A 134750-nucleotide genomic window follows, 5' to 3' on the forward strand; every position below is an offset into this window, starting at 1 on the left:
TGGATAGTTCACTAGTCATTTAAAAGATAACCATAAAATAAAGTGAGGAGCAACAGAAGAGCAGAATCGAAAGAAACCCTGGCAGAACGTGACGACTTCCTGTGTTTTTTATTCATGCTCAAAGGTCACGAGGTCGTAACGAACCGCTCCTGTGTGCGTGAGTAAAACTGTCAAGCAGATATAAGAAGGAACGGATAGAAAACACAGTCCAGAAGCTGGATTATCTTTCTCTCTAACAGGAACAAGAAAGTCTCTAAAAAAAAAAGGAAACTGCTCTACAGAGTGACTGTTAATTTGTTGGATGATTTTGCTTCTATCTACATCAGGCATTTTTGTCTGTCAGCTCATGAGTACAAAAATGTTTTCTTTTATTATCTAGATTAAGAACAGCTATTTAATAGTTCAACTTCACAAAAAAAAAAAAGCTGTGATATTTGCAGGTGTTCAATTAGTATTTTAGTTGATAAGTAAACCAATACTATAGGACAAATAGTTTGTTGTATTGGCACAATGCTTTTTCTTCAATGCGTGCAGAATAAGGACATAAATTCACAGTTGTTTGGAGACAAGGAGATGTTACGACGCTGCATGAAACCCATGCTTTCACCAGTGGAGATGTGTTAACTCTGCTGTGCATTACAGAAACTACCAGATAACATGTTCAGACCCAATTTAACACACTCTGCAGATACTCACCTCATCGTGAACCGTGAGTGTGATCAGTGTGTGCCCAAAAGTCTACAGTCAAGGATACAGCTATAAATGAGAGGCAAGGATTAAACCCAGGTCAGTTATGTAGAAATTTCTACAATAATTACAACATATATAGACACTGAAAGAAGCCACACAAGGCCTAACGTGCAGCCTTCCCCCGGCAGAGACGGCGGGAAGGCTGATGATTCCTAAAAACACTCTTACTTAGACTTCCTGTCCCACAAAGTATACGCCACTGCAATCACACACACACACACGTTACATCTACTAACGTCTTCACCGCCGCCGCGCAGTCTCTGTGAAATCAGTCCGGGATCGGTGAAACAGCCAGGCCCGCTGAGAGTCGTCCTTTTTCCCCGGCGTTAAATCTGCACTTCCACAGTCATCCTTGCCGTTTGTGCAGGAGGATCTGCTGGGCTTATGTGAAATCTCGGCCGCCCTCTCCTCTGTAAAGGTAGTTATTGGTTCCGGCTGGTTGGACGTACTCCTCGGTTTTGTCCCAGTCCGACACCCAGCCGCCGCCGCCTCCTCCTCCTCCTCCTCCTTCTCCGTTGGGATCCGAGCCCTGATTCATGGCGCCGTAGCCCGCTCCGCCACTGGTGCGGTACAGTTCCTCCGTCTCGTTTGCGAGCTCGTCCTCGTCCAAGATGCCGCACTTCTCGTCGCTGAGCTGCTCCGGCTCGGCCCAGTACTGCTTCTCTCCCGACGCGAAGAGGCCTGCGGAGCCCAGACACTCAGATCAGCCCGTCGCTCTGCAGCCATCGTACTGCACAGGACTGGAACATACGCACCGTAGAAGATGACGCCTCCATAATGGACCAGCGAGGCGATCAGGAACACCCCCTGCCACTCCTCACGCGTCTGGAAAGACCACGGGTCAGAGCCAGTTCCGAGCATGAACATCAGTTTCAGGAATGTTTGCTCCAGAGTTTAGCTGGAGAGTTTTGGAGACTCTCACCTTGTGCTTCGTCATGGCTCCGACTATCAGAGGGCAAACCATCCCGGACAGCGTCCCCACGCCGTTGGAAATACCCATGAGGATGCTGGCATACCGCGGCGCGATGTCCAGGTGGTTGACATTGAATCCTGTCAAAAAAATATATATATTACTCACATCTTTCGAATAATGTGTGTTCGGAGAATATTTCTAATAGCACAGCATGCGTCACCTGAAATGGCAAAACCAGAGAAGCCCACTGCGAGGACCAGGAAGGTGATGGCAATGCCTTTAGTGTGGGAGAACCCGACCACCAGGAGCAGCGTGGCCTCCATCCCAAACCCTGACGGGGACAGAACCAGAAGGACCTTTTTAATGCACAAGGTTCAGAAACTCGGTGCTAATTAAACTGAAAGCCACTTTCGGCCACGCTTTTCTTGTCCTTATTTTCATAAAATACAGCTGACGGTGCCGTTGGCTCCAGTACACTGCATGCTTCTCCGTTTCACTTCAGTATCGATTTCTCTGCATAGTTCAAAAATAGCAAACACAAGCAGGGCTTCAGCGTTACAATGACTCATCGTTTGCTTGATTCTGCAAATGTTTTCTCACCAAAGCTCTCACGGAGTTACGGCTATATTTAGCCAGGGCCTCTCTCAGGTCCATGCGATCGAGAGATAGGACTCAAAAAAGTCATTTTATGTGCAAAGATGCTCACACATACTTGCAGATTTGACCTTGAAGCATCAAGGATCAGACTCTGAGGTTCTTACCTCCACAGTTCATGAGCTTCCTGACGTTGGTGGTGGTCATGATGTGGTTTGAGCGAAGGTAGTCGGCGATCTGGCCGCCAATGGGCACGATGATGGTCATGACCAGATGGGGCAGAGCGGACACTATTCCTACCTGCATGAGGACGGAGAGGGAGGGGGGAAAGCAAAGCTTTGTCCTGCACTTGATGAAGGAGGATCCACTCATGGGAGACTTTCCGCCGCCGGCGTTACCTTGCTGATCTCGAACCCAAACACCTCCTCGAAGTACGCAGGCTGGCTGATGAGCAGCAGGTAGAAAGTCCAGCTCCTGCAGAAATTAGCTACGATGATGGCGTACACTGGCATCGAGGTGAAGAAGGCCCGCCATGGTGTGTTAAACTTCTGTAGGACCAAAAGCAAAAATCATCATTAAGTCATGAACGGATGAATGAACGGCTGTGCTTCAGGTGGAAGAGGATGAACTGAGACTGGAGCCGACCGTTACTGTGTGCTGGGCCGACTCCCCAATGCTCTCCTCGATGTATTTCCTCTCCTCGTCCGTGATGGTCGGGTGGGCTGCCGGACTCTCGTACGACACCAGGATCCAGAAGCAGTACCACATGACCCCAAAGGTTCCTGTGAGGAGCGGGTAGGGTTTGGAAAGGGAGGCAGAGGAAGAGCAATACAAGTGTCAAAACAACGAGAAAGGTCAAGAAGAACAAACAGTAAAGAACACACTGGCTGTAGCCTCCGCTTTCAAGGAAGAGTTATTTTTTTCCCCTCATTAGAGAGCAGGCTCGGTGAGGTTTTCCTGTCGGTTTAAGTAGCTGTCAGACTCTCCTGTGCTTGTTGTGGCAGACAGAGGTATCGTCGTGTTGATGCCTGGACAGCCTACAAGTGTACGGTTCTACCAGAGACAAGGAATGATTTCCCACAGCGGAGTCAGCTGGGAAAATCCTGCTTCAAAGCACAATACGAGTCCTTAGAGCCTGGGGTGTCAACCCACAGGCAGATCTAAGGGGGGAAGTGGGAGCCAAACCCTAACCTTATCAGTCAAACAGACCACATGACTAGACTATCTTTTTTGACAACTGAAACCAAAAAAGTACAGATAAGCAGCCGTCACGGTCGTCTATCTGACCTCTTTAGAGAGCTTCCTTTTTGCTATTCGCCCTTGTGTGTAATGTTTTCTTACCGTACACGTAGAACACAGAGGACCAGCCAGAGTACTGGACCAGGATTCCAGCCAGCGGCATGGCAATCACAGCCCCGGCATAGGAGCCTGCACGAGACAAGAGGTGATTTAGATACTCTCTCACCGAAAAGCCCTGCAAGTCTTCTAACAATCGAACAAATGTCAATCAATTTTCAAAAACATCCATAAAACTTTTCAAAAGTCTCAAGTTGTGCTTTAAAACATGAACAGTTCCCAAAACCTCAAGTAAAATAAGATTTACTGCGATCTATCAGCTTCGTCCATTATCCTGCATCCACTGTATCTCTCAGACATTCGTTCATCTGAATCCATTAAGTGGTTGCCGATATGGTTGATAGACTTTGTCAAAGTAATATTTTAGAAGTGTGACCTTTGAAAGGCTGAGCTGATCAGGTACTGACCACAAAAGGCCGTCGTGGCCAGGCGACTTCGTTCTAGAGGCGGTGCCCATTTTGCCCAGATGCCATGGCAGGCGGGATATGAGACCCCCTGTGTGGGATAGGAAGGGTAGAATCAGGTGAGTGCTCATCAGAAAGCCAGCTCTTTGACAGCTATTTGTATTTTTTCTTCAAAGGAGACTAAACCACCTCCACGAGTCCTTGAAACACCCTGACAATGATAACACAGCCGAAGTGCCAACGTGCCGCGGTGGGAATCAGCATATTCAGGCAAGACGTCGCCACAATAGCAAAGCCAAACACTCTGACGGGAAAAAGAAAAGCACACAGGAGACATATTAAGGCTCAGTATTGAGTGAAATAACCTGCTCTTTGCAGACTACACTAAACTCACAGACCTGTTTGCTGCAAACTTTTGGCAGATGAAGCCTCCGGGGATCTGAGTCACTATGTATCCCCAGAAGAAAGAACCGTGGATCATCCCCACTGTTTCTGGATCCCAGTCGAACTGTGCTTTCTGTGAGGACAGACAACGAGGACCTTCGCTTTATGAACCGGGAGACAATCCCTGGATTCTCTCTGGTAACGTTAGTATCTAACAGCCTCTGATGCTGAACATTTCCTGCTGAGATGAGGAGAGAACTGACAGGAGGAGGAAGGCGGTCCTCCACTGACACCTACTGAACAAGCAGCAGCATTTCTCACTACTGTATAACATGAAACTGGTGAGACGCAGAGCACTGGCTGAGTTCTGCCCTGCAGTCTTCTTCATGCTGAAAAGAGGAAGAGCTTTTCTAAAAACGCTTGCAGCTCTGAATCCCCTGATCGGAAGCCGTTTCTGTCTCTCACCACTATGATCTCCTTGTTGTCCCTGTAGACGGTGTGGCTGTTGACCATGCTGACGATGGCCACGCCCAGGTTGCACCGGATGCCGAAGGAGATGCAGAAGCCGATGCCGGAGAGGATGGCGATGATGTACCGCCGGGGCAGGCCGAAGCACGTGCAGTCCACCACCGGCATCTCCTTCTCCTCCACCAGCTCCGGCCGGCCCTCCGCCGACAGCTCGATGGTCTCGCCATTTTCCTGCTTCTTCTCAAGAGCTCTGGGAGGGAGGGAGTGGAAAAACCCAGAGAGAGTGAACTCCAGCGCAACAAGGCCTCAGGTTTCTCCGCCTCAGGCTGCAGTGTTGTGATCAACACTTTGAATCCAGGTTTGTTGGTCTTTTTCTACGTATCATCCAGTTATCTCAAAACATGCTCCAACTCTAAATGAATCTCAAACAGTGTGGTTCAACCTGTGGCTCCGGACCGACATGTGTTTCTTTGGCTCTTTTGAAGTGGCTCCCTGAAGCTTTGAGAAAATTATACCTAAATAAATGTGAATAATACTTCAAAATGGGGGGGAAAAAAAACCTTAAAAATGGAAGAAGAAAAAATCCCAAGCAAAACTGCTTATAAAAGAGATAAAATGGTTAAAATGTCCTTCCTTCCAGTAGCAATTAGACTCTAATTCGTCCTTGTAAAGAGTGATATCTGTGTTTTGGTTCAATCAGTCCTTTCTGGGTTAATTTAATCACCATGGAGTGTTGTACACATTTATATTTAAAATTGTTTCAATTCTATTCTATTCTATTCTGCAAAAGAAGGATGAAACCATTAAAATCGGGTAATAAAATATTAATAAATGTTTAGCATCTTAAATTAAAACTTCAGGAATGCAAACTAAGAAACATTTGTCTGTACATGTTTCAGAGTTACTGTAAACTTTCTAAGTCGTGTTCTCCTCATTTTGAAGGTCAAACCTGTTTTTTGTGGCTTCAGGTCAATTTGATTTGGAAAATTACAGAAGTGTCTCGTTCGGTCATGAAGCTTACAGACCAGTGGTCTGACCTCTACAAACCAGGGGGCTAGGTAACATCTATTCATCCTTCAGTAAGTTCAGAGTTCTTGTTCATCTCGCTCTTCAACGTCTTCAGAGTTGATTTATTTTCCTCCCGTGGAAGCAGTGAGTGAATCTGAGAGTTTTTTTTTTTTTTTAACTGCTTCAGTGAAAACAGATTCTGATCTGAAGGACGAGCTGACTGACAGCTCAGCTTGACAAAAGGTGGAAAGATCTCTTTATGTTTGGACAATCCGTCCTGATGTCGGTTTGACTGGAAACTCCAGCACCGTCATCTGTTCGCCTCTGGCTTCTCACATCTGCTCCATGTGTCGATAAACAACAGATTCTCCCAATGCAGATGTGAAAAGAAGAGAGAACGAGGGTGAAAACGACAGCATGTACTAGTTCTTGCTCCTTCTCTCTCCATGAGGCGAAGCGTTCTTCTCCATCTCGCCCAGAGAAACCGCGACCTTTGAGAGCAGCCAGTCTAAAAAGCATCAAATATGCATCGAAACGCAGCAGTCATCTATTAAACATGACATGTGCTACACTGAGTTCTCAGATCAGGCTGCAGATCCAGCTTGATGCAGCTTTATTTATCACACACACACACACAAACATGCAGGGACACGTAAACCTTGCAGAGTCCAGTCAGAACACAAACATTTCTGTGCATTTTATTTTAACGGACAGAAGTCCTTCAGCAGCAGTGTGTTTTCTGGTTAGAAAGCGAGAAGAGGAGTAAAAGCCTCCATACTGTATAAGGTTGAGTGTAAAGATTCTCATCAGAGTCACATTGAAACCACAACACCGAACTCATTCCTGTCCAGACTGAGAGAAACTGTCTGACGAGTCTAAAGGTCAATGTCCTTAAATAATTCAGTTTATTCTCTTGTTTGTGTCTTCACTCTGCTCAGAAACAGTCCTTCCTTCACGCTGAGACGTCCACATCTGTGCAGCTTCGTCAGATCGACAGTCTGTGGAGTCGCCGACAGATTGAAGCGCAAAAAAAAACAACTGCTCAGCTGATGGATTATATTTCAGCAAATCTGCACTGAGCCTTCAAATAAACCCCCCAACAGCGAGCAGGCGATGAAATAATAGCTACACCATTATAAAACATACATGCTCTGTTAGTTACTGTAAGCAGGGATTCCAACAATCTTCAACTCTGATCAAGTATTAATGATCCTCACTGTTAAATTATGTATATCTCTGGCTCTCTTGGACTATTTTTGTCTGGCCCTCTCTCCTCATTCTTCCTGTCTCCTCTTCATCTTTAACCCTGCCTTTGTATCGTCCGCTCCCCTGACTCCCGTACAGTCTCACACACACAATTCGCAGCATCTCCTCCTCCTTCCACACCAATTTATTTGGGCGGTGTCCAGGAGTGAGACGTATCCCTCACGTCTCCCGCCGTAGCGTTTCAGGAAAATCTGTTGCAGTCCTCACGACAGCGACTTGACCTTCTCTGCGTCGGTCTTGTCACACGCTGACCAGAATATAAGAGAAATTAAAATAAATACAACAGGGGAAACCATTCCTGTGACTTAAAATCTCAATTATAACCGGAGAATTGAGACTTTGCATGACCAGTTTAGCTCAAAGAGAACCTGGCGGTGTCCCTCCGGGGTAATCTCTTAATTCATACGGCAAGGACAAATGTCAGGAGGGTTCAGCAGATTGGTGGAGAGTGGAGTCAGGAGCTCGAAAACATTGATTGGATCAGGGAGAGTCGAATAACTGGCGTGGATAGTGTGAAAGGTTGAAAAGCTTTGTGACACCGGTTACGAGGATCTACTGAACTCAGTCTAGTAACACAAATATAAAGGGACTGCAAACTGATAGAGGAGCTGCAGAAAGACACTGGAGGTGTACGAAATGAGTTGCACAAGAAAATCTTTTAAAACTTTTAGAAAACCTAAGTTTCCTCACATCTCCAAACTGATTATTAGAGAAAAATAAAAATTCAGAAGTAAGAATCGAAATCGTCCAAGACCTGATCTGTATTCACGCCTCCTGCGCGTTGCGTGCGGCTCAGCGGCTCCGCGCGCCTTTTTACGCACCGCCGCCGCAGCGCACCTGGGGAGCACCTGAGAGCACGTGCGTGCGCGCAGCGGAAGCGAAAGCTTCCCCAAGCTGCCGCAGGGCGCGAGCTCTGTGTCGGAGGTGGAGTGACCTAATCCTGGACGGTAGGTGCCCTGACAGGGGGAGGGGGCCAGATGACGAGCTACCGGGCGACTTAGAGGGAGCGAGGGAGGGAGGCGGCCAAGGTGTACGGCCTGCAGGGATTTACGTGGGCCGACAGCTTGGACGAGGAGAGGCTATTTCTGGAGAGGATTTAAGTGTTTAGACGCTGCATCAAATCCTGAGAGAAAGAAAGGGGCGTCTATCAATACCTCTTTTTCCTTTCAGATCACCGAGCGGCTGCTGACAGCCTCTCACTCTGTTCTCTGATCTATTCTGGATTTTTTTGCAACTCGCTTCCAGCAGAAGTGATCACAGAGCGATAAGAGTGTTTGAAAGTCATAAGTTATATATAAACGGCTGGTTTCTGCTTTGATCATCACGCTTTTGTTGTTCTGTTGTTACTATTAATTCCACAAAGGGCCATTCTGTCGTTGTGGAGAAGCTGCAGTGTGAGGAGGGTGAGAGGATGAGGCCTCTGAGGCCCGCCGCGCACCGCAGCTCTGCTCCTCCACTCAATAAACTGCAGGTTATCCATCATCCAGTCTGGAAAATCACGTAATATTTAATTCCCCGGTCATTAAAATCTCTTAAAGCATCGACAAAAAGTCTGTAATTTAACAATGTGACAGCTCTGCAGAAAGAAGAAGAAGAAAAAAAAAAACCTGGACACGAGGATGGATCCAGATATCGACCCTGAGCGTCACCTTACACCGAGAGAGCAGTTTTAGCATCAAATGAAACTTGATTCCTTTCTCTCTTTTTGGTTCCTCCCAAGCACTAAAGGCGGATAATTCAGTTAGCAATGCGTGTGTGAGAGATTTCAGGGCTTAATTTCAGGTTTCAGGGTATTTGTGGATGCTCAGTGGTCACCCGTGATCCCTGCGGCGCAATGTGAAGCCATACAACGTTCAAACCCGAGGAGACAGATGTGTGAGGTTATCTTTGCTCCTGGCCATCATTATTTTAACCATTTTTTCTCATATTTTCAACATAAATGTCTATTTTTGATCATGTTTCAGCAGTAACACTGACTTTTTTTTAAATTATTATTTGAAAATAAAACAAAAAAGTTCTTCCTCTGTTTTCTCGCAGTACTTTCTCTGCTTGCATTGAACTTACCCGTATATTTTCCCGAGCGTCTTGGCTGCCACGGCCTTAAACCTGTCCGGCCGGATCTCCATCCTCACGGCTCCAGGACCGGACCACCGTGCGGTCTTTACGCGCTCCTGCCCGCTGCGCGCACAGCCTCTGCGCCCTCCGCTCCTCACTCACATAAAACTATATTTCACCCGGTCCCCGAAAGTCCTCAGCCCCGCAGTTTCCTGTGCAGACGGGTCTGCGTTCAGCCACTCTAATGATCCAAAGCTTCAGTTGCGCTTCAGCTGGACGAGATCAGCCGCGCAAACATCTTCCGGGCCCGGCGCTCCAGGGGGTCCCGTACGGTCCAGACGAACTTCCTCACACTCTCGGGTGTCCAGAAGGGTTCGCGGCGCGCTGGAGGCAACTTTCGGCCGGATTCATGGCCAAACGGTGTCTCTGGCCGTGGTCCTGAAAACAGATTACTGCCGCCTGCGCGCTAATCTCTCCAAGTGTGTGTAGTGAGTGGAAGGGAGCATGTCACTTCCTTCCCCGCAGCCCGGCGTTCTAAGCACCCACTGTTCAAGGAGCGGCTATTCTTGGAGGGCGCAAGCCTTGAATGGAGCGAGTAAACACTGTCCGACAGGAGAAAATTACCTGAGCTCCCCGGTATCTGCGGGACGCGGTGGGCAGGTTCCTCCCGGGGCGCGGGAGTTAATTGTGGGCTGGACTGTCGATTATCTGCACTCATATGACCGGAGATCTCTTTAAGAGGGGCTGCGTGCACAGTAAACACTCATGCAAAATTAATGGCTTTATAAAAAATAAAGAAAAAAAGAAGACAGCCTGAATAAAAGAGGGCTGGTTGTAGTTTGTTGCGTTGATCAAACGCATCTGTGCGTAATGTGCGTCACATGGAGAAAGTGCTTCATTAATCAAAGATACACTGAACATGAAAAGTTCAATAAAAGATGATAGATGAATTGCTAATTTTGGAAAAAGTTTGTTTTTCGTATTCATAATCTGCTATAAAACTAATCTGTGAAGAAATAAAAAATATTCCTCAAATATAAAGTTTATCTACCAAAGTGCACAGATTTTATTCACTCAGATTTAAAAAGTTATTAAACAAGCTTTCTGCCAATCCCATTCCACAATCAAATGCATTTATCAAAAAGAAAGATGAGTGCTGAATATCACAGTCCCACCTTACAAGGACATCTAGAGGAGAACATGGCCACGTTAATAATTTATTTGTACCACAAGTCAAAATGTGTGCAGAGAAACAGGAGCGATGGCTCCATCCTTAACTATTAGAGCTCCGTACGTTATTAAACCTGTTTCCATCAATGATCTTTTCAGGAATCCAGTTTTATTCGAGGCTCAGATAAATGACCTTAAAGCAGAAATAAGCAAGATAGCAAGTGTTTTATTACTAAATGTGTTATTTTAGAGGACATGTCAGGGAGTTCTAGTAAAACACACATTAAATCTACTAGTTCTTACATGTGGTTGAGTATTGTGGAGGTTCAAAAGGGGCTCGGCCTGAAAACCTTCTTCTGAGCATTTCTAAAAAAGACACACTTTTCAAGATACTGAAGAAACAGCTGACACCTTCACTTCACTCCTGCTCCTCCCAGACTGCAGCTGGGATCAGATGTAGCTCTTCTCCAGGTCCCTGGCCGATATGGTTCTGAGGGAGTGAGCGGAGAGGAAGAGGGGAGGGAAGGGCATGGCGGCGGGGGGAGGAGACAGGCTGGGTGGGACCGAGATGATGGACGGAGTGTCCGACAGGGAGCCGTAGCTGGCTCTCAGCACGTCCAGAGCGCCGGGCCCGGCAGAGGCGTGGAAAAACACCGGGGGAGGGTCTGCGCTCTCTGCGGCCGCGTCTGCAGGGAGAGGGACGGAAAGTCAGGTCATGGATTTAAAACTAAAAGAAAAGAAAAGACAGCAGTGAGTGTAGAGATGAGGGCTGCTCCTCATCATGTGACAGTGTCTCCACAGGTCGACTTCCACCACATCAGCCAGACTCACAACAAACAAAGAGAAACATCAGACACAGATGACTCAGAGACTCCTTCTGCTGCTGATGGTGACAACGATTGTGTCTCAGTCTCCAGATTATTTCTGTCCCTGTCTGGGAGGAGCGCTTCTCGACTGGGTCTTTTGTTGGTGTATTTTTATTTTGTCATTTTCGCCATCGTAGTCTGACAACAAAACATATTTTATGTTGCTTTATTATTCAACTCTCTAATCTTATCTCATGGTATATTATAATTTCTTATCTTATTTTGAAAAGTCAGTTTGAGTGGCTAACCAGACTTTAAAATGAGAATATTGAGATTGCAAAGTGCATTTCTTAATGAATTCCAGTTGGAACAAACATCCCTAGTTAAAGATAAAGCCCCCAATGAGCGTAGCTATACAAGTTTCTTATAGAAATAACAGAATATAGAATAAAGTAAAGAAAATGATGAGAAGTTTGAACTTCCTAATTATTTCCTTGAGAGTTTAAACCAGACATGAAGCTGAAATAACAAGAAAAGAAGCCATAAAGCTTAAATTTCCTGGATTTGACAGTGAAATAACATGTTTGTGTTAAAACGCTTTGCATGGGAAAGTTGTTTTCATGTAAATAAAGTTTTAAACTGTTTTTAAACAAAAAAAAGATCCAGGAACTGTAACATCTTTACAGTGTTGTTTCAGTTTTTTAGAGTCATCCAGTGGAAAACATGTTGTGGAGAGGGTTAAAGGTCACCTGGGTCGTCGGTCAGCTGGGTGTGCAGGTACTGCTGCTTGATGTAGAACTTGTTGTAGATGCAGTAGACCGCGGCCATCAGAGCGAAGGTCCCCATGGCGGCTGCGATGAACACGCCCACCTTGGTGTTGTCTTTGTCCACGTGAGCGTCTGAAGAGGCACAAACACAGAACCTTCAGAACCGTGAGCCCGGCCCGGGTCCCGGCGGTCTCTGCTGCCGGGCGGCTCACAGGTCTGCTTGGCGTTCAGCCGGCTGGTCTCCTCCTTCCTCAGCAGGTCTCCGATGCGTGGCCGGAGGACAGGAGGGGCGTCCGGGGCCTCCTGCTCGGACCGCAGGGCCTTCTGGGAGCCGCTCAGTGGAAACATCAGCAGCAGGCAGAGAGCTGCACGGCCCGCCATCCGGCTCACACACACTCAGCTTTCAGGAAGTCAGCGCAGAGCAGGGTTCTGACCTGATCAGGCTGGGTGTGTCACCTGTCTGCGTACCAGGCTCTCCGCCTCACCGAGGCGACGCTGCATCCAAGACGACTCGACTCCCCAGACGCTCTGGATCTCCCAGGAGCTCCGCGCACAAGAGCAAACACGCAGGAAGCAGCAAGTAGCGGACGCCGTCAGCAAGATTAGAGCAGTAAAAACCGACGGCTGTGAAGCCTTCCTCAGAAAAACACATCAGTACAGAGCTGGACAAGATTCAGATTTATACACATGGATTCAAAACTCCAGATGAATGCTAAAAGTTTTTTATTATTCAAAGAGTAGAAAGATAAACAGGGCAAAAAACAAAAAAAAAAACCCTACACATTTAAAACAGATAAAAAATATTGACTTAAAATTGCAGCAGGCACATGCAGTGAAGCCTCAGACATTATTCTGCCAAACAAAGACATGGAAGCAGAAGGCACAGGAAACATCTCTAAATACAGAGAAAATATGAAACACTATCAAATACTACAATACGCTTTAACTGTGAATGATGCAAAGTAAAACGTTCATGTCATGTAAAAGGCTTCATGGAGTTTGGTTTAGTTTTTCCTCTTTATTTCTAAGCGGTTTGGTGAGCTGCAGCTGCGCTCCACTCACTGGATTCCAGCGTTTCTCTTTACAGCTTAACTTCCATTTCCTTCCAGAGTAAAAGAAAAAAAAAAATGTATTTGAGGTGGTGTGTCTGATAGGACCCATGAGAGTGTGAGTGTGTGTGTGTGTGTGTGTGACTGGCCTGACCAGAGTGTATCCTGCAATTCACAATAAACACACAAGAATAATTACATTTTCAGATTTACAACTAGAAACGCCAAAAAGAAAAGACAATAATTCAACACACTGGATCTTTACATGTGATATTTACACATTTACAATACTGCTGTCTGAGCAGGACCCAAACCCGGTGAAGCCGTTTCTAGAAATCAACACTTTTACACCATGTGGATTTGGAACACAGTTTAAAGCTCCGACTGGTTTAATGCTGAGCAGTAGTGTGTGTGTGTGTGTGTAACAGTCTCGACTCAAACCTCTTCAGCATTCAGAATGTTTAAAGGGGATATATGATGCTATTTTTCAGTCCCGTCATATCGGTCTCAGAAGCCCAAAAACATTGTATTTAAGTTTGTTCCCCCCAAAATTCATCATTTGTTCGTAGTTTCAGCGGTCTAAAAAGTGGCTCTCACGAGCCCTCCTCAGAACAGGCTGTTTCCGAGCCTGCTTCCCAGGATGCACTTGAACGCATCTGGCCACGCCCACTCTTACACACACACAGGGGGGAGGAGTTAAATCCGCCTATTTCAGGATAAGCGCGCCAAACTCAAACTCGACTGTTTCAGCTTCAGTTTCGAGTTCACAAAATGCGGTGTAGCAAGACAGGGAAGAAACAAAGTTTTCAAATTTGAACGTGATAATGAGGCTACGACAACACACACTACTGTAAGAAACTCTTCACAAAGTGGGAAAAAAAAAGCATAATATGTCCCCTTTAAAAGTTTCACCTGTTAAAGTGCAAAGTGTTTCTGTGAGACGTGCCGCTTCAACAACTCCACCCCGGTAGTAGTGAAGAAATGTAGTTTTTACCTATTTTACTCAAAAGTAATGAGATTACTTTACATGGCTTTGTGATACTTTAGGTATTTTTCTTCTTCACAACCTGCTCAGTCATTCAGGTGAAACGTAAAACAAAAGGGAACAACTGTCAACGTCACACGGCTCAGTTTCCCCGTGAGCCTCGACTTCACACAGCTCATCCCGGATACACAAGACAGAACGCACACACACACCGAGTCACACCGGCGAGGAGCAGGAAGCAGCTGTGTTTACAACCAACAGCCCCGTCGACCTGTGGCGTTCAGACGGTTCAATGTTCTCCCTCCGGTAAACAGGGTTTTTTATGAAAATGCCCCGAGTGAGGTCAGTCAGGTAAGGTCAGCCTAACAGAGGTCTGATCGACTCCGGCAGGGAAAGAGACCCACTCCTGATCTGTGGCACCGATGGAATGGAAGCAGGAAAAGACGCACGCATTCAGAAGGAATACTGGCCTCAGTCGAACGCCGATGCCGTCTTTGATAAAATGTGTGTAACCGCACAGTTCAGTCAGGTTTAGGCGGGAAATCTGATGCAGATGTCAAGCCCTGCAGTGTGAATAAGATCAGAGTTACCAGCTCCGACAGCACTAGAACCTGGACGTAGTGTGAACACATTCAAAATGAAGACCTTGGAAACACATAAAAGGACGACCTGACTGAAGAAACCTTGGCTTTAGGTCTATGGCTCGCTCCGTAAACACAGAAATGTTTGGGTATTTTCTTGTGCTTTTGGCTCAATCACTTGATTAATTCTCAGCTCGACACAAATCAGAGAAATAAATTATTTGTTCCATTATTTACCCTTTTTATACACTAATTCATAAAGCTGTGAATCATCAGCCTTAAAGGATCAGAGAGGAGGATCTGAGAGACGGATTCAAACAGCGTCTCCGTCCATGTTGAACCTTCACTGATCCCCAGACGGTCGCTTTAGTTCTCTGTGCTGTAAAAACCTCAAACTGTCCTTTAAAGACCGACCCGGTCAGAGTTCCTGAGCAGACGCCTGCGGTCTCTAGGACGGGCGGCGTGCGCTCCCGTTGGCGAGCTCCGGCTTGGACAGGTCGCTCATGGGAGACTCGTCGGCGCTCACGATGCTGTACTGGCCCATCTCCGCCTCGCGCCGCGTCCCCGTGCTCCTCTCCCTCAGGACGGCGTGGACCAGTCCCACCGGCACCGGGACCACGGCGAACAGGATCAGGCACGCCATGACGGCCAGGGCCCAGGCGGGGTACTCCAGACTCTCCTCAGAGGCCTGAGGAGACAGGAGGGGGGTGAGCGAGTCTGGAAAACAGGCGTTTTCGTTACAAAGCGTTGCCCCGCCCTCTTCTACCTTCTCCTGGCTCCACGCCATGTAGGTGGGGCGTTTGATGAACATGCGGATGGTGGTGGCTCCCAGCAGCCCCAGCATGGCGAGCAGGCAGATATACTTCCACAGGTACTTGTAGAGGACGGAGGGCCGCCAGCCCAGCATGGCCTCGATGTCGTCAAGGAACCTGAAGGGAGAGGAGGAGCGGCGGGTCTTCAGAGCGAGGCTCCCGTCCGGCGCCGGCCGGGAGGAGGGCGGGAGAAAACGCACCTGTCGGCGCCATACAGCCACGACACGCTGAAGGTCTCGAACACCACCACGATGATGAGGGGCAGCGTGGCCGAGTAGTCGTCGAACATCGTCACAAAGTAGTTCCCGCAGCGCTGCGTGAAGAGCAGGCCGATGACGAAGCCCACGGTGCAGGCAAAGACTGCAAGACGGAACAAACGTCACCGGAGCGGTTCAGGCAACGCCACGCCGCCGCACGGATCTGAGCAATTCGAACGTACCGGTGAGCTTGGTCTTGTTGTTGGCCAGCGTCTTGAAGCGGTCGGCGAGCGGCGCCAGGATTCCCTCCATGGTGCCGAACATGGTGCTGAGGCCCAGGTTGAGCAGCATGAGGAAGAAGAGCGCCGACCAGAAGGGGCTGCCGGGCAGCAGCGACATGGCCTCGGTGAAGGCGATGAAGGCCAGGCCGGTTCCCTCCACGCCCTGAGCCGGAGCAGCCGCACATCAGCACCCAGGACACAGAACACTCAGGAACAGAAGAGGTAAGGACACCGTACCTTCTGCATCTCCTTCTCCAGGTCGCAGTCGGTCAGATTACCAGGAACCAGATATCCAGACTGCTTGAACCAGTCCCTGTAGTCCTGAAGGGCCACTGACCCGGGATCGGAGTAGTTGAACCCCGGCATCAGCTCTCTGCTCACAAACCCGCCGTCAAACTGCTCCGCCAGCTTCACCGTGTTCCTAGAAACAGAAACTCAGTCAGAATCCAGAGAGACTACAGCCGGAGAGTCGGCCGGAGCACGACGCACCGCGCCACGCAGGCCAGCACCATGTTCTTGGCCCGGAAGCCGAGCACGGAGAAGACCACCAGGGTGGCCAGCACCGACGTGACGAAGTTGATGGTGGAGACGGTGAAGGCGTCGCGGTGGCAGTTGTTGCTCTTGGGGTTGTAGGAGGAGTAGGCGATGATGGAGCCGAAGCCCAGGCCCAGCGCGAAGAAGACCTGCGTGGCCGCCTGGCGCCACACCTGCACGTCGGCCCAGATCTCCAGCTGTGGAGCAAACGGCCGCTGAGTGAGGGGAGGGAGGAAGGGGGGGGACGGCGGGGGGCGAGGGGCAGCTCCTGTGTGTCGGTCAGTACCTTGGGGTAGAACATGTGAGTGATGCCTTCCCACGCCCCGTCCAGCATGAGGCCGCGGACCAGGAAGCAAATCAGCACCACGTACGGGAAGACGGAGGAGAAGTACATCACCTGAGAGCAGAGGACACACACACACTATCATCACCGGGGAGCAGCAGGAGTGTGTTTTCAGGACACAGGTGGAGGGTTCTTTTAGTTTCTGTGTTCTTTTTCTTTAATCTTTAAGTTTGGAAACTGGAAAACGAGCCACAACAAACAGAAATTTGACGCAATTTTCACCGTTTTAAACCTTTAATACTTCTAAAAATGCAGAAACACTCCAAACTCTTAATATAAATACTTCAAATTATCAGTTTTGTGACATAAATAATTGGAGATTCACTTGTTTTTGGTACATTAAAAAAATATGAAACTCCTGAAAGTCAGGAGTTCATGACCCCCCTTTGAACATCCGGCGCCCCCTGGTTGATAATCACTCGGGACATGAAGCCATGTAAAGTGGAAAATATATTTCTGAAATTCAGCTTTTAAAGATCTTTAGACACACACATCCAAGAATAATGCCGCGTTCACACCGGCAGCGAGTAGCGCGGCGAGATTCGTGCGATTCGTCCCTGGTCGGCTCTGTGATTGGTTCGCTGCTCGCGAATTCGCTCAAAAGTTCAACGTTCCCAACTTTTCAGCGACGAGAGTAGAGCGGCGGAGCGGCCGCCGCTGAGTTCGCTGAATTCTTGCCGCATGACCGCTCGCCGCTTCCTGGCCATGCGAAAGCCATATATTTTCTATGTAAATCCGCCGCCCTCGCCGCGCTACTCGCTGCCGGTGTGAGCGCCCATAAGACTCATCGTCATTGATCTGTCCTATCCTTTTACCGTTGTGTTCACAAGAGGAGAAAACAACAAAAAAACAAATGTTAAAATAGCCAAACATGGCAAAAGCAGTTTCCTTTAAAGCTTCCTGCTGCTTTGATACAGTAGAATAAAAACCAGCAACTACAGGAACTATACAGTGAGCTGCAGTCAACTGTAAAGACGTAACGTGGTTTTTAACCACCTTAAGCTACAAATTCCACAGATTCCTCCCAGACCGAACACTGAAGCCTCCGCCAACACATGACAGGGATTTAGACCAGCTGTCATTATGTAATTAGCGTCAGATACTTTCTTTTTTAGTATTGTTATGAGTGAACACACATTTATCATTTAAAGGGAACAAATGTATTGTCTGTAAAGAAACAGCATTTTCAAAGCGGAGCGATGCTCCAGGCCAGGGCTGCTACCTTGACGGAGCTCTTGATCCCCTTGAACATCCCCAGACACACGATGGTCCAGGCCCCCAGCAGGCTGCACACCATGTACGGGTTGAAGGAGCCGGTCTGGTCGATGGAGTCCGTGATGTCCAGAGCCTTCCGGTACCAGAAGTAAGACGTGGGCGAGCTCTGCTCGCACTCTTTCACTGGAGCGGACAATAAAAGCGTCAGTTCCTCACCTGGCACGTGACACAGAGGTTCCTAAGCTGCACGCCTACCCGTCACATTCCCCTGCAGCGGACACTGCTCCCAAGGTAAAGGGTACTGGAACGAGTTCCCCAGATAAAAGAGGCTCCAGGCGAGGATCACGTTGTAGTAGAGAGCAACGAAGAAGCACACCTGAGGATGGGGTGAAAAGCATGTGAAAGTTAAAACAGGCGGTGTGACAGCATCGCTTCCATCTGATTCATAAAACCAACTACACACACACACACACACACACGTGCAGGAGTGCAATATCATCCGGTGGTAAAACACTCGGTATCAGAGTGAGGGTTGATCATTAAGCCGCTGATATCGTACCACGCAGCTGGAGTAGCCGATGCCCGCCAGCCTGGGGGAAATGGACTTCCACACGCCGATGCTGCCCTGGCGGATGGCCTGCCCGGCCGCCAGCTCCAGGAAGAAGAGGGGGATTCCCACCAGCAGCATCAGCAGCACGTAGAGCAGCAGAAAGGATCCTGGGAAGTGGCGCGCACACACAGTTAGTGAGAGACCTCCAGCACGGCGGTGTCGATGCGATCCGACACCCTGCAGCCAGACCAGCGTCTGGATCGCCCCCTCCGCCGCAGACTCACCTCCTCCGTTCTGGTGGCACAGATAGGGGAACCTCCAGACATTCCCGAGCCCAACGCTGAAGCCCACCTGGGCCAGGAAGTACTCGATTTTGCTGTTCCAGCCCGCACGGGCGGCGGGCTCGGAGGCGCCCTCCTCGCCGGCGGGGCCGTTGACCTCTGACCCCGGGGTTCCTGTCTGGAAGTCAACTGCTGGCAGGGGCTGTTTCTCCATCTGGGATCAAAAATGACAACAGCAGTGACGACTTCAGACCAAGAGGTTCCCATGAGGGCTGCAACACAGTAACACTTCCTCTTCACTGATACACTGGACAGCAGGTGTGTGTTCCTTTATCAGTGTGTCCTCCATACACACACTCCTTTATCTTGCATTATTTCTCCACCTGATCATGTCTAAAGTGATCTGTGTGTTCATCCCCATCAGCTGCAGCAGGTGAAGCATCAGGGTGTAGATTAGCAGGCTGCACCACCTGTCCCACCAGGAGGGGATTGACGGGCTGCACCTTCCCGTCCAGGTTTTAAATAATCCCCGATTACAGGTGGATCCAACACGCACGTCCACATATAGAGATATTTTTTTTTGCAAAATCGCTGAGAAGAAATTCGACAGTCGTTCCAAACAAAGCCATCTGAGATCTGATCACAGCGCGCTAAAACAAGACGCCGAGCTCGCGGCCAAACTGTGTCCTCTGGTGACTTCCGTCAAACTCTCTCTCATCCCGAATCCAACTCACCTGGAGATCCAAAGAGGTCGACGAGAGACGAGGCAGAGGACGGACGATATGATAGATTTTCCCGGGAAGAGAAAAAAAAAAACCCCGAACACGTGTAGATTTGTTTGATCACTTTGGCGTGAACCGCGCAAACTCGCTGTTTCTGCTGGTTTAGATTAAAAGTAAAATGCCGGGAGCATCGATACTGTCGTCAATGTAGTGAAATAAAAAAGAAACGAGGTAGAGATGTTGGAGAAGGCATGTGTTTCCGCGGCGTTTGGCGGTTTGATGCGCGTGCCTGAGAGCCGAGCCTCTTCCGCGTGATGCAACAATCGCTCCACGCATACCGCGCTGCTGCGTTCAGGAGCGGCACGGAAATCCGAGAACTCTGAACACACGCTTCACAGCGCACACAGCCATTGACTTCAATGAAAATATTAGGTTGTCATTATTTTTATTGCAGGACGCCATCCCAGCAACTCCCACAACACGCTTTTTAATGGAACACTGCTCCATCACAAAAGAGGAAGCAGAAAAAAAGCTTAAACACCATTAAGACATCATTAATTACAATATCTTGGAATCAATCACTTTTGCCAATAGAGATTTTTAGATTTGTTATGGAAGATAAAATGCTTGCTGAAGGTTCAGGGTAGAAAAAACATTTTTACAAACTAGCTAACATATCATTCAGTAAAATGTCTTATCCGAATGTGAGATTTTTTAATTGGCACTAAGTATAGAACAATAAACATTTGAGTTTGTATGTTTAGGTGACAGATGACAGTGAGACATTCTCAGAACACATAAATACTCCTTGGAGACCAGTGGAGAATTTGTTTCGCTCCCATTTATTTATGTATGTATGTATGTATGTATGTATGTATGTATGTATGTATGTATGTATGTATGTATGTATGTATGTATTTATTTATTTATTTATTTATTTATTTATGTGATTGAGACATTTGGTCTGAGAGCGGGTCAAAATTTGTGAAGAACTTTATGTAGCATTGTTATTATAATAAAAGTGCTCTATAAGTAAAGTTACAGGCTGCTTAATTTTACATTTAGTAAGCAGTGCCTCTTGGACGCTAAAGTTTATTGTATCATAAAAACCTAGGGCAGGTACGTTTTTATTTTAGAGAAAAGGCTTGACTGAACAGATGAGATCAATTATAAAGTATTGAACAGGTACATTATATGCATTTAATAATAATAAAAAAATACAAGTTTATTAGAAAGTCTTACTTGTAAAGGTACAGTCAGCTGAGTTCGTAGCCTATCCAGTGAATTGTAATAAGAAATGTGTTAACTGGGACAGAAAGCTCAGTATATATATCCAAAACAAAGGAAAGGTTCGAATCTCAGAATGACGCTGTATCCGGATTGAGTCCTCATGGTTCTCACATAGTTGAGGTTAAATCCTGCTGCTGACACGTGTGATGGAGAGAAGCCAGCTTTAACCTGATCCCTGGTTCCTCTGCTGGCTGAATGATGCTTCAAACTGATGTCTAACTTGTGGCATTTCTGAATCCTAACACTGAACTTTAATCACTTTTCTCACCTCAGTTTGTGGAGTAGAAATAAATCACAGCTGATTTAATCTTATTTTTTTAACATGGCGATTCCTATCTTCGTACCACACACACATTTTGATCAGAAACTCACAAATTAAACAGTTCTTTTCTTTTTTCTGGTCCAACAAACACAAACGCGCGCACAGACGCGCACAGGCGCGCTCGCTGCCACGTCGCCTCCTCTGAAGGTAAATACAAACTGCACACTGCCGCTCCCTCGCCACATTTCACACTTCAGTCCGGGCATTACACAGATCTGGCACGTGGTTATCAGTCAGTGGTAAATACCTTGAGTTGTCAGCGACTCGGATTTCTGGAGAAAAAAGTTTTCCAAATGTCCTTAAAGCCAAAGTCAAGTGGAAACTGAGCTGAGTGACCGCTCGCCGGGACTCCGCCCTGATGTCTCTCCCATTGGCAGAGAGGAGGGAGGAGGAGGGAGCGGGGGCATGGATCCGGGTTCCAGGGGGCTGTTGTGAAAGGTGACACCACCCCCTCCTCTGTACCCCACCAAACAGCTGGATGGAGATGAATAATCTACACCTCAATAAATCCTAATTCCACATTAAGAGAGTTCTGACTGGAGCTGCAGGATCAGGCTCCAGATGTGGCAGAGTTCATCTCACTGAGAGCTTTCCAATCACATTTGACAGGATTTCAATTAGATTTACTGTTTTTGAAACAATTATTTGCTCGTAACTTCATCTTATTCTACTTTTTGTCTCTTTAATGGTTTAAATCAAGGATTTTTTTTTATGTCCTCTTATCAATTTGCACAGTTTTGTTACTCTTTTAGCTCAATGGCAATAAAGATTCTGTCTGTCTATCCCCTGAAGTTTCTCTCCTCTCCCTCCACTTTCTCTTTCTTTCTCTGCAGAACGTCTTCGCCTCTGAGTCTGGTTCTGCAGGTTTCTTTCTGTTTTAAAATCCTTTTTTTCTTCCCTCCGTCTCTGCACAGACCGATGTTGTCAGTGCATCGAACATAAAGGAAAAGAGAAACGCCTCGCCGTTTACAAAGTCTCGTCTAAATCCATCCTCAAACAGTCCTGAATTCCCCTCGCTGCAGGTGTGATGAGGAAACGAAGCTCGGTCAACAAACTTCAGGCTCCCCTGCCCGAGAGAGAACAAATATTTTATCTTGGAGATGGTGTGGGCGGTTCTGCGCTCGGCGACACACCTTTGGTTTCAATACCACAGAGAGGAGAGTGACACACTGATACTCGGGAGGGATTTCAACACTCTCACTCAGATGATCAGCTCAGGACTGAAGCGCTGGAGGCCGGGGAGTCTGGGTGAGTTACCCCAGCATCCGTCTTCATCTCACTGGAAATACTAACGTCTGAAAAGGGTCAAAGTGTTTTATGTAAGCTCGTGTTCTGCTTGGTCACGTGTTTTTTAGCACTCATGTTTCAATACACCATGCAGACAATCTGTAGTGACTGATTTGGTCAGTTTTAGTTTCAGATTTAATCTAATCTGGTCTCTTTATTTGCAGTATTGGAAACAGAAACGACTGTTTTGTTCCCATACAGTTTAATCCTTCTCCTCTGACACCTTTTAAACCACTGTAATTCCTTAAATTGAAGCTTATTTTCTCCTAAGTATCAATAGATTCAATTAAATTAGAATTTTCTAAGCATATATTTAGTCCTAGTTCATACCACTTACTTAAATATGTGTGTGTGACTGATGCCAGGTGACTGTCGTCTGCGATGTTCCACTAATTTTCCGTCAGGAGAATGAGAGCCGGCCTGTTCTGTAGCCAGACTGGTTGTGTCGCTCACGCCCTGCTATGAAGTAATCCAGAAACACCGGCTGACGTAGCGTGACACGGAGGAATGGAAGTTTCTCCCGGAGTTTCATGTTAGGTTATCTAAGTCACTTTCAGATGAGCCTCAGAATGCTCACAGCTGCTAATAGACTCACTCCTGCTCCAGCGTTCATGTGTTTTCTCCCACCAGAGAGGTGAAAACTGAAAACCCATGATGGCGAACGTCACACGCCATCTTGTCACGGTGAGTGTTTACCCAGCATGCCTCTGCTCATCCTTGAAGGTTTTCCCTCACTGTGGGTGTGTTTCTTCGCAGCACCTCCTGACGTTCTCGCTGCAGGACGGGGACGTCCAGAGCGTGGAGGAGGCTCAGGCCCGGCTCTCCCTGCTGGCTGAACACCAGAAGCTGTGGAGTCAGCGGATGTTCCTGGACGTCGGGTCGGAGGCCCTCCACCTCCGGGACCTGCAGACTCAGGTGGACCACCAGCAGGAGCCGGAAGGTTGAAGGATACAGAAGTGAAAATCCATTTCCAATAACCTTCAGCTCTGCTTTCTGACGCAGGACGAGCTAGAGAGGTACTCCTTCAAGAACATCTACAACTGCAGTGCCATCAACAGCGAGAAGCACTTCAGCTCCCTCCTGCAGCTGGTGTGCCAGGCTGCAGACCAGAAGAAGCCCGACATCCATTTCTTCAACTGTGAGACCGTGAAGGTGAGGTATGGCGCTCCGCCTCGGAGAGTGGGCTCGAGCCGTCGGCCGGGTTCAGGTTTTACGAGTGATGCCACTTCCAGATTCCTGTCCCCCGCAGGCAGAGCGGATCTGTGACGACATCGCCTCGGCGTCCACCCGGAGCCAGACGCCGCCCGGCGGCCCCAGGTAGAGTCAGAGCCGCGGTCACGGTGGAAAAGCCTCGCCCGACCGGCTCTCACGCCGCGGAGAGGGACGCTGCTCCTAAGCTTTCATGTCTCTGTTTGTGTTCATGGAGGACTGGGGGGAGGGGGTGGGGGGGGGGGGGGTGACAGACTGACGCAGGATAACAAACAAGCAGAACAACAAAGGAGAGATAAACTGTAGATATCCAGGAAGCTTTCCTATTCAGCGCTTTGATTCGGCCTTTTATAAGACCGGTACGTCTCATTTTCCACTGAGTCAAGACAACCCTGTGACACCATCCACCTGTCCACCTGGGAGAGCCAGGGCCGTGTAAACAGCTGAGAGAGAGAGAGAGAGAGAGAGAGAGAGAGGGAGAGAGAGACTCGTTTTACTGGTTTCGACATAACTTAAGAAGGTGTGACAGAGATAACCAGGCCATTGTGACTGCAGAGCGTAGAGAGCGGAGCCGGGATGACACATTGTGCCGATTAGTTACTGTTAGAAACTGATCCCTGAAGGACGAGAGAGGAAGACACGTGTGGTAAGACCGAGTCACGACCAGCTTTCTCTCTGTGTGTGTGCGTGTGGCGTGTGTGTGTGTGTGTGTGTTCGGATGTTGAAGTGGCCTTCTGGTGTTTTCTCGGTGTGGCTTCCCGACCCGTTGGTGTCACTCTCGGTGCGCCACTGGCTGGACAGAGAGTGAAGGTTTCCGCCGGGTGTCGGTGGAGCTCTGGTCAGTAGGGTCTGGAAGCGAGCCGTTGTTGAGGCAGCTGTGTTCAGGACAGGTTGCAGCCATGAGTAAGCACAATCCGCTGTTTACTCTGCCTCCATGGTGGAATAAGGGCTGTGGGATTGAATGTCAGAGGCTTGCTGTTGTTGCCTGCACTGTCAGGACTTGATTCAGAGATCAGAGATCAGAGATCTGAGAGCCGTCTGTCAGATCAGACGTTGGAGGGCGTTTCCTGTCACAGTGCTGACTGGTCGCTGGCGTCGGCCGTTATCGCCCTCCGACCCGCGGGAGACTGAAACCACTCTGTCCCTCCAGTCTTCCACGGAGTGACCGAGAGATGCTGGACCCGTACGACATCCCGAGCCACCCAGTCCCCCACGCTCCCAACCCCCCGCCGGCCAACCCCCCGCCGTACCCCGGGCTCAGAGGTAAGAAGAAAGGCCTCCTTTCTGCCTGTGAGTGCCGTGCATGTTGAGACGCTGAGAAGAAGGAAAGGGGAGAAGTCGGACTCTGTGATAAGTATTTAGGCTGAAAAAGCTCCGAGGAGCACAGAGATGGCTTTGTGTGTCCGAGCCGGGGTGGGCCGGGGGGGGGTTCGGGGGTAAAAGGCAGCAGGAATGCTAAACGTACAGCTGATTCTCCTTCTCCACAGCGAACGGCGTGAACGGCGGGGCCGACATGTCGCTGGTGCGGGCCGAGAGAGAAGTGGTGCGTCTTCCCCCGTCGCTCTGGCATGCTCTCAGCCACCCGGGGGCCGCGTCTCTCATCATAACCAGAACTGGTTCTGCCTCCCTCAGGGGATCCTCAATCACTGCTTCGACGACATCGAGAGCTTCATGGGGCGGCTGCAGCAGATCGCCGAGGCCACCAGCGTGCTGAACCAGCGGAAGAAGAAGAAGAAGAAGAGCAAAAAGCAAACTGCAGAAGGTAAAAGGAGAGAGGGGTTTCAGGACGCAGCGCTCTGATTGGTTCTAATAACTCTCGTATTCCGTGTCAGACGACTTGCTCACAGCTAAATCCCGGCCGCCACCGGAGGAGGACTTCATTGACATCTTCCAGAAATTTAAATACTGCTTCGGCCTGTTGGTGCGTATTCAGTCGGATCACGTTCTGATTGTGCGTCGGCTTCACACGTATTTAAATCCCCCTCTTCATCGTCCAGGCCCGGCTGAAATCCGCCATCGCCAACCCCTCGTCGGCAGACCTGGTCCACCATGTGTTCAGACCTCTGGATATGGTGAGTCGGTGTTTTATAAATGCACTCCGGCAGCTGCTGTTACTAACAGGAGGCCTTATCTGGAACAGACATCGGCATTAACAGTAAATCCAGGGCATGACGAGCGTCTCAAAATATATCAGTTCATGGAGGCAGAGACTGCTGGTGTCATCGAGCTATTTTCATAGATTTTCCTCAACATAACGATGATATAGCCCAAGATTTAAGTGGAAAGTCAGGTGAAAATGTGGTGAAATTCTTAAGCAAACCCACCAGAAACTACAAGTCGCTGTCGGTGTTTGCACAGGGCCGCTCCCGATTGAAACTTCAAACGCCGGATCAATGTTTGAGCTGTGGTGGGACATTTGTAGGCTGACGCACATTTAGGTCAGATCGGAGCCGCCTTCAAACGCAGCGCTGTCGGGCCTGAGCTGTAAATGGATATTTTAAGACTAAAGATCCAATAAAGCAAACTAAACATTGTTTGTGCCGATTAATAATTAAAGCCAAATACAATCTGAAGCTGTGGAATTTCAGCTGTCAGTCAGCTGAAAGTGGATTTGATTATACATTTTTTCCCCAGTATAAATCAATCAAAGATGGTGGTAAAGAGTGTGTTTGATTTGTGTAAACTGGCACACCTGAGTGGAAACAGCCTCATGTCTCTGGGAATGTCTTTTTGACTTTACGTCTTTTAAATCAGGACTTTGAACTTTGGTGTTTGCCGAGGCTTTTGAATAAACAATCAAGTGTGCTTATTTTGAAAACTGAAATGGAGCGATGGAGTGAAGTTCTTCCTCTGCTCTGGTAAAAAACTTGTCATTTCTGTGGAAAAGCACAAAATACATGATTCAAAACGCATTTTTAAAATTCTTAATGATTTGTTCTCCTGTTCTAACTGCTTTGTCTTTTAAACACTCTTTTCTTTTCTGATGTTTTGTTTAGAAGTTTTTAATGAGTTTCTTTGTCTCTGTGGCGCACGACCGGTGCTTTACAAATAAACTTAGCGTTAGAGAGGAGGTAACACTGACTTCTCTGTGCAGATGGTGAAAACCACGGGGGGCCCGGGTCTCGGGGCCTCGGTTTCCAGCCCCGCCATGACCACCTCCGCCATCTCCCTGCTGCAAGACAACCTGAGCGAGCAGGAGAGGGAGCTGTGGACGTCTCTGGGCCCCAACTGGACGCATCCTCTGTACGTACCCCCTCCCCAAAAACCTTGACAGTGAGACCCAAGCAGACGCTGATGTTGGTGCCTTGCGCCCGTGCAGCTCGCAGCTCAAAGGGCCCGTGGCGCCGTACACTCCCGTGTTCCTGAGCGGCTGGAAGCCGGAAGCCCTGAGGCCAGACGGGCAGGTTTGGGAGGATCCGGTGGAGTCACAGCACAAGTATGAAGCCTTCGTGGCCAAACAAGAGGTACATGAAATACCCGTGAGAGACGGTCCAGTGGGACTGTGTAAAAACACAACACTCCAGTTTATTGTAATAACACACAGTCTGGCATAGATACAAAGAGAAGGGATCCACGAGGATTTTATTTGTTTTAAAGCTCTGGGACCGTGACTTTCAAGAAGAAATCATAAATGAGGGGGAAACTTTTAATAACCTCAAACAATCATCATAGAAGTTATTAAGAAAAAAAGATTGAAATGCTCAAAAAGAAGTAGATAGGTGTTAAATTCATACTCCTCTACCTCTTTTTCCACTTTTGCTCAGATTCTTGTACAGTAGTCATGAAGGAGTCATCCACAGCGTACACCCTGCACCCCTCCCACTCCCTGAAAACCTGTTTTTAACAAGATTCTCTTTAACATAATTGGACAAAGTAACGACTGAGCTTCCTTCACACTGCGTTTAAACTTCACTGACCTCGTTTTCCCTCAGCCGCCCATCCAGCTGCTTCCTTCATGAGAGTCTCTGACATTAGACACTGTGTGTGTTGTTGCTTCCACTGGAAGCCAAGCGGACGGTTCACCTGTCCAGAACACCGTCACATTCATTTTCTCGTCTTTCCAAACGCAGCAGCAGCTGCAGCTGCAGCCGCCTCACCTGCACGGCCTCCCGGACATCCGCGTCAGCGACGAAACGTAGGTCGTCCTCGACGAGACGGTCGATCGTCCGACCCTTTCCGACCCGGGCTGCTGTTTTTTAAACGATGCTTTCCTTCGCTGCAGCGACGGGCCGTTCCAGGCGTCTGACAGGATGTACAGCTGCAGCTACGACTTCATCGCCAGGAACGCCAGCGAGCTGTCAGTGCAGCAGGGGGAGACGCTGGAGGTAGGAGCGCTTTGCGACCAGATCGCACTGTGAAGACACGGGCGTGCTCACTGACCGCCGCTCCTCCGTCCCACAGGTGGTCGAGTCATCCAAGCGCTGGTGGAAGTGCCGGAATCGGTTCAACCAGGTGGGATTCGTGCCCTTCAACATCCTGGAGCCCGTGGACCACATAGAGAGCCCCACGGCCAACAAAGCCCCCAGTGTAAGACACACACACACACACACAGAGATACACTCTGACGACCTGCATGCTGAGGTCTGAACTCATCTGCGCTTCGCTTTCCTGCAGATTCCAGCCGCTCCGCCTCCCCCGACCAAGAGTCTCTCTGTGGTCCCGCCGAGCCCCCCCCCTCTGCTCAGCTCCCCCTCGCACTCCCCGCAGCGGCCGCGCAGCTTACCGCCCTACAACCACCACGCGCCGGCGGCCGACGACTCCGATAAAGGTATCCGACCCCTGACCTCTGCCCTCCTCTGACGACCCACTAAGCAAACCACTAACCCTAACCCTGGAACCCTGGAACCCTACCCCTGATCCTCAGTCATGCTGGTGAACGACGAGCTGCTCCACAAGCTGACCAACGGGAAGGCCAACCTGAACAAGCCCCTGGTCATCCCCCGATCGGCCGACACCTCCGTCCCGCTGGACTACACCTCCCCCCCGGACGAAGTGGGCGAGTGGCTGCGAGGGAAGGGCTTCAGCGAGCCGTGGGTTTCATCCCGGATCAGACGGTTTGTTCGCGGCGCCGCCGCCGCCGCTCCGGCTGAGTTTTTCCTCTCTCCCGCTCCTCAGGACGGTGTCGTGCTTGGGCGTGCTGACGGGCGCGCAGCTCTTCTCCCTCAACAAGGACGAGCTCCGGGCCGTGATCCCGGAGGAGGGGGCCCGGGTGTACAGCCAGCTCACGGTGCAGAAGGCGCTGCTGGAGGTGAGGACTGCAGCCGACCCACACCTTCTAAACCCTCCCCGAGGCCGTCGCTCACCGCAACTCTTCCTGCAGGACGCCAGGAGGGCCACGGAGCTGGAGGCCGTCATGGAGAAACAGAAGATGAAGGTCGACTCCGAGCTGCAGAGCGGCACCTTGTGATCTGCGGCATCCCGGCGGACTCCTCGGTGGGAAGAAGTGTGTGATTCCACACAAAGTCAAGGTCGCGATTACTGCCAACCAAAGAAAACTAGAAATTCGAAGCTTCTGCTGCATTAAGTGTTTGTGCACATTAAATATTTCATCACTCGAGCTCTGTAATCCTAATGCATGATCATTTAAATGTAAATAGCTTTTCTCATACTTGTATTTATCCATGCAACACTTTTTTTTTCAGTGAATAACTGGAGAAAAAAAAAAAGCCAGCAGACAATAAAAATTGAAATGATGGGATTTTTTATTTTATTTTAATCGAGACTTCAAACGGAAGATCTTAAGCAGAACATAAACAGATGAGACTTCACACAGTAGGTAAAGCAGTGCATCCATTAAAATCCGTTTTACTGTAACTCTGTCCACATACGGGCAAAAAAATTTTAATTTATAACACAATTTAGACAACATATCTAGTTTCACAAGTGAATTCGCAACGCGTCATCTCCTCGTTCTATCGGCTTCACGTGCCAAAACTAGTTCTTTATAAAGGTAGAGACAGGAAAAACATAAAATAAAACCGAACATGAGTTAATGTCTACTGGCCCAACAGACTCCCATCAAGACAGGAAGCATCAAATCCGATTCGTCAGATGTTGGATGCTAACAGCGACTGTAGAAACTGGTTTTTGGACTGGACTGGTGAAGAGACATCATGTCTGAGACAATTTCGTGGACAGAGATTCAAGAACTGCACTTTATTTTCATTAAACAGTCGAAAGAATTCTTTGCAAGGATCAGAAAGAAAGAAAAACTACTGGATAGGACAGACCAGACCATGACAATCAGTAGGCCCAAGACGTATTTACAGATTCTTTATCAAAAGACCATCGGTGGATAATAAAAAGAAAATGGATGAGTTACGCTTCATGCTCCAGTCCGGCTCGCTGTGGAGGAGAGACGAGACCGAAGGCGGACTGGGTGGGTTTACAGGACACTCCACTACTCATCAATAACAAACCTGCCAATGATCCAACAGCAACGTCATGTATGTGGATACAGGAAGAGTGACTCCGTGCTATACTCCAGTAATGTGTATGCTCTGGGTCGGCGGCAGCGAAGCAAAGAAAAGAGGCAGGCGGGGGGCAGGGGGTCAAGAGGAGGGCGGAGGGGAACACGAGGCTTCTTAGAAATGGACAGACGGAGGGGAGAGGAGGGGAGGGGACACGGGAGGCTGTGTGTAGTGGTGTGTGGAGTTTGGTCTTCAGAGGTCCCCCATGTCCCTGTCGTCTCCCCGCCGGGAGTCTGACCGGCCGTTCATGCCGTCCCTCCGGTCCCGCTCCCGGGAGCGGTCTCTGGACAAGCGCTCTCGGTCCCTGGAGGACCTGCAGGACAAAACCAGGCCGCAGATCCTGAGTAACTCTCAGACGACTACAGTGCAACATGCAAACCAGTTTTTCACACATTTTCCCTTGAGAAGTTGTGTAAACTGGGTGTAAAATCCTTCAGACAACACAAACAGCACGACAATAGCCAGTAGACGTCCTCCACCTATTTACCACCAATAAAAGGAGGTGGATGTGGGACATACCGGTCATGCTAAGAATAGAAAGGACAGGTGGAGGAACAGGCAGATCTACTGGTGTGTCATTTCTCTCATGTCGATCACAACACTCATCGACCTCAGACTGACCAGGAATGTGCCTGTTCCATTAATAAAGGAATGAGGACTGTCTGTGTTCCCGGTTAGTGTGTGTGTGTGTGTGTGTGTGTGAACCGTGAATCTGCAGTGTTTACTTGTGTCTGGAGCTCTGCTCGTGGCTGTGGCGGTGTCCTCGGCTGCGTGAGCGGGATCGGCTGCGGTGCCGCCGCCTCCTCTCTCTGGAGCGCGAGCGGGAGCGGCGCCTGTCCCGTGATGTGGAGCGCGAGCGCCGCCTCCTGCGGTCACGAGACCGGGACCTGAAGGCACAACAGATTATCTTTACATTTGGAAAACCTCTCAAGCGACAGGTGCGGACCAAAAGCTCAGAGTCAAAAGTCGTCCCTTCACCTTCTATGCTCTCTGCTCCGTGATCTGGTCCTGTGGAATTAGCAGATGGTAAATGTCAGGTGGCAGAAAAATAAAACTTGATAAATTTAAACGTCAGTAGATATTTATTAGTGTTTGTTCTCACCTCTTCCTCATCCTCTCCTCCTTCTCTCGTTCTTCTCGTCTCTTTAAGCGCTCCTGGTTCCTCTTCTCCTGCTTGTCCACCACAGTTTTCTGAGCAAAATGAAAAGATAAAAAAAACTCAAACCACTAAACCTGAACCATCAGCGTGATTCTCCGTCGCTCCGGTCGTCTGCTCTCAGTTTCCAGAGCACTGGCAGATACCTTCAGCTGGTCCAGTTTCTCTCGGATCTGGATGAAGCCCAGGTGCAGTTTGCCACCGAAATGATCAGCCAGACGGCGGTCGTTGTCATGGAGACCCAGGTAAGCTGAGCATACCTCGCACACCCGCAGCTTCTGCTGCTGGAAGCTGGAGGCCGGCATGGAGTTTCTGTATTCTTCCTGAAATTAAAATGTAAAAAAACAAGCAGTGAGGAAGAAGAATTCTGAGGAAGAGAAGCATCCAGGGAAGCGCTCCCTCCTCACCTCGGCATCCTTCTTCCTGGTGCGAACCTTCTCCACTTCCTGCAGGACCTTCTGGGCCTCGTCTACGTTGCCTTCGGCTCCGAGCTGCTCGGCCTTCGCCAGCAGCTTTCCGATCTCCTCGTTCAGCTCGTGGACCTTCTCCGCCTGCAACCCGGAATTCACATCAGGACGTATCCGAACCCACAAAAACACACCGACAGAGGAAACTGGACGCTTGTGATAGATAGGAAAAAAAAAAAAAAAAAAACAACATCCTGATGAGGCTTTCCTTCGCCACTGACCTTCGCTGCCACCTCAGCGCTGATCTCTTCCTGGGTCTCAGCCAGGCGCTTCTTGGCGAGTTCTGTCCGCCGGTCGCAGTCAGCAATGAAAGACTCCAGGTGATCCACCGCCTTTAGAGAACAACACGTCAAATAAAATAAAAGATCGAATCAAGGCATTTTCTTTCATCACAACTGGAACTTTGTATTTAATTTACACAACAGGAAGTTTTACGTTTCCAGTGGAAACCGTTGTCGTGTAAACAGTATCCTACTCCCACTTTACGTAACAGATAATTAAACATCCTGCTGTCGTGTTACATGACGACAATATCTATGTGATATATTGATGTTTGTCAGAGATTATATGAGCATCTGCTCCACACAGCAGCTGACAATGTTACGAGGCTGTAAATCGTGAATAAACAAACTGACCAATGGCTTTGATGAGACCAACTATTTACAGACAGAGGAAAAAAAAAAAAAAAAGAATGATTGATTTCAGGGGTCAATAGGAGTGCTTCTGACAAATATTCATTCTGGAAACTGACTCTTGTGATGATCCAGGATACAGAGAAATAATAACGTGACTTACATCAAGCTCAAAGAAAAGATCTCGCTCCTTGGAGGCAATTTCGTAATCCGCCCTCAGCGCCAGGTCATGGATCTTTGTGCACTCGCCCAGGTCCATACGCTACAGACAAAGACACAGGCAGGCTAGAATCAACATCACAGAACTAAAACCACAGTATCAGGGCTGGTAATCGATCGCACAGTTTGATTTTGTGTCATCATGTCAACGTGCTGAGACTCGCTCACCGTTCCAGACAGGATGTCATGTGGACAGCAGTTGAGGAGGTGACTTTTGCAGACTCGCTCGTCGGTGAACTTGACCCTCTGCCGTGTCTCATCACCTGAAAGAGCCAAAAAACAACATTTGAGAGAAATCTCACATACTTGACAGCAATGGCGACGTATCCAGAGCTTCAAGATAAATCACTGCAACAGCACTAAATGCATTAGACAAACATGTGTGACCAAATTAGCATTCAAAGATTCTGTGCTCAGCTAATTGAATGAAAACCAATTCGTATAAAACTACTGACTGCAAAACAATTTCATTTGTGTGAGATTATTTTAAAAAATTCAATATATGTAGCTCAATGGGAGTGTAATGACAAATGAAAGCTACATCAGTAATAAAGAGAAATAGGTAGCCTTAACTGTATGTGGTATTAAGAGTTATTCTTACCTGGATAACAATGTAAAAAAGCCTCAATTCAGTTTACTGTATTGTGAGGCTCTGTGTCTCAAGGCTGTATATCTGAAGCATCAAATAACTAGGCCAAGAGGGGAGTAACACAACATTGTAATTACAAAATGTTTACTTAAAACTGGTACCATGACTTCTGAACATATTAAACTGACTGTGTCAAAATGTATAATGTGAACAAGACAAATAAAAAAAACTGTAAACATTTCACACATATGTTCCAGCCAAGCCGTTTACAAGTGTAAGACATTTGAAGAAAATTCAAACAAAAATGCAAAAACTAATCCAAGGAAGAAAGTGTTGTTTATACACACTGCGATCTGCACCACATACTGTACCCTTCTGCATCTTCAAGACCTCAGCTGCAGAATATTATACCCGCTGTAGAAAAGTATAAATGGGAACAGTTTTCTTGCCCATACCTGTAGTAAGAAGTTGGGAGTCATACACAAGTCAGATTGTAAATGATGTGTGTAAAGAGTTTGGGTGGACTTATATATATATATTAAAAAAAAAAAGAAAGAAAAAAAAAACTGAGCTCATCTTGTTTGGACTCATCGCGACCAGATGTCTTAGCTCAAAATGCTATTCCAAATTATAATTCTAGTGATGATTTACTCATTTGTGTGATCAAAAAAAAAAAAAAAAAAAAAGAGGCTACAATAACTTTGTGGAGGCAAACAAATTGTTTGGATATTCATCATAACAGCTTTAAAAATTATGTGTGACTCACGGCTCGATGAACATGAGGCTTTTCTGCAACTCCTTTGCAGATTGATGTAGGCTGGCAAAGATACACTGAACCTTAATGAATAAAATAAAGGGGCCACAATTGTTCAGTTTGTATGCAACAAATGTATGGGAAGAATTTGATATAAATCTCATCACACATACACCCACAAACTCACAACACAAACTCATTCCTACAGGACAGATCAAATCATTGACTCAGTATTGGATGATCCACAGAGCTGAATTTTTACTCAAAATAAGACTCCAATTTAGAAACGCTCTGCTCAGCACATTTAAACTGACAATTTCATACCTTCATGTTTGTATCCAAATGGCTTGACTGTTAAAACTAACAGGGAAAATAATGCATGTTAAATCAACAATATCACCGAGTACTTTTTAGTTCAAAGAAAGTAAGATAAATGTGTTATCTATGATGTTTTACATCAATATTATTGTCACTTCACTCCTATCTTTGACGCTCTGAGAAAAAGCATTGTGCTTAAAGCACTCAATTGATAGGTGGATAGCCACTGACTTATCCAGGTTTAAATTTCAGATAAGTCACTGTTTCACCTTAACTTCAGAAATTCATATCAGCAAAGATTACACCTATTGTAACCCTCTGCATGGAGAGGACAGGACTGTCTCTACCAATAAAATGACAGGGGCCATTTCACTGCAAGTGCTTCTACTTATAGTGCACCCAATTCGTTTTTATATTCCGATGATTCATGATGAAGAGTCTTACCACACATCAAATAAAGCTGTTAGACAGAACATGAAATGCTACAAAGTGATTCCAGTGTTTTATTATGGACTAAATGTTCAAAATACAGTGAAATTGGACTAAGGATTCTCATGTATTGAATCACATCGCACTGAAATGAAATGTGTGGAGGCGCATGTCGTTATTGACGATATCCAGCAATATAAAAATGTATATAAACTCTGATTCTATCTATCCTATGAGGCCAAATAAGAGGAAATTATGTTAAACTACAGGCGCTGGAGCGTTACTATGCGCACATTTCAAGCAGCTGTCAACATTGCCGCGTTATTAACAATGGCCGCGGCTATCTGTGTCAGAGAAATTTACGCCATCGTTGAGTCTTTACAGATGTATTAAATTATTTGCCAATTTAACTCAGGAGCGCTACCTTGACTGAATAATTTATTTTTCTAAAGCTGAATAATATATATAAAAAAACTTTAGTCAGTAATGTGTTAGCACGGCCTAAATCCACAATGTCGCTAGCTTTAGCTAACTTAGCCATTAGCAAAAAAATCACGGTAAAATTTACAAAGGGCCATCTAAAAACGAATTTCGGGAATAAACAGCCACAGTGGATACAAACATAAGTTGGTTGAAGAATGTCTAAGTCTATCGCTGGTACATCCATTCATGCAGTTCTGTCCATCACACGACAACACAAGCCAGCCTCAGCCTCCATCTTGGCTAGCCAGCTAGCTCAGCTAGCATGCTACAGCGACTCACCATCCCTCGCTGTTCCCATCAGCTGGTCGAGCAAAGCTCTCATTTGAGCCTGGGCAGACATTACTGTGGCTCCTCCGTCAACAGCGCTATAGAGAATCAAGCAACTGAAAACAGTTCCTCTGTTAATGTGTTTTGCGTTTAGAGTGATTATTCATCCGAGCATCGCCTCCCGTTGCTTTTCTCTACTTCGTGAACTCGACTGTTTCCGTTTCGGTTCCGGATATGACGTCAGTGACGCCTTGATCGAGGACGCTCCAGTTGGACTTGGCTGCGTATGAGGGGCGGGACATGTGTGAATCTAACCAATCACCTTAGCCAAATGTGGAACAATCAGCCAATAAGGACGCTTTAATTACTAAGTGCCTTCATGAATCCCTGAATCTTGACTTGCAGGACTAAGCTTATCCTGTCATACTCGACTGCAGCCATACAAGAAAGCAAGTAGATGCAGAAAATTCACAGAATGGTCGTCAGAAGATATGGTTAGAGACCAAGATATAAATTAAGGCCATTCAATTAAAAAAAGTATTTGATCATTTCCATTTTCAACTCTAAAAGTTATTTATTCAAAAGCATTAAATGAACTAAACATTACACATGCATATCTCACTGGAGCAGCAGTCTACTGAATACAAAAATCCAACCAGGCAAATTCTTATTTAACATACTAACCTACGTATTTAAATTACTTGCACTGATTTTATGTATCTGCGCATGTTTTTAAGCAGGAAATAAAGCTGTCGATAAGTTCTGGATAAGGAGAATTTGATTGATTACCCAGAATTCAGGCTTTTTTAGAGCCGTTCTGACTATTTAAAGGCGTCTTCTCAGACGCCCTGGCCGTATTTCTGTCCCTGCCTGCGGAGAAGCAAGAGCCTGACAGACACACTCCGGGTCAAACCATAAATACCGGGCGGAGGGGGGGGTTTGTTTGTCGGAGATTAGCCGAGTGACAGAGCCAGGCCCGAAGTCTCTTCTCAGCCACAATAACCTCTACGAACGGCAGTGCAAAGCTAAAGTAAGAAGGAGACTCACCTCCGACCTTATAACCTTATCAGAAAGTAACTCTTTTCTAGTGGTATCCCCCTCTCAGAGACCGGTCTCCGCGCGTTTGTAAGTTCATGTTAGCAAAGTGACCAAACTAGCTGTTGAACTTTTCCTGTTTGGTAACAGTTTATATCCGAGGAAACGTTTTTTGTCCGTCGAGGAAGGAACCTTTCACATCATAGTTTTGGCATATCTATTGGTTTTATGTGTATATTCGTTCGTTTTCGGCCCATTTGAGAGCGTTTGCAGTGCTCGCTGAGCCTGAGGCGGTGCTGCTAATGACTGGGTGTGCTGCTGTCCTCAACTCCTCTGTTTACTGCAGGTTTGTTGTTTTTGTGCTGAGAACCCTCTGGAGTCAATGTTGGCACATCTGAATGGATCCGGATCCACAAAGGTGGTGGCTGCAGAAATGTCTGGACTGGTGCACACTGCTGCCTCCACTATTTTTTTTATATCAATGAAAGTCTGCTAACTTGGACACCTGCAGGTGTATAAATCACTGCAGCTCATCGTAAACTGGGTGTTATCGTTAATGTTTTGATGTGTAAAGTGTTGTAATCTCTTGTCTCCTAACAGATCTGTTGGTCAGTGATGCACTGAGACCACGATGGAGAGCAGGGAGAACGCCACAGAGGGTGATCCCCTGAAGAGGGGAGAAGACGGGGCAGAGACGGGACCAGCCCCGCCAGGGACCGAGCTGAAGAAGAAGGGCTGTAAGGAGATCCTGGGCCTCTCCAAACTGACCCACTGGCGGACTGCAGTCTTCTTCCTGTCCCTGTTCCTCTGCCTCACCATCGTGTTTGCCTTCTCCTTCATCATCCCCTGTCCCGTGAGGCCGCAGTATTTCGTGACCTGGAACAGGAGCTTTTCTGAAGCAGGTGATGATGCTGATGTGACCTTTTCTTTTTATTTATTTTGGGTAGTGACCTAAATATGAAACCGTAATGTTCTCTCCTTCATCGCAGCGAGCTATGACTTCTTAGCTATCGAGCACGCCAGCGACGACAAGGTGATGGACGTCCTGTTTGTGCTCAAAGGCAGTGAAGGCACCCAGAACAAATCATGTGCCGTTGCAGGTTGGATCTGACTTTCCTTTGGAATTTCCCCCTGCAGAAACAGGAGTCGGACTGCTCACCCTGTGGTTGTTCAGTGGTGAACTCGGTGTGTGTTTGCAGGCCTGCCCTCGCCGTGTGTGTTCCTGTCGGCAGTGGACGGGACGGACGGGGAGACGCTGTGGGACAGTCCGCTGGCTGCTGACCTCCACTGGGCCCAGTGTGGCCTGGAGAGAGACTCGGGGAGGAGCTGGGACTGCCTGCTGTCCCACTCCGATCAGCTCACTGCCGTAGACAAACGCAAAGGTGAGAGACTCTCTGCGTCTTCCTGACATATGAAACATGGTATTAAATGCAAACGCTCTCTCATGTCTAAGTAGTTTCTCTCTAAACATTTCGAAGTTAAGGTGCTTAGTCAAGTGGTGTTCAGAATGTGGGATTTTAAGCAGATATATACCCAGTGAGGGCAGGATGCACCCAGTAATCACAACCACACACACTCACAGTCACACTGAGGATGACCCATATGTAAGGTCAGTTCACCTCAAATGTATGTTTCTGGACCATGGGAGAAAACCCATATACAAACAGTGAGAACATGCAAACTCCACACAGAAACGTCTTGGTGGTATTTTAACCCATGATCTTCTCACTATGAGGAAAGCGCGATAGCCACTGCTCCACTGTGCAGCGACATGAGTAGTACCCATAAAAAAACAAACAAACCTGTAATCTTGTCGTCGGTTAACTTCAGGTGTGGTTTTTCTGAACTGGTTCCTGGCTGCACATTCTTGTGTCATGAGACAGTGTTCAGCCTGGGCTCGGGATTCTTCCTGTTCTTGTAGTTTGTTTTTATTCAGTGTAGCTGTTAGTGAGTATATGTAAGCTCAGTTCAGTTTTGTACTTTTATTTTACTGCTGCATCCCCAAGTTAAATTCATCATAGCAGTTCTAGATGCTGCAGAGAAAGTACAGAAAAGAGGCGTGCAAACACTTAAAAGGAATGAATGTGTTCATGTTCAGGGGCTGTAATTTGGCAGCAGCCTCATCCGGCTGACCTGCACAGCTCTGGGCCCGTTCTCAGCCTGCCAGATCTGGACGGGGATAAGGTTGGAGACGTGGGCCTGGTGGCGTCTGACCGCACGCAGGTAGAGACGGGTCATCTACTCGTAACGGTTTAATTCAGTGACATTATACACTCTTTTTTTATTATTATTGTCCGGTACATGTGAATGTGACCATGGTTTCAGTTCAGTCTGTGTTAATGTGACCTGCAGACTCGGATGGTGCTGCTCTCGGGGAAAACAGGCGCTCAGATTGGCTCCACAGTCGTTCTCGGTTTTACAGAGACGGTCCATCACCTCCTCCATCGCACCGCAGAGGGTTCTCACTATGTTCTGCTACAGAACGGTTCGTAGCTGCCGAGCGTTCGTACACAGTGCTCTCTGATGAATGGATCTGAACGACACTTGATGGTGATTGTGTGTGTTTCCGCCTGCAGACGCCGGCCTGTACGGTCTGGCTCTGTGGAGGATCGCCGCTCAGGCCAAAGCGGGCCTGGAGGCCGGCCTGAAGAAGGACAAACACCTGGAGAAAAGCGCCAGCGCCGCCACGGGCCTGGTGCCCATCTTTGAGTAAGAAGCCGTGAGCGCCGGCCTCCCGGTGATCCCACGCCACCGGGACTCAAGCCCGAACGCTGTATGTTGAAGGTCAGACGCGATGCGTGAGGTGGTCCGGACGGAGGAGGCGGACGAGACGTCCGGCCTGCTGGTGGTGACCGGCAGGGAGGTGGCGCTGGTGGAGGGCAAGAAGCTGCAGCTGCAGTGGAGGTTCAACAGCAGCTCCATCCTCAGGTCACGCCTCACTGATGCGAACTGTTCATGTTTTTTCAGAAATAGTGTGATTCTGTTGGGAGATTACAGAATAAATCAGTAAATACTAACAATAATAAAGCTTTTAGAGTGAAATCCTTGTTTTGCTTTGTGTTCCTCTTGCAGTCAGCCCTCCTGTGGCCACTTCAACAAAGACGAGTTGCTGGACATCATGGTTGAGGAGGACATCGGCAACAGCAGCAAGAGGGTACGCTGGACGTGAAACCAACCAACCAACGAATGCGAGACGCCACGTTTTAACTCCTGCTCCCGGTCGTGTCGCGCAGGTGGCCATCCTGGACGGGAAGTCTGGCGAGGTGCTGTGGGAGGTCAACCTTTTGGCCAGTCCCAACTGTCCGAGGCCAGCCTCCATACACACCACCAACCTGGTGTCCATCTTCATGTTTTGGGGCCTGAAGGCGTCGGACTCCAACGCCTCTGTGAGTTCTTCACGATAAAGACGAATGAGAGTGGAAAGAAAAAAACCCAACCATCCAATAAATCAGAAGCTTAATTAGAAAATGGTGGACAGGAATTCACCTCCAGGTGTTTTCTCTCAGGTCCCGCTGGCCGATGAGCGGCGCTCCTACATGCTGCATCCGCTCTACTCTAAAGTTCTGCTGGAGTACGACAACGTGATGGATCACATCATCACATTCAAAGGTGCCTTTTCTTCATTAATCTGAATAAACACGGGAGGAAACGCGAGGATCAGCTGTTTCATCTTTTCCGTTCCAGCCACGCTGATGGAGCGCGGGCGCCACGCGGCCTACATCCTGCTCACCGGCCCCCCGTCGGAGGGCGCCGAAGGCACGGTGGTCCTCAGCAAGCGGAAGCTGAAGCAGGACGTCCCGGTCAGCAGGGTGCTCCGCATCGGCGCCGGCGGCGGATCGGAGAGCAACGAGGACATCAAAGAGGCCTTCAACCGACTCCGCTTCAGCGACTGATGAAACGGTCGACTCCACCTCCAAAAACCAAAGTATCGACACTAGTGAGGACTGCGCCGCTCACCGCCAAGGAAATGCCTGTTCTGGGGGCTTCCGGGTGGAATCGTGAACCTGGGCATTACCCGTCTGCTGACCTGACTGGATGTATATTAGCAAACCTTTAATCTATTTAGTGTCCAAAAAGCTGCTGTTAGCCGACAATCACCGCACACACAGCTGTTCTTCCTGCTGATAAATGCATTTATGCACCTCTTGCCTTTCAAATGGCTGGATTTTCCTCAGATCACAGATCGTTCTCTGGATGTGAGCTTTAAAGACGGCATATAAACAGATGATATGGAGTATTTTTTAATAATGGTGACTGATGGGGCTGTTTCCGTGAATTTGCTCAAACTGTACTGTAAAACAGATAAAACCGAAAGCCCCGAACACCTTAAAGTATTCAACATGTATATTTTAATGCAGCCTTTTATCTTATGGTACTCTTGACGGCCAAAACCTACACTGCAACTTCGATCCCAGATGCTGTAAATTGTTATTCTCTGATGCTCTTTGAGTGACTGCTGTGAGTTACAAGCGCCTTCTGAAACTTTATTTTTCTCTGAAAGCTTTACACCTGAGAAAGAAATGGAATTTAGAGTGTTTTGGTGTTTTTTATCCCTGTAATGTTGTGATATTGAACCTGTGGAACGGGCCTTCACTCAAGCTGATTTTTCTTTGACCTGTGATAAAATGTTTGAAATGGAGTTCTATTAAAGATTTAAGGTTTTGAGAAGGTGTTTTGATTTTTTTTTTTTTTTGTATTTTGTGTGCTTGCCGATGGAATCACTCAGTAAATTTCCCTGATTGTCTCTAATCAATTACAAGTCAAAATAGCTGTAGAAGACACATCTAGAAGCTGATCAAAGTTTTACTTTTGTTCAAGTTCATTTGAACGTCAACCAAATATTTCGACAATCGAAATATAAATGAGCTTTTTCTCTGTGACAAAAAAAATCTTTACAATCATAAAATAATTTTAATGATTACATATTGATGGAAACGCATTTTATTTTTTGAGGGAAAATGTTCATATTAAGTGAGCTGGACCGGTAAAATAGGAGCAGAACAACCGTTTAATAAAAGAAAGTGCAAATAAAAAGTCATTAAAGTCACAGAAAGTTGGGAGCCGGAGGTTAACTTTCGCCTCGCTGGAATGCGCCGCGCTGCCCTCTGCTGGCCGCAGGAGGACACTGCAGCCATGCGCGTGTGGAGCCGGTCACGTATCCCGGACTGTATATTTCACTGTACCGTTTACTGTCCCGCCTGCGCGTGATTTATTTCACCGTGACGCGCGGCCGCTCCCGCCCTGCTCCTCGGTGTACTCCAGGAATGGAAATTTGCTCCTGACTGAGTTAGGAAAAAAAATAAAAACCTGAAACTGAAGAGGCGCGAAAACGGCACGAAGACGGGCTGGATGGAGGATTTGTTCGCTTTTTGTATATCACGAATATAGAAAAGGAGGATATAAGGAGAAGAAAAGCAACAGATCTCTTGTAGGATTTTCAATCCAAACACGTGCTCCTGTCACTTCCTCTCGAGGCGCTGAGTCCTGATCCAGATGTGCTTCGTCCTCACTGCACCTCTGGTCCGGATGACGAAGCATTTCCACCTGCTTCATCCCCACAGACACTCCAGGCCCTCCGCCAGAGTTACTCTTTAACAGGAGCCACAGTAATCATTAACAAAACACCAAGAAGTTGAAATACTTCCGCTTACAGATAGAAAAGAAAAAAAAAATAATCAACCTTCCTGTTAAAAAAAAACACAATTAATTGAAACATTTGACTCAAGCTGCTGCTGATGTGGAGTCAGTTTAATTCCATCCTCAGGAGAAGCGCTCCTGACTCGGTGATGTGAGGCTCGTGTCTCCGGTTTCAATGTGACCCGCGGCCGCCATACCGCGCTCATAGCGCCGCACGCCGCGATACCTCCGCCCGCGCGCGCGCGCGCGCGCACGCACGCGCCTGATCAGAGCGACGACACACTTTCGCCGTCCGGTATAAAGTCACTGCGAGCACGAGCCGGAAAACTGCCACAAAGGTAACGTTCACCTGCTCGGATCTGACATCTCAGCCGCCGGCGCGTGGATTTTAATTTTTAATTGTGTGTGAAAAGATCCGCATCAGGAAATAAGCCGCTATTTTAATTCGCTTGTGGATTTTTTTTTGTTTTTTGCTTAATTTTTTCCAAAATCAACTTCCAGGAAGCTTATAATCGAGGAGGATATGATCAATAACATTGGAGATATGGAATAACAAGAGGATCAGGAAAATAAAAGGAGACGAATTGCGCTGTAAATAGAGAAAATCTGCGTAATGGTCCGGAAGATATCTGTCAATATCGTTTAATGCGCATTAGTCCTGATCGATTTCCGCATTTTTGGGGGCAAATTTCTACATTTTTCAAGAGCAAATGGTAGAAACGGGCTGCTGCTTTACTTGATAATTAACAAAAATTTTCGGAGGCGCCGCATGCAGCACCCCTGAACCCCCCCAAACCCCCCAGACAGCCCCCGCTGAGCCGAGTCCGCAACCCAGACTTCACCCGAGCGGGATCACTTCCTCTCACATGTGTCTGCTTCAGACACAGATCTGTTACAAATCAATAACTGCTTTATTGATCTCTCTCGGTCGCCACTGATCGGTGTTCTCCTTGCAGAGGTGAAAATGGCTGAAGACATCCAGAGCAAACTGGAGCAGTACCGCACAGCTCCGTTTGACGCCAGATTCCCGAACCAGAACCAGACCAGGAACTGCTGGTCCAACTACCTGGGTAAGACCTGCGCGTCAAGGTCAGAGCAGGTGTCTGCTGCCGATAAAGACTGAAGGAGAAAAGACGCACAGTGACTAAAATAACATCTGATTGTGTCTTGAAGTGGCTGTTCGTTTACGGCTTACTTTAAATATTGACCTTTAACCCCTCCGCTTCAGATAAAGGAGTCACTGCGTGTGTTTCCATGTTTAGCCTTCATCTGTGGCTCAGACACATCTGGCTCTGGCTTGATCCAGGTGCGAGGGTCTGGATTTAACAATGATCGCATGTTTCCGATCACACGAGCAGACACGACCGGGTTTCAACACTGTGACGGCGAAGAGCGGGATCAGCCCGCTAACCTGCATACCCAGAGTTCATATCGGAGCACCGACCCTCATTGTTTTCCTATTAATAGATTATCACCGCTGCCAAAAGGCCCTGGATGCTAAAGGCGTAGACACCACCCCGTGTGACTGGTACAAGAGGGTCTACAAGTCACTCTGCCCCCTGTCCTGGGTAAATATCCTCTTTTTTTTTCTTTTTTTTTTTTTGTCCATACAGAGAATCTCTTCTGTTAGCAGCTCCAGTTTGTTCAGCAGGGGTCAAACAACTTTATCAATGCAGACGGTGAAAACATGTTTTCTTCGCCTATTTGTTTCAGTCATTGCCTTTAATGGTCGCATTAAAGCCTGAAAATGAGATTTCCTTTGAAATCTTTGCGTCTAGGTGCAGAAATGGGACGACCAACGAGAGGAGGGGACCTTCCCTGGAAAAATCTGAGGCCCGCCGCCTTCAGAGATGTAATCTTTTCAGCTGGATGTTTGTGCGTGTGCGCTGAGTGTGAGAGTCTGTCGGGCGGTTTTCTGCTCCGGCCCCCCGGAGCTCGTCCAAACTGAACGGTCATTCCTTACAAACACCGGTGAAACCCGGCAGATTCGACATTAAAATATCTCAGGATATATTTATGGAGCTCACGTGTCTCCTGTGTGTTTCTTTAACTACCAGAGAATAATCGGGAAGGATCGGGACATTTGAATCCTCGACACTGAGAAACAACCCAAACAACGCAATTCACATTTTTTTCCATCGAGACGGGTGCTTTTAAATTTATTCATTCAAATAAACCTACAACAAATATACATGTTTAATCCAGATTAAAAAAATAATTCAATAAAGAAATATTTAAAACACTAAATGTCACACACGCACGCGCACACACACAATAGCAGCCGGCATCCGGCAGAGCGGGAGTGAGTTACGTAGTGTCGGGGGGGGGGGGGTTTGCTGCTGGACAAGCCCAAATTAAATACATAAAACTGCATTTCGTATCCAGTGAGCCCCCGGTAGGAGTGGGAAATACTGTACATCAGGGCCGAATGAAGCGAGAGAAACTCCTAAAAACAAAAAAAATATCTTCAGTAAACTAGAAAACAGCGCTGAGGAGACTTTCTCATGCAACTACAGAGAAGATTGAATGAGAGAAAACACAGATTACCGAGGTTTAATGTACAGAAAGAAGCATATTTATTTACTCTAAACACCACTCCTCTCAAACTGAGGTCAGTTTATAATAGTTGCATATCATAAGTTGCCTGTGAGCTGTGTGTACATTTGTCACAACTTTCCGCCGAACGGCTTGTTTTTTGGCTCCAGTGATGGCCGACTCCAGAAGTCTTCAAGTACAAAGCAACTTCAAGGTCACTTGGACTGCAGACCAGCTTCCTCTACCTGACGCCGAGCCTAATTTAATAAAGCCAAATAAATGTGGTTGTTAACATACTCGTACACCGCGGAGCTGAAATATACAAAAACGGATTTTTTTTTCCTATTATCTTACTTTCCATTAATATAAACCTTGTGGAGGTGAAAACCTCCTTGAAAGCGACTCACGGAGAACACCAGGCTTTTTAAATATACTAGCCGACAGATATCAGTGTTTATCATATAGAAATCGATGGCTGCATAGCGTCACAGTCGGAGTGTGTGTGTGTGTGTGTGTGTGCAGGACGGAGTGTGAGCTCTCACGTCCAACAGGCCAGGAGCCGAGAGTCCAGGCTCATCGGTGAATTTAAAAAAACAAAGATAAACGTGTGTGTGTGTGTGAGTGTGTGTGAGTGTGTGGCCGTTCCCCCAGCAGTATTTACACGCCACAATCAGCATGAAGTCCGCAGCACAGAAATGACAGCCAGCCAGACATGGCGAGTAGAGCGAGGCACGATAGTCGGGCTGAGAGAGGATCGGCTGGAGGGACGGCGCTGTTCGGTTTGTCTGTGTGTGAATGGCAAAGGGGAGGAAATCATCCACCCGTAGCGTGGAACCCTGTGCGTCTCGGTGTGGGAGCTCGGTCCGCTGGGACGTGAGGGAGGCTTTTACATTAGAACCCCCACCCCCGCCGAAAACAGTGACTGGAAACAGTCAGTTTGAGGTCCACCTCTTCAGTTCTGCTCCTTTTTTAAGGATATGGCGTCCATGGCTGTCAGTACCTCCTCTTCCCGTGCTTCCCTCCGTCCGTCATGCAGGTTTTCGGCCGGAGAGCTAAAAAAAAAAAACACAGGAAGAATTCACATTAACGTCCTGAAACCCGGCAGAAACACCCTGAAGCCACCCAATCCGGAGCCACCTGGGTCGGCCGTCTGCTTCTTGTTGCTGTGATGGACGATCTGGTTCTCATTGGTCATCTTCACGTCCTGATCCTCCACGTAGTTACTGCAATACAGCGGGGAGAGGAAGACACGGCGGCGGCGGCACGTCAGAGCATCGAAAAACAAGAAAAACAAAGACAGACAGGGAAAGAGACACGTATTGGGGGGGGCTGAGGAAGCTTCGGACCGGCAGGTCCAGGCGACACAACGGACAAGAGAAAAGGAAGGAGGGGGGCATCACAGGTGAGGCGAGTGGTGGGATGACGGAGGGGACATCTGAGGGCACTGGAGGAATCTGCAATACAGGGATTGACCACAAGGAGGAGCTGACAGGAGGCTCTTGCTCTCAGTTACTCACTGGTGGAGGGGTCTGCGGCCACGTGGGCTGAGGTGGAGAACAGGACAACTTATTGGGGCAGAGGCATCGAACCTGAGCCAGTGTGTCTCCCCCGAGCCTCACCGAGGGAAATCCCTCAGACTCTCACACACACGGCTCCTCCTCGCTCGCCCAAGTACCTGATGACGGTGTTCCTCTCGCGGTGCGCCACGTACACGTTGTCCGTGAACAGGATGGTGTGGTAGGGCACCACGGGGTCGCAGGTCGGCAGGATGCCTCGGGTCACGTGGCCCACGCAGCCCAGGGTGCCGTTATACACGAGGAGGTCGTCCACCAGCAGCTGCACACACACACACACACGCACACACACACATAAACACACAGTTTGCATTTCAAGATTCTGAAAAATAAAAATAAAAAAAAAAAGATATTTTTGAGAGGCAGGCTCACCCCAAACTCTTTCACTCCTCTCTGGGGGGTTTTGGAGTAATTCCACAGCTTGATCATGGACACAGTCACTGGCTGATCGAAGATGACGTACACACGGTTCACCTACACACACACACACACACACACACACACCGTCAGTTCCCCAGCAGACTGTGAGGTGTGGCTGCACTGTGCCCCCCCCCCCCCTGCTTTACCAGTCCAGGTAGCACGGGGGCGAGCCACATGTGTCTCCCGTCCTGGGTGCTGTTGACGCCGTCTATTAATTTATCCGGCGTCCTCACGTCGCCGCTCACATTGTCCAGAACGTTCACGCTGTCTGGGAACGCTGCGATGTCTGGTGGACAGACGCTCAGGAACGCAGCAGCCACAGCGCACATCCACCATCATTTATTCCACGCATCTAACTGAGAAGAGGAAATCTGACAAACAGAAATGTTTGGTTTTAAGGATACTGTTGTCACTCAGGCTGATCTTCTCGTGGTTCTGGTTGTAGAACTCGAGGCCGTTGAGGCCGATGTAATACGGATCTCCCCAGGTCGTTAACAGCTGCAGCTGGAAGATGACTGGCAGGTGAAGGTCAAGGAGAACGCGACATGAACCAGGTTCAAATTAAAAAGCGCCACCGGAGCCTGTAAAGAGATAACACATGACTGCAGGTCGTTCTGCTCCGACATTGATAAAACCCTGTTTGTGAGTCGGGCCACGCCCATCCTGTTACCACAGCAACGTGATTCCGTTTGCCAATAGGGAGTGACTCCTTTAGACGGGAGCAATAAACACAGCTGCCGAGTCGGTGCGTGAAAGGATACAGCCGCAGGGCATGATGGGAGCTTCGTAGTCCATGCTGGCCTGTTCCTGTTTCTTGGAGTTTCTCCTGATTCACAAACACATTTCTGAATGACCAGAACAAACCTTTGCAACAGAGCTGCAGCTGATGGAGCTGCCGGCGTTCCTACCTGTGGAAATCCTCGGTGCTCTTGCCGTCAGAAGGCTTCTGGAGGAAGTCAACAAACAGGATCTCCTGTGCAAAGTCAAAGTGGCAGTGCCCGGGCCCTTTCCTGACCAGGAACCCCTCGGGTGGCGAGATGGGGACGTCATCCACGTACAAATAGACCATTTTCACCTGAAGCAAACACGGCGGCATGCTAAATGCTTGTTCCGGTCTGAAGTCCGTGCTTCATCATGAGGTACAGTGATCGACAGGATTCATATCACGAAGGAGAGAATTCAGGCCGCTCACCCCTCGGTAGGAGTCTTCGGGAGATTTGTTGTAGTTCCAGATCCGGAGTCCGGCGATGGTTTGTGCCTTGCTGAAGGTGATATTCAGAGTGTGGGGCTCTCCATAGGAGAAAGGGATCATCCACATGTGCTGGTCATCAGTGGTGATGTTGTGGCCATCAATCAGCCTGAGGACAGAAGGAAAGACTGGACATCAACCAAACATCGAGCCAAACCAAACTCCACATCGGGGGGAGGTTTCAGCCGTACTTATCCAGAGTGCGAGGGTCACGTCCGTACTCTGGGAGGTCGTTCAGGTCCCTGGGCGAGGCGGCCATCATGCTGAGGTCTAGAGGTAAGCCGTCTCCATCTTTACCCACCACCTCCAGTCCCGTCAGCCCCATGTAGTAAGAATCCCCCCAAGTCAGCACCAGCTCCAGTCGAAGGCCTGAAAGACGAGGAGAACGTGACGGAACCACGGAACGGACCAGGAGGCGTGTGACTCCTGTCATACTTACACTTTCCAGTGTACATCCCAGGAGTGTGTTCTAGACTCTCCTCAGACTGGCTCAAGGTGGGGTTCAGTTGAAGTTTAAGCTGAAACAGCAGTAACAGTTTATTATAGAGACATGGGACGAGTGGAAAGCTCTGTCGACGGCCGACACTCACAGCGAGGTCTTCCTCTCTGAAACCAGCCTGGGTGAAAGGTCGCTCCTCCCCCTCCCCGTCGGCGGTCCGCGGTCGCTGCAGCTCCTCCTCGTACACCGACGTCTCGGGGCCGTCGCCTTCGCTGAGGAAGGTTTCGTCGTACCGGGACATGGCCTCCAGGATGTCGTCGTCCGTCGTGAACAGGATGGTGTCTCCAAACTGGTCCAGACCTGCAGTGAGAACACGACGAGGGCTGAAGGTCAGTCAGGAGCCGCAGACGGTGGACGAATACTGAGGGGCACTGAGGTGAGATACCGCCGGTCAGGGTCCCGGACGCCTTGGCGATCTCCCCCCTGAAGATGCACTTTTCGTCCAGCAGCATCTCCACCTCCTTCACGCCTCTGAACGAGTGGATGCGCGACTTGTTGTAGTTCCAGACGCGGATCATGGCGACCTGGTGAGGAGCCCCGAAGTCCAGGAAGATGGTGTGGCTGCGCCCGGGGGTGAACGGCGCCAGCCACAGGTGCATGTCGTCCTGAGTGCGGTTGACGCCGTCGATCAGGTTGGTCACCACGCGCGGGTCCTTGCCGTACGCCGGGAGGATGTTGATGTCCGGGGGGTCGGCGCGGATGTGGGCCGGCCGGAGGGGCTCGCCGCTGGAGCTGAAGACCTCCAGGCCGTTGAGGCCCACGTAGTGGCGGTCGCCCCACGTGGACAGGATGCTGATCACCAGCCGCTGGCCCTGCGGCAGCACCGGGATCTCGAACTCGTCCTCCCGCTCCAGCGACGGGTCGTCGTCCGCGGCCTCCCAGAGCGCCGCCTGGGCGGTGAGGGAGGACAGCGGGCTGCGGGGCGCCGAGGACGGGTTGACCTGGACCGCCGGCGCGCCGCGGCCCTGCCGCTGCAGGAACTCGTCGAACACGTCGCCCTCGAAGCCCATGTTGGAGATGCGTCCGCGCTGGCACTGGTTGAACTTGGTGAGCGAGTCCCAGGACTCCATGAGGGTGTCGTCCTGCTGGCTGTGCAGCTGGGCCCGGGCGCTGCACTGCCGCCGGCCGAAGCTCACCAGAGACACCGGCTCCTCTGGAGAAAACAAAACTCTGCTTTTAAGGGACAAACTGGAAAACCGACTTTTTATGTTTATCATCAAACACACACTAAGCGCCATTCTTCATAAGAGTAAACTCTCCTACCGGTACTGGGCAGCGGCGCAGCTTTGAGGGAATCCTCCGCCTGCCGGCTGACGGCTGTGGAGCTCCTGAACGAGCTCCTGCGTCCGCTGATGGGCCGGTCCGCCTTGGGCTCCCCGAGCTCCTCCAGCAGGTCGCAGCTCAGGTCCAGGGAGTCTCCCTTCCACTGCGACCCGTTCAGGGTCCGCTCTCCGCCCCGGCACACCCGGCCCGGGTTGCACGGCAGCTCCGGCAGCATGGAGGACGGCGCGGCCGCCGGGGGCTTGTGGTCCGCGGAGAGCTGGGGCACCAGCCACCTGGGCTTCTCCCGGCTGGTCTCGCAGCCCTCCGGCGCCGCTCGGCTTAGCGGCTGCAGCCACTGGGGGGCCACCCGGGAGGAGGACGGCTGGGTGGTGACCGTCTGCTCCGCCGGCGCCGCGTGGTCCGCCGGCGGCCTGAGGGCGTGAGGCTCCTCCGAGGCCGACAGGTCGAAGGAGCTCCTCTGGGTGGAGGAGCGGCGGGCGGAGGGGGAAGCGGCCGCCGAGGGAGCGATTGGCGGCAGCGGCACCAGAGACTTCTCCTGCATGTCTACCATGGCCTGGCCCGCCGCGTCCGGCGCTGCGCTCGGGTATCGCTGGGCGCCGCTGCTCTCTGCGGCCTTCCTGTCCTCATAGCGGTGGGGGCTGACGCCGCGCAGGTGGTGCCCCGACGCCACGGGGCTGGAAAACACCGAGTCCGAGGCCTGGAAGTCCTGGAGGTCGATCGTCGTGCCGTAGTCAAACACCTGGTTCCCGCATCCCTTCTCCAGCTCGCCCTCGAACACCAGCGTGCTGTTCAGGTACAGCTTTATATGGCGAGCGCCGATGTCAAGCTCCTGGAAAACACACGAGGCGTTCGATTAAAAACATCCTGAACATTATGTCTCACAGCTTTTAAAGCTTTTTGACTGAGGAAGAAAAACTTCTCATGAACCGAACACTGATCAAGAAAAAGCAAATCTAAAAAAAACTGAAACGTTTTAGGAACAGAGCTGGGCACAACTGAATAAAAATAGGACCTGACTTCTTAGCACTCCCTGAGCGAGCAGGAATTAGCAGTATGGCAGTAAACCCATCTGACTGAGCTCTGCTCGATCCTCCAGCCAGTGAACCATAAACTCCACTCAGTGCACAAAATTCAGCAGCTTACCTAATGGGCCCAGGTCCACATTCACAAAACCCAACAAACGTTAAATAATTCTACGCTGGCAGGAGATTCGACGGGGTCTCTGTCGCCCTCCGTGAACAGCCGCCAGGCTGAAGTCGGAGCCCACGTTGCGCTAATCCTCCCAGGCTAATCCTCTCACTGCTCCACATTCGGAGACAGACTGACTGGCAGCTCCGTCAGCCACTGCTAATGGAGAGCCCCGCCCCCGACGTGGCCGCGCACAGCCGCTCCTCATCACAGCACCACCCTCCACACAGCCTGCTACATCAATAACAACAACAGGAGGGACAGGAGCTTACAGTGAGGCTCCTGTTGTAGTTCCAGATTCTGATGGAAGATATTCCAAAGTCCGGCGAGTGCTCCGTGTTCCTGATGATGAAGTACAGCTGGATGGGAGGATGGAACGGACACGTCCACATGTGACGCTCTTTGGTGGTCTGCCAGAAGAAATCCATTCAGACAGGTCTTAAACTTGTATTTTACACACAGCTGCTGGAGGAGAGATGTGACAAATGTTATAGTTCAGACTGGTGCTTCCCTTAAGGCAGCAGAGACCCACCTTGACCTTTCCGTTGACGAGCGCCCCCAGGTTTCCTGGGTAGTAGGCGTTCCTGATGTCCAGGTCGTGAGGCGACACGTACAGCTTCTTGTTTCTGGGGCAGAAAAACTGCAGCTCGGTCAGCCCCACCTGCAGCGCATTCCCCCAGTTCGACAGGATCTCCATGGTGACGTACAGCGCCGGGGGGACCTCGGCCGAGGACTGTCTTCTCTGGAGGAGCAGCACGAAACATTTATATCACACACACAGACTGATCAGTGCGATCGGCGGGATGGGGGCGGGGTCACTGACTCACCGGCGGCTTGCTGGACTCGGGTTTGACGCTCTGAGGAATGCTGTGGCTGGGTCCGGCCTCCAGCTCCTCCAGAGCCTTCAGCAGCTTCTGCTGTTGCCTGAACAGAAGGAAAAAAAACCCTCAAATCATCTGATCTGTGTTGTTCCTGAGCAGCGCTGCTCCACCAATAAATAACCCTTCAAGGTTACAAAGTGAACAGCGTGCTCGGGTTTACGGCTTCACATCTCGACAAACGGGACGCTTCGTAAGTCTTGACCCGTCAGCCTACCTGGGGCCCATGAGCGTAATTCTCTGCATGGCCAGAGTGACGTTGTTCTCGTCCCTGTCGTGGGGGCCGTGGGGCACGAAGCCATTCATCATCTGGCCTCCTCTCGCCTGGGGAAGCAAAACGAAAGAGTCAAACGCCGCTGCAGGTTAAGGACAAGGTTCAGTGACGGCGTGTCGCGACGTAAATCCAGCCGGGTGTGATGCATATGGAGGCTGGAGTGGACGGAGAAACGGGAGAGTGTGAGGCGCTTGAGGCGGACCGTGCTGTGACTGACGCGCTCGGAGCTCTGCACGGGCTCGTTCTCCCTCTGGATGGCCTGTCGCACTCGGCACGCCACCTCCTCCGAGTCCCGCTCGTCAACCGACGCCTTTCTGACTGCTGACAGGGGTCTTTCCACCCGACTCGCTGACCCTGGCAGAAGAAGCAGATATTTCTTTAGAGAAGAGTCGCACAACTCTGACGACAAACGGAACCAAAAAGCAGGAATCAACCGTTAATGTTGAGTCTCGGATTCACAGGGACTCACTCTGAACATCCCAGGTGTCTTTTGACGGAGGCCGATCTAATGTTTTGCTTTTCACGAGGACGGGCTTGGTGGGAATGAAGGGGTCGACACTTTCTCTCCTTTTGGCAGACAGAGAACGTTCAAGCTTGTGACCTGAAATGATGGAAAATAGAAAAAAACATCAAACGATATCAGTACCTCACCTGTTTTATGTCAGCAACCAAACAATTAAGAAATCCTCTTTTTCAACTCAACCAACAAAAAGCACTAATTTTCCGTACGCTCCCACCTTTGGGCGAAGGTCCGAAGTCCAGGACGATGAGGTTTGCCGAGCTGAAGTGGCTGTGAGCGTCGCTGGGCCGGGGGCAGGAGGAGGACTTGGAGGAGGTGAGGGGCAGCCCCAGCTCGTCCAGGCTCTCCGTGCTCTCGTCCCTCTCGATCTGCTCCTCGATCCACTCCTCGTCCGACTCCTCCCCTGCGGAGTCGCGGCTGCTCCGGCGCATGCTGACCTCCAGGCTCTGCCGCAAAACCTGGTTCGCAAAGGTCAGCATTTATGCACGCGGCCGGTCGAGCCATCCAACACTAAATCTATCACACACGTGAAGACACAGGGAATGTTAAAATGTATCCTCTGCTGGCTCACCTTCACTTCCTCGAGGTTGAGAAGGACCTTCTCGTTGTGCTCCGGGCTCGCTTGACCTCCCTGACCCTCGGGCATGGAGCTGGCGGAGCGGGACGCCTTGCAGGGGTCCCTCGGGCTCCAGGGGCTGCGGGGCGAGCGTGGACTAAAGCTCTGCGTGGAAAACACGGCGAGCGGGACAAAAAGGGGACAAGGCGGTGATGGAGAGAAGCGAAGCTGTACCGACAGCTGCATCTGACACAAAGCCCATCCCCTGAAAACAAAAACACCCACACATACAGGCTTTGGAAGCATTGTTATGTCTTCACTCTACCTCCATGTCTACACTCTCATAGGGCTCAAAATCTTCTGAGTAGCACGTTTGTGGAGATATCCGCAAACTTGCTCCATCCTTTGTTCGAATTTTAACAGATTCCTGCATAACAGTACAAGAAACGTTCACATGCAGACTCTCAGGGATTTGCCTGCTTTTGATTCAGCAGTGAAACAGAAAAGAAGGCATGAGAGGAAGCGCGGGCGCTGTACCTTCACCCATTCCCTCCTCTGGACCTTCCCGGGGGCCGTGTGGCTCCTCTTCTTCGGGGCTCGCTCCGGATTACCGCGGTCTTCAGTTAGCTGGTGGGCGCTTCTACAGACATCTGCCGATGAGTCACAGCACAGAGAGGAACATGAGCAGCGTGCAGCAGACTAGACTACAGCCTCGGAGTGGAAGGAACACACACACTCACTCACTCACACACACACACACACACACACACACACATACACAGATGGTCCACAGCACATAAGAGGAAGACGGAGAGGGAAAAAAAAAAAAATCTGCTGCCAGCTACAACTGTCACTATCATTTATTCACTGAGACTGGGCATGTGATCACTCCATGCAAACTGCAAGCCGAGGACTGGTGGCTGCTGGCTGGTGCTCCATATGGCGGAGGGATGACAGCGAGGAGGGAGCAAGAAGGGCAGAAGACGCTTCCTCTCGCTTCAGCAGCGAGAACCCAGGACCGCGGTCTGACCGAATCATGAGACGTTACGTAAGGGGGGTGAAAATAGTCCGGCAGCGTCCGGCAGAGGCGTACCTGCCGTGTGCGCAGGTCTCCACGCAGGTGCACAGCTGGCAGGCTTATTGCCGGGGCCCTCGGGCCGCCTCCTGCTGGCTTCAGCGTTGGCGCCGTTGAGATAGATTGAGAAACCCTGCTCCAGCCGCTCCAGCTCCACCTGTTTGGGATCTTTCACTTTAAGGCGCTTTAGGATTCTGTGGAGCAAAGACGACTTCATGAAGAAGAACTCGAAAGGAGCTGGGACTCAAAATAGAAACATCTTTTTTTTTTCTATACAAACTACATCATCTTTACAGAAAGGAACCAAGTAATCCGTGCTCCTGACAGGCGGCACAGGAAATCAGAAGGAGTTTCAAGCCTCCTGTGTGAAATCCAATCTGTCCCTCCCCAGCAGCCCCGCGCTCACACTTCACCTGTTTTTGTACTGGAGCTCGATTAAATATTCATCCAGGGTGTCATCCACAGCAGCAGGGACGAGCTTCTCTCCTTGGCACTTCTTGCTCTCCTTCAAGAACACAAGCATCAGTAAACACACACAACGAGGGGTCGAGGAGAGCCCGCCTCAGCCGTCTGAGGAGAGCAGAGACTCAGTCTGGCTCGGCTAATCGCGCTAACAGACGCTAATCAATGAGCACTTTATTCTATGCATCACAACGTTTACACAGACAGCATGCCGCGGCCTCCAGGCTGGCGTCAACTCAGCACTCATCATGCAACGTGCCAAGCTGTTGAGTTTAAAAGTACACCGTGTACAGACGGAATGCAGTGAACACAGGCTGCAGTTTGCGTCTGTGGATACCGTCAAGATGAATGAAAGCAATTAGCTGAGGCCCGAACGTTTCCATCTTAAGGGATCTGAAGACTTGCAGCCTCTCATTTTGAGGACGAAGCAGCAGAGAGGTGCTGCTTGAAAACCACGCACAAACCGAAAGACACCGCTGACTCAGCGTGGGCCGGAATCCCAGTGGAGCAGTTCCAGCAAGTAAACGTTCTGTCAGATTCACACGGCGGTGCCACCCGGCACCGGCGCCGACTGAACAGTGGCGACAGAGAAATGGTACAAATGCCACCACAAAACTGCAGCACCATGTGTCTGAATTATACATCATCTCATACCTGAGAAATTAAAAATAAACTGTATTTAGCTTATATGCATTATTCAGTATTATACATTATTTAATTTGGAAGACTAAAGCATGTCTGTCATTCCAGGGAACCTTCAGTACTAACAGCACATGCTTTATTCAGAGGACAGTGAACTCAACTGAAACGTCAACGCACCAAATGTCTGTCCGATAGAAAAACAACAGTAGTGTTTAACAGAACTGCTTTATGTAAAATCAGTCTAAGAAAACAGAGATTGATGTAAAAAAGCAGCAGTAATGAGGAGTGGATGATGTTCTTACTTAAACCTCTACTGTGAATTGTTGTAATCCTGGATATGGGACATTTTGGACAGATGTTCAGACAGACAGACAGTTGCAAATTTGATTTCCCATCTCCCCAAATCCACGTGTCAAAGCGTTCTTGAGCAAGGCACCAAATCCCAGAATGCTCCCAAACGGATGGACTGAGTGCCTTGCATGGCAACTGCCTCCACTGGTGTGTGTGTGTGTGTGTGTGTGTGTGTGTGTGTGTGTGTGTGTGTGTGTGTGTGTGTGTGTGTGTGTGTGTGTGTGTGTGTGTGTGTGTATTACAGTGACATCTGCCAGACAGGAAAGCTCACACAGACTGTTGTGATGCGTCAACATTAATCTGGTTAACACTGCTCACACTACCAGGCCAAAGTAAATATGTTAAATATATGAAAACATCATGCAATGCAACAAGAAAATATGACAAAGGAAATATACGCAAAAAGAAAAGCAAAGCCCTTACTTAGGTTTTTACAACTAGGCTACAGCGTCTGTCAGTGGCAGGAGCAGAAAAAGAAGAAATTTGAAAAAAAGAATAGAGAAGATTTGTTAGTGGCAGATCATAGAGGTACATAGAGAGAGACAAAATATAACATGCATTATTTTGATTGATGCCAGAGAGATTAAATGAGTTATTACTGATAGTGCCACATGCAGAGTAAACTGACAGATGAGATCAAATGTTGCATAAAAACCCTCTACCTGTTCATCCATCGCGGGGCTGCAGGAGGTCACGTGACTCTATCCCATGTTTGGAAGAGAGATGCTCACAGTTCAGACAAATGTATGAAATCTGTGCTGTTTGTTCACTGCGGAGCAACACAGATGGAAAAAGCCAAGGTTATCCGTGACAGGAAGCCAAAATCACCACAGATACAGCTGGTTTGGAATGTTGCCACACCCGCTGGATGCTCAAGCCTCAAACTGCACCTCAAACCCGGCTGTCACAGTCACATTTCTCACCTTTAAAAAAAATAAAATAAAATAAAAAAAAAAATCCTCACCAGGTGTCAATGCATCGCTTTTCAAACACACCCTGAACAAGCAGCGCTCCAAGCCGCTCTATCTGCACAGACCCAGCACACGCTGGGGATTCTGTTAACGTTGCAGGGGGGGGAAAGAAAGAAACAAATCCATTGGTTTGTACAGTTAATCGCAGTAAGAGGTCGCTTTGAGTGATTATCAGAGAGACGGTCCGGCTGGTAACGGTCCAGGTACAGCTAGCATCTGGGCTAGCGCCGCCGCTAACAACAAACTGAGAGGCTAGCGAGTTAGCATGTCACTGAAAACACGTTAAAAACCCGCCGCGCCGCCTCCGCGCCGTTACCGAGCGGCCCCCGACACGGCCGCGTAACGCGTCCGACAAATACTTACAGGTCGCGTACAATAATAGCACTTTGGAGGCCATTAGCTTTGGCAGAAAGGACTTTTTTCAGTGTTTTCTCATGTGTCCAGGGTCTTGTTTGGTTGGTTACCAGGATGACCGTCAGCCAATCAGGAGAGGCGAATCGGAGCTAGACACGCCCCCTGCTGCCTGTCTCTGCCCAGCTCCTCTCCTCCTCCTCCGAACACCTGGTCCTCCCGGGTGGAGGATGGGGACGGGTGGTGCCACAGTTCAGAATGTCAGTGTTTCTCAACTACTGCTGGTTAAAGAAGCGATTTCACTGTACAAATGGAGATCACACAATACCAGACATACAAATCACACACGAGCGTCACAGTCAAAAATTCAACACTGTTTTTTATTTATTATAAATCAATACATTTTTTTTTTTATTATAAAAAGGGCAAAGGGGGATCTGAAATAAAACCACTGCGGCTGTAAACCAAACGGATCAGGCTGTGGCCACCCTCTTACACAGGCCGGCGATTAACCAGCGTGACTAATCATCGCTCAGTCACTTCTCCCAAAACACCAGAGGCTACACCTTCAAAATCAATTTACAGTCTGGAAAAAAAAAGGGTTTCTAATGGATAGTAATGAGCTTGACATCAATCTCTCTGCAAAGCGTTTTCCAAGTATAGCAAATTAGCATGCTATTGGTTTTTGTGCAATTCATTACAACCATCACCAGCAGCATCAACACTGTGAAGTGTGCACACACGGGGTTTTTTTTTCTTATTATTTTTCTTGTATAAGCAGTTCAAGGATGTGAAGACTCAAATCTCCTGAAGGTAAACAATATGTCAGCTTCACATGGTGCCCAGTGTTAATGGTCCTGAATGTGACGCAGGTTTAGGCAGAAACGACTGAGCCGGAGCTCATTTCTTTCTCGCATTTACAGATTTTCAAAAGTGACGTCGAAGAGGCAGCTGATAAAAAACAAAACAAACAAAAATAAAGCCCCAAAATCATTGCTGTTTGCACTTTAACTGCTTATTGAAAATAGGTGGACATGAGAACAGTGGATGGCAGAGGTCAGAGAGGGAGCGCAGCGGCTGCTTGAACAAGCCCACTGCAGGAGTAGCACTCAAAAATCACTCAACACAGAAGAGAGGGCGGGGCTGTCGCCAAGGAAACCAGGTCAGACTTCAAATGAACTTTTAAACGCTTGATAAACTGAGTACAGGAGGAGCCATTTGAATTATTTTGTTTGTTTTAAAAGGGAATGCCCTTGAGACAGAACTGTAGCCGATTACTGTCGAACACTTCACTCTCCCGGCACTGCAAGATGCAAACGGGCCGCGATAAATCCAATCCAGACAAATCTCACCGAGCGCGAGGCAAACGGTACGTTTCAGACAGGCTGCCTAAACTTCCCTTCTTCGTTTTGAAACCATGATATTAGCAGTGTTTCCAGGATAAAAACCGTTAATGGCTTTCTGAAGCCCGGCTTCATAAAGCGAGCTTCAGGGGAGCTGACTGCTGGGTCACAGTAGGTAGATGTACAATAAAAATGGACCACGAGTCCAATTAATGGAGGAAAAAATTAAAAAAAACAAAAAAACAAATGGAAGGAGGAAAGTAAAACAATAACTTAAATAGAAGTGCTTGAAACACAACAGTTCTCAGAGCCCTTTTGAAAAACCAAATAAAAAGGTCACAAAGCAGAAATCCCACCCCAACAGAAAAACAAGGAGAGCCAAATGAAGAGCTGTAATGGTAATACTAGTGTCCATCCAATGATTCACAGACGCACAGTTCACGTAGAGGTCATTTCCTTCCCTCCCTCCCTCCCCAACAGCGCGTGTCTTCTGGTCAGTGGCCCCCCCACGTCTGTGAGCCGCGGCTTCCCTCTGTTTCCAGTCTGTCCGTGGTGGGAGAGCACTCCGTCTCGGTACACCTCCCCCCCTCGTCCTGCGGCGGCGCCACCACCGCCTGCGCCTCCTCCTCCTTTTTCCGGCGCTCCAGCTCCCACTCCACGAAGGTGTCGAAGAGGCTGGGCCACGCCTCGTCCTCGCTGTAGTTGCTCAGGTCGGGCCCGATGGCCTGGGTGAAGTTGAGGAACATGTTCCACGTGTCTCTGGAGATGCCCCGCACGCCCGACGGGTTCTCCGCCAGGAAGTCCAGCCAGTGCTCCAGGATGGCGGGCATGTCCTGCGTGAAAACCAGCCGCCACAGGGCGATGGCGATGTCCCGCTGCAGCGAGCGCTGGCCCTCCTCGGCGTCCAGGCCGAACTGGAAGGTGAAGCGGTACAGGTCCTTGAAGTTCTCCTCGCCCTGCGCCTCCAGCAGCATGCAGGGGAAGCGGGAGTAGATCCCCTCCAGGCTGTCGGCCTGGATGGCCTTACAGCCGTCCACGAACTCCTTCCTGAACACAAACACAAGCAAGGACAGGAATCAGAACGCATGCGACACACTCCACCAAGAGCATGCCGCCTTCACTTTGAGGGTGACGGGTTTAAACTGAGCCAGGCGACATTTGACCCCTGCGCGGCCTGCGGGCTTTTCAGAGTGAAACGCCATCTAAAGAGCTTCAGTAAGCAATCAGTTAACAATGAAACATGTGGGCTCCCGGAGTGCAGCATTGTCCAAAAGCCTCTGGATGGAAAAGTGCTGAGTTAAAAGCGGGAGAGGGGGAGCAGGGGCGCCGACCCGGCCGGCGGGACGCTCGATCCCCCTCTCAGTCCGCCTGTGGGGTGCGAGAGCAGAGCAGGATCCACTTCCTGTGCTCCCCTACCTGAGAAGCATGTGGCCGTGTTCACACTGCAGGGACAAGTGGACAACATCGGACGGGTTTTTCTGCCTACATGGCGCCCATATCTGCTTTTTATGACAGTTAACGGCACAAAGGTCGAACGAGTTTGATTTTGCCCTGGCATGAGTCACAGAGAAGGCAGCTTTATTTCAGTGTGCGCTTCAAGTTCAAAACAGCACAATGAGGCCGCTTCATCTCAGATAATTCACATTTCCAATCAACACTTTGAGCTGGGAGGCTGCAGTTCTCAGCAGTGAAGGTGTGGAGACGCTGTGAAATGTAGCTGGAACTAAAAATAGAGGGATTTTTCTCAGATGAAACCCTCATATTGATATCATAAATCTGTTAGAAGTGGGCTTTTGCTGGATTACATTAATTTTAACATAATGGAAGACACTCGAGGTGTCCGTTACTGGAGCTCTCACCGTGCCGATCGCTGGAAACTGCACAGGAGGAGAATATTCTGTTATCCGAGAGAAACATCTCCACTGATCCAGAAAGACAAATGGCACTGCAGCACCAGGCTGATTATCTCGTCTGGAACAACATCCAGAATATTAAGTTTCAAAACCTTCTATAGTCTCAAATCTTATCATATGAGGAGCCATATATTCTACTTAGCTGTGGGAAAAGATTATACAGGTTGATAGAATCAGAGGTAGTCCAGAGGAAACCTCCACAGTTTTTAAAGGGTTTGATGAGACTCTTTTTGCAGTATTGAATGAATTTCTTCTTAAAAAACAAACAAAATGGACTGTAAATAATGCGACAATCGTCAGCGTCTCTCAGTAATTCCCCTTAAATGCCGACCACACGGCAGATACAGGAAGTATGAACTTTTATATGAGAGTGAGGAAAGCAAACAGGAAATATGGAGAGAATAGTAGGTGTGAGATGCAAACAGGGGAATCCGATCTGGGATGTTGACGCCCTGATGGTATGTGCCTGAACCACGACGTCATCGGATTACATTAAAAAAAATGCCAAATATTCTGCGGCGCCCATTGTGTGAACAAGTCCACACCTGTTTTCCATGATTAAATAGGGGAGGAATCTAAGAAACTTTAAGGACGTGGGTAAAAGACGGTGCCACAGCCAGCGAATTCCTCCTGAAGAACAAACACAGGTGAAATCAATGCAGCCCAGCCTCCTATAAACTCCACTTTACCTTGTAAACTTGCACATGGTGGCCGCTTGAAACTTCCAGGCGAGAACGAGCACACGAAACTCCGCGGGGTCCACGCACAGGTCGTTGCAGAACCTCTCCATGCCTTCCTCCAGGATGGCGTCTTCCTGCTCGTCCTTGTAGCAGCAGAAGAGCTCCTCGATGCGCAGCATGGACAGGCCGTTGGCGTCCGAAGGCTCCTCCTTGCGCGGCTCGCCCGTCAGCGCGGGGATGACGGGCGTCTCCACCGTCACCTCGAAGGCCTTGGTGCCATTCGACAGCTCGCTGGTGGCTTTGCTACACGGGGCGCTGGGCTCCTCCTTGTGGCCGCCGCCGCCGGCCCCGCCGCCTTTCTTGTGGGACTTGGAGCCGCCGTCTTTGTCGCCACTCTTGCTGCCGAGCGAGGACGTGGGATTCTTGCACTTGGTCACACACTGGCCCATGTCTTCCCCCCCCCTCGTCCCTCGTCCCTGTCAGTCCCCGTCCGAACCGCCTAGACGCCTCTGCTGTGGCCTGGCAAGACGTCTCAACATACCCTCAGGCCTGAGATGAGTGGCAAAGAAAGAGCAAGTTAAGTCTTTTTCAAAAAAAATTTTCTAAATACAAATAAAGAATTCTGAAAGTGCAAGCCAGGAAACACTTACCTTTGCCAAATCTGCCAAGATACAGGGGCTCAAAAAGACTACAGCTAAAACACCTGAAAGTCAAAATCAGAAGAAAAAAGTAACACTCAAAATGTGTCCCGAGACTGACCATGAAGAGGGGATGCACCGATACTGATACTGCACGGGGGACTCGTACTTGTGAGAGCTTTGATACAACCCGGCGAGTATTACGTGACGTTACACATCAGCAACAAGCAAGAGAGCGCAAGATGTGTCTGTGATTTGGAGATTCTTGAATATTAAACTTCATTCATAAACGCCAGTGATGCTAGATGCTAAACATGACTAAAGTATGACTGATACGAGAACACACAGCCAGCTCGGTCCCTCCGTCTGCAGTCCACAGTGTGCAGATAAGACGCTACACTCTGTACTGTAGATGCAGTGGTATCCTGGAGCCTTCAGGGCTGTGAGGTGTGTGTGTAGCGTTGAAGCAGAGGCTGTGCAGAGGTGGCTTATGACGACACACACCCTTCTCATATCGTTTGTCTGTGGAGTAGAAATTAGCCTTTATGGCATTTAATAAATACTTGTATTGGAACTCAGTATCAGCGAGTTGCTCAAGGTTAGAACTCGTCCTTTATAAAGTGGTATCAGTGCACCCCCACCACGAGGTCTCATATGGTCAGATTAGAAAAAAACAAACAGAAATAAGCCATTTAGAATGTTTCATCTGGTGCAATTGAGCAGTTTAAAGAGAAATACATTTAAAAGATTCAATCTCATCAAAGGACAGAGAGGCTTGGTTTGAAGAGAGAGGTTTGTGTACAGCAGTGCACATTCATCCGTGTTGGGGAAAAGAAGTGAAAGTCAAGCATCAAAACATCCAATTTCACAGAACAAGTTTTACAACGTTTTATAGACCGGAGTAGATACAGTATCGATCTCCACTAGGTGTCACGGAAGATGAAAGCAGATCAAATCAATAAATAACACTAGAGATAAAGGTTTTGGAGTTTTGTGGACTTTCTATGTTTTCTGAAAGTCTTCAAAAGGGGACACATGGTCTGTATAAAGGCACTGACTACAGTAACTTCACTGTAGTCCTGCCAAAATGAGGGGGTGAGATGTTTGTCTGGTTAAATTCCACACCACAGATGTAACGAGGGCCATCGAGTGAAGTTACATACTAACAACCAAGTCGTATGTTAACAAACACAGAAACATGAAGGAAACGACAACTGAACCACACGAGAACCAGAGTTCTGAGTAATCCAACAAAAGCAGAAACTGAACTCCCAAATCTACGATGACAAACGTGTGTTGGCCAACTAATAAAACAGCAGATTGGGACCTTACTTACAGACGGTCCTTCAGACGGCATTATCTCTCTGTTCTGCTCCATCACTGTGACCTTGACATCTGCAGTGCTGAAAAGACACATTATCTTGTCATCATAAGCAGAAAGTGATAGCTCATCAGTCCCAAACCTGCAGGACTATTTCTGTCAGCATGCAACCAAAACGTAATTTGAGCACAACAAACCAGTTTGTGTTGTGGGAGGAATATTCACATGCTAGATCCCAACGAAAAACAAAGCATTTCGGGGAGAAACGTGTGGCAGGCTGAAGCAGACCTCTTTATATCTACAGTCCCTTCTCCATATCCACAGCACAAATCACTGACACTGGTTTACTGTATGCATGTATAGATTTGTTTTTCTTTGTCCCTCCTTGCTACCAGGAAGTCATTAGAAATGAGAAATAGTTCTCAATAAACATACTTGGTAAAACGAAGCTGAAATAAATAATTAATATAAACTGGTCTGTCTGGAAGACTCATCATTCCTTATCCGAAACTCACTCCTTCACCAGATCAAGGTAGCAAACATCATCTTTTTATTATTAACTAACTATTTTATCACAAGAATAATGAAGAAAAGCGTATGTTTCAGGATCAGTGCTCTGGACATGTAGGGGCAAAGCTCCCTCCGGTATGATAACTTCACTTCATCCACAACACATGGACATCTGAGGGCCTACACCTAAAAACAGCGTTCAAAACCACAGGACATCTAAACACACAGGCGTGACAGCCTGACAAAACACTCAGCTTCCACGATCCCGTCCTTAGAAATTAAGCTAAACTATTAAAGTGTTGTCATTAAGTTTTCTAGCTGGCCTGATCCACTCTGGGCATCAACATGATATTAAGAAGCTGGTGAAGACGAGCACAAACAGGGACAAATGGGGTTAGCAGCAGTTCTGAATGTCACAGTAACACCGTGTTAACAATGCGGATTTGATTAGTACACTGTAATCGATTTACTGGTTTTAGTTAGGAACGATCCAGGACGGACGCCGGGCCATTTAAGCCGAACCTCCCGGCCTGGCGTCGCCATCGCCAGCTAGCATCAGCTCGGGTAACTAAAAGTTAGCTCCCGGCTAGGCTAGCTCTTTTTCGATTAACACAACGCACATAACACAGTTATCCCCGCGAGGAAACTCACCTTTTTGTGAAAATATACTGCGTGCGGTTTGCACACACATCACCCCTGCGATGCCAGCATCAAATAAAGTAGTTAAATAAGTTGGGTCGGAAAAAAACCAAGAGAAGCGAACTGAGGCAAACTCGTCGCGTTAACTCGGAATGCTAGCTAACTAGCATCCAGCTGACAAAAAACTTCCACATCGATGTCGAGTCCCGTTCAGTCTTTTAAAAACAAAATAAGTAACGTGCTAGCACCCGGGGCTTCGTTTTTAATCCATTCCTAGCTGTGGTCGCTCTTTGGAGCGAGTTAAAAAAGCAGGTCGGACTTAAAGCGGCCAGTTTCTTTGTGCTTCCCCGTTTTAGTCATTGAGTGCGGCTACATTATGGACATTTCCCTGCATCACTTCCTCCTGGAGGGAGCGACCAACAGCTGATCTGCAGCTCACACAGCAACAGCAGATCACTGCACGTACACACACACACACACACACACACACACACACACACACACACACACACACACACACACACACACACACACACACACACACACACACACACACACACACACACACACACACACACACAGCAAGCATAGTCACAACCTCCTTGACACTTAACACTTTTTACACTCCTTAAAAAAATCACACAATTTTTTTTTCTATGTGCGTGTTAAAGGTAAATGTTCATCATATTATTCAGATTTGTTATGAATAATATTAATTGGATTTAAATTAAGGTATTTTATATTGAATGTATTTTTCTGTTTGACAGCAATTGACATATCTTTTGAATTTCTAATATGTAAAATTGTAATGTTTTGTGATAAGTTGCCCATATTCTGTTTTTTTTTTTTTTTTTTTTTTTTAATAGAACTGGCATCAAAGCCATTGGCTCCAGTTTCTATCTTTTCTTGAACAGCATTTGTTGTCTTTTGTATTTCCATCAATAAATCAGCAATGTATTTAATTATTTAGTTTTGTTTTTGTAATCAACAATTTGCATAATTAATATGAATATCAAACTATTATTTTACACATATCTTTACCTCTATTTATTACTTTAATAATAAACATATTTAAAATGTCTTTATTGGTCACTTCCGGAGTCCAGTCCTACGTCATCATCAGGCGCCAGCTAGTAAACAGAGCTGTTCCTCAGACTCTCTCCGGTAGGTCAACACTCCCCGCGTTAAATAAAGCCTTAAATAAACGATGCTCCCCGGTAATTTGAGAGTAACTCATTACTCTAAACGACGCTCAGATTGTTGTCTGTTAGTTCTCTGTCATTTCGCCTCCGATGGTGTGTTTATGCTGTCACGAGGAGAGGCTGCTCAGTGTGTTTGGTCATGTCGAGGGATCAGACACATTAATGACACATGTGCGCATTAAGCTTGATTTTTGACGACTTCAGCTCAGATAACATGCTGATCATAAAATTAGACGTTGGGAATAAAATATTGAATGGGTTTTAGTGACATCTAGCAACCGATGACGAGATGACAACAAGCTCTCCACAGATTTTATTGGTTCTCTACTTTTCTTTTCTGTGCTGTTTTAAAGACGTAGATATGATTCAGTAATGACTCATGTCACAAATATGCTTCAAAAGGAAACCAAAACTGTGTCCACTCAACATTTAAAGAGCAGACATTCTGAATTAATCCCAGAGGAAATTCCATTAAAGCATCTTTCTACACAGAATAAATGGAAAATAAAGATAAATATCAAATATTACACGATAGCAATGATTAAAAAATGTTAAATACTATTATGTACAGGCTTTAAAATGACTAATAAAACTCCAGAAAGGGTTTCAATGTTGTTCACCCAGTTGAGTTTATTGTCAATATGGACATACAAAGCTTGTGTCTGTTATTTCTTTAATTTACTCATGCTGGAATTCCTTCACTCTCTAGGTGTTTTCTCAGATTGTGATCCCTGATGACGGCCTCTACTCGCAGAGCAGTGCTGTCGCTGTACACGCGTGTGTTTCGTATCGCCCGAACCTGGCAGGCGCAGAGTGGAGACAAAGGTGACACAGAGACTGAGAGAAAGTACATCGTTCAGGAGGCCCGCACCCTCTTCAGACAGAACCAGCAGGTGTGAACCACAGCACGTTAACAAGCTGCAGATTTATGGCAAATTGTGAGACTGATGTATTTGTTTTCACAGCTCACAGATCAGGAGGCCATAAAGAGGTGTGTGGAGGAATGCGAAGCAAGGATAGAAATAGGTAAGATGCAGCAAGTGTTACATGACTCTGTTCTGAGCTGTTTCCCATGAAGAGAGAAGCCCTCTCTTCAGAATGCTAGTTCTTTTTTTTTGTTTTTTTTTTGTCTGGTTCAACCCTTCCCCCAACGCTTTATGAACTGAATGAGCGTGTACATAAAGCACACAGTTTGGTTAATAATTCTGAACAAGGTAGCTTATGTTTCTGCCTCATTAGTCTTAATATATATTAATATTGTGTAGAATTCAGTAGAATACATTTCTTGGCCTCCATGTGACCTCCTTTTTAAACAAAAAAGCTCACTTCTGGTCCTGAGAGTTTCAGTATGAGGAAATACCAGCAAACCCTGAACTAAGTTATGTTTTTCATAAAACAAAACATTAATGGAGAAGTGCAGAAAAGCAGAACTATTAGCTTGACCTGACCTGTAATCAGTGGAGTGACACAAAAGCATGACTCAAGGAGTGATACGTGTCATAAAAATGAAATTCTCCTGAATGTGGAAGTGGGTTAAGAAAAAAAGGAGGTTTAAGCTGAAAAGAACTTGACCTGGTTATGAATTCAGGAGATTGATAACCCAGTAAAACAATTTTTTTCATAAAACTGCATTCATTAAAGGTGCATTAAAGCTAGGGTTGGCGATCTTGGAAAACTAGCATGTATCACGAATGTAGCATCTCCCCAAGGCTCCGCCTAGCTCCGCCCAGCTCCCACCCCATTGGAGGAGCTCCCGTTGGGAGCGGAGACGTTCGTGGCGTGCGTGTCGTTTCCGCGTCCAGTGCATTCCTGGCGTAACCTGTCTGCAGCGCTTCATTTCTTTTGTTTTTCTTTATTTGCACTACGCAAAGTTATGGCGCACCCCACGGTAAGTAAACCCCCAAAACATTCTTGTCCGCCATTCTGCAACGACACTCCGTCCTTCTGCGCGTGCACTGAACCAGGGTCAGTGCACGCCATTGACATGTACACGCAGGGGGCAGGTCGAACGGCGAAGGGATTTGATTGGTTTAAAAAAAGGTGTCCCGTCAAGACGATTGGTTGCTGTTTTTCCCGTTTTACTCCTGCTGTAGAGAGCGGATATTTAAAACCTACTTTAAAAACTACTTTAAAAACACGCAATGAATTGCTTCCCAATCGGGTCATAAAGATCATTTTAACCAGTATTTAAAAAAAAATGTATCTCATTCAGATCCCCAACCCTAGCTTTAAGGAGTTTTTCAACTTTAAAAATACTTATTTTCCGCCATAAATATGTTACACATTTTTAATGATGTGTACAATGTGCCCTGACATATTCATTACAAGTACCTCTAACAGCGCTCAATTGTCACTTGAAAGTTGCAGTGCCGGTCTGGCACCAGAATTTTTTGGGGGAGAGTTTGAAAGGAATGACATAATGCACGCTCCGGCTGGCCTGATTAGTTAGGTTTCGTTTTGTCCGCCATTACTCCGCCAGATGCTTAGTGAGCAACAACTGAGCAGGATCTTCCAGAAAGTAAGAACAGACTGGCTTCTAGCACTGCCACAGCTCCACACAGACTCCACCAGGTAGAAGAAACTTACATTTTACTCGAGCACTACTAAAAGAGCGAGGAAGGAGTTCCCCTCTTCCGTGCACGCGAGCCACAGGCACGAGTGTTTCACTAAGCTGCATTACGCCCAAGGCCTGCAGGGGGCGCTGTTTCGCATAAAACGTGCAAACTCCTTAATGCACCTTTAAGCACACATTTTTATTATTGATGTTCCATTTAAATATTAGGAGTTTAAATACGAGTATTAGGGCTGTCACTTTAGTGCATTAATTAGATTAATTAATTACACCGCAAATTAGTGCACTAAAAAAAATAATCTATGATTAATTATAGCACACTTGAGTGACAGTTCAATGTGAATGGAACTGTTCTCTTATTTAGAGGCATGTTATACTTGTAGCATTCATTCTGAATTGCTGTATTAAGTTAGTTTTAGTATTCATTTTGAATTTAGTTTGCTTCAGTGGCTATTTGAGTCTCAGCCTTATTCTATTTCAGAATTTTTTTATCTATATTTGTACTGCATTTTTGAATAGTGCACCAGGTCGAATTGGTTTGCTGGGATGTACTTAAACTTTTTCTTCTTCTGAATTTCTTTACTGAAACACACTGAAAGTGTTATTTAAGCTGCCTGATTGGGCTTAGGCTTTATTTTGGACAAGACGTCCTGAATTAGCTTTCATTCATCATCAACAAAAATGTGGATTTCAAATCTTCTCTTCTTGGTGTATTTATTTGATGAGTCCTGCACTACAATTCTGTAACGTCCCTGAATTTGAATTCTTCACTTGGGGATCTAAAGCAGATATGAGATTAAAATGTGATTAATTAGATTAATTAATTACAAATCCTGTAATTAATTAGATTAATTTTTTTGATCGTATGACAGCACTATTAAATATTAGGGGTTTCAGTTATTTCACAATTAAATCTTCCCCCCAAAAGGAATGTTTTATGGCCTAATGCAGTCTTTTCATCTTTTTAAAGGTCTGCATTACAGGAACCCTTATCCAAGAGCTGTGAGTATTTGACAAAAAACACATAATACAGCTTGTATAGCTGTAATTTAGAGTTTCCCTCTAAAAGCGTGTTTGTGTTCTCTGCTCGCACCTGAAGACCTATCTGCCGCCGCTGGGCCTGGCGACCCAGAAGGGCAGGAAGCTGCGAACGCAGCAGCGTCTGAGGAAGCAGGCCAAGCCGGTCTATCTGCAGTCACATGATGAGACCTGACGCTCCGTATCCACCGCCGTGGCCAGGAGCTCCGCTTACCAAGGACAGGAAACTAGAGTGCCGCAACAGAGCTGATGTTACAGGATGGGTTGCTGTGAGGATTCAGTGATGGAAGAACACCCATCATTCAAGAAAAAAACAAACTTCATTGTTTTGTTCTTGTTTTTTAACTGTAAACTTCCTGTTGGTGAAGATTCTTGTCGGCTTAAGAAGCTTCCTGTCCAGAGTAACTTGTAATATAACATCAAGATGTATATTTTATTTATTGAAATGCCTAAAAATGACTTTTTATTGTTCATTATATGATTTAATGTAAAATTCTACTAACAGAAAATAAATGTTGCTATTGTTGGACTGGTGTTTGGTCACCCTTCTGTCCTTAAATGTTGTTGTAGGAAACATTAGATTTCAGATGCAAATGTGCACCAGAGGCACTGTGCTCTTCTGTTGCAGAAGTCAGCGTAGCACCCACAGTAACAACACGAAGCACCTGCTCGCGCTGAACAGCTCAGTGAACACAGGAAAGTGCAACAGCACACATGCAGAAGACGTGTTGTGCAGGATTTTGCTGATATTATCAGCAGATGGCAGTTCGCCCCAGAACTGCAAATGTGGTAAACATGGTTCAAACGGCTGGTGAACGTGAAACAGACGAGGCGCGTAGCTGCTCCGTGGAGGGCTTGACTTCACCGTTCCTTTATGAGAAACAGGCCACGTTTCAATGTCAACCCCCCAAGGTGGCGCTGCAGATGGCTGCCTTGGTACTGTGCTCCTCAGCACTTTGTCTCCTTTTCTGTTTTTGTACCGTTTTATGCGAGCCATCTCTGGTCACTTTCACCAGAGATGAACTCATGAACATTGGTAGGTCCTCTCACAGGACTTTTTCTCTGGTTTTCACCGACTCGGAGAGTTTTGCGGAGATCCTGGTCGGAGCGGCTGGAGCTCTCTATGGACTTTACCGGAGACGCAGACGGGGAAAGCGGGCGGGCGCGCTTTGTAAAGCTGAGAAGGCGGGGACTTCGGACCCTGCTCCCATCTATACACCTGGTGAACGTCTGCTCTCTGGCGAACAAGCTGGACGAGCTGCTGCTACTTCAACCCAGGAACTCCGACTTTAGCAGATCTGTCGCCCTGTGCTTCACTGAAACCTGGCTCGGTGAGCACGTCCCGGACGGCGCGCTACGGCTGCCGGGATTCCAGCTTCTCCGAACGGACCACAATGCGGTAGCCTCGTAAACCAGTCCCGCCCACTCCTTATCCATGTTTCGATTTGTAGTTGGGCTTAGTCTGAATAGGAGCCCATAGAAACTTTGTGCAGGGGGTGTCGCTTACTCCTTTGACTGACAGCTTACTTCAGCCAATCAACGCTTCAAAACAATACGTCATCAAAAAGCGTTAGGGTTAGCTTTAGCTCTAGCTTCTCTACACGGAAAGACGCGAAAACGTCTTTTCCTGTTAGTAACTCACCAAGCGCAGACTCTTGCTATTGCTTGATTGTTGTAATACTTGGTATTTTGGCATATAACTTTACTTATTGCAGCTTTCAGACGATGGTTAAAGTTTATCTCCGTCATCTCCACTACACACAGTGATGGCGTCACTTTGTGTTTAGCCGGTTGAATTCGCCAAAAAAATTTGAAAACAAAAAGCGGCAGCGCTGATTGGCTCGGCCGTTTCACGACCGAGTCGAATCCCCTTCTATGGGTTCCTAAACAGACTGAGCCCAACTCCAAAATCCAAACGTGGATGAGGAGTGGGCGGGGCTGGTTTACCAGGCTAGCAGTGCGGAGCTCTCGGGGAAAACGAAGGGAGGCGGAATCTGCTTCTACGTGAATGAAGGTTGGTGTAACGATGTCATGGTGCTGTCTAAATCGTGCAGTCCCCTTCTGGAGTCACTTTTCATAAACTGCAAGCCGCTTTATTCTCCACAGGAGTTCTCTTCATTTATTCTGGTCGGAATTTATATCTCAGGTGTGTGTCACAGAGGCTCAACAACAGCTGGCCGAACAGATAACTGAGGCTGAGAAAAAACATCCAGACTCCCTACTCATTATCCTGGGGGACTTTAACAGGGCAAAGCTCACCCAGGAGCTTCCAAAATACAGACAGCATATAACGTGTCCCACCAGAGACACAAACACACTGGACCACTGCTACACTGTCCTGAAAGACGCCTATCGCGCCATTCCCCCCGGGCAGCTTTAGGACTCTCTGATCACTGTCTGCTTCATCTCATCCCAACCTACAAGCAGAAAGTTAAAACTTCTAAGCCTGTGGTAAGGACTGTGAAGAGGTGGACTGAGGAGTCAGAGCTGGAGCTACAGGCCTGCTTTGACTGCACGGATTGGACAGTTTTTGAAGATGCAACAACTGATCTCCACGAACTGACAGACACTGTGACATCGTACATCAGCTTTTGTGAAGACGTGTGTAGAATAAGACCACTCGCTCATTCTGCAACAGCAAACCCTGGTTCATCTCCAACCTCAGAAGGCTGCGTCAAACCAAAGAGGAGGCCTACAGAAGTGGGGACAAGGACCTGTACAAGCAGGCCAGAAACAAGCCGACATAAGAGATCAAGGTAGCTAAAGCCCCTTTCACACTGGCCAAAAAAACCCTTTTAAACCCGCTAATAATCGGCTCCTCATGGCAGTGGGAAAGGGTTTAATCAGCATTTAGACCCGCGTCTTTCAACCCTGCAATCGACCCGGGTTTTTTACCGTCTTGCACCAGCGAGAGGGACACATCCGGGAACTTACGTGATGACGTCGACGCAGCGTTGCTACGATAGCGCGCTAGTTGTTGTTTCTGGACACAGCGATAGATATCCTTCGTCCAGATGACCCAGCATTGGCAAGATAGCGAGACCAGAGAGCTCCTCTTGATCTGTGGGGAAGAGGAGATTCGTCTACAGGTAACGGGGACTGTGTTCTGCTGCATTGTTTACTTTCATTGTGCTCCGTCGTGCTGATGTCACCAACATGGGACACTGTGAGCGCGGGAAAACGCAGCGACGTGGCTCACCAGCAGGCGGCTAGACCCGGGTCTGCAGGCAATGGGAAAGGAGTCTTAAGTGGATCATTTGCGGGTCAAAAACACGGGTCGACCCGCTAGTTGCAGTGGGAAATGGGTATAAGAGGAGCTACGGACAGCGGCTGATCAACAAACTCTCAGCCAACCATCCAGCTTCAGTCTGGAATGGCCTGCAGAACATCACAGGCTACAGGAGACCATCCCCCAGCCTGCAGGAAGCCTTAAGGCTTCTGCGTCACAGTGACGCAGGACCTATGCCGTCTACGCAGCCCGCTACGCAGACCCTACGCTAGGGCTTTACGCGCACCTCCCAAAAATCCTAACCACGCGTCGTGTCGACGTGAACGTCGAGGGCTGTGATTGGTCCCCTTTCATGTTGTTTATAGAATGAAGTAGAACAATATACTCACCCCGAATGCTTTTCTGATCCGAACAGTGCTTCGGGAGAAATTTAGATCCAAAATCGAGCGGCGGACATCCGTATACGGCTAGCAGACGGGTCATGGGTAATAACACCGCTCCTAAGTAATAACGCCGGCTTTAATCGTCCAAAAACTCATTAGTTTCACATATTTCATTATGGTCCGCTCATGCCAGTGTCGCGAGATATGTCATATATACATATATATGTCGGTAAGAAGTGCACGCATGTCTAGATATCTATGTCTAGGTAAGCCGGAGCTACGGAATTGTTGCTGCATTGTTGTTGTGACTGCCGATTGCGAAACAAAGACACAGCCAAAGTCGCCTAGCAGCTTGGCGGTGAAATTGCAGAGGAGGCCCTTGACGCAGAAGCAAGATATGCTCAGTGACGGAGTAGGGTTGCCGGCGTAGGAACCGCGTCGCAGTGACAGAGAACTGTAAATCCGGCTTTAGACTTGAAAATGAGCTCAACAACTTCTACTACAGGTTTGATGAGCCTTTCACACCTACCAGTCAGACAGTAGACCTCCCTGTAACCCCCACCTCACCCCCAGCAGTCCCCATCCCTGCACTAGTGATCCTCGGAGCTGTGCGAAGTGCCCTCATGCTTCAAGCACTCCACCATCATCCCGGCCCCCAAGAAGTCCTCCATCACTGGATTAAATTACTACAGGCCCGTTGCCTTGACGTATGTGGTCTTGAAATCCTTTGAGAGACTGGTCTTGAGTCACCTGAAGGACGTCACAGAACCCCTGCTGGACCCCCTGCAGTTTGCCTACCGATCAAACAGGTCGGTGGATGATGTGTGAATCTGGGTCTGCACTGCATTCTTCAACACCTCGACTCTCCACGGACGTATGCGAGGGTTCTGTTTGTGGACTTCAGCTCTGCATTCAACACCGTCATCCCGGATATACTCACCCAGATATACTCTGTGCCCACCCCCGCCTGCCAGTGGATCACCAGCTTCCTGACTGACAGGAGGCAGCAGGTGAGGCTGGGGAACATCACATCCAGAACCCGGTCCATCAGTACCGGCACCCCCCAGGGCTGTGTCCTCTCCCCACTGCTCTTCCCCCTCTACAACAACGACTGCACCTCAGGGGACCCCACTGTGAAACTCCTGAAGTATGCAGACGACACCAGCATCATAGGTGTGATCCGTGATGGCGACGAGTGCGCACACAGACAGGAGGTGGAACAGTTGGTCCGATGGTGCAGCGAGAAGCAACCGGAACTGAACCCGCTCAAGACCGTGGAGATGACAGTGGATTTCAGGAGAACCCCCACAACACTTGCCCCCCTCGCCATCCTCAGCAACACAGTGGCTACGGTGGACACCTTCAGGTTCCTGGGTTCTACAATCTCCCGGGACTTGAAGTGGACTCCCCACATAGACGCTGTGAGGAAAAAGGCTCAGCACAGGCTATACTTCCTGCGACAGCTCAGGAAGTGTAACCTGCCCCAGGAGCTGCTGATCATTTTTTACACGGCCATCATCCAGTCTGTCCGCTGCACCTCCTTCACTGTCTGGTTTGGTTCGGCCACCGAACAGGACAGGACAGGCTACAAAGAATAATTAGATCAGCAGAGAGAACCAGCCTGCCCTCCATCCAGGACCTGTATCACTGCAGGGTCAGGAAGAGGGCTGGCGACATCTCTGCCGACCCTCACACCCTGCTCAAACCCTCTTCAAACTCCTGCCGTCTGGCAGGCGTTACAGTTCTCTGCAGGTCAGAACCACCAGACACAGGAATAGTTTCTTACCCCAGGCCGTGACCCTGATGAACTCTAAATGACTCGGAGTCTCAGGAAACAATTGCACTACACCTCCTCCATAACCTGCCACTTGCACCATTTAGCCATGTAAGTATAATATATTCTCGAGTTTCTAGTTTTTTATATCTGTTTTTATTGTGAATACTTGTTTATTATTTATGGTTAATATTATGCCTCTCTCCTTGGTGTATTTATCTTTCTCTGTATTTAACTTTAATTTATCTTGATTTAACTTGACTTTTGTGTTTTTTATCTTTCTTGTGTATTTCTCCTTTTGTTATATGTCTGTGTCATATTTATTTATCTCCTTCTGTACCCTGCTGAGAGCGCGGCTAACCGGAGTCAAATTCCTAGTTTGCTGACAAACCTGGCCAATAAATCTTTTCTGATTTTCTGATTTTTTTTTTCCCTTGTTCCCCTTTCCTCTCTTACTGTAGTCCAGTTAACATCAGACATGTGCAGGCATGGCCGAGTCGTGGTTCCCCAGGGGTGCCGGGCTCTTCTGCCTCAATATTCCTTCTATTCATTATATGTTTTAATAACCTGGGATGTAGCTTCACTTTAAACACTAACTCCATTCAGTGTGATGGATTCACTAATAGAAATGAATGAGACTGGTACTAAACATAGAATTAATTGTATAAAATGTGATACATTAGTTTCCTTTCGTTCTACAAGGAGCCACAATGTCATTATGAGGAAATTAAATCAGTTATCTCTGTTCCAGTGGGATCAAATGCATCTTTATGTGTTTTATAAATCATAACATCCTGTTTTCATTTACTTATCAGACCGTGTCCCAAATTATTTTGAGTTTAGTAGAAATAATCGAATTTCCTCTACAGCTAAATGGATCATTTTTCAAGTTATTTGAAGTAGTAAACGAGGACCAAACTATGTTCAGAATTAAAAAATGTGGTGTTTTGATCAGCTCAGGCCTTCTCTTCACTGAGCTGCTCCTTTCCACATGTACTGGAGAAACTCTCCCCAGCTGGCATGTTCAATCGGGGCTCACTGAAGCACGCTTAATGTCGGGCACTGCTCCACTTTGCAGCAGAACGAGTAAAAATGGGGAAAGTGGAACAGCATATCCGCCCTGTGATGATCCCGGTGGGCCACTCATCCACCGCTCAGGTGTGTCGTGTGCTGCTCGGCGCTGAAACTTCCTAAAACATTGGAAACATGAGAGGCAGCGTAGAGGAGTGCTGTTCGTCCAGCAGGGGTCACACTGTGCTCGCTGCTGAAGCCTCCTGCAGTTCAGAGAGTTCAGTGAGGCTGGACTGGAGCCTCCTCCGTCCCTTCATCACTGTCCATATCATAAGTGACCTCTGGAGGGAGGCAGCAGCGGCATGCAGGGAGAACTCACCATGCATTCAGGTGCACGAGCCTGGCTGGCACGTGCACGTATCCGAGCAGATGATGGCACATATGTGGCTCCTCTGAATAAAGTCATCACAGTCCTGTCTGTTTATCCAGACAGGAAAACACACACACGTCCACATTAACACTCTGACATTGTGATCTTATACATTCGGTGAACGTGACGAAGAGGAGGCATCATGATCAGAATGAAAAAGCTCAGCGATGAATGAGAATTTGCAATATTACACTTTGATTTGTGGAGCGCCACAGGTGGCTTATGGCTTTCCTTCGCTTCACCGACGCACTCCGGCAAAATTAACGGTATCCCTGACAGCTGTCAAGAGGATTTAGTGTGCAAGATCACATGCTATAATATCAACACGGCAGAAGACATACATTTCTGATATTTAACATGTTCATTTTAATATGTTGATGGAAGTGAGGAAGTGGGAATAACCACAGCTTATATATATATACATATACATATATATATATATATATATATATATATATATATACATATATACACACACACACACACACACACACATATATATATATATATATATATATATATATATATATATGTATATATATATATATGTATATGTATATATATACACACACACACATATATATATATACATATATATATATGCTACACAAACGCATTAACAGCCACATGATTGTGTCAGCAGCACTTTTCTGGTCTCATTGTTTCTAAAAATAAAAGTGTGCTGCGGTGTAAATATATTTTTTTTCACACACATGCGTCACTTGATTTTGCCTTGTGATGTCAGTCACAACAATAATCGACTTCACGGGAAAGCAAATAATCACAACATGTGCATGAAGAGCTAATGAAGGCATTCTGTATGCGTATGTGAAAAGATGGATGGATACTGGAAAAAAAACCCAGTCGTGTTTGTATATTTTTCTGCTCTCTGCTGTCGTCTCACTGAAAAGTCAAAAAGTCCAAATTGATGCAACATTTGTTGAAAATAAATAACGATTACGACTGCATTATTCACTATTTTGAGAGTCACTTTCCCATGTGGTCCGGTGGTCATTTAGTCGTTATACTTCTTAAACTGGGCATTGAATTTTTAATATTTGTGTTTCTATGTAAGTTATTTCCTCCCGCTCCGATGAGCGAAATTCCCCACGGGAGTCCTTAACATTTCATTTTATCTCACTTATACAAACCTCATCTTGACATGAAGTTATTATTCATGCTAGTGAGAACTGAAGTTTATTCTCGGCGGGGTAACTCTTCTTTCCCAGGGTGAAAAAGTTACGTAAAACAATCAATAAACATTCCCAGCACAGGGTTCGAAAGCCAGCTTTACAGCTTTCCTAAAATAGTTGGTCGCCAAGTTTTCTTTCTGACTTTTTAACATCTGATGAATATCTACCGAAAGAGTCTCCTTCTACATTTGTCCTTTACAAAGGGACCAAAGCGCCACTATCATTTATTTGAGGCAAATTTTCAGAAGTTGTTTATGAAAATGTGAGTTAAAGAGGTTGACTCTCTACATATGTAGGTAAATGAAATTAGTTTTACAGGCAAACTTCAGCTCTCAAAGCAGTTTTTTGACCTATTTTAGCCGTGAAGTCACACGCTCAGAAGTAGATCATGTGGAAAAAAAGCTTCTTTTTAAAGATTGTCTGGTGTAAATATAGATATTTAGAGGTCCACCTGAGAGCAGTGCCATTATGGAAATGATAAATATGCCTGAGTAAGAGAAGAATACAACAGCTCCAGAAAGAGGAGAGTGATCCATCATGAAGCCCCTGAAAGCCCTTCACTCGCCGTGCATTATTTAGGGGTTTCAGAGAGACCCTGGGGGAAATATGGTGCAAGAAACAGCGGGAGCAGGGAAAAACGGATCGGGTGAAGAGTAATGCAGGCGTCCGATATGTAATGTTGTACTTAAGGAGCCGCGATCAGGTAATTAGATGCTTGTAAATGGGGAAATCCATCTCCTCGTCTTACCTGGTCAACCTGCCCTAATAGTTTGAGGGAGATCACATTGTCAGCCGTCCTGACAACACTTGAACCGCCATTAAATAAATATCAAGCTTGTTTTCACTTCACAACATCAAAACACGGCGCGCTACCACATACTCAGTAGTTTTTTTGCTAAGAATACTATACTCTGCACTGATTCAATGCAAACTACGGTCTGAAAACTGCACCTGCAGGCACAGTAAAACACTTCTGACAAGCAGAGGTGAACGTTAAGACTGTTGTTTAGCAAACACAACAGTTTCAATCTGAGGTGCAGATGAGCAACACTCGATGACAAACAAAGAAAGTGTTGTGTTTTGGTTTTTTTTTGCTTTTCCTTTTGTTTATACATCTAGATAACATTAAAGACAGTGAAGAGAACAGCATAAGGGCATATTTCCAACCTTATGTTAATGGTGAGAACGTAAAATGAAGAAGTCACATTCACCTTCCTCACAAAGAGAAAGAATTAACTCGGCCAACAAAGCCAATAAGATCAAATAAGAGCACTAATGAGCAATGAAAAGGTTTAGTTCCACTAGGTGGTCTCAGAATAACAGAGAAACGCCAGCAGCAGCCTTCATTTTCTTCACTTTAAGTCTCCTGAAAACTTTCCTACTTCTGTTGTGAATGTAAAAATAATGCTTTAGAGTGAAATCACGTGAGAGCGTCTGTTCCGTGGTCATGTTTTCATGGTTCATTCTCAGGCAAACAATGTAAACACTGCAAAACACTCATCAATGAAAACCAGCAAACAATGGAATCCATCTAAGAAAGACTGTTATGTCTGGAGTATAGGTGGTAAAAGGATGAGCTGCTCCTTCATGACTCAGCTCCTAATTGGCCTTTCATGCCGCCGCAGACGTTCGTCTCGTCTCCCGCCGTCCCACTCGCTCGCTGTCTTTCTTTGGGCTTTTGTTTGCGCTATGTGTTTCACGTTGTCTCGGTTCGCCGAGGTGTGCGTGGGCTGACCCCAAGCAGTGCGGCGATTCCCGTCGAGGGTAAGTGGAAGGAGTCAAGGTGAGGTCAAGGTCGTAAAGGGGATCGATACACCGAACAGCGCCGCAGTCTTGTGCTGACGAACGTCAGCTGCTGCTCCAGAGGTGTTTAACGACGACGGCTTGTGCCGACGTCTGTTCGGTCACAGGGCGACTGTTCCTGAGTAACTTGAAGAAGACATCAAATATTTAGCTGGCCTCCTTTTCATGATCACGGTATGTAAACACACATATTATCTGTGTGATCGATGGGCCATCATCAGCAAAAGGAGGACTGAATCTCTTTATTCCTTCCAGATTTGAGCAGACTATTAGGAATGTCCTTCAGTTGTTGATGCTCTTCACACTCGAGCGGAGGTCAGGTGTGCAACACTCTGACGAAACCCGCTGAATCTGATCCAACGCGTCGCTTCTTTCTTTTAATTGTGGAGGATGCATGAAGGTGGATGGAAAACTCATTAAAGGGGGCAGATGAATAATGGAGGAGGGTGTGTTGATGTTGTGCTAGCTTAGTTTACATCTCCGCTGGACGGAGCGCCGTCCCGGCTCCTCTGGGGGCCGGGCAGGGCTCGGGCCGGCGGGGCGGGCGGGAGGAGGAAGAGGAGGAGGCCGGGCGGAGGGCCAGAGCAGTGAAAGTGAGGAGACGGCGTCACTGAAAGGCTCAGCCAGCGCCGGCCTCATCAGGCAAAAATGGAAAAAAGGTGAAGCGGCCAGACAAGCGAGCTGCGGGGCGGCGGGGCGGCCATGGCCACGGCTTCGCCCTGAGCGACGGGAAACGCAACCGTCCTCATTGAAGCTGGCGGAAAACAAAACGTGGGTGGGAACTGTTTGATGTAATGTGATAGGTGATCTGATGGAGCATGTTTAATGCACTCCTTGTTTTTTTTTTTTTTTTGTTTTTTTACCAGCGACAACATAATAGATCTGTCTGTCTACCAGAAGTGAGAAGCAATAAACGCTTCATTGAGTGTGGTTCCAGGGTGTTTTTAATCCGGAATTGGTTTATTCTGAATTAAGTCATTCAGAATTATATTCATAAGCTTAGTGTTTACATGGGAAAAACGAAGGATTAAATCCTCTCTCACGCCGCGTTCTGAGAAGCGCTCTGATTGGACGGGGCGGCCGTGACGTGCTGACGTCTCCAGGAAGTAAACAGTGTTTTTCTCTTCTTTCTTTCTCGATTAGCTTTGACGCTGCAGCTTTGGAAAATGTCCGCGTTGTGAAGCACCTCTCGATATAGGAATAAAAAGTGCCATGTAAACGCACGGGTTACGCCTCTACTGGACTGCAAGTTCTCCAAACAGTGAGGTTCTTCATCTGTGATCAAATTAAATGAAGTTCAATTGAATGCAAATGCAAAAGCATGGCACCAATGCAACGCAAAACGACGACATTATTACACAATCAGCTGGACAGCAGGTAAATCAACCAATGCATGTCTACACGCAAGCGCACCATGCTAACACTTCCTCCTCCAAAGTGTCTGGGAACTTCTGGAAGTGAAAATTAATAATCACAGCTTTTTCAAGTGCGATCTGCACATGTCTTACACACATGCACACACACCTTGTTACGAGCGACAGGGCACCGGCTAATTTTAGAACGCATCTCCTCCTGGATCTGTCACTTTAGCTTTTCGCGGGGAACAAAATCAGACGAGAGACTTGAGCGAGTTGGATCGGCCTCACAAGACAGAAATACAGGACGGCATCGTGTGCCGTCGCATTCTTAAAGAACTAACAATACATTTGACTGAATCCAAGTGTGTGGGAAGCATTAGTCATCCCCACTGACAGGAGCATATTCACTCCCAATCGGTAATTTGTCTCATCAGCTTTGTCTTTTTCAGTGTGACACGCACAGAACCTTTCCACCCTGTCACCGAGTTGTTTTCAGGCTAAAGAGAGAAGAGTGTTTCTCCTCCGCTGTCGCTCACCTGCGGATTGATTCATTTCACACGGAGAGGCGGTTCAGTGTGTGCAAACCCGGCGAGCGGCGGTGCAGCAGGTACCAACAATATGTACGCCGAGTGGCACATGATTCATTTGGAGAGCGAAAACACTGCACAGCACTGAGAGAGCAGACAAAGAGAGCGTGTTGGGGAGGGAAAAAAAAAAAAAAACCACTCACAGTGAGTAGGAAGACGAACAATTCACAGTGCAGAGCGGATTCATCTCCAGCTCATCTACACTGTCTACGCTATACGTTACCATTCTGAATCCTGCTTTAACGCCATGACTGGATTCAATTCAGGTCTCGACAATGAATGTAAAACATAAATGAGACAAAAGTGAACATAAATTGCCCCTTGATGTGAATCTGAGTGTCACTTTGTGAAGAATTCTGCACCTCAAAAAAGTTGAACAAAAGACAAACTGTCATCTACTTTTTTATTTTTAACATACCGGCGGAGGAAAGTTTGGTTAATTTGTCTGTGTGGGCAGGTCAGCGGCGTGGCATCCTGTCACTTCACATCACTCTGAGGACTCCTGCCTCTCAGCTGTCTCCACAGACGTGGACCGCTGAAGGTCACTGCCGTCATTAAGACACAGTCAAACATCCACATGTACCAAAACAAATATGGAAACATTTCAGATCCTACTCACTCACAACCACGGCTGTGATTTCGGTCGTTCTTTGTAATCATGGAAACGTCTTGTGGTTAAAGCGATCTGTGCTTCCCTGAGCAGACCTGTGGAGTCAAACGCATTTCAAAGCTGACGGATCGCCGCACCGAGCAACAGGTAGACCTAAAACTGTCATTTCTTCATGTGAGAATGTCCCAGATTGTTACTCGGAGCGAGTGTCGAGCCTCATAAATTCAGCCAGTCCGCACAGGTCACAGGGACAGGAGGCTGACCCAAATTCTAAAAATACCACCGGCTGCAGTTAATTAATGGAGTAATAAGATTAGATAGCTGGATTGGAGAGAAGTGGACAGAGCTGGAGCACAGAGGAGAAGGAATCTCGCCGTGAGCTTTAACGCCGATCCGTACCCAGCATTGATGGAGCTTTGGTTAAAAACCAGTGAGGACTCTGGTCGGCAGCAGGTTTTTTTTTTCTAATTCAGACGTCTAGTTCATACCGAAATGCCATTTTTATAAGTGACAGACAGGAGAATATATTTAGTGCTAGCAACAGTATGCAGCGTTATCTTCCGCTTCAGGCTGCTTCAAGCCATTGGCGGTAATAAACCAACATCCAGAAAAAGACAACCTGCATCAAAATAACAGATGGCATTGAATATTAGCTATTTGTAATTAAAAAAGATGAATAAGAACAGAATGAAAATCCTATCCCAGCGTGTTTCCCTCCTTTACATTGCTCCGCCTGTATAGAGCTGGACTCGGCTCAGTTCGTTAAAGTAATAACCTTTAAATGGTGACGGCTCAAAGACAAGAGAGACGGGACGCTAAAGTGACCCTGCAAAAATACTCAGAAGTCCCGTTGTACTTGGGGACTCTGGCTTCTTTGACAGCGCTTTAGTTACTTTGCCGGACGGCCGCATGCTCAGCTCAGCAGTGCTGAGGTCTGAGAAAGCACAGAGCACTTTATGATTCCTCCGGGAGAGCACCAGGACAAACACAAACCGACACTCCATTCTGGAATTCAAAAAAAAAAAAAAAAAGGGAGAGAAAGTGGGAAGAAATTACATCTGTCTGACCCACTCGAGTGAAATTGGTGTTGTGCCCGGCAGACGAGCAGCCTGGTGATCGCAATCGCCGCTAAACGAATCCAAAAGCTCCTCAAAGACTTCATTCATCCAGCAGCAGATGACGGTGACAAGCTGCTCAACCTCGTTTTGTTGGGTTTTCAGCTTCCATCGCTCAGATGTAGGCGATGATAGCAACAGGGCGAGCGATCAGAAAGACATTACTCATCAGCTCAGTCTTTACAAATAAGCCGCGCAAATTCTACAGGTTGTATTTCATATGTGAATGAGAGTGTAATATACAGGATATACAAGTTGAAGCTTCTCCTTTGATGATCATGAATTCTCTGAAGTATTACGGAGAGAAAAAGTGAAATAATGTAAAGACATGCCGTTCTTGGTGGTGAAGAGAGAACTGCTGTTGCCAGAGTGTCAGAGTTCACATTGTGTGTGTGTGTGTGTGTGTGAGAGAGAGAGATTAAACTCGATGTGGCACTCCTGCAGATCATCTTAACACAGCTCCAATTACACAAGAGTTGATTAGACGCTGCCTGACGAACAGGCCGAGAGAAACAGGCGAGGACCCAGACGAGCAAATGAACCATAAAGAAAGTATCTCTGATTATTATGGGAGCAAAAAGCTCCACTGAGTGAGCGAAAGGTTTCATTTGAAATCCTCAGACAGACGGACGACGAGCCGAACCGCGGCTTGCAGCTCATAGAAGGAGGAATTATTACCTCGAGATCTGAATCTCAGATTCATTAGCAGGCGTCTGAGAGCGGAATGTGGAATTATTGAAGCAGAAAACCGTAGATCCGAGTACGAAACCTTTGCTAATTCAAAACAAAGAGAGAAAACAGTTTTTTTTGCAACACATAAAATGCACAAAGGGATAATCAGTCAAACATAAGGTCTGTGGGCTAACACAGGCACACAACAGGTTTTAATCTGGTCTGCAGGATGACCTTGAAATGTTCTAACAGGGAGCACTATTGGTTCTTCACACATTTCCTGTTGTTTAAATCAGATTTTATATAAAAAAGAAAAGGAATGGAATCTCAAATCTGAATATTCTTAGAATGTAGGAAAAATTTATTCACAGAAAATGAAGAATTGAGATGAAAAGGAGAAAAAAATGGACACATCCAAAAGCCCCACACGATGATTTGACCGTATGAAAATCACTTCATCCCATCAGAACACGAACACCGGCGGTCACTCCCTCAGAACGGCTGTGTGGAGAAGCCGTTCTCCGGCGGAGGGAAATCCATCAGCGAGGTGTTAAAGTCATCAAGCGGTCTAAAGACACGGGCCTCAAGACGCCGCCATGCAGAGCAACAAAAAGGCATCTTGTGTTGGGTGAGTGGTGCTGCTCCCAGCTTTTATCGGCCGAGGAATCTCTCACTTCCCTCCGCCTGCCGTACTCACGTCCACCGCGGCTGAACGCAGAGACTTCACACCCGGCCGCTGGAGGGTTCCGGGAAATGGAGAGAAACGGAACCATCCTTTAGCTACACACCGATACCCAGCACCAGTATGATATTAATGAGGATGTACGTATTATCATCTTCCTAACAGAGCTTGAACTGAATGCATTTTCAAAGCATCCAAATTGTGCAGTTTACAGTTTAGATCTGGGTCACTGCTGATTACCGAAAGATGTAAATAACCCCCGCCGCCTCCCGCCACCCAGCAGAGAGAGCGGTCCGGGGTGACTGTGTGGAAAAGGTTGCCTGTCCCGGGAGTGTCACCTCTCTGCTGGTGCCCTGCCTTGGAGACGCTCGGCGCCGGCCCTGACGCTGAGCCGGGCTGACAGCGCCACACACTGCCGCCTCGGCTACATTTAGAGCCGCCCCGTATTCACCGAAAACACCCGAGAGTGGTCTCCTCCGAAGACACTCAGCTCTCTAAACGACTGACTCCGGTCTGAGATGTTCTGATATTTCCAGCAGGTCTTGTGCCCACATGGCAGCACGGAGAGGCTCCGTGGGGGGGCCGATGTGAAGAGGCGACCGGTGAAACACAATCCGGGGGGATAGAGTGGTCGCAGGTGATGAAGCAGCTGAGGCGATGACGCCCAGAGGACAGTCGGAGGCCGGCGATCGGGGTGCCAGCCAGGGCTCTTCCATGCCACCACACCCAGCCAATTACAGTAATTAGAGGATCGTTTCCAGTTGCTGAAAGATTAAACGCTCAATTTCCTGGCTGCTAAGATAGCTCCTGCTAGATAACTTGGCGTGGAAAGTGAAAATGTCCTGCAGCAGTTTACCAAGTCTATGAGAGCTAGAGAGAATATAAAACAACAAAAACACCGTCGGGTTGCTCATATGGACTTTTGCACCTGAGATCCAGTGAAACCCAGAAACCCGTTACAGAGCCATAGCTCTGTGTTTTCAGAGGAGATCAGGTCCGGTTACAGGTGAGACCGAACCTCCGGGGGAGTTCTCTGTTCCGAACCTCTCTGACTGGAGCATTGTCAGGTTAATGAGAGCCTCTCCCCGCCGGCGTAACGGAGAAGAGTGGTGACTGTCAGTTTGCACCTCTCTATTCACGGCGCTGTGGGTCTAAACCCGATGGTGACACGAGGACTCACTCAGGAGGCTGTAACGAGAGCGGCCCGTCCCGTCCCGCCGTCTCCTCGGCTGGACGCTGCCGTGAGAGCATCGCCCGGTGCTTCTCAGTGCCGCAGCGCTGAAAGCACTACAGCTAATTGTTACATAAGGCTCGCTTCTCCTTTCAAGAAGTTTCCACTGTGATGAAAGTTTTTTCCACTTTCGGCCACCAGCAAAGTCTCGCGAGGCGCGAAATCTTCGGTGCCTCAATAGTTTTAGATACTGGATCACGTTGTTCTTTAAATATACGTCTCACATGTAATGCATAAAAGTACGTCCTGAATGCATCTTTCGGTTTGCAAAAAGACTCTTTAGTTCGCGACAAACAAACACCTGCAATTCTGATTTTTCGATTGATCTGCCATGAAACGACTGAACCGGTGCCCCTTCTCCCAACACTGTGTGATCCCTGTTACTATAAATGAGGAGTGACTTTAATAATTTCACACAGCCCCAGTCTGTTTCTCACTTCTCACCCTCCCGCCCACAGAGCCACAGAGCGAGCCGGCGAGCTGCTAAAGAGGTCCGGCAACTCGAAAAGCTTAAGCTCGCACAGCCAAAGTCAATCCGAAAGTCTTATCTTGGGTCAGTGACACCCTCACACACACACTTCTATCTGATTTTACAAACAATTGACGGAAAAAATCTCGTGAACCTCGCTCATGTAAACAGTGGCAGCTCCAAAAAAAATTGCTGAACATCATCCCGTACCCCAGTCATCCCTTTAAATCCGGCCTCTCCCGGCGGAACAATGGCAGAAATGTTTGGCCTTTGGAGCCTGGCAGCGGGGCCATTGAGCGCCTTGCCGCGGGATCGGATGCGGTGAATTAGTGCAAAGCCTCAGCGGAGAATAAAGCTGACGCAACGACACTGCTGTGGCCTAGCTGCTGTGCAACTATAGGCACGGCCTGAAAAAGCCCCAGAGTTTAAACAAATACTCCGGCATCGATGCCGATGAGCCTGATTATTAATGAAGATGGAACCTTTAAACCGTCACAGCTGGCGAGCCGGTGTTCGATATGAAGCAGACAGCATTATACTAATCTACAGCAGCTACCTGTGAGTTGATAAAAAGAGGCTCCAGGTGAGCTTTAAAGTAAACCATTGATCAGACCCTTGTGAAATCCCCAGTAAAAGAGGTTCTCCGTCTTATGAATGGCATCCTGCTTTCTCCAAAAAGGCCCCAAGCTAAATGCTCAAGTGGCATCTCACCATATGCCCGAGCAAAACAACCATATGCCCCACTGGTTAATTCATTTTCCCATGCCCATAAGGCCTTTGTTTATTTATGTTTTTTATTTTCTCCAGCATCTCTGCTTTTGAATATTTGCTCAGCCCCCCGCGTTGCATGACATTTTGGCCGTCCGGTGATATCTGTGACTTCCAAAAGCCCCGTGCCATTTGTTATAAATCCACCGTTTCTTGTGTCTATTCTGGTGACATTACAGATGAGTGTGTGTGTAGGTGTGAAAGTGACTGTGTCGGAGTGTGTGAAAGAACACACGAGAGTAAAGATAGGTCTCCGCTGAGTGTGTGCCGGTGCAGGGAGACAGAGAGAGAGAGAGAGAGAGAGAGAGAGACAGAGCGAGGCAGACAGTGCGAGGGAGACAGCAAAGAGAAATCGCCCGGAGATAACGGGGTCTGCGATGCCGCTGAGAAAAAAGGTCATCTTCTGGTAAATTCAGGGTAAAATTAGGGCCCCGGCTGGATTGAATCGGCAGATGGAGGATGGGCTCCCGGGGAGTCAGACCTGCTGCAAATAGCTGCGTGTTGCACACGTTCTCCTGAGAGCACATACATGGCATCATGAGAGCAAGGAGACGAGCTCCACTGTAGGACAACAACACAAAAATAATAAAGTGGACGAATGAGGTGAGCACATACAGCGACCCCTGAGAGGTCAACGTGTGTGTGTTTACCGCCAGCGCCTCCGTACGTCCCTGTTCTGCCGCTCACAGTGGGATAATGTGCAAAAAGAAAAAAAAAAAAAGAATTCAAAGGATTTTCCAACTTGATGGAATATAAACCACGTTAATCAGGACTGAGTAGGTTCACCTATTTTCCCTGCACTAAAGATGAACACGGCTTTGATCATAATGGCGACGCTCCCTTAGTCTTCGTCCCCCACACAGGTGGCGACGCTTGCGGAAAATAAATGAGCCCCGGCTGCAGTGTGTGTGTGCGCGTGTGTGTGTGCGTCTACCTCTAAATATAAATGACAGAAACACAGAAGGATCCAAGAGTGCCTGAAGACACCATCAGTTCAGCAGAGAGCCCTAATTTGTGTCATGAATGACAACATCTGTCATAATGAACTCGCCGAAACACAGTGTCACACGGCGGAAGTGGAAGGAGAGGCGAGCGGCGCAGAATGCTCACCGTGAAGGAGCTTAATTCTAAAATAATAATGATACAAATTTAACAGCCACATGTTCAAGCTTCAAACGGAGTGTTAAAAGAGTCAGGGACGAGCTGAAGGACTGAGCTTTCACCACGAGCGTCGGTTCAGGCCGTCGGCCGGGCAGAGGCCGGGGTCAGGGTCAGTGTGGCGAGGGGCGGCGGGGAGGACACTGGATCCCCAGCCGATTCATTTCTCACCCCCGGGGTATCGGCGGAGGGGCAGACAGGAGCTTTTCTCTCCACGCTGTCAAGGTGAGGACACGGTGAACCGTGGGCGCACGGCGAATACCCCCAGCATCTCGCCGCACAGCGCATTAGATAATGAGGAGGCTGTGGAAACTGAGCGCACAGGTTGATTCATCCCGAGTTAATGCTAACATATAGACCTGGAGACAATGCTGAAATGACTTTACTGTGTTGTTATTATTGGTGAAAAAGTATTAGGTTAAACAAAACAGTTAAAGATGGAATTTGAAAACGTCTTCTTGGGCTCACACACATCCAGGATGCAGTTTGCTGCGGTAATGAGGAGAATCGATCTCCCGTCTTGTCTGTTTAATCGTTTTCACCACGAGAGGGGAAAAGATTTACCTTCTCTGTTTAGTGATAAAAGCTCCTTCACCGGGAGATCACATAAAACAAATGAGATAAATGTAGTTTTAATTTATATGAACCCCAGCAGTTAGCTCTAAACTCTCGCACAAACCGGCCGGGGCCTTTCTGTGTGAAGACATGAAGTCAGCCATTCACTTCAAATTTCTCTCAGTTTTGCAGTTTAGCTCAGAACGTCCCTCCGTGTTCTCCTGTCCTGGACTCTGAGCAGGACCGGTCTCATGGAGAAAAGAGAAAAAAACGCAGCTGCAGGAGCCATTATGTAAAAGCATTAAGTGTGTCTGTCGAGGGCGGTGGAGAAGGTACCCACTGCTGTGGCGAAGACTCCTCTGATACGTTCACATGATGAAGAATTACACAGTCTGCAGGACAAAAGAGAGAATTAAACTGAGATTTAATCATGCGAAAGTGAGGAGTTCCTCAAATATCTTCTGGTACTTAAAGCTAAAAATGACGACGAGTGCTTAAGTGAGGATGGTTCGTTATTTGACAAGGCCATCAATCGCCACCATCGCCGACGTTTCTCAATTTTACGCAGGAACTTCTCCACCTACGCTGCCGAATCAGCCGTGTAACAACCAGCTGGGTCCAAGGACAAGACGGCCCTTTTCACAGCCATTCCGGCCGGCGCCGCTACCGTAATGTCACGTTCGCTAATCCCCGCCGACGAGAAACCAAGTCGCAAAACTGAAATGAGCAGGAATGGCTGCGGAGCCTGAAATAGCCACATCAAGACAGGAGTCTGGGAGAGTAATGTAATTGGAGTGCTTAGTGACAAGCTGAGCGAGGAGGGAGAGGAGGGACGGGTTCAGAGCTTGTTCAGGCCTCCTCGCGGCGTGCAGACGCAGCGGCGGCCAACCGACCGCTCGCTGCCATGGAAGGTGAGGAGGTGAAGGAGGCTCAGTGGCTTTTTTTTTTTTCATTCATTAAAAAAATTTCAGCATGAATTTGTGCATCTTCAAAGAATCATTTCCTCTCCAAAGCTCATCTATATTCTTATATTCTATCCAAAATGCTGATTTTGTGACATTCAGGAGTAGAAATCATTCTGTGTGTATTGATTTATTCCTGCTGTGAGGAGCAATGAGCCCCCAGAGCTCCCGAGCAGAGCCGGCCTGAGGCGAGAGTCGCTGTAAAAAATGAAATGCCGCCATCACTATCACCGGAAAGATCGAGAAAAAGTTTATTCTTAGGACCTTCCTGATTAACGCAGCTTCCACTGCGCTACACACTCCTGGCAGGAGTGAAACGATGGCGATCACACCACCACAAACTCTCTTTTCTGCTCTCGCCTCTTTGCAGGCTGCGATTTTAATGTGTCAGAGTTTCATCTCCAAAATCTGTTTTTCGGTACAACACGAGCATGTTTTCCTCTATTTAGCCTAAAACAACTATTTTTTTATGCTCCATTGATCAGCTGAGACAGCTCTGGTCCTAGTCGTTATTAGATCAATCTGTCGCTCCTCATGTTTTCCTCAGATCTTAAACTTCGGGTTCGCTCACACTGCTGCAGGCTGCTGGCGTCAGGCGGAGGAGCGGGGGAAAAAAAATGAGCCGTTCGGGTTATGAATGAGGCGTCAGCTGCAAGTGGAAAAACTTGAAGTTCCTCACGGTTTCGCTCTGTCATAAGGTCACACAGGGTCCTCACTGTGCCAGAAATAAGAGACATTTTCCATCTTCTGCTGTGGATGGTCGAGTTTTGTTTGGTAGCTCGGTGAAGTATTGCTGGCCAGTTTTAGCCCACGGGCCTTACGTTTCACACCCCTAGTTTAGACACTTTTTTTCCCCCTATACACACATCAGCATAGATGTTCATTTTTTCTACACGGTCTTCTTTTTTACCAGGACACAGCTCTCGAGAGAAGATCTTCAGTCTTCAGGTCTTAAAGATTAAAGATTAAAGTTTTAAAGAAGCGATTTGTATGAGCAGTGTGCGCACATATTCAAGTTAGAAGAAAAATGGCAAAAAACAGTCACATCAATTGGATATTTATTGCATTTATTTGATTTACGAATGCAATATAAACTACTTTTTGGGATATACTGTGTAGCAAAAACTAAATTCAAAGCTCGAAGACTGTGTTATAATGTTTCATGGTTCCAGATAAAAAACATGGGTTATTTAATGTTGCCGATGTCTGCTAGAGGCAGATTTTGCGGCTGACTTTATTCTTCCTGTCTGTACATATGTTGTTCTTTTTTCTTTTTGCTTCATTTCTGTAAATTCCCACTGGTCTGAAGCGGTGAAAAGGTGTTATATCTGTAGCCATGGAAGCAGCCGTGAATCCCACTTAGCCATCTCCCCGGGAGGCAAAACCCTCTCATTTAGACGCAGACATGCAAAGGATATGCGAGCAGCCACCTGTGATTATGCCGCGGTTACATAATGAGGTTTACAGTGGAGATGTGTGAACCTTGTGATCCGCTGTTCTCCGGGGCTGCGGCGCCGCGCGGCTGAAGCCTTTGCATTATGCGGCGGCCGGTGCAGGACCTGTTGCCGCCACAGACCGAGGAGCTGTAAAAGCGACGCTTTGGGCTCCATTAGTTGACGTCCTCGGCCAAACACAATAGCCTGGTGATGATCACACACAGGCTGCTGCAAATCACCCTCAGAAGTCTGAAATCAGAGGCTGTACGGGAGGAAGAATAGGAGCATAGAGAGAGAGAGAGAGAGAGAGAGAGAGAGAGAGAGAGAGAGAGAGAGAGAGGGTTCCTGCACTGATGAATCATTAGTGATAAAGCTGGGGCTGAGCCAGTACGGCTGTATTTAGAAACTTCTCACTCTTTCAACCCCCTCCCGTACTAATTGTCATCTCTTTTAGCGTTTGACTGATGACTGGCTCTCTGAAAAGATGTGAGAAAAGGGAGGCAGGCACTCGGTTTCCGAGGATAATGTCACACTTTGGAGCTGTCAGTGGTCGCCGTAAAGACCGGCAGCCGCGGCGGCGGCGGCGGCGGCGGCGGCGGCGGCGGCGGAAAAGCTTCAGCCTGCTGTGAGAAGAAAGGAACAGTGGCACACTGAGACAAAACACCTCCTGCTTTGACTGACATTCCTGTAACAATTTCAGTTGCGTCCGTCCTCAGGTCAGACGAGTTTGATTGGTTGTTATTGACAAGTGTGAAAGGCATCACTGTGCTGGGATGATATTTAAAATCTAGAGCCACAATCAGGAACCTAAAGGAACCTCCTCTCTGATGGGAGATGAGTCTTTAAAGTAAAGCCTGAACAAATGATTTGAAAAGTATGTGTTGCCGGCGGCGCTGTGTCCACCGTCTCGCGGTTAGATGAGAGGCTGCCTGTGTTTCCTGAATGATACGTCTGTGCATCAAGTTGCCGTCAACTGGTAGTGCCATGATGTGGGAGAGAGAGGGAGGGAGGGAGGGAGGGAGGGAGGGAGGCAACAAGACGGGGAGAGAAAGAAGTGGGGAGGAGGAAAAAGAGAGGGGGGAGGGAGGAGAGGGAGGGAGGCTGCAAATGGCAGCTTCTGTGACACCACAGGATGGAGAGGGCGGGAGAGAGAGAGAGAGAGAGAGAGAGAGAGGGAGAGAGAGAGAGAGCAAGAAACAGTCAGAGGGATGGAGTGTGTGTGTGTATGAGAGAGAGAGAGAGAGAGAGAGGGAGCAGCAGTACAACTAGATCAGATTGCAAAAGATTAATAGAGAGAGCTGTTCAGTTAATAAGTGAAATAGTTTTATGGGAAATGTGAGGGGCTGACTCGATGCATGGTTTCACAAAAAGGATGAGCAGAAGAAGACCGGCTGGAGCAATTACCCCGGATGATGGGAATACAAAAAACACTTTCTCGTTTGGATAGTTCTTATCAAACACCTGTTTTCACCGGCTGAGCGGCGGCGGCGGCGGCGGCGGCGGCGGCGGCTTGGCCCAAAGGTTCTGGTTCATCTCGTCTGCGTCTGGCTAAGACTCCTCCTGAAACAGAGAGAGACGAGGGATCGAGCGAGGATGAAGAAATTCAAAGGGGGTCTGAGCCTCCTGCCCAAGACGATGGGGAGATTTTCTGCACCGTTAGAGTAACAAAGAGGGAGCAGCTGCAGCGGCAGGCGGAGCGGACCATGCCTCAGTTTGGTTAACAGGGAAGAAACCGCGTTTGAGTCCTGCGACCGGGAGCAGGACAGGTAGAGATCAAGGTAAGACCGAGACAGAAAACTTCACCTCCAACTTTCAGTCCGACTGCGGTGTTTGTTAAATGTTACTGTCTGTAGAGGTCTACTGTGAAGCATGTCCACAGACGTCATGATTTTACGCAACGTAAGCGAGAGTTTGATTCAAAAACGGTGTGAAGGCTTGCAGTCAAACTGTTTCTTATCACTTTTATAGAAAAGAGCGACGCAGATTTCCTGCAGCAGAGAAGCTTCTGATTGCAGAATGGAGAAGTTTGTTTTGTTTAAGTATTATTTTAGAGGCCTTCTCTCGATGCAGACAGGTCTCCAGGTGCAAAAGGGTTAAAGACAAAGACGTAAAAGAAACCTCAAAAGTGGGCAACAAAAAGTGAAAATGGCTCCTGAAGCAGATGCCAGTAAAACAGCATTAACCTCTGACCATGAGGCATTTATCTCGATCCAAATCACATCTCATTACTGGGCAAAAGTGTTCCAGTTAGCAATGAAAGCATGGATTACTCACTATTACATGTTACATCAAACAACTGACAAATCACCGGCGGGCTGAACAGGAAGATAAACTAGTCAGTAAAGCTGATGACGTGTTGACGAGCTGGTGTTTTTAATTTTTCTGCTTGCTACAAGCTGAAAAACTGTGACGTTGCTTCAAAATGAACAATCCCAGGCAAAAACCTTCAGACAAAGTAAAGCATAATTAGATTTTTAACCGTTTTTGGAACAAAGAGAAACAGTTTTCAAGAGTATTCTGAGCAGAATCCCGACTGCGGAGATGTAAACAAACGCCGGGGCCGCGTTGCGTCTTCTGAATTCAGCCTCAACAAACGGCCCGCTGTTGTGAGGGCGGCGGACAAACACGGGCAGGTACTGATGGATGAATGTGTTACTTCAGGTACTTTTCTGTCCGTGCGTATAAAGAATTCACTGATGTGCGAGGACACAAAGGAGGCCGAGGATGAAGAGAATGATGATTATGCAATGTTGCCTGACAGTTCAATGACCTCATCCCGCTTTTCATCTCAGCTCAGCTCACTTTGATTCACTTTTATTGTCCAAACGGGATATTTAGCAAACGCATTTGGACAAAACTCAAAGTGCGCATTCACTAAAAGGACACATAGTAACTAATCTGCAACTCTGACTTAATATGAAACGTCCAGCTCTGTGATAACCTGGAAGGCTGTTCGGTCTAATCAACAGGTGTCACTTAAAATGAGGAATTGCAGAGTTCACATTTAATATGGGTGATTCAGCTTTGGTGAATGGGCACAATTAAAAAAAACAACCCAAATAGAGATCAAAAAAGCCCAGGGGAGGCGCTCGCATGTGGCAATGATCAATGGATGGAAACCAGGTGTTTGAACAGTGGAATGGCTACAGGTGCAGCTTACAATCAGCTGCAGGTGTAGCTCTGGTTGCTGAGGGATTTCCAGCTGTTACGCCAACGTCATGAGATGACTAAATGTTTCTAGAAAGTCTAATCAGTTCTGTATTAACATTTCTTTGAAGGAGCACCGAGTCCAACGGTCTGTGGAGTCACTTATTCAGGTTTTCAGCTGATTTTTTCTTGTCTTTCAGCTTTTGAAATGAGACTAAACCCTGTTAACTACAGTAGAAATGCAGTCGGACAGCATCCCTGCACGCTGGAGCGGTGTTGCTTTCTATAGGAAAATACCTGTAGGTCACTTGAGACGAGATGAGTGAGCTATAGGAAAATACAATGACACCCGAGACTCGGCTCTTCCCTCACAATGGCCCTGGGAGGTGGGCCGGGATCGCAGCTCCTCGGGAGCTCAGTTTCCTGCATCGTGCTCGTCTTGAGACGAGGCGCCCTCTCCCGCTCCACTTCAGCGTCCCTCCCAGTCCCTCCAATTATTTTGCACATCCAATTATTCACTCTATTTATCCTAATCAGCTGCGAGCTTATCGTTGCCCCCCCTCCTCCTCCTGCTCCGTCACTCCTCTCAACTCCCCGAGAACACACACCGAGGACCGGCTCACTAAAGGCTGTTTAAAAGAAATCACAATCCCAGTCTTTCTTTATGAATCAAAGCTCTTCGGTCAAGAACGGAGTCTTGGCAGAACAACAACAATAAAATAGAAATATCCCAGGTAATAAATAAATGCAGCAGCATGAACGGTCTTCCTCTGAGCTTTAATTCATTCACAAATAAATTAAAGTGGACTGAAAGTGATATATTGGCAAACTAAGGGGAAAAACTTAAAGAACTGTTAATATCTTCAAATACATTATGCCTAAAGATATTCAATTCTACAAACCTGCAGCCAAGACTGTAACTCTCTGGTTTATAATGTCACACTTCATGTTTTACGATTATTAAGGACTGAATCCCAGTCAATGGTCTGGTCCATACGTGCACATCCTTTCAGGGGAACAATCACATTTTAAAAGCAAAAGAGGCTTTCAGCACTTATCTGGCGACGATATGGAAGCAGGGTTTTTATTTTCACTTATCAAATGGACACCAGGCTCTCCAGCACCGCAGCATGATACGGACACTGTGCGCCGCGGAGGGCCGTTCAGGTCATGCGTGTAGAGCAGAGACCATAAATATAATGTGAAATGATCCATCTCATTTATATATCAATGCCTTGCAGTGCAGCCACCTGCCTGAACAGGGTTGATAAAGGGTAGGGCAAACAGGATTATTTACACTGTCCGGCTGAAAGTAAAGAGCAAGACACAATTACAAAGGCTAAAACAAACCTTGTTTGTTATTCATAGTTTTTTAATTACCATACCTAAGAGGAAGGGAAGGCTGTGGCTATTTTTAGCAGTAACAGCTGTGCTCTTTTGGGAGTGGAGGGAGATATTGTCAGAAAACCGAGCAGGGACTCAAAAGGAAACTAGAAATAGCAACATTTAGTTACAGTATGCCTTCCTGATATAGGTACGGGTTTAATCCCGGGGGCCTTCTGAGACCGTGCGTGACGTAATCTGGCAGACCTGGAAAACTTGCGCCTGGAAAAAGTTGGGGCTGGAGTGTGAATATGGTGTGAGAGTGCGGCAGCCGGCGGGGCTCGGGGGATTTGGGAGCGCACATGAGTGAGCCGTCGGGTCTTCAGGGCCCGAATCAGACAGACGCGCAGACGCACGGCGGATGTGGCCAGGCGATAAAAGCTGTCTGCGCCCACAGGGGGCTCGGCCCGGCTCCCACGGGCAAAACTCCTTGACCCGGAGGCACAACACTCAGCGCCGCAGCAGCAGCAGCCAGGTTATCTGCTGCCGAACATAGACTGCGATGCTGCCTTCATGCTGGAGATCGCTTTCCTTCTATACATGACGGAGTGCTTCAAACCGCCAGATGGGTTGTAATGTCACTGTACACTTATTTCCCAATGTACAAACACCACGGATGTGCAGTACACGCCGCTGCACCAGGCATCGCTGCACCACGGCGCTCCAGAGGACGGGGTTTATACGTACACTCCATTCTCACAACATGATTTATAACCCTGCAAATTGTACAGAATGGGGTCAAAGAAATAGAGCCTTTCGCTCTCCGTCTCTGGTTGTAGCATCTGGAAATTCACGTCCATGGGTTCAGTGGCATACATACAACTCCCCAAGGAGTTTTTAATACACGTACATAAAGAACCAAGCAGCCCGAGCTAAAGCGCTGTCCTGACGGGACAATGGGAAAGTTGTTGCACAGCAGAAGAGGTGGAGGAGCGCTGCCTGTCTGCTGGAGGCGCGTTGACTGAATGCCTTGCCGCTGATAGACTAAAAATACAGACGTGGTGAAAATTAACATGCGATAGCCTTGTTGTCGCTGCGAACTGTCACAGGCCTCCTGCTGATACGAAAAGCCAAACCACGTTCGCACCGCCGGCTCACACAGCGGTTCGAATTCTGAACACAATATAACAAAAAATCAACATCTGGTGTCAGATGACTAAATTCGTGTCCGCTGCCAATCTTTTTTTTTTTCTGAGAAAAGCACAGGAAATGCTCTGTGACACAAGTGGGTGTGCTCTGAAGCCAGCTCTTCGCGTACCCACCGACATCAAAAGACACGAGGGCCCTTCAGCGAGGGCCAATCGGAGTTTGAGTCGTGACGTCTGGAGAGAGCAAGACGGCGAGCAGAGGAGCAAAGAAACCAGATCAAGTGGGATTACGTATGAAACGGAACAAACAACACAATTTCCAGAACAATCGCGCAAATTATCGATGCACCGATACTGGTATTATTATCAGTCCATCCCTACTAAAAACAATTCTATGGAAAAAAAACTTTAAAAGTCCATCATGAACTTATGAAATTAATTCTAAATTAAGCAGGATACAAATGAAGGGACGTCTGATATTATGTAATGTGGGAATCCAACTCGAGAGTCACCATCATCAAGGCATAATAGGTTGTGAATATGATTTCGCATGTCCAATATATCACTGATCGGTCATGAGAAGCTGCTGTGATCGGTGAGTTTGTGCCTATACCGTGTGATTTATCTGTTATATCAGAGAGAAGTTCACAATGTTCCTTTCTGTCCGCTGTCTCTGCAGGGATTGGATAAATGCATCAGGCTCCCACCCAGCTCCATCAATGACTCACTAAAATGCAGCTTAGCCAGTGATCAAGCTGAGAGGGGAGCCTTGATCGCACGCCGGGACTCCGGGCCCGGCCCTCTGCTCCGACCCTGCAGCTGGAGGCGCCGTCGGGAGCATGAGTGTGGGAAGGATCAACCGCTACAGCATCGTGTCGTCCGAGGAGGAGGGCCTCCGCCTCACTACCATGCATGGCATGAACGGCTTTGGCAACGGCAAGATCCACACGCGCCGCAAGTGCCGCAACCGCTTCGTCAAGAAGAATGGCCAGTGCAACGTGCAGTTCGCCAACATGGACGACAAGTCGCAGCGCTACATGGCCGACATCTTCACCACGTGCGTCGACATCCGCTGGCGCTGGATGCTGGTAGTCTTCACCCTCGTGTTTGTGGTGTCCTGGCTCGCCTTCGGCTTGGCGTTTTGGGTCATCGCCTTGCTGCACGGCGATCTGGACAACCCGGCCGGAGACGACAACTTCACCCCGTGCGTCCTGCAGGTCAATGGATTCGTGGCTGCCTTTTTATTCTCCATCGAAACGCAGTCGACCATCGGCTACGGCTACCGCTGCGTGACGGAGGAGTGCCCCGTGGCCGTCTTCATGGTCGTCTTCCAGTCCATCGTGGGCTGCATCATCGACTGCTTCATGATCGGCGCCATCATGGCCAAGATGGCCCGGCCGAAGAAGCGAGCGCAGACTCTGCTGTTCAGCCACAACGCGGTCATCGCCATGCGGGACGGGAAGCTGTGCCTCATGTGGAGGGTGGGGAACCTCCGCAAGAGCCACATTGTGGAGGCCCACGTCAGGGCGCAGCTCATCAAGCCCCGGATAACCGACGAGGGGGAGTACATCCCTCTGGACCAGATAGACATCAACGTGGGCTTCGACAAAGGCCTGGACAGAATCTTCTTGGTTTCGCCCATCACCATTCTCCACGAGATCGACGAGGAGAGCCCACTGTTTGGGATCAGCAAGCAGGACTTGGAGACGGCGGACTTTGAGATCGTGGTCATCTTGGAGGGGATGGTCGAGGCGACCGCCATGACCACGCAGGCTCGCAGCTCCTACTTGGCCTCCGAAATCCTCTGGGGTCACCGGTTTGAGCCGGTCTTGTTCGAGGAGAAGAACCTCTACAAGGTGGATTACTCTCACTTTCACAAAACCTACGAGGTGCCGTCCACCCCCCGCTGCAGTGCCAAGGACATGGTGGAGAACAAGTTCCTCGTCCCGAGCTCCAATTCCTTCTGCTACGAGAACGAGCTGGCCTTCCTGAACCGCGAGGAGGAGGAGGAGGAAGAGGACGTGGGCGGCGGGAGCCGAGCGCTGGCGAACCTCAGTCCGGACCGGAACAGCCGGCACGAGTTTGAACGTTTACAGGCCACCAGGGCACTGGACCAGAGGTCATACCGGAGAGAGTCAGAGATATGACCTCGACCCGCTGACCCGGGGTCACGCTTCAGTAACTTTATAAAAGGGTAAAAATGCAGAGCAATGCAACGTGCCATAGGAAAAGCTGACTACTGTGAAAGAGTGTAAAACTAATAGGACACCAAAAAAAGGGACTTAACTGGAAGGAGTGGGACATAGCGAGAGTGCACAGCTTAGACAACTGTGGTAAGGAATGTCTACAATTAAGGAAAAGGCAGAGAAAGACCTTCTTCCTTCATGGAAACTTGAATCTTTTTTCACCCGGTCATCATTTTGAGTTGAGAGTGTTTATTGAAAGTACATTTAAAGAAAAACCTATTATAATCAAATCTTAGATGTAAATACCTTTCTTAGATAAGTTATGTTTTGTGTGCAGTATCGATTTCCAAAAACACCTTTTGAAAAAAGAAAAAAAAAAAACAAAAAAAAACACTAGTTGCTCTCACAACTTGTTCCTGGCCACAAATGATAGTGTTACAAAGCTTCTCTTGAGCTCTCCTCGCGCCGCCGTAATTTGCTGGACGTGCGTTCAGTGACACATTGAAAATTCATGCACTGTAGCATTCAGATGCAACGAGCCATGATGAAGCATCTGACAGCGAGCCACCGAGAACAGCACAACAACAACTTCGTCTTAGTATTAACAAGCTCCCAAAATCAGCATCCCAACACGCAACGCTGGGATCGTAGCCCAAGCTAATTGTGTGTTATGGATCGCAGTCAAGACGAGAATAGACAATAAACTAGAGGAACATTTGTTTATTATCTCCCAGCGGTTGCTACGAGACGGAAACAGAATGATTCAGCTGATGAGACATGGACGGAGACGACTGAGACGCCCAGTCAAACAACAACTTAATGCACATAAAACCTAAATAAACATTGTCTAACAAAGGCACAGTCTGGATTTAGTTTAGATTGAATCACTAAGAATGCACTTTAAAGCAAACCTTTTACCGAACAGAAACCACGCAGTCACCTACACGTAAGGAAACAAGAGAGACTGCTGTGATTAAATGCACATTATGTGCAATTGCTCAAATTCAAAGTGAATCTATGCACATGAACCTTCTATTGCACAGGAATTAATCAAGCTCTGTGTGAGAGCATATTTGAGAATCCAATAATTTCACAAATCCATTTGAAAGTATTAAATGAATGCGAGATATATTTTTATTGCTGTAAGCTATCCAGAGGTACCCTGCTGAAGAAACACGCGTCACGAAGGGCCCGTGTCTTAACAACACTCCGTTTTGTCTTAAGAAGGTTAGAAATGTCTAGACGAATTAGCAGAGTTGGACAGCTGACATTTAAACTGCTTTCACGTGAACGCTGGGCGAACGTTCGGCTACTAGCGGGGATCGGCTCCGTTTCAGAGTGTACCTGTGGTGCGGAGAATCAAAGATCGCAGTGCGTCCGCTAGCTAAACCGAAAACAAGCAACACTTAAGTATTACCCCGTTTTTCACTGCCTGATGCGTCGACAAACATCTCCCGCTGCAAACAGCGACTCAGCAATATGGAGAGTAGCAATAAACACTAAAGCACATTTTCTTCGTCACTTTTGTTATGTGTATTCTTAATGTTCCAGTGACAGACACTAAAAACCCTTTTTCACCCATTTTGTTGGGAATCCAGGTGGAATAGGGTGGAATATTAGGCTGTATTTCACTCATATGCATCAGATTCCTCGGTTTCGATACCAAAGTAATGAAGTGTAGCTCAGATTTAGGGTTTGAATTTATTGTTCCCTCGGTAATTTTCCACAATCAGCTTAGACTGACATTGAAAAGATGAAGAATCATCATCTGTAAAAGTGTTAAAGTCTCCAGTTTACTTTGAAAACGCTCGAAGACCCAGACGTACGACGCATGATCCCTTTTCTTAATGCCTAGTCAGAGTTTATCAATCAAATCTCGACGTTTCTGTTGCGTCGCAAACCCCTGCTCATCCAGTCCCGCTGACGCCTTGTTACCTCGCTCCGACCCGGACGTCACCTTGAACAATTTCAGTCAAACCATCACATGTTAAAGACTGCAAATGTGTAAAGAAGTGACTAACTACATGACGAGGAGAGAGGAGAACCATAAAATGGTCGAAATCTTGGTCACAATGACTAATCCTTTCCTAGCCGTGGGTTAACTCTAGTGATAAGTTTGAGTCTATAGTAGCTCTTAGTTATAAGTTGCTTTTTGTAGAAGATTGTAGAAGGTTGTAAAATACAGATTTTTTTTTTTTTTTTGGCTAAGTGAAGAATTCTTTACCCAATCCTAAACATTTATAAGGGTCATTACCTTCTGGGAAGGTTGAGTGCACTGATTTGTGAAACCTCTGCACCTACTCACAGCGTTTCAGTGGCTAAAACGATGAAAAGTTCACAGCTTTTAACACTGAAACGCATCCTTTCAATCATGTCTACTGAATTTTACTTTTTTTTTTTTCCAGAGATTGTTTCAGCTTTGATGTTTGCCCACCTGAGCCCTTAAAAAAAGAAGCACACACAAAGGTTTTAGGGAAACATAAAGAGTTTATAGTGTAAAAAGCATAGTAATGTTATAAAAAAAATGATAATAGGGAGCAGCCAGGCTGAACAAACCTGCTTATTTTTATACAAAGTTCTTTTTGATAGAATACAGCAATCGATATTTATCTGTTTATACCAGCGTACTACAATGAAATCACTATCAAGAGGCAAAATATCATTCTTGTCTTAGTTTTCAATGATCTAATTTCTGTTGTTTCCTTTCTGCACAGAAGCTGATGATTTCACAGGTATTTCTCTTAAAGGGATAAATTGGAGAAAAGAAAACTTTGACCTCTGTAGAAGTCTTCCTATGTCCAGCAAACTGTCTTCTGGGCTTTTGATTTTAATTCAGAGTCATTAAATTATTCAATTAAAAAACTAATTGTGAAAAAAAGGGTTGTTTTATCTTATTTAATTTTTTTTTCTTCCTTGTTTGTTGGGCACGATCCATCAAGTCGCTGCTGTTTAGAAATGAAAGACGCGATTGAAACAATCGAGGTGGGCTTGGAGGGAACACTGTGACAGCTGAGCTAACGCACGACCGCGAGCGCCGCCTTCAAACCAGAGATCGAGCTTCATGTCCCCGCAGTCAGATGACTTCCTGGTCCCGCGCCAATTATTCAAGAAGGTTCATTAATTAATCACCGCGACACACAAACAACCACCGGGGCCAGAGGCCTTTTGGCCCGGCAGGCCTGGGAAACCGACAAAACCGACGCCTGAGAGATGGTTATTACTGTCCTGCGTGGAAAACGCCATGTTTACACTGATATTCATGCTCCACAACTGGAAGGAAAATAAGAAAAAAAGTAAAGATCACCTGCAGTGATCACCTGAAACAATTCAATATATGTAAGACTGAGATCTCTGGCCCTCCGCTCTCGCTGAATAATGCAGGTCGGGCTGATTAAGTCGCCCACAGTGAGCGGCAAACGCTGGATTATCACGCCGGCCGGCCGGCCGGCCGGCTGTGCTGAGCCCCGGCGCTGGGTCTCAGCACTGACCGTCACCCGGATCACCGATGCTACGCCGGGAGCTTTTGCCAAGTTTGATTATGTAACGTGAAGCGGGCTTTGTGCGCGACTGGGTGTCACACATGTCGAGGAAAAGTGAAGCTTCGGGGATTAGCGGCGGCCTCGTGTAAATGAGAGATCTGGAAACGCAGCGTGGGTCGCGGACCTCAAGATTAGACCGGAGTGTGTCTTTTTGATGGTCGTGACGTCCGACCGTTGTGGCGTTATCGCGGGATTAGACATCAAGAGGTCTTGGATAATTGAGAGCACGTCAGGATCAACTGCCCTGCAAGTGAGATGGTTGATATATAATCCCAAACATGTGCCTCGCTGACGGAACGCTCCGGTCTGCCGGGACCGCCGGATTCATCCTTTATTGATTTAAGGTGGGAAATACATGAACAAACCGGTTTTCATCAGGGTGAAAATATTTGGTAAGCAGTTAAACTAAAACCGCAGAAACACTGGTTCACCAGTCTCTCTCTCCACGCTGTTGGCATGAAACCCTATTAATTACCTCCTGGAGGCTGTTGCCACGTAACCCGCAGGCTGGAGAGGAAAAAAAACAAAAAACACTGCAGCTGACGTTCATTACAAATACTCTATAGATTGATAAAAAAATAAAAAATAGGTTGGTTTGGTTTTTTCACCAAACATTTTGATGTCATGGAGATATTGTGTCTAAATTATGCAACAGCCGAACTGACAATCGCGCTCCCATGGGATTGTCCCTTCTGTGACTCCACGGGAACAGTTGATGGAGCCAGCTGGGGTCTGGACTCGCACATTTGCTCACATGACGTAAAACAAAAAGGCATCACACCTACCCAAGTCGTCTGGAACCAATTAAAGCGCACAAAAGGAGACGGGAGGAAGTCGCCGGGCCAGGATCTCGGCCAGCAAGCCCATAAAGGCGAGTTATAATTAATGCAGGAGCGAACTCCCCGTAGCCTGAACTGTTGATGACAGTAAAATGAGGGAAAGTGTGTTGAGGGGGCTATATAAAGCTCCTCGGTGTCAAACCACATGCGGCTCTGCGGAAGATCTCCCAGTTAGCTCCTGTGAGATTATCACTCAATCACAGAATTCCATGTAACCGTAACTCTGTCTGGCTCAATGCTGATTTGACGAGGAAGGTATATATCTATATATATGCTATCTCCGTTTATGAGCCCGGCATACAGCGATTCAGATGAGCAGCAGAGCGTGAATGAAGACCATTAAAGAAAAGAAAAAAAGCAATGTGGATCCGACTCCATTTACATCAGTCCTCTTGTTAATCAATAAGTGCGACATGAGCGAGTGACTTAAAATGGCAAATGATTGCGCAATTATGACATTTTCCATCAAATCTGTCCACAGTTTGTGTGGTTTGGTCAACTTTCCTCTGAACGAGTTGGATCTCTGTCTCCAGCACCTCCTCATGTCTTCTTCTCCAGTAGAAAACCATCGATTCTCATAAACATCTATGAAATGACACGATGGTTTTCTACCTTTGTTATCTTACTCATGAGGGTTTCACTGAAATAACCACGGTATTTCCTGGAAACACAGCAGTCTACATACCGTTCAAAAAGTGCTGCCGACTTCACACAAAGAACAACCTGATCCGGTTTACAGTCCGACGGTGTGACGGGACTTGATCCAACAACCGAGACATGTTTTGTCGTCTGCTGCCCAAATGGAAGAAGCGCAGCAGCCCTGTCCTTCTACTCACGCTCGTCGTGTTGTGTAAAGAGCTCACTGGCGTTTCAGAATGCCTCATTTTGAAAACTTCACTCGATAAGAAATTATTAATATTAATTTAGACTGTTTTGGTTTCGGAGTCCTGGTGTTTGCTGACTCACTCTCACACACTGACTGACACTCTAACACCCGTGAAGCTGTTTTTTTGTTTTCCTAATTTGAAATCTGAATTTCTGCAACATCTCCTTAGTATCTCCAGGATTAACTGCTGCTCAGGACGGGAGGGAGGCGCAACATCAAACATGCTGACGCATTCTGTTTCTTATCTTATTCTGGTTACAATACGGCGCCTCTGGTCGATCCTGATTCATGGAGCAACATGAATGGGCAACCTGAGGGGACGTGAAGAGGCCACTCTCATTTCCTGCCTCTCAACCCAAGGTAATTACCTCTGTGTGCCCAGAGGCACTCAGAGTGTCTTGGAGGAGAGAAAAGAATGAGTGAAAGACAAAGACTCCAATGTTGTGAAGGGAAAAAAAAAAACTGGATAAAAATCAAAGAAGAATTTTGAGTACAGCTCAGAGACTCAAGCTGTGAGATATTATTTCTACTCACTTCAATTATTCCTGAGAAATCATCCAACTCTGCATTGCTTTGCACTCCATGTGCACATTAGTGGCTTATTTACCCGAACCTCCAAACGAATTTACTAAATTACTTCAACAGAACGAATAAAAAAAAATAAAAAGTAGTTTGAAAGTAGCAGCTGTTTTTAGGAGGTTTATCTGTGAAGCTGCTGTAAAGAACAATTATCAAACTGAAAAAAAATAAAAGAATGCCTTCACTGTGAGAGTTAGACAAGTGGATTTTCAGGTCTGTGGAAGTAAACCTGGGTGAACGTATTCACAGAGGTCATTTTGAAAGATGTAAAAACCAGCGCGCCCCGGTTTCCTGGACAGAGCCCAGAGCGAGGAGACACATCTCAGTAACAGTCAGAGAGAGAAAGGGGCGAGCGAAGCCGCGTCTGTCCCATCAGTGAAGTCATGAGAACGGATGCTGAGAGATTACAATATCTCCGCTCTCCCCAGAGGGACGCTCACATCTTTTAGCACCCTCTGCTAATGTGGTTCAGACGGATGGGATCCTGCTTTCCCAATACTCTCCCACACACACACTCACAAACACACACACACACATATCTCACAACCTCGTCACCCCTCCATCCATCGCCTACCTACTTCCTGCCAGAACACTGGAATCATCTCTTACTGGCCGGTGTCATTTTGTCCCGGGACACAGGACTCGCTCCGCTTGTCTCTGTCTCAGGTGTCACACAGAATGGACGTCTTTGTTGCCGCAGACTCAATGACGGATCTTCACTTGCAGAGGTACCTGGCTGGTTTTCATACGGAGAACAGTATCCCTTTGAAAACAAGCAAGAATGGAGCGTAAATGTGGGAATATGACGAACAAAACTCCTGCTTGAGGAGTTTATCTTATATTACAATTACATATACTGTTCAAAATAAAGTAAGCTTTTGAAAGTTCATAAAAGACAAGAGTTTTGAACAAATAACTGCTTTTTAATCTCAACATAAAGAATCCACTTGAAAGATGTATTGCTCTCTGGTTCTATTAAACCATGACTTGCTTTTTATATCTTTTGAATCTAAGATCTAGAATCTTTTTAAAACAAGCTTTAGAATTTGTTAAACATCCAGTGTGACGAACAGCCTGTTGAATGAAAAACAAAGGACTATTAAACTGCTAAAATTGTAATAAACTGCACACTGTGAGATAATCAAAGCAATTACAACACATCATGCTGTATGCAATACACTGAACAATTGGTCAAAATGAAAACACTAATCAATAAACCAGAAACAATACTGGGTTCCATTTCATCAAGCTTGAATAGCCAGAACAGGCCGCACTGTGGGCCAGTGGTTAGTGCTCTAGCATTACATTGGGTATGTGTGTGGGCTCATCTACTGGCTGGATCCTGGTTATTTCCTCAGTCCAAAAACATGCATATAGTTTATTTACTGACCATTCAACTGTGGACAAAGGTGGGATTTCACATGGAAAGGTCACCTGACCATTACAGGACAAACGCATTCACACTGAGGGGCAATTTTGGATTTTTGGAGGCTGCAATTTTTTATAACTGTGGGAGTAAAGCTATATACACATGGGGGAAATGTGCAAACTCCACACAGAAAGGTCCAGCTGGTATCTGAACTCACAATCTTATTGTGAGACAAGAGCTTATCAATTCACATAACAGAAGAACATAGATAAGTGATTAGAAAATGTGATTAGTTACATAAATGAGGACTATGTTTGTTTTGTCTCTTTCAGTGGAAATTAAATTACGATTTTCACATATTAGTCAGATTAAAGTAAAAATAAACGCGCAGGCAGGATGCCTGCCAGTCTCACCAAAGTAGCACTTTGTTAATTAGCGAATTTCTGTCCTCTGCTCACTTATTTAGCTTGTTGTTTTACAACTTCAGGTTCAGCTCAGGTTAAGTACTTATTTACCTGAATTTCCCAAGTGCTCGACTCGCAGGCTCCAGCTGAGATTATTAATCTGGGGAAGAGCGACACCGTGCGTCACAGCGAGGACGCTCCTGCGAACGGGTCCGAATTCGACCAATCAGCGGGCAGAATACTGAGACGTCAGCACGTCAGCCAATCACAGCGCACGTCCTTCATCTCAATATGACGCTCTGTGCGCTGCGAAGCTAGAGGAACTGTAAACAAATCTATTTTACAATTAAATAAGGCCGGAAGTTCAGGTAAGAATATACTAGTAGTAATGCAGTGTAGCTGAAGTAGGTTATACTTGCTGCGGTGAGTGAACGATAAAAGATAAATGCCAAAATGAATCCAGACGCTAATGAATGGCAGAAGCTAAAGCTAGCTAAGAAAGCTAACAAATAGCGTTGATTCATTAGATTTACTTTGAGTCTCCGCATCTTGGGTTTCATGAAATGTGCGTAGCCTGAAGGTGTTTTATCTGAAGTTTGTGGTCGGTGTCGGCAGGATGAAGGTGGTGAATCTGAAGCAAGCCATCCTGCAGGCGTGGAAGGAGCGATGGAGCGACTATCAGTGGGCTATCAACATCAAGAAGAACTTCCCAAAGGGAGCCACATGGGATTACCTCAACCTCGCGGGTTTGTCGCGATTATCTTGCATTTTCATGCATGTCGATCATGTTGTGACTCTAAATTCCCTTCTTGTAATTTAGAGGCCCTTATGGAGCAGGCGATGATCGGTCCTTCTCCTAACCCGCTCATCTTGTCCTACCTGAAATATGCCATAAGTTCACAGGTGAGTCAAGAGGAAAGTTAGCAGCAATGTTTCAGAGACAGCTTTTATTATTTTGTAATATCTAAAGAGTCTCCTCTCTAATCCTAGATGGTGTCTTACTCCAGTGTGCTTACAGCTATCAGCAAGGTAACTTAATGCTTAATAACAAATGCAACTACTCATTCTTCAATGGTAATAGCAAGATTTTCACAAACATGTCTTTCTTGTTATAGTTTGATGACTTTTCCCGGGAGCTGTGCGTGAAGTCATTGTTGGAAATAATGGACATGTTCTGCCATCGTCTCAGGTGTGTTTACTTGATCATGTGGCAACATAATAAAAATCAAATGAACTACATACATGTATGTTGCATCATATGCCACAGCGGTTGGCGCTCTAACATGCCTTACTCTCTGCTTCTTGTCTGTTTCAGCTGCCATGGGAAAGCGGAGGAATGCATCGGCCTGTGCCGGGCGCTGCTCGGGGTGGTGGTGTGGCTGCTGCTGGGTTGTGCGTGGTACTGTGAGAAGCTGAGGGAACTGGGGCCGTCGGCCAGCACGGAGGCCAGCCTCCGAGCCTGTCAGGAGAGGCTGCACAGTCTGATGAGCAGCACCAAGAACAGAGCGCTGGTTCACATTTCCCGACTGGAGGACCAAGGTATTTGGACGGTGCTTTCGATGAAAAGTTTTTCACTCTGAATCAAAGCTGGTGCATTTGGCTGCGTTGTTAAAGCCTTCTCATTAATATAAGCGTTCACAAGTAATACAGTAGTTGGTCTTCATCCTCAGGCTCCTGGAACAATGTGGAACAGGCGATGCTCAAACTGACAGATGGCCTCAGCAGCGTATCCAACCAGACGCTACGGACTAAATTAGAGGAGAGTGTGTCACTTGTGAAAAGGTGAAGTTTCCTGGTCCTCACAGAGAGCTAATAAACTTTCTCCTGACTCCGGCAGGCTTTAACATTCCCCTCTGCTCTTTCCTCAGTATCCCTCTGATGCTGACTGTGCAGTCTGACCCTCCGCTTCACGCCTCCTTCCCATCAGTTCATGCCTTCATTATGCTGGAAGGGACCATGAATCTGACTGGGGAGACTCAGCCGCTGGTGGAGCAGCTCATGATGATCAAGAGAATGCAGGTGAACATTTTGTTGTCGTGAAAAAATGTAACATTAGACAACTTTTTTTAAACTGGATGAGTTTGGCAGAGATGGTCAGTGAGACCTGGAAGTGAAGTTTGTATGTTCTCCCTGTGCATTTGTGTGTTTTCGAGCCCTTCCAAAGCCTGCTTTGGATGAAGCACATTTTATCAAGTCAGAAATCTGGATGCTGCTTTGCATTTTATTCGTGTCGATTGTGTTTTTTTCTGCCCTCAGCAAATTCCTGCTCCTCTGTTTGTGCTGGAGATTTGGAAGGCTTGCTTCACTGGCCTCATTGAGTCACCAGAGGGCACAGAAGAGCTGAAATGGACCGCCTTCACTTTCCTTAAGGTGATACTCGCATTTCCTTTTAACATGTCTTATATCCCTTCATCTGCCACTTGATCTGTTGAACAGTATTTTTTTAATTCATTTTTGCTGCTCTGACATGTAATTAGTTACTTGATTTGGAATTAATCAAGTAATGACAAGTTTATGAAATGGAAACACACCTAAAGTAGGTGTGTTTAAATCTCTCAGCACTGATCAATAAAGTTTGTATTCTAATATTTTTGTCCAAGATTCCTCAAGTGCTCCTCCGATTGAAGAAGTATCCTCAAGGTGACAAAGGACAGGTGAATAAGCAGAATCACAAATGTTTTCAGTGTCTGAAGATGTAACATATGGCACAATACAGCTGTGCTTCCTCTTGTATTTGAACTCCTTCTCCAGGACTTCATGGAGGACGTGAACGTTGCCTTTCAGTACTTACTGAAGCTCACGCCACTGCTGGACAAAGCAGACCAGAGATGCAAGTACGTGCCTGGAAATCAGTCTGCATCCATCTTCAGAAGTGAGATCAGTAAACCAGCTCCGCGATGCTCATCGTTCTTCCTCTCTTTTTGTTTGTGTGCAGTTGTGATTGCCTGGGAATGCTCCTCCAGGAGTGCAATAAACTCGGTCTGCTGTCAGAAGCAAACACAGCCAACCTCACTTCCAAACGGTACGAGTTTCCGTGCTTTGAGTCGACAGCAGGAAGAATGAGTCGCACAGCGTTGCTCTGGTTACAGTGAGGATGTTATTTAAACACCATACTCATACAGTACCATGCTCCGCTCCGTCTCCTCCACCCTCTGGCCTTCCCCTCCCTCCTCTGCCCTCCGCCTGCCCCCCCCCACCCCCCCACCCCCCCCACCCCCCCACCCTCTTTGCACATTTGATTCAGGACTGAGGACAGGGAGTTCGCCCCAAAGCTAAAGACTGCAGAAAATGCAAACATCCAGCCGAACCCGGGTCTGATCCTGAGAGCCGAGCCCACCGTCACCAACATCCTGAAGGTACGGCCCTGACCCCTGACCCCTGACCCCTGACCCCTGACCCGATGGACCCAGGGTGCTACAGGTGTGGTTCAGTGACCCTGGAGTTCTGTTTCCGTCCATCAGACGGTGGATGCAGACCACTCCAAGTCCCCAGAAGGCCTCCTCGGGGTTCTGGGACACATGCTGTCTGGGAAGAGTCTGGACCTGCTGCTGGCAGCTGCAGCTGCTACTGGGAAGCTCAAATCTTTCGCCCGCAAGTTCATCAAGTGAGCAAACCAACACAGACAGATATTCTCTCCTTTTCTCCCTTTTCTTTTTTATTTACTGCGTCCTTTTGTTTTCAGGCTGAACGAGTTTCCCAAACACATCAGTGGGGAAGGATGTGAGTTTGAAAACACGAGCGCCGCGCTCCAGTGGGAACGAATTTCAGAGAAAGTTATTAATGATTCATGTTTCTCCTCAGCTAAGCCGGCGTCCGTCCGGGCCCTGCTCTTCGACATCTCCTTCCTCATGCTCTGCCACGTGGTGCAGACTTACGGATCCGAGGTTGGTGCATTTGAACTCTTCACACTCTCCCTCCTCACGGCGATGAGTGGACTGATTCACTCCTTTTAAAGTTTTCCGACCTGATGCAATCCCTCCTCCCTAGGTGATCCTGTCCGACCCCAGCCCGTCGGGGGAGACGCCCTTCTTCGAGACCTGGCTGCAGACGTGCATGCCGGAGGAGGGCAAGACCCTGAACCCGGACCACCCCTGCTTCAGGCCCGAGCCGGGCAAAGTGGAGAGCCTGGTGACCCTGCTCAACAACTCCTCCGAGATGAAGCTGGTGTGAGTGGCAGGCTAATCTGTCATTAGAGGGCTAATCCGCTCCAGGCGGCCAACAGGAAGTGCTTGAAGAACAGCTGTGAAAGAAAAAAATCTGTCATGTCAATATGTGTCAGTCAGGTGAAATGGCACGAGATCTGCCTCAACACCCCGGCGGCCATCTTGGAGGTGCTGAACGCCTGGGAAAACGGCGTGCTGTCCGTGGAGGCCGTGCAGGTCGGTGTGACTTCACCCTTTCCGTCTCATGTGACTGTTCCCCTCCGTTTCCGCCGACGTCCCTCCCTCCCGGCCGTCAGAACATTTTTTCCTCTAACGCCGTCGTCTGACTCACCGCTCCACTGAGCGTGACGTTTTCTGGTGAAAATGACGTGTGTGTTAAGTTGCGACATCGCATCCTGAAAATGCGAGGATTGCGGCGAACTTCTCTTTTCTTCACTATTCCATTCAAGTTTTTCTTTTTTTATCACGCGATATGGGAAATATGCGCAATGTTCTTTTATCGTGTCTTGCATTCTTCTGACCACATCCTTCCTTCCGCTTTTTCCGCCTCCGGGCATGTTTCTTTTTCGTCCTTGTTTTGTCCCGAGAGCAGAAGATCACTGACAACATCAAGGGGAAAGTGTGCAGCATGGCCATCTGCGCCGTGGCCTGGCTGGTGGCCCACGTCCGCATGCTGGGGAGGGACGAGCGGGAGAAGCCCCAGACCATGATCCGGCAGCTCGTCACGCCGCTGTACGGCGAGAACACCCTGCAGTTTTACAACGAACGGTACAAACAGGCGAAACACACACGTACGCACACACACACTCCAGATGAACGTCTCTAAAACGACGATCCGCGCCGACAGCGTCATCATCATGAGCTCCATCATGGAGCACATGTGTGCCGACGTCTTCCAGCAGACGGGCGCCACGCTGCGGCCGCCGGTGGAGGGCCAGGAGCCCATCCCCTACCGCAACCTGCTGCCGGCCAAGGAGCCCATCCACCGGGCGCTCAGCCGGCAGTTCCAGGCCGTCCTGAGGAAGGGCTGGGTGGACAGCCGCGCCCTGCACCTGTTCGAGAGTCTGCTCAACATGGGCGGCGTCTTCTGGTTCACCAACAACCTGGTGAAGGTACGGAGGTCGGCTCCAGCTGCGCCAGCGGAAGTTTTTCCTCTTTTTAACGGTTTTTCGGTGTTGGTTTGCCTCCCAGGAGCTCCTGAAGGAGACGCGGCAGGAGTGGGCCAGCCGGGTGGTGGAGCTGCTCTACAGCATCTTCTGCCTGGACACCCAGCAGATCACCCTCACCCTGCTGGGCACCATCCTGCCCAACCTGCTCACCGACTCGGCGCACTGGCACAGCCTGGCGGACCCGCCGGGGAAGGCGCTGGCCAAGTAAGAGCTCAACCCCCTCCCCAGACCCCAGATTCTCTTCGTTCTCCACCTGATGTCAATCTCCTCGACTCTCCAGGCTGTCCGTGTGGTGCGCGCTCAGCTCGTACTCGTCTCACCACAAGGGGACGTTCTCGGCCCGCCAGCGCAAGCGGCAGCGGGAGGACATCGAGGACTACAACAGCCTGTTCCCGCTGGACGACACCCAGCCGTCCAAACTCATGCGGCTGCTCAGCTCCAACGAGGACGAGCCGGCGGCGCTCTCCAGCCCCGGTCAGTTTTTTATCGTCGCCTGTAAATTACAGCGCCGGTGACCTTTCAGGCCTGTCAGTCTGAGCCGGGGATTAGACGCGGCACCAGATGGTTTTTCTTCTTTTTAAAGCAAATAGACTTTTTGAGAGCCTGTTAGCAGCGTGTTACTTCTTGTATGACCTTTAAATCACAAAGACAATTTTCCGGGAGGTTTGGCTTTACGGGCCTGCCTGTTCCTCTGAGGAGGCTTTTGGCTGTTGACAAGTTCCAGCTTGATTGTTCTGGTGTGCTGCTCTTATCTGTTCATCTACGCGACAGTTTTTACATTGAGGATTTAGCTCTAACTTCAGACGAACTCTGTCCTGAAAAGAGAAAAATGAAGCCGTCGTTTAGGAACAGATGATGTAAGATTTCAGTGGAAGGAAACATTTGCAACTCTTTAACCCAAAAAAACGACAAGTCAGCTTCCGCTTTTACACTCATCTTTCTTCTGTCTTCTCTTATCCGATGCTTTTACCGTGTGAAAAATTGAACAATTTTTGTGTTTTTCTGACTCGACAGGAGACCGGTCGATGAGCAGCTCCCTGTCCGCCTCGCAGCTGCACACCGTCAACATGAGGGACCCCCTCAACCGCGTCCTGGGTGGGTGGCAGGTTCGGCTCTGACACGTGAAAAGCCAAGTCGCGGCACGGTGTGAAACCAGGCATTCTTCTAGACTGATGCTCTCATTAGGAAACCTGGGAAACTCTGACTCCGATGCAAACATCCCACACCACGCTGGGTGGTTGATGCCTTTAAAGGCGATCTGACCGTACGGCTGAATGCGGGGCTTGAAGTGGGCGACGAGGCGATGAGTGTGAGAAACGCAGAGTTTCAGTTCGGAATGTTTCCAGACACAAAGTGGCCCGTCACGCGCCGTCAAAGAGCGGTTTTACTTCCTCAAGAAGGGCCACGCAGACAGGAGTGTTTGGGTGTTTTTTTTTTTTTTTTTTTAACTGTCTAACTTTATTATTAGACGCTTGTGGTCAAATTGGTGTTTCTGTTTTTAGCTGAGTGATTAGAGGAAATCCACAGCAGAGGCCCGATGTTCTGAACTGTTCTCTGCCTCGTTTTATAAAGATGATTTCCATCAGCTGAATGTTCGGTGCCTTCCTCCCCTCAGCCAACCTCTTCCTCCTCATCTCCTCCATCCTGGGCTCCAAGATGGCGGGGCCGCACACGCAGTTCGTGCAGAGCTTCATGGAGGAGTGCGTGGAGTGCCTGGAGCAGGGCAGCCGGGGGAGCATCCTGCAGTTCATGCCCTTCACCATGGTGAGTTACGAGGCGTTTACAAGGGAGGGAGTTCGATGCCCGTGTTTGTTTTAGACGCACTCCAGAAAGAGCGGGTGAAATCTGAAAAGTGGTCCAAAGGTCAGGATTGAGAAAAGCTTTTAGGAGTGATTTTGTTTAAAATACACACAAACAGCTGAGCGAGCAGGAAATCCATCTGTTTGGTGACAACATGACCTTTCGGTGCCACCCCTGGTTCTACTCTCGGTATTTCTGTCTGAAATCGGAGTAAATCCTCTTGGTGCCTGTCTTCAGGTGTCGGAGCTGGTGAAGCTGCCCGCCCTGGCCAAGCCCAAAGTGGTGCTGGCGATCACCGACCTGAGTCTGTCTCTGGGGAGGAGAGTCGCTGCCAAGGCCATTTCTGCTCTCTGAGCCGCCGGTTTAAAGTTACCACCATGTCAGGAGAACGGACGCCGCCGCCGCCGCTGTGGGCGAACCGAGACTCTGGAGTTAGTCGTGTTTTACTGTTGTTTTTTTTATTGTTTTTCATACTTGGAAAAATGTAAATATGTTTTGATGGAAAGAAGAAAAAAAATCTCAATAAACAGGAGTTCCTCTTTTGCAGGATTTATGTCAGAGTGAGTCATTTGATCGTATCGATCCTCCGGATTACTTAATGGTTACGTTAGTTTTGGAAATAACTGCAAAACGACATCTGACAGTCCCTGAATCACAGATCACATGATCACATGATCCAAACTCATGACTCCACGCACAGCGGGCAGGTGGTCATTCCCTCCAGAAACACTTCCTCTAATGACGTAACGTCCCAGTCCCCGCTCCACTTTTCACAAGAAGACGCACTTTCTTTCTTCAGTGATTCCCTTTTTTTTTTTTTTTATTAAAAGATTATCAAATAAACATTTACAGCAGGTTTTAAATTACAATTCATACAAAAATACCAACACACTAAGCTGAGTTAATGCACTGTTATCAAAAATAAATTCCCTAAATAAATATAACAAGTCTATAAATAGATATATAAATAGTAATAGATAAAAAATAAATACTCTTAAGAGATCAATAAATAAATACCATATTAGAAAATGGCAAAATGAGTGGCATTTTAGACAGAAGCCCAAAACCGAGGCGGCGTCCCGGTGTCAGCTGTCGGCGCCGTCCTCGCCGCTCCGGTCCAGAATCCGGAGGCAGCGGACGACGTCCCGGCCGAAGTCCTGCAGCCGCGCCAGGGTCAGGTGAGCGGCCACCTGGACCTCGTACTCCCCCGGGAGGTGCAGGGCGACGCTGGGCGGCGAGCTCGAGTCCGCCTGGAGCAGGTCCAGCATCTGCAGAGAGACAAAGACACACGTCCTCAGAGAGGGAGACGCAGGCGGCGGAGCTGAGGAGGATGAGGACGAGGAGGAGGGACGCCGCTGGTACCATGCTGATCTGAACGGCCAGGTCTCGGACGTCGGCCTGCAGCTCCATGACTTTCTCCTTGTGCTCCAGGCGAGGGGCGACGGAGCCGAGGGACGCCTCCTGCAGCTGCAGACCCTCGTGCATCTGCTTCAGACTCTGCTCCTGACGGGGAGAAAACAGGCCGGGCGTTACATCCGCCTCGTCCTCCTCAGAGAGCTCTCCTCTGAGACAGACGCTCACCACCGTGACGTTTTCCGACGCGACTTTGAGGACGGGAGCGTCGGGGAGGCGGATGGTGGCCGCCATTCTTCCCAGCTTGGCATTCTCAGAGGAGTTGAGCTTCAGGGTCTGCAGAGAAGAGGGGATTGTGGGAGGAAGTCACGGTCAGACTGCAGTTCGGTATGTCAGAAACAAACACCAATCCCCGTCATGTGCTCCGGTGAGGGTATGTTTGCACAGAGCTGAGCGGAGATAAACAGTGGGACCAGCAGCGCTCGTGTAAACACTGATTTAATGGATGTGATCCGGGTTTGTAACGTCGCCGTGTTAAGTGTCTTTGAGTGTTTCGAAACATAAATGTAAATAAAATGTGTGTCTGCAGGCCTCTGCTCAGCCCTCCAAACATCTGTCCCTGCATTACTGATTATGTTTTGGAGAAGGTGAAGATCACTCATTGCTCAGACGTTTGATTATCTGAAATTCCCAATAAATAAACATCTTCTTCAGCCCCTTGCAGCAGCATGCTGCGGTTGATTAACTCTGACATGTTTTCACAGCCTGTTCTTCCTCTTCTGGTGATGCAACTTGTTTCTCACTTGGATGTTTTTCAGAACTATGTCAGCAACTTTCTCCAGTTTCTCTTCTGGATTTGAATTTGGGTGAATCTTTTGGCACAGCCAGGGTCTGGAGGACTTCGGTTGTCCATGAATAAAACACCAGATCGTCTAATAAGATGCATTAAATGCACGAGCGCGGGAATGACCGGCGGCTGCGGCTCACCTCGGTGTAGACGCAGGACTTGTGCGTGTCGGGGATCGCCTGCAGGATCTTGTGCGCCAGGCTGCGGCTCCTCTGCACGAGCTCCTGGAAGCGGCGCTCCTCAACAAGTGCGCTGAAGTTCCCGCGGTCCGCGCGCGCGGACAGGGGCGCGCCGCGGGCCACCGAGGCCATGTCGCAGCAGCAGGGCAGGAAGAAGACTGGAGAGACCGGGACAGAACGGGCAGAGTCAGCGGAGGCGCGTCCACACAGTCCGCTGCCTTCCGAACACAATGTGGCCGTGTGTGCGCGCGGCTGCAGCACGAGGAGGAGGAGGAGGAGGAAGAGGAGGAGGAGGAGAACAAAGCGCGGCTCTCTGTCTCTGCCTCCGGCTCTGCGGCTCCTCTGTCCGGGTTTCTTGGCTCGTTTCTCCCCTCAGGACGGACCAACAGCCGCCCCGGGTAGGAATAGTCTCTGTAACATGAAGCCTCGAGCCCAAAGTAACTCCATCAGCTAAGGACGGGGAAGTTTGAGCTGATGGAGGAGCACGTGCTCTCTCATCTCGCTCTTTAACAAAAATGACAAAAAAAAAAAATCTCTAATATCATTTAGTTTCCAGCTCATCCAGAAAGCTGATCCTTCATTTCACTTGCAGTATTGTGTTGAAGATTCACCATCCACCACACACACACACACACACACACACACACTGCCACACACACTCACTCACTCACTCACACACGCACACTGAGTGAGTGTGTGTGCCGCCAGCAGCATTTCTCAAGCATTACCTCACTACTCACCAATCAGGACGCGCATGGCCTCTGCTGGGGGAAGCTCTTGAAGTATTGACCTCCGCCGCACACTATTCGTGATCGATTGAAAACTTATTGTCATATATATATGTAGCAGGACCACAGAGGGACTTCCCAACGCCGCTTCTTGCGAAGTCATGACACAGTCTTTAGAAATCTGACATACTTTGCGATTTCTCCCCAAATCACTGTATCAAATTTGGAATAAGTCCATGTGAGCATATTTAAATTGTAGGAGGTGGCTTGTAATCACAGAGCTTTAATATTTAAAATCTTCTAGGAATTGTGTCAAACACAGTTAAAATGAAAGAAATAAATGAGAAGTGAGGTTTCATTTTTAACCACTTCCAGTGAAAAAGTCACATTTTGATGATATTTCTTTCATTTTCATGATTGATGAGACATCGACAGGAAGCCGTGTGAGTCCACAGAATCTTGAAATCTAGGAAGAAAAAATGATCCAACAGGCTTTTTTTTTTTCTTATCAGAAACATGAAATCAAAAGTAATGACAAACCCTCTGAAATGTAGGACTTTTTTAAGAGGAACTTTCTCCTTCCTGTAGTCATCCTCAGTGCTTTTTCTCATTACGACCCCCTTTTGTGGAGAAATACTGTGGCTTCTGCTTTATCGTAAATGTAAACATATAGAAACTATTTGTGATTATTGGAAACAAGAGTGCAAAAGAATACGAAGATGTGCTGAAAAATAAGATAGAAAATAACTGTGTGAGATACTTGATTCCCCAAAGTGAGGCTAACATTGCAGCATTGAGGAATGTGTGATCAGATAGCGAGGAATCCACTGAAGTGTGTGCTTTAAGGTGATATAGGGTGAGTGAGTTCAGAAGTCCTTGTCTGGACATGTCAAGTATTGGGAAGTGAAAAAGAGGAAAGACATCCCGGCTGAGGACTGCCCTCTGCTGGGTTCAGGTCAAAACAGAGGAGGAAGAGCCCTTTTTTTAAAAAAAAAAAAAAAAAAAAGATTTTGTAATAATTATTTTCCTCCTTGCAAGCAGTTTCATCAGAAAATCAGTTCACATTCATTGAATTGGATTCAGCCGGGTATAACGAAATGCTTGGATTTAATAAAAACCAGAGATAATAGTTAGACATCTAAAAAAAAAAAAAAATAGTGAAAAGAATGGCATGAATATCCACTTTTTACTTCAAATTTTTGTTTTACTGAAACTTTGTTATGTCTTTTATCTTTGTGTTTGTTTTATTCAATTCAATTCCTGCTAATGAATTCATGAGATACACAATAAAAACCAAATTATTGTTTAAATGAGAATATATATAAAACCCCGTGTCCCTGCCTGTTTGACGCTTATTTTTTCAATACCAACTGCCTAAATCAATTATAAATGAAAGAAAAATTAAACATAAATACTTGGTTGAATAAAGTATTTTTAGGTACTTGGACTTTTAAGTATTTTCTTTTATTTGTATCAATATATACCATGTGATCTATACTTTTACAACTATACAAGTCATTACAGTCACAATTATTCAGATATTTCAACCTGTAGCTAACTGACAAATGTCCGACTTCCTATTTCAATTAGACAGTTTACCATCAGATCATTTGATTTTTTATTGTTTTTGTGAGAAATTCACTTTAAACATTACACAGCTAAACTGAATCCAGCGTCTGTTTTTGGTATTGTGGTATAAAAGTCGTGAATTGGACTGCAGCACATCTGCACTGAAGCCTCATAAGGTCAGTGATATTCATCCATTCACGCACTGACTCACACAACAACGGCAGCGGCTGCCGCGCACGACGCTCGGCTTGCTCAAGGACACTTCAACACAAGATGACCCCCTTTAGCAGCTGATCCACAGTCCGTCCAGAAGCAACGTTTTCCATCTCTGCACGTTTCTCTGTTGTGCTGCTTTTACGACACATTTACATTAAAGTTTTGCTTTAAAATGATACGCACTCAGTGACCTTTGAACCCACCTCAGAGGTCAGTCCCGTGTCTCCTTTGCTTCTTGCTCAAACATGAGGAAGTTGATCGGCCCGTGTCGCTGTGTCACTCGAGGTCGTGCTTGATAGGCTGCGAAATGAAGCTGTCCAATCTGATCCCTGAAACCCACACGGGCCTGAGCTCCAATCAGTCGCGCTGATGAAAGAGGAGCGTCGCTCGCCGCCACTCGGCGGCCTCATCAGTGACCCTGCTGGAAGCTGCGTTCGCCTGTGAGGCCCTGAACAATGCGCTCGTACAGAAAACGCCTTGTCCTTTCCTTTTCAACCCTTCGATCTTAAGCCTGAAGAGCTTCACAATGTCACCTCTGTTTCTGCAATTACAGGGAGCTTGAAGAAATGTGGGACATAATCGCTTTCAGATGTGATCTGCTTCCTGAGTGTCTTGTGGCGTTAATGGGGTTTTGAAATCAGGTTGCTCAGGAATGATGGAGGAGTGTTACCGTCACCTTTCACATCTCCGGTGCTTCACTGTAACATTACTCACAAACATTCCTGTTAAGATAGCTTTTCCCTTTTTAGGCAGAATCGTGGAAGTTTTCAGATTACGTGTACTGCGGTTCGAAACAATGCCTCCGATCCAGTAGAGATGAGGAGCCAGATCTCTATAAAACCCAGGTTTTATTGACTTCTCCTTCCATGGAAGTTCATAATGACGTGGGAATCCAAGACTTATGAGAAACTGGCAATGCGTTTTTCACTGAGTGCTCTCCCCGTGAAAGCATTGTCCTCCTCAGAGGGAGCACGATGCTCAGAAAGTCAACTCAGATTACAGTGGAAGCTGATGTTGTGACTTGTTCTGTTCTTCCACGAAAAGCCTGACTCAGCGAGCTCGACGCTGAATCACAGATCAGAACGTCTGGGTATAGATTCACTCCGGAGACATGCATTCAGCAGAATTAATATCAAAGACTCCACACATTTACAACAAAACAAACATGTACAGTTATGACTTCTCCCATAAAATAGACTGAAAATACTCTTTCTAAACAACCCCCCAAGCCACCAGGGGGCCCCAGAGCTGCATGTTCAGGCTCTTATAGTTTATTTATGAAGTGATTTTCACAGGTAAAAATCACAAAGTGCAGTACAGAACAAGATAAAAAGACAAAAAAGACTATGGTGAGACAGTCAGCTCAAAGCTTCCCTATATAAAAATGTCTTTATCTGCATTTTCGTCTGTGTTGGAGTGGGGCCTTAAATCTGGTTTTAAATCTCGTAACTAGCAGTGAAACAAAAAGAAAACACAGTTTTCAGGGGCGAAGGTCAGAGCACGGCCTGGATGGATCCATCAGCTCGCTTCAAAAACTCATTTCCTGCAGACCTTGAACAGGTTAAATAAGACGGGAGAACAGCGGCGGCGCGGCGCCAGCATGAGGCCAGCCCGGCGCTTCCCTCTCTGCCCGCCCGGCTCCTTGCAGGCCGCATGCTGCTTCATTTCTCCCCGAGGGCCGATTCAGTAAAACTGCACAGCAGCGAGATCAGCAGCACGCTGTGTATTAAAATTAAATATTTAAGCATTAAAACAGTGAAACCTTGAAGTGTTTAAAAGTATTAATTCTGCATAAACACATTCAAACACTGTGGTGCACTTTGCTGCTGGACATGTAAACACAGTGATGAGTAATCACCCGGTTAGAGTTATGTAATGTTTAGTGGAGAGTGAGTGCAGTGGTTTGGGAAACGTGGACACTGGATTCTGTGTGGAGTTTGCATGTTCTCTGCATTTTGTTCCCACCGTTTTGTTTTGCATTTAATCCTAATATCAGTGTCGGTTCCAGTTCTACATGCATAAATCAATGTGTTTTCAATAATGCATGTGTGTATTTAAACTGAACCCCGAGCGAAGAGAGAGAGTTTCCCACCACAGGAGGCGCTGTGCGACACGAGGTGGCCCTGGAGGCTGCGTCCTGCCATCAGCCTCTGGAGAAAAGGCCTCCGTGTCAGAGTTGTGACACCCACCTGAAATGAAGTCTCCTTGGACGACGCATCTCAACTTTTTTCGGCTGAAGTCTTAAACCGACAGCCGTTCGCTCGGCTCCCCTCGCCGGGGAGACCACGTGTGACCCTGGAAACATTTTCACCTGCAACCCGACCCCGAGCAGGGCCGCGCTCCGCCGGATTGGATGCGTCACCTTATCCCCCACTTTGTGTCCCATTACCCAGCAGTTGTAATGCTCACGCCAGTGTAACGTGTCCGAGGCAGCGGCGGCGGCGGCGGCGGCGGCAAGCCGAGCCGGCCTGAAATTTAAATTAACCTCGGGGAGCATCTATGCATGCCTGCCGGGGAACAGAGGTGTTGCATTACCGGCGGCCTCGCCGCGGCCGTGCACACACACACACACACACACACACCTGTAGTACAAAAAAAAATGTGCACACACACTCACGTAGAAATACTGACACACACACACACACGTCTGTTTGTAGTTCTCTGTTTATCTCCTCCAGTGGTGAGGCACCTTAACAGTGGCTGGTTTCAAAGCCACCGTGAGAGCCTGTTATCAGGGAGCTGCGTGTGTGTGTGTGTGTGTGTGTGTGTGTGTGTGTGTGTGTGTGAGGCAGGAAATGTCAGAGCGAGAGGCTTACCATCTATTTTTCAGTGCCGTTGAGCCTCCTGCTCGTCATGGGAGGCAGTACCTTCCTTCCTTCAGCCCGGCTCGGCTGAGATCAATATCACCGTGTTCTGTAAAACCAACTCCACAAACTCTGAAGGATCTGAAACTGTCGCTCGTTATTAAATTACAGAAAAACGTTAGCAGAGTCCCGGCTTTGCCAGCCGCTAAATTCACTCCAACAAATAAATACTTCATCAGTCGGAGAACTTTTTTCATCCATAAAAGATGAAATTGATTCCACCTGAATGTTAACAGAGTCGCTGAATATATTAACTTAACATAGAGATGAGTAGAAGATAAACTCTCCTTTCCACATTAACCCACCCGAAGTGTGGGATGAGGGGGGAACCGTGGGGTCAAGGGTCATGCTCAAGGGGAATCAAACCTTCTGAGCCAAAATCCACTCCTCTAACCTCCACAGGCCACTGCTGACCTTTATGACTGGCTCAATCGAATGTTACTCTGACATTACTTTCACCTGTTATGAAATTTTGTCAAAATGTCATTTCTCCATGTTGTTTTTTTTTTTTTTTGATAAATTAGCCAAACTAGATCTGACTGCAGGCCACAATTCACTCTCTTTCTCACATTAAAGGGATACTTCAACATTGTGGCAAATTGGCCCATTTAGCGCAATTCCTTCGTCATTTCGAACAGCATACTTACTTTTTTTGTGAGGGCGAGCTGTTGTTTATTCAGAGGTGAGTCGGGGAAGGTTTTCAGGACGGACACAATGGAAGTGGATGGTATTTTTGTTCCCCCTCGTCAAACTCATCAAATACACAATCCAACAACCCCAAAACACTTTGGTGGACACGTTATAATCCACACATTCACAACGCTGTGAAATATTAATGCAAAATTACGAGATTAGTTGTTTATGCAAAGATTGCTAAAACGGAACTACTTACTAAACATGGCGTCTGGGCGTAGTGATCTCAAAAGAAAAAGTAGTTCCCAGTATTTGCTTCAGTGTCGTAACGCTACAATATTATTTGTTGGTGTTCCACAGCGTGGTGAATGTGCGGATTATAACGTGTCCACCAAAGTGTTTTGGGGTTGTTGGATTGTGTATTTGATGAGTTTGACAAGGGGGAACAAAAATACCATTCACTTCCATTGTGTCCGTCCCGAAAACCTTCCCCGACTCACCTCTGAATAAACAACAGCTCGCCCTCACAAAAAAAGTAAGTATGCTGTTCGAAATGACTAAGGAATTACGCTAAATGGGCCAATTTGCCAAAATGTTGAAGTATCCCTTTAAGCTTCAATTCTCAGCCAATATCAAAGTTTTATGATAGAAGACGCTCATTTGTGAACAGATTTCACTTAAACGGTGATTTGAACAGTCCACAAAGCACTGTGTTGATCACATTCACACACCACCGGGGGCAGCTGCTTTTCCAAGGTGCTCCGTCCATCCATCGGGTGTAATTTTACTCAGGGTGAGATTTTACTCGGAGATTCGATTCGATTCGAACATTCCTATTGACAGTTGACCACTCCACCGAGCGCCACAGTCGCCTCTCATGATGCTGATGTTGACAATCGTAAAACAAAACGGTGTAAATCTCTAACTCATTGTGCGAGAAGGAAGCTTAAAGGGACGGCCATTCCCTTTTCAATGCTTCAGTCTGTTACAGCTGCACCACTAATGCTTCACTAACAGCACATTTTATAGCTTTTAATCACATTTAATTGACCTGGAAAACACATTTTCTACTTTACTAACAGTTTTAGATCCACCTGCTCTTTAACCTTACAGTTCTTATTCTCCTCCTGAAACGCTTGAAGATAGAACTCTGTTTCCAAACTCAGAAAGAAGCTTTAAATCAATATTTCCCTGTAGATCCTGGCAGGATATATACCAGTATTCTCCAAATCCACTGTGATCATAAATACTGAGTGTGTGTGTGTGTACGTGTGTGTGTGTTCTGCAGCAAAAAGCTGGTCATTTTCACTCCACCTGCATTAAGTCTGTTTTATCACACCGTGCATCATTAAGGAAAAGCCATTCTCAGTGAGAAGCAGAAATACAGCTGTGCTGAATCGTTCCGTCTCCCGGTGGCAAGTTTTGAGCCCGGCAGCGTTTTGCACTCAGAAGAAATCAGGCCTCCGCTAACACCGAGTGCCACCTGTGGGAGAGAGGTTCTTTCAGGATGGGGCTGGCAGAGCGCGGACCCTCCCCCTCGCTGCCCAAGGGCATTTTGGAAAGTGCTTTACCCAAGTAAGGGCAACGCCAGGCATCTGAGAGGGGGGCAGATGCTCCCCTGTGGCGCCCTCGCTGAGTTTCTCCTCAGGAACTGGGTCACACGACGACGCCGGGCGCAGTCCCCGACATTCTGCTCCAGTGTTTTTATGGCCGTCATAAATGATTTAGCGGGCCCGCTCGGCTCTGGAGGCATGTGTGTGTCAGACACAGGGAAGCCCTTGTTGACAAACCCTTCCCCGCATCTTAAACATCAGATTTCATTATTCAGCACAGCGCCGGGCCATTCTCACGTTGCACTCCGGCGCGTCCGAAGGCATTGTCCTGATGTGGATTAAACTGTGCCTCGGCCCGAATGCATTTCCCTTTCTGAGCTCTTTGGTCTGTATTGATAATTTTGGAGATAGAGATCCGGCTTCCTCTCCTCCCTCCCCGCCCCGGTGAAATATGAGACTGACAGCCCGGCTGACCGCTTTAAATGGAGCGGCAGGACGCGGCCTCATAAATGTTATTTTGAAAGCCCATGTGAGCGTCCGCCCCGGACGATCCGCTCGCCGCCCCGCGTGCTTATTAAAGTCACCACAATGAAAACGGGCAGAGGAGCCGAGGCTCGGTGGAGATAACCAGGTATGATCCTGCAGGATCCTGCTCTGGTCCCTTAATTACTGCGGGTGAAGAGGTGAAAGTAATGAATGTTTGCTGAAAACACACACACACACACACACATCTTCCCTGCTTCATGACACCTGAGCACACAACACTAATCTTGCAATATCTGCTTGTAGAAATCAATGTTTTCTGCCAATCTGACGATGACGTGCGGAGCGTTTCTGGCTCGTGAATGAAGACAGACACGCCATTAGCTTAATGTGTTTTCCAGGGCTGCAGTCTGTTTCTCATAATAATCCGTTTTAAATGGCTTTCCTTCCACCGGGTTCGCTCGTTACCAGATAGACACGCGTATAATATTAACTTCTGGTTCGTCCAAAGTTGGACCGAACTCATTCAGCAGGCCGTGCATCCGTCTCAAACATCAGAGGAGCCGAAGAAAACACCTGAAATGCAAAACATATTTTTACTTTTATTATAACAGTGGGTTCCTTCAGGGTCTGGATGTAAAACAGTTGCGCGTGGAGTCTTCTCGCGGCGGCGCCGTCCCGCCGTGCGTATTGCTGTTTGACGCCGCCTCCTGCACCGTCGGCGTTCGAGAGGTGTGTCGAGGCGCATGCACCACTGGAGAAATTCCATTTGTATCCCATTTTTGGATGTTCGACAAAAAAACATGCCGCTGCTTTCACTGGCGGACCATCATCTCAGTACAACAGGACCTTCTAATGGGCGGCAGCGAGGTGAATTATTCATCCTGGCCGGGTTGCATCTGCCGGCTTTCCCTGTGCCGGCGCTTGTTTTATTGCCCGGCTTGGCTCCGTGACAACGGCTGGGGAAAAAACCCAGACCGATGATGACCTTGTCTGCAGGGCCTGTACGTCGGTCCCGCTCGCCGCGAGACCCGGCGGCGTCAGACCACAGTACTGATGGTGGAAGACTCCTCGGACTTGCCCTGCCTGCTGGGCAGAGATTTGAGGTACTCCAGGTGCCGGCGCGCGTCCTCCTGATTGGCCCTGACGTAGTAGACCAGGTAGGAGATGACCATGGTGAACCAGCCGAACATGACCACCAGCATGGCCACGTCCGTAGTCCTCTTCATCACCGCGCACAGGTCTACGTCCGGCGCCAGCAGGAAGGCGAGTCCCTCAACGCCTATCTCCTTGGGATCCGAGGTCTGGCACACGATGCCCGCGAGGGAGGCGGGCTCCAGGTCCACGTGCGGCATGGCCATCTGCATGTTGCAGTCGCAGTGCCACGGATTGTTCGTCAGATTGGCTCGGGCCCGCAGGCCCTCGAAGGCCTCGGCGTTGAAGTTCACCAGTTTGTTGGAGGACAAGTCGATGAACTGCAGCGAGGCGCCGAGGCCCCTGAAGGCCCCGGGCTCCAGCTGGCTCAGCTCGTTGTGCGACAGGTCCAGCTCCGCGAGGTGCGGCAGACCCGCGAAGGCGTTGGGCGGGACGGCGGCGATGAGGTTGAAGTCCAGGTAGACGCGGCGGGTGTCGTTGGGGAGGTCCTGCGGGACCTCCGTCAGCTGCAGGTTGCTGCAGCGCACCGTCTTGCCGCCGCCCTCACTCTCCGAGCAGTAGCAGCTCTTGGAGCAGCTGGTGGCGGCGTGATGGAAGCAGAAGGTCATCAGCACCAAGCTGTGCAGCAGCAGACACATGACCACCGAGTGGCGCAGCAGCCAGTCTGCAAGCAGGGGCATTGTGGGGCATGCTTCAGGGACCGGGGGCCCGAGTCCGCCTCAACCACCCCGGTAACAGCTGAACCTGCGGCAGAAAAACAAGAGAAAGTCAGACGATTACATCGATTATTATGTGCAACGCTTTACTTCTGCACAAGTCCGATGATTAAAAGTGTTCTCCAAGCCAGTAGCACCGTCTGTGGGGGGTACAGTGGCTTGTATAATTGCGGCGCGGAGACAGCAGGAACGCTCGTTTCAGCATGTCGGTACCCAGAAACAACCACGCTTTGTTGTATTTCCAGGAAAGTCCGAGGATCAAACATTCTCTTCATCCGAGCACAATAAACAAGCAAAGAAAAATACTTAGATGTCACTGTGTCTCTTTTATAATTGACATCCCCGCAGTGCGGCGCTATTTCGGTCCCAGAGGGTGACATTAACATACTGATGTGTGTGAAGAACAGAATGTTCTGAAACTGGACTTTCACAGAGGAAGACTTGTTTCCAGTTCTCTGATCACTGCTTTTTTTTTCTCTTGCTTGGTGTCTTCAGAGATTCACCATTCAGTCAGAGATAAAAGCTTATCTCTGTGCCCTCTGGAAACTCGCAGGTTTACGCCTTAACACACGTCATTAACAGCTGATCAGAGCTCCCTCCTATCCTGTTACTAATCCCTTTCAGGAAAAACTTTGGCCAGCCTCGGCCGCCCAGGGCGTCCGCTGGGGCAAATACTGACGCTGCAAACGGCGCAGGGACCAAGCCGAACACTTCGACCTGCCCGATTCGTACAGAGCAACTCAACCGGGCTGCTTAATTTCTTGAAAACAGCTGGAGACCGGACAAGATCCACTTACTGAGATTAAAAAATGAAATCGATCTCTAAGTACCTCAAAGTATCGCATGACGTTAGGGGGGTGGAGGACGGCATGCACTGGCCCTGGTAGTGTGTGTGTGTGTGTGTGTGTGTGTAGCAGGTGATTTGTCAATGAGACGCAGCTAACACAGGTGAAGTCCGACGCAAAGCGCAGATCAGGCGAGCTTCTCCTCACGTGTGACACATTTATCCAAACGTCTTCTCCAAGGCCGGGGAAAGCAGCTTTCAGAAGGTTTCCCTTTGCACTCGGCGTCGAGGGGAAAACGGCACAGCGAAAGCAGCTTAACACCAGAGGAAATGAAGGGTCTTGCTCTGTACTTTTCCCGTCACCCAGGACGCCAGCCGGGTATTTCACTGGGAAATAATGGAGGAGCAGATGCAGGAGGTTGGCGATGGAGGAGGAGAAAGCGAGCGGGCGAAAGGGGGAGGGAAACTGGACGGATGAGAGCGCGGGGCTGAGCAAGACAAAGAATGATATCAAGAAGATTTAAGGAGAGGGTTGGCTTTACAGTGACAACACAGAGAACGCCGCCTGACACTAATGAGGCATCAAGGAAAAGGGCAAATGTGAGGAAGTCAGCTGATGGAGACAGCTGGCAGTGAGGGAATAAGTGGGAGAGGGAAGAGAGATAAACACGCCGCGGTCCACTCAGGATGGAAACCTGATGATTGGAAGGGTGGGGCGGCGCCGGGGAGAATCAGATAATTTGTCACAGGCGAAAAATGTCACGGTTTTATTGACGGCTCGCGCCGTTAAAGCAAACAAAGCCGCCTTTACAGGAACACGGCTGCTGCTCACGCCAAAAAGTGAGTTTACTACTGAATGAGGAAAGCGCTGCGTCACTGGAAATGACTGTCCAGCTTTTATTCACACAATAAATGCAGCAGTCATGAATAAAAAAACAGCCCACTGGTCGGTGTTTGGGTTCATAAATCCACGGCTGTCAGGGCTCTGCACTGACAACTCTCTGGCTCCACTTGTGACAGAGGCTCATCTGGACTCAAAGCCAAAAATCAACAGTATTACAGCCCAGCATAAATTCACGGTGTCAGGGTAGTTTTGTGATGCTCTTCTCTCATGTATGGCTCCAGCCTTTTTATAGCATCCCTTAGAGGCTGTAAACACTGCATGAATATTAAATAAGCCCATGCTTTACAGTTCTATATGGAAAGTAAAGTCAAAGAGCATTTTTTGCATCTTTAAATTGAAAGTGTGACAGTTAATGTAGCTGTAATCATATTCCACTGCTTTCAGCTCCATCCACTTCACAAAGCGCCAATCTAAATTACTGGATGTGCTCTTCTTTTTCCCATCCTCAGAGCAATAGACTGTGCTTGCAGTTTTCCATTGTGCCTTTACAATGAGATTTGTACTTTAGCTTGGAGTAAATGCACAATAATGCTGAATAGCCACATCTCTTTATAGTGCAATAATGACTTTAAGAGATGGGGTGTGCTCACAAGATTCAGCACAATCTCCACATCTTCACTACAAACTTTAATCTATAACTTCAGTTTAAAGAGCAAAGTGAAGTTTCAGACATCAGGTCTTGGAGTAATTTTAATTTCATTCTGAAGAAACAGATCGGGTTGATTATTAACTCAAAGGAGATCAAGATGAGCCTTGTGGGAACTGATACCCTTGTTAAGTTTGTCTTTCATCCTGTTTTCAGCACGAGACATCCAGCGCCAGCTTATGTCTCACATCAATCATGAATTTAAAAAAAAATCAATAAGTGAGGCTGTTTTTCTCTTCAGGAACAAAATAAATGAATGCTTAGAATATGGCAAAGAGCACATCAGCTTTTAGATCATATCTCTCACACACACTCACGTCTTCGCCGCTTTCCCTCTTCTTTCCATGATGCCTTCTCTTTTCTGAGCCGGAGCCGGAAAACCAAAGGGTCCAGCGGATCAGGAGCAGCTCTCTCGGGCTCTCGGCTTCGCTTCCATCAGGTCCTCGTTCAACTTGTGCGGAGAAGAGAGAAAGAGAGAGAGAGAAGAAGGAGAGAGAGAGAGAGAGAGAGACGCTCCGGCAGCCGCGCCGCGCCGCTGGAAATGCTGCTGCGCTTCAGGGCGCGCGCCGCGCCGCGCCGCGCCGCTCCGCGAGCGCAGCCTTTTAGTTTCCACGCAACCAGGAGACCCGGGAACACTGGGCGGGCCGGCAGGGGCGCGGTGCCGGGGCTAGAGGGCTCCGGTTCTCGTTCTGGGCCGTCAGAAAGCAGAGCAGAGCAGGTGGAGCCGCGCGGCGCTGAGAATGACCGTGGCGCGGTGCGCAACGCGTTTACGCACGGGAGCCTGCGGGAGCGGCGCGTGCGGCGGCCGCTGCCGGAAACGGAGCCGCGAGCTGGGTACAGTCATGCAGAGATGTAACAGCATGACTGATTGCATTCATTCACTCGCTCCCCCTGATTGCCGCCAGTGGAGTACGTTTCATGTTCATGCATCAGGTATCAAGTGCAGGAGTGGCACTGCCGCGCGCACGCGCACCGAGAGGAATGAGCTCATGCACGAGGCGAAGCGCATATATGGGCTGCCTTGCCTACACTAATCATGTTTGATCTGAAGCTTGTTGTTTCAAACATGGGGCGCTGGATCTCCGGCAGGCTCCAGCCCCTTTTTCCTGCCTGCTGCCAGCCGATAAGGAAGCCCAGTCAAATCCACGGCGGAAACAGACGCGCGTGAGCGCGAGACTGCACGGGAGACCCTGCCAAGCAGCTCGCCATGAGGTATTAATGGAATTAAAATCAATAAAGTGGGATCCTCTACCCAAACTCCCATGCTGGTGCGCACAGATTGTTTAGAATTAACTTCTCTCTTTCTTTCTTGATCATTTCAAGTGGAATATTGCTGTTCTCTAAAACTGGTTGACATCTCTGTGCATTCAAATATCCATCTCTCTCAACATTCAGAGAGATGAGTGTTGCATAACCACTGATGTATATGAGAAATTTTAAGACCGAAGGTCACTCAACCAGTGGTTTTAGGGCATTCATGCAACAAATAAAATTGTTTTCTACAGTTTTGCTCAAGTTGTTCACCTGTAATATTGATGCTGAAAACCTCTCTGGGGTGTGTTTCCTCCCAGGGTTTGCAGCTCGATGGTAAAACTGACACTCCATGTTCATCACGCTGCAGCTCTCCTCACAGCCTGGAGGTTTTGAGGCTCCTCTTGTCAATTAGAAGACGATCAGATAGGTGGAAAAGCATATGACAGGGAAACAGCAGAAAATAGGATTAGTTTCCTCATCGGCAGAGCAGAGTGCACTGGCAGTCAGTCTTCCCCGGCTTTATCAGATTACTTCAGATGCACCGTGGTTGGCAGATAGACGGGCGCTGTGCGCATTAGAACCCGGCATTAGTCTTGATGGACTTCACTCTCCAGTGGATCAAAGTTTTATTTCTGTGCTTGTTGTTTATGCTCCAGTTTGTCGGATCAGACAGGTGTCTTCTCCCTCTGGGGCAGATTTTTGAAAGAGGCTGCTAAGAATCGACTCTGCTGGTCGAGGATCCTGGTCTATCTGCACCCTATGAGGCCAAAAACATGTTTGAACAAAAGTTTCCCACAGGAAGAAGAATGCATTTTCTTTCTCAGTGCTGGTAGAACAAAAGAACTTATGCTAATGGGGTTTCTGGATATCTTTTTTCTTTCATTTGAGCAGGAACTCAAACATGTGCGGGCATTAAGCCTGCAGCATGCGCTCCCTCTGTCTCCGACACACAGCTTACTCCTCGTCACCAAGCAAGATCAAAGTCTCGCCTCGCCTCTGTGAATACAGCATTAACCTGCTTTAGTTATTTATTTATTTCCACATCTTTTCTTGAACTTTTTAATCAAAAAAACCTGAGAGACCGGCGCCTTAAAAGGATTTTCCAGCCAGTAAAGAGGCGGGTCAGCTCACCTCATCTTCCCAGCGAAGAGTCTTGTCTTTGAAGTCTGCTATCACTGACATTAAGGAAACAATGGAGAGGCAGAGAGAAAGCACTGTAGACGCTCTATTCCCCACCAATGGAGCTGCGGCCGGATGGGTTTTTATCAAAATAACCTCCAACCGCACACCTGGGAGACGTGAATCTTGCTTCATGCTACCGCGGCGTGTTTGAATGGTGTGAATGGCTCACGATGGAGGTTTGTTTCCTGATACAGTTTGTCAGTTTTCACCATTTTTTTGGTCTTTATTTGCACAAGGATGAAGGAACAACAAGCATGAACCAAAGATCGAAGCATTTTGAGTGATTTATCCAGAGAATTCAGCAGTTTTGGCCACAGAATGATTGACGGTTCCTCGTTGGGTCGGAGCGAACGGTTGATGATAAAATGAAAAAGTTAAGAAATTATCTGGAAGATCTTGTTTATTATTAATCAACAAATATGCCCAATTAAACCCATATCTCCAGGTCATTTTGTTTAAAAGGAAATCCTTCTAAAATGACATTTTTCTTTGCTAATTTCAAGTGTTTTTCTTTTCTTTCTTTTTTTTTTAAAACCGTGCTCGTCTGACCAGTTCATTCTGGAACTCGGAAGTTTAAAGGCTTCACAGACTGGAAGCCAGCATTGTGTTTGTGGGACACCTGCAGGTGTAACACACTTTAAAACAATCGACTAATTGGCGTCGCAGCTCGTAAAACATGGCGTCTGAAATGTTAGGCTGCTGCCGCTTCCTGCCGCCAGAAGTGGTCGGTGGTTTTTCCACTGCCCTTTCAGAGTAATTAATAATTCTGGGTCATACATTGTGTCTTGCAGACGTATTCACAATGACAGCCAGGGAGGGGCGCTCACCTTAAAGGTCATGTTTTTGACCGAGAGCACTGGGAGAAACGTGGGGGCTGGGAATATTATCATCCATGTTCACCATGGACCTTATATATTAAATTAAACCATGCGTATCAATTAGAGTTTCTCATAAATCGTCAGGTTGGTTTCCCCCCGGTTTCAACCTTCTTCTCGTCTAACTGAAGTTGAGTGTTTTCATATCTGTATGCACATTTTTCTTTCTTTTTTTTTTTTTCCGCTCTGCATGCTCTACTTCCTGTTGATCGCCGAACACCCACAGGAAGAAACGGGACAAGTCGCTGCCAGGAAATAATTAGTCAGACACACTGAGGCGAAGTCAAGCGGATTCACTTAGACGAAACTCCAGGGGAGAAAACACGTCGCAAAGACCAACGCTGACTGCTCTTGAAGCACTTTCTTTCTTTCTTTCTTTCTTTTTTCCAGACAAAACTGGTGTTGGAAATAGCAGGGGGGCAACAGAGGGGAGGGTCGTTCCCGGCAAGGGAACATTTCCTGTAAGACAGACTGTAAGAACAGAGAGTGCATTTCAAATGTAGCTGAGAAAAATTGAAATCATAGAATATTATGAAATAAGATATAATGAATATGCATTAGTGTAATAGCCAAAATAGACAGCTGTAAACCTATACAGTGAATAAGGACTCATGGTAAATGGATTTCACTTACGAAGCGCTTTTCCACCACTTGAAGGCTCCCCAAAGTGCTTTACGCTGCTAATCACATTCACCAGTTCACACACTAATGGAGGCGGCGGCCGCGGAAGACGCTCAGTCCGTCCGCCGGGAGCTAATCGAGGTTCAGCGTCTCGCTCAAGGACATGTTTGACATGTTTACATGGGAAATTGAACCCGCGGCCGTTCGATTGAGAAGCCAACCCCGGTCGTTTATGTCAAACTCTGGATTCCCACATGAAGTTGAATGTGACTGCGTGCAGGAAGCGTGTGATGTGAAAACACGACTTTGCTCTCGGAGTTAGCGGCTCTGCTTTACTTCAGCTCTCAAACACAATTATCCAGTGCAGATTTTCCAGTCTGCTGCTGAGGCAGTTTTTGTTATTCAGCAGATAGAGATAGATAGAGAGGAGATGGATATTATCCCTCTCTACAGCAGGAATAATTCAGCAGAGGAGGGGGGAGCGTCAGCCGCAGCGACGGCAAACTCGAATCCATCCCAACAAATCACACCCCGGGTAGTTGAGACAAATATAGACGGCTCTGTCGTGTTTGTGTTGTGAATCTAAAACTGGTTCGGTGTCTGAGGTCTGTTTCTTCCGTCACCTCTGACTGCGAGCTCGCATATCTGTTGTTTGTCTTTGCCTGTTGAAACTCATCACCATCACTGCGGCCTGTCAGCTGATGTATCGCTCCGCGAGACCCCGGCGCTCTGCAGGACCAGCCCCGACGTCCCCAGGAAGCAGCCGTCTACCTGTTTTTGCTAACATGTGGAAATCAGCTCCGTCCTCGCATGACAGGACATCACAGAGCATCACGCTGCTCCTCCAGGCCAATCAACAGCTCCGTGACGCTCCCCGCCCCCCCGCCGCCACTTCCTTCAGCAGTCAGGCTTCATCAGGCCTCAGAAAACACAGGGCCATCAATAAATAAGCAGGAAAGCAGGTGGTTCTGGGAGCGCGTCCTTCTACTTTGCTGAGTGACTATTTTTGGATGATAAGTACTTAGTATTCCCCGTATCGAACTGCCCACCAGTACTACAGAACAGGAAGTCTTGTGTGGGTCTGTTTCAGGTTCAGAATGGTAACTGCATGATTTAAAGACAGATAAATGGACTTGTATTATCATAAATGACCTGAAATACCATTAATTTAAGGTTAAAATGATTAAAATGAGTGATTTTTATTAAGCTTTGTACAGAGATCATCTCTCCCGTGCGGTCCTCGGCTGTGTTTATAGTTCTGGTTCTGGTGTGTGGTCACGGTTTAAGTTTCCAGGTTCATGTCAGGGTTATGTTTTATGTTTATGCACGTTCAGGTTTCATGTCGGAGCTGGCTGCTCCTCGGTAACTCTCCTCTTGTTTCAGGAACTCTTTTTGAACTGTGTCTATTGGCAGCCTGGTTCTCAACCTCCAGAGAGTCTGGATCTCTCACGTCTGTTTGGTTTGATGTCCATCTCTGTCAAACCGACAACTAACAGACGGTCTAACACTCTTCCTGAGAGAAATAAGCTGGGGTTCTGGCTCACAACATCTTATGGACTCATAATTTTTGCAGAACAGTGAAATTTAAAGTAGGTGTGGTCAATATGGAAAAGCAAACCTGCTCCTTCAAGTCTTGGAAAGGACTTTAATACACTTTAGATTTGCGAAGCAAACAGATTTCGCCATATTGACAGGTTAGTAATTAGTTAAATCTACAGTTTGTGACATTACAGGAGGTTATATTACATCAGGCTTTACAAGAGAAGGACATTTTATATGTTTGTAAGTGTCTTCTCTGTTTAGTGTAAGCTGAATGTTTAACAAACAAATAATACTGTTGACGCTCTTAAACTGGCATTAATAAAAGAAAGTGTCAGATGTGGTTATCTGAAAGAAGAGCAGAGCTGATCTGAATCTTCCTAAATTATTCCTATGATTCTCCTTAAGTTGTCAACAATAAACAAATGATGTGTCTGCAGTGGTTACCTGAGCACAGCTGAGTTCTGAGTCAGCCTAAATCTAGATGAGGCTTATTACAGTGACGGATTACTCATCTCTACCTGCTCACAGTTCTCTGCTCAGAAAAATATAGTATTTAGAGTGTAAACGGCCTCGTTTTCAGGTGCTGGGGAATCAAGAACACGCGTGCTATTTTGAAGGGTGCGTGTCTGAATCACTGCACATAAATCAGAGCGGGGCATCTGGCACCGTCTTTTACATTTCTTAAAGGAGATAAGTCCGTTTCTGAGGCAGAGAGTGTAAAACCACGCAGTGGTGTGTGTTTGCGGTGCCATTCATGTGCACTGCTGTGGGTGTTTCTGTGTACATACCCTCCACTACATGTGCCGGACTGCAGCAGCTACTCACGCTCCTCCAGCCTATTATTATCATGCCAAGGTCAGATGAGTGGGCAACACAGCAGAGGAAGGCAGATAACAACGGCAGAACAGTCAGATAAACCCGAAATTCCATTGACTGATGGACCAAAAACACAAAGACCAATGTTTGCTCGTTCAATAAATTTCGGTGCTTTGTAATCTCATTCCCAGATGTATGCATCCTTTACGTTTACTGATCGCAGCGAGACAATCGAAGCTCTGCTTGATGCACAGCAGGGAAAAAAACACATCAGCTTAGAGCGATCATGAACCTACAACAGCATGAGATAATGCCATTAACCACCAAATAGCTTTTAGGAAGCTATCATGCAAGTGTGTGTGTGTGTGTGTGTGTGTGTGTGTGTGTGTGTGTGTGTGTGTGTGTGTGTGTGTGAGAGAGAGAGAGAGAGGGAGAGAAAGAGAGATATTGGAGGAGATGAGAGAGAAAGAGAGATTGGAAGGAGGATATTGATAAATGAGGCTAAATTTGCATTCTATTCCAAGTAAATCGTAAAAAAACAAAAAAAGAAAACATTTTTGAGCTTTTGCACTTTAAAAATTTGAGGAACTCAAAGCAGCCAGCCAGCAACAGATAATGCATTATCATTACTTGACCAAACTGTTGTGTTTTTGTTCTTTCAGCATCACCAAATGTCCTCGTTCTCCATTTCTTTTCTCATCTGGGGAGAGCACAAAGGAAGGAGACAATGCCAGGACACATCAGATCCTCTGCCAACTTCCATGAGGGCCGAGCCAGCAAAAAAACAAAACCTGGATCTCTGCTCCTTGTAGTGAGCGCTTAATTCTCTGACCTGCTCAGCCAACCATCTGACTGTGGGGATTACTTCACTTCTTTGTGAATCAAAATGATGTTTCTATAAGAGTCTGAAACAGCTCCCTCCCCTTGTATGTAGATGAAACCTTGAGTTTTTGTAAATGTGATATATTATTAGCTGACTGCGGGGATAGAAGACAAGCGTGTACAGTATTGCATCCTGTCATATGAATCCTGAATGGATTATGCATCTGAGGTGTTCTCAGTCTGATCTCTGTAAAATCCTGAAGGATTATTCAGTAACAAGCGAGGCTTCA

The 134750-nt window shown here is 47.7% G+C and overlaps 13 protein-coding genes across 27 annotated transcripts; 6 read left to right on the forward strand and 7 right to left on the reverse strand.

Moving 5' to 3' along the window:
• Window positions 1–296: 296 nt before the first annotated feature.
• LOC115393380 (vesicular glutamate transporter 1-like) lies at window positions 297–9435 on the reverse strand. Its single transcript, XM_030098365.1, has 13 exons — window positions 9208–9435; window positions 4867–5119; window positions 4416–4534; window positions 4207–4321; window positions 4021–4108; window positions 3599–3685; window positions 2903–3039; window positions 2656–2805; window positions 2425–2557; window positions 1884–1994; window positions 1673–1800; window positions 1506–1575; window positions 297–1431 (listed from the first exon to the last, which is right to left on the reverse strand). The coding sequence occupies exons 1-13, from the start codon at window positions 9267–9269 to the stop codon at window positions 1133–1135; spliced, it is 1752 nt and encodes a 583-aa protein (XP_029954225.1). The 5' UTR covers window positions 9270–9435; the 3' UTR covers window positions 297–1132.
• Window positions 9436–13769: 4334 nt separating this feature from the next.
• Window positions 13770–19590, reverse strand: LOC115393342 (sodium-dependent neutral amino acid transporter B(0)AT2-like). The gene is made up of 12 exons (XM_030098311.1): window positions 19504–19590; window positions 18773–18983; window positions 18498–18655; window positions 18194–18314; window positions 17946–18121; window positions 16667–16777; window positions 16336–16577; window positions 16084–16267; window positions 15808–16009; window positions 15569–15728; window positions 15323–15485; window positions 13770–15244 (listed from the first exon to the last, which is right to left on the reverse strand). The coding sequence occupies exons 2-12, from the start codon at window positions 18981–18983 to the stop codon at window positions 15005–15007; spliced, it is 1968 nt and encodes a 655-aa protein (XP_029954171.1). The 5' UTR covers window positions 19504–19590; the 3' UTR covers window positions 13770–15004.
• Window positions 18168–44290, forward strand: cox6b1 (cytochrome c oxidase subunit 6B1). 2 transcript variants are annotated; one of them, XM_030098364.1, is made up of 5 exons: window positions 18168–18172; window positions 29803–29814; window positions 43017–43125; window positions 43523–43623; window positions 43834–44290. In XM_030098364.1, exons 3-5 carry the CDS (start codon window positions 43020–43022, stop codon window positions 43885–43887), a joined length of 261 nt encoding a protein of 86 aa, XP_029954224.1. In that variant the 5' UTR covers window positions 18168–18172; window positions 29803–29814; window positions 43017–43019; the 3' UTR covers window positions 43888–44290. The 2 variants fall into 2 exon arrangements, with proteins under 2 accessions (XP_029954224.1, XP_029954223.1); XM_030098363.1 differs by lacking the exons at window positions 18168–18172; window positions 29803–29814 and adding an exon at window positions 42266–42393 and having other exon boundaries at window positions 43012–43125.
• eps8l1b (EPS8 signaling adaptor L1b) lies at window positions 22247–29277 on the forward strand. Of its 2 annotated transcripts, none has more exons than XM_030098305.1 (19): window positions 22247–22351; window positions 23021–23074; window positions 23147–23305; window positions 23393–23542; window positions 23640–23707; window positions 24750–24862; window positions 25087–25142; window positions 25232–25361; window positions 25432–25520; window positions 25597–25671; window positions 26694–26842; window positions 26919–27063; window positions 27670–27734; window positions 27822–27924; window positions 28001–28126; window positions 28214–28367; window positions 28464–28629; window positions 28715–28847; window positions 28920–29277. In XM_030098305.1, the coding sequence occupies exons 2-19, from the start codon at window positions 23042–23044 to the stop codon at window positions 29004–29006; spliced, it is 2001 nt and encodes a 666-aa protein (XP_029954165.1). In that variant the 5' UTR covers window positions 22247–22351; window positions 23021–23041; the 3' UTR covers window positions 29007–29277. The 2 variants fall into 2 exon arrangements, with proteins under 2 accessions (XP_029954165.1, XP_029954167.1); XM_030098307.1 differs by having other exon boundaries at window positions 27673–27734.
• luc7l (LUC7-like (S. cerevisiae)) lies at window positions 29280–35603 on the reverse strand. 3 transcript variants are annotated; one of them, XM_030098335.1, is made up of 11 exons: window positions 35396–35597; window positions 33899–33969; window positions 32712–33587; window positions 32488–32586; window positions 31914–32024; window positions 31633–31776; window positions 31372–31548; window positions 31172–31260; window positions 31048–31077; window positions 30795–30956; window positions 29280–30382 (listed from the first exon to the last, which is right to left on the reverse strand). In XM_030098335.1, exons 4-11 carry the CDS (start codon window positions 32581–32583, stop codon window positions 30262–30264), a joined length of 930 nt encoding a protein of 309 aa, XP_029954195.1. In that variant the 5' UTR covers window positions 32584–32586; window positions 32712–33587; window positions 33899–33969; window positions 35396–35597; the 3' UTR covers window positions 29280–30261. The 3 variants fall into 3 exon arrangements, with proteins under 3 accessions (XP_029954195.1, XP_029954194.1, XP_029954196.1); XM_030098334.1 differs by lacking the exon at window positions 33899–33969 and having other exon boundaries at window positions 32712–32806; window positions 35396–35603; XM_030098336.1 differs by lacking the exon at window positions 35396–35597 and having other exon boundaries at window positions 32712–32806; window positions 33899–33920.
• On the forward strand, window positions 36277–41088 carry fam234a (family with sequence similarity 234 member A). 2 transcript variants are annotated; one of them, XM_030098316.1, is made up of 12 exons: window positions 36277–36413; window positions 37019–37320; window positions 37408–37518; window positions 37618–37800; window positions 38517–38641; window positions 38771–38903; window positions 38995–39127; window positions 39203–39346; window positions 39491–39572; window positions 39652–39804; window positions 39925–40027; window positions 40103–41088. In XM_030098316.1, the coding sequence occupies exons 2-12, from the start codon at window positions 37050–37052 to the stop codon at window positions 40309–40311; spliced, it is 1647 nt and encodes a 548-aa protein (XP_029954176.1). In that variant the 5' UTR covers window positions 36277–36413; window positions 37019–37049; the 3' UTR covers window positions 40312–41088. The 2 variants fall into 2 exon arrangements, with proteins under 2 accessions (XP_029954176.1, XP_029954177.1); XM_030098317.1 differs by lacking the exon at window positions 36277–36413 and adding an exon at window positions 36747–36764.
• A 16-nt stretch (window positions 44291–44306) lies between the features above and the next one.
• katnip (katanin interacting protein) lies at window positions 44307–57006 on the reverse strand. Of its 6 annotated transcripts, XM_030098281.1 has the most exons (30): window positions 56897–56982; window positions 56527–56617; window positions 56225–56331; window positions 54521–54612; window positions 54126–54301; window positions 53570–53682; window positions 53358–53459; window positions 53048–53197; window positions 52694–52934; window positions 52426–52557; window positions 52159–52310; window positions 51900–52006; window positions 51632–51728; window positions 51337–51546; window positions 51077–51214; window positions 49596–50445; window positions 48718–49485; window positions 48424–48632; window positions 48273–48351; window positions 48025–48202; window positions 47777–47942; window positions 47493–47659; window positions 47346–47410; window positions 46989–47099; window positions 46731–46870; window positions 46537–46638; window positions 46266–46426; window positions 46108–46134; window positions 45728–45813; window positions 44307–45642 (listed from the first exon to the last, which is right to left on the reverse strand). In XM_030098281.1, the coding sequence occupies exons 3-30, from the start codon at window positions 56234–56236 to the stop codon at window positions 45584–45586; spliced, it is 4890 nt and encodes a 1629-aa protein (XP_029954141.1). In that variant the 5' UTR covers window positions 56237–56331; window positions 56527–56617; window positions 56897–56982; the 3' UTR covers window positions 44307–45583. The 6 variants fall into 6 exon arrangements, with proteins under 6 accessions (XP_029954141.1, XP_029954143.1, XP_029954140.1 ...); XM_030098283.1 differs by lacking the exon at window positions 56527–56617 and having other exon boundaries at window positions 52174–52310; window positions 56897–57006; XM_030098280.1 differs by lacking the exon at window positions 56527–56617 and having other exon boundaries at window positions 56897–57006.
• Window positions 57007–57246: 240 nt separating this feature from the next.
• On the reverse strand, window positions 57247–64360 carry dcun1d3 (defective in cullin neddylation 1 domain containing 3). 2 transcript variants are annotated; one of them, XM_030098337.1, is made up of 5 exons: window positions 63941–64360; window positions 62795–62861; window positions 61471–61523; window positions 60830–61369; window positions 57247–59274 (listed from the first exon to the last, which is right to left on the reverse strand). In XM_030098337.1, the coding sequence occupies exons 4-5, from the start codon at window positions 61267–61269 to the stop codon at window positions 58722–58724; spliced, it is 993 nt and encodes a 330-aa protein (XP_029954197.1). In that variant the 5' UTR covers window positions 61270–61369; window positions 61471–61523; window positions 62795–62861; window positions 63941–64360; the 3' UTR covers window positions 57247–58721. The 2 variants fall into 2 exon arrangements, with proteins under 2 accessions (XP_029954197.1, XP_029954198.1); XM_030098338.1 differs by lacking the exon at window positions 62795–62861.
• A 676-nt stretch (window positions 64361–65036) lies between these two features.
• Window positions 65037–69269, forward strand: lyrm1 (LYR motif containing 1). The gene is made up of 5 exons (XM_030098362.1): window positions 65037–65092; window positions 65840–66023; window positions 66096–66156; window positions 68673–68704; window positions 68802–69269. The coding sequence occupies exons 2-5, from the start codon at window positions 65865–65867 to the stop codon at window positions 68913–68915; spliced, it is 366 nt and encodes a 121-aa protein (XP_029954222.1). The 5' UTR covers window positions 65037–65092; window positions 65840–65864; the 3' UTR covers window positions 68916–69269.
• Window positions 69270–96616: 27347 nt separating this feature from the next.
• On the forward strand, window positions 96617–98229 carry kcnj12a (potassium inwardly rectifying channel subfamily J member 12a). Its single transcript, XM_030098326.1, has one exon. It carries the CDS (start codon window positions 96624–96626, stop codon window positions 97929–97931), a length of 1308 nt encoding a protein of 435 aa, XP_029954186.1. The 5' UTR covers window positions 96617–96623; the 3' UTR covers window positions 97932–98229.
• Window positions 98230–105861: 7632 nt separating this feature from the next.
• On the forward strand, window positions 105862–113267 carry med24 (mediator complex subunit 24). 3 transcript variants are annotated; one of them, XM_030098298.1, is made up of 25 exons: window positions 105862–105954; window positions 106202–106332; window positions 106407–106489; window positions 106577–106615; window positions 106702–106775; window positions 106902–107125; window positions 107257–107368; window positions 107455–107605; window positions 107843–107956; window positions 108187–108240; window positions 108338–108420; window positions 108522–108608; window positions 108831–108942; window positions 109048–109190; window positions 109269–109306; window positions 109388–109470; window positions 109574–109752; window positions 109866–109965; window positions 110342–110517; window positions 110597–110861; window positions 110941–111122; window positions 111199–111392; window positions 111933–112013; window positions 112534–112682; window positions 112956–113267. In XM_030098298.1, exons 2-25 carry the CDS (start codon window positions 106203–106205, stop codon window positions 113070–113072), a joined length of 2970 nt encoding a protein of 989 aa, XP_029954158.1. In that variant the 5' UTR covers window positions 105862–105954; window position 106202; the 3' UTR covers window positions 113073–113267. The 3 variants fall into 3 exon arrangements, with proteins under 3 accessions (XP_029954158.1, XP_029954160.1, XP_029954159.1); XM_030098300.1 differs by having other exon boundaries at window positions 108843–108942; XM_030098299.1 differs by having other exon boundaries at window positions 105893–105954; window positions 106182–106332.
• Window positions 113268–113542: 275 nt separating this feature from the next.
• On the reverse strand, window positions 113543–115763 carry LOC115393372 (uncharacterized). Its single transcript, XM_030098357.1, has 4 exons — window positions 115059–115763; window positions 114300–114407; window positions 114081–114221; window positions 113543–113986 (listed from the first exon to the last, which is right to left on the reverse strand). The coding sequence occupies exons 1-4, from the start codon at window positions 115227–115229 to the stop codon at window positions 113804–113806; spliced, it is 603 nt and encodes a 200-aa protein (XP_029954217.1). The 5' UTR covers window positions 115230–115763; the 3' UTR covers window positions 113543–113803.
• Window positions 115764–123730: 7967 nt separating this feature from the next.
• Window positions 123731–128368, reverse strand: lrrc3ca (leucine rich repeat containing 3Ca). Of its 2 annotated transcripts, none has more exons than XM_030098347.1 (2): window positions 127666–128368; window positions 123731–125042 (listed from the first exon to the last, which is right to left on the reverse strand). In XM_030098347.1, exon 2 carries the CDS (start codon window positions 124976–124978, stop codon window positions 124184–124186), a length of 795 nt encoding a protein of 264 aa, XP_029954207.1. In that variant the 5' UTR covers window positions 124979–125042; window positions 127666–128368; the 3' UTR covers window positions 123731–124183. The 2 variants fall into 2 exon arrangements, with proteins under 2 accessions (XP_029954207.1, XP_029954208.1); XM_030098348.1 differs by having other exon boundaries at window positions 127660–128368.
• Between the last annotated feature and the right edge of the window lie 6382 nt (window positions 128369–134750).

The sequence above is a fragment of the Salarias fasciatus genome, chromosome 8 (assembly GCF_902148845.1).
Source record: "Salarias fasciatus chromosome 8, fSalaFa1.1, whole genome shotgun sequence".
NCBI lineage: Eukaryota > Metazoa > Chordata > Actinopteri > Blenniiformes > Blenniidae > Salarias > Salarias fasciatus.

Bases quoted from the DNA above. Each gene is read 5' to 3' on its own strand.
- LOC115393380 (XM_030098365.1), bottom strand. From the start codon at position 9,269: ATGGAGATCCGGCCGGACAGGTTTAAGGCCGTGGCAGCCAAGACGCTC. The intron at 2,806-2,902 runs GTCGGCTCCAGT...TTGGTCCTACAG, and splicing joins CGGCCCAGCACACAGTAACG to AAGTTTAACACACCATGGCG. The intron at 1,576-1,672 runs GTGAGAGTCTCC...TGGTCTTTCCAG, and splicing joins GAGCCATGACGAAGCACAAG to ACGCGTGAGGAGTGGCAGGG.
- LOC115393342 (XM_030098311.1), bottom strand. From the start codon at position 18,983: ATGGAGAAACAGCCCCTGCCAGCAGTTGACTTCCAGACAGGAACCCCG. The intron at 18,315-18,497 runs GTACGATATCAG...CCCCATCCTCAG, and splicing joins TCGGCTACTCCAGCTGCGTG to GTGTGCTTCTTCGTTGCTCT. The intron at 16,010-16,083 runs GTACGGTGTCCT...GCTCCGGCTCAG, and splicing joins TGGAGAAGGAGATGCAGAAG to GGCGTGGAGGGAACCGGCCT.
- eps8l1b (XM_030098305.1), top strand. From the start codon at position 23,042: ATGATGGCGAACGTCACACGCCATCTTGTCACG. The intron at 28,368-28,463 runs GTATCCGACCCC...CCTGATCCTCAG, and splicing joins GGCCGACGACTCCGATAAAG to TCATGCTGGTGAACGACGAG. The intron at 28,848-28,919 runs GTGAGGACTGCA...CTCTTCCTGCAG, and splicing joins TGCAGAAGGCGCTGCTGGAG to GACGCCAGGAGGGCCACGGA.
- luc7l (XM_030098334.1), bottom strand. From the start codon at position 35,456: ATGTCTGCCCAGGCTCAAATGAGAGCTTTGCTCGACCAGCTGATGGGA. The intron at 31,549-31,632 runs GTGAGGAGGGAG...TTTTAATTTCAG, and splicing joins CCAGGAAGAAGGATGCCGAG to GAAGAATACAGAAACTCCAT. The intron at 31,261-31,371 runs GTATCTGCCAGT...CATTTTGCTCAG, and splicing joins AGAAACTGGACCAGCTGAAG to AAAACTGTGGTGGACAAGCA.
- fam234a (XM_030098316.1), top strand. From the start codon at position 37,050: ATGGAGAGCAGGGAGAACGCCACAGAGGGTGATCCCCTGAAGAGGGGA. The intron at 37,801-38,516 runs GTGAGAGACTCT...GTTCATGTTCAG, and splicing joins TGCCGTAGACAAACGCAAAG to GGGCTGTAATTTGGCAGCAG. The intron at 39,347-39,490 runs GTCACGCCTCAC...TTCCTCTTGCAG, and splicing joins AACAGCAGCTCCATCCTCAG to TCAGCCCTCCTGTGGCCACT.
- cox6b1 (XM_030098364.1), top strand. From the start codon at position 43,020: ATGGCTGAAGACATCCAGAGCAAACTGGAGCAGTACCGCACAGCTCCG. The intron at 43,126-43,522 runs GTAAGACCTGCG...TCCTATTAATAG, and splicing joins CTGCTGGTCCAACTACCTGG to ATTATCACCGCTGCCAAAAG. The intron at 43,624-43,833 runs GTAAATATCCTC...CTTTGCGTCTAG, and splicing joins CACTCTGCCCCCTGTCCTGG to GTGCAGAAATGGGACGACCA.
- katnip (XM_030098280.1), bottom strand. The intron at 50,446-51,076 runs GTAAGCTCCTGT...TGTGTTTTCCAG, and splicing joins ACTACAACAGGAGCCTCACT to GAGCTTGACATCGGCGCTCG. The intron at 47,660-47,776 runs GTGAGCGGCCTG...TGTTTGCTTCAG, and splicing joins CCGAAGACTCCTACCGAGGG to GTGAAAATGGTCTATTTGTA.
- dcun1d3 (XM_030098338.1), bottom strand. From the start codon at position 61,269: ATGGGCCAGTGTGTGACCAAGTGCAAGAATCCCACGTCCTCGCTCGGC. The intron at 59,275-60,829 runs GTAAAGTGGAGT...GTTTGTGTTCAG, and splicing joins ACCATGTGCAAGTTTACAAG to GAAGGAGTTCGTGGACGGCT.
- lyrm1 (XM_030098362.1), top strand. From the start codon at position 65,865: ATGACGGCCTCTACTCGCAGAGCAGTGCTGTCGCTGTACACGCGTGTG. The intron at 66,024-66,095 runs GTGTGAACCACA...TTGTTTTCACAG, and splicing joins TCTTCAGACAGAACCAGCAG to CTCACAGATCAGGAGGCCAT. The intron at 66,157-68,672 runs GTAAGATGCAGC...ATCTTTTTAAAG, and splicing joins CGAAGCAAGGATAGAAATAG to GTCTGCATTACAGGAACCCT.
- kcnj12a (XM_030098326.1), top strand. From the start codon at position 96,624: ATGAGTGTGGGAAGGATCAACCGCTACAGCATCGTGTCGTCCGAGGAG.
- med24 (XM_030098298.1), top strand. From the start codon at position 106,203: ATGAAGGTGGTGAATCTGAAGCAAGCCATCCTGCAGGCGTGGAAGGAG. The intron at 108,241-108,337 runs GTGAATAAGCAG...CTCCTTCTCCAG, and splicing joins CTCAAGGTGACAAAGGACAG to GACTTCATGGAGGACGTGAA. The intron at 108,943-109,047 runs GTACGGCCCTGA...TCCGTCCATCAG, and splicing joins CCGTCACCAACATCCTGAAG to ACGGTGGATGCAGACCACTC.
- LOC115393372 (XM_030098357.1), bottom strand. From the start codon at position 115,229: ATGGCCTCGGTGGCCCGCGGCGCGCCCCTGTCCGCGCGCGCGGACCGC. The intron at 114,222-114,299 runs GTGAGCGTCTGT...TCTCCCCGTCAG, and splicing joins CGTCGGAAAACGTCACGGTG to GAGCAGAGTCTGAAGCAGAT. The intron at 113,987-114,080 runs GTACCAGCGGCG...GTCTCTCTGCAG, and splicing joins TGGCCGTTCAGATCAGCATG to ATGCTGGACCTGCTCCAGGC.
- lrrc3ca (XM_030098347.1), bottom strand. From the start codon at position 124,978: ATGCCCCTGCTTGCAGACTGGCTGCTGCGCCACTCGGTGGTCATGTGT.